Genomic DNA, 121896 nt, shown 5'->3' on the forward strand with positions numbered 1-121896 from the left:
AAAACACTACAGTGATATAGTATTCCTAACATAGTATACAATATAGTATGTTTTCATGTGGGTCATTTCATAAGAACTGTAATTCGCAACATATCAAATGAAATGGATGACGGACATCCACAAATGAATACATACCATACCAAATGTAACATATCATACTAATTTGTGTGTCCCTGATTTTCGTTTACTAAGTTACGTCTACTCCTGAGTCCAGGTTGATATGTGACATTTAAGATCACAATGATCGCCTCTATTTGAAATATTGCCTACTCAATGAGTTGCGTAATAAAAAAAAAGGTTATTATAAACTTCTTAGGGATAGGGGGTAGTATTTTCACGTCCGGATGAAAAGCGTGCCCAAAGTAAACTGCCTGTTACTCAGGCCCATAAGCTAGGATATGAATATTGGTAGATTTGGATAGACAACACTCTAAAGCTCCTAAAACTGTAAAAATAATGTCTGTGAGTATAACAGAAATGATTTGGCAGGTGAAACCCCGAGGACAAACCATCCAGGGGAAAAAACATTGAGGTCACTGTGTTTTCCTTTGGTTTTCTATGGGAAGCTCTATTTAATAGGAACCTGGTTGCAGTTCCTATGGTTTCCACTAGATGTCAACAGTCTTTAGAAATTGGTTGATGTTTTTCTTTTGGGAAATAAGGAAGTAGGGCTGTTCTTTGTGAGTGTCAAGCCAAGTGGACTCTTCTGTTTGGTGCGCGTGAACTGGAACGCGCTTCACGTTGTTTTTATCCGCTATTGAACACAGTATATTCTGTCTTAAATGTTATTGATTATTTACATTTTAGGATACCTAAAGTTGGATTAGGAATGTTGTTTGAAATGTTTGGACCAAGTTTACAGGTAACTTATTAGATACTTTGTAGGCATGTTAGGCGAGTTGGAACCGGTGTTTTTCTGAATCAAACACGCCAAATAAATTGACATTTTTGGGACATAAAGAAGGACATTATTGAACAAAAGGACCATTTGTGATGTTTCTGGGACATTTTGGAGTGCCAACAGAAGAAGATCTTCAATGGTAAGGCATTAATTATATCGCTATTTCTGACTTTTGTCACGCACCTGCCTGGTTGAAATCTGATTTTCATGTGATTGTATGCGGGTGCTGTCCTCAGATGATCGCATGGTCTGCTTTTACCGTAAAGCCTTTTTGGAATCTGACATAGCAGCTGGATTAACAAGAAGTTAAGCTTTATTTTGATGTATAACACTTGTATGTTTTATGAATTTTTATTATGAGTATTTCTGTTTTTGAATTTGGCGCGCTGCAATTTCACTGGATGTTGTCAAATCAATCCCGTTAACGGGATTCGAGTGGGAAGGGATCACTAAGAAGTTTTAAACAAATGAATGCACAGTAGAAAATGACAGACAGGAGCAAGTGCTGCTGTTCAGTCAATTGAGTACAACCTCACATTAGAGTAAAATATCAAGGATGTTGGTAGATGTCTAATGCGGCCCTTATTGAAAGCACTATAACTGCCTTTGCTTATTAAAGAAATTATCTGGCCTATTTAAATCCTTATTTTTTACACTGTCTCATTAAAGGAGAAGTTTACTTTTTTACAACCAACTTTGTATTTTGGATGTAAATGGTATGTTATTGAAGTGTCCAGACACTTTTTTGCAATTTGACTTGTTTTTCAGAAACTGACCCCAACCAGTGATTGACTTCCTCATCCCCGTTCTGCAGTATTGGGGCTAAAATATAAAAATGAACAAAAGCTCCAGAAACACCCAAATGCATGCTTTTAGAAACTGAAACACTCTCAGTATAGTGATACAAGTCTTCAGATGTTGTATACGGGAAATTGTCATTCCAAACTTTTAGTTGCACAAAATGGAATATGAAGTTATGGATAAAGTTTAATGTGTACAACATCAACAACATACAATATGTTTTATTGTAAATTGTCACAAAAAGAAAATCAAGAATTTGGCAAATACCATTAAAGAAAATGTTATTGAACTGAAACAAAAACAATCCGTTGTCTTCCAAGAGAACAATTCACCATATAAATTACTGCATAAATTATTCCCTATAGTCTAGTTCATTAGAAACATAATATGATTAATGTTGCTACACAATTTCATCCAGTAGTGGTAAGATTCGTATTAAGATCCTGTCACGTTCGTCGTATGGAGTAGACCAAAATGCAGCGGGAATGTGTATACTCATCTTCTTTATTTTAGAAGGCAACGTAAACACATAACAAACAATTGACGAATACAGTCCTGTAAGGCAACACGCTATACACGGAACAACTACCCACAAACACAGTGACAAAAACCCCTTACTTAAATATGGCCTCCAATTAAAAGCAACGAAGAACAGCTGCTTCTAATTGAAGGCCAAACCAAAAAATAGACTAAATAGACACAGACATAGAAATATACTAACATAGAACATTGTCCAAAAAAAACCGAAACACACTAAACAAACACCCCCTGCCACGCCCTGACCAAACTACAATAACAAACAAGCCTTTTACTGGTCAGGACGTGACAGATCCATATCAAATGCATCTTCTTGAAATATCCTTAAAAGACATGTTTGAAGATCAGCAACAATTGTATTGTCCTTCTTCAATGTTTAATTGGAGATTAGCTTTCAGTCTATTGAGTACACATGTACAGTAAACACACAAATCCACTTCTTGAGATCTGGAGATGTTTACGGTCACAGCACACACACAAAGCAGGTCGTCTGGAAATGCACGTTCCCAGCAGAAACAGTTTGGAAGAGTTTGTGCATATATTATGATGACATTTTGTGACATTCTTCGGCTGTTCTGGTCAGAAAAAAAATCTTGAGGTCAGCCAAACAAATCTTCAGGTCAGCCAACTTTAGGGATTTTTCAATAAAGTCTTTGTTGTCATGTAAGGAGAGATGACTCGTTTTCATGCACATTTTTTTATTGAGAAATACTGCACCAAACATCTTAGTTAGATAAAAAATCGTGCAACAAAGATCTCCTCGGCAAAAAATGTCAAAATGTCAAAATCTTAGATTCATTCTGACTTTTGAGGATGTGTACACTGGCTATGGCATCTAAAAATGGCCAAACAGTACTATTGCCGCTTCTTGTTTTTTTCAAGTGAAGGTCTTTTAAGGGAGTATGCAAGCACACTCATTCAGTTTGCCTATCCAACTTCAGCTAACCACCAGCCAAAATGAAGCATCCTGACACCTTTATTCAGACTCATATTATTAGGTGGTCTCAAGCCCACTTTTAGCTAAGAACTTGGGATTCTTTGGGGGGGGGGGGGTTGGCCCCCACCAACACATACCAATTAAAACACAAGGATGTTACATGATAATGGCCCTCTATAAAACAAAAATACATCTCAAATTGTATTTCAAATTCATATATTTGAAACAGAATACAGTAATTAACTTAATGGCACCCATTTTGAAATATAATTGTAGTTTCAGTAAAGGGCCCCAGAAAGGGACAGCAGAAAACAAAACATCAAAAGGTGAAAAGAAAGTGCCAGTCTTGTCAGATGGTGCATAAATCTGTCTCTGTACACATTAAAAACCTGTTTGGTATAGGGGTTACGCTAGCGGAACGTTTCGACAACATCCGGTGAAACTGCAGAGCGCGAAATTCTAAAAGAAATTATTACAAATATTTCACTTTCATACATTCACAAGTGCAATACACCAAATGAAAGCTGAACTTCTTGTTAATCTAGCCACCATGTCAGATTTCAAAAAGGCTTTACGGCGAAAGCAAACCATGCGATTATCTGAGGACAGCACCCCATCAAACAAACACATGACAATCACATTTCAACCTGCCAGGCACGACACAAAACTCAGAAATAACGATATAATTAATGCCTTACCTTTGAAGAACTTCTTCTGTTGGCACTCCAATATGTTCCATAAACATCACAAATGGTCCTTTTGTTCGATTAATCCCGTTGTTATATCTCCAAAATGTCAATTTATTTGGCGCGTTTGATTGAGAAAAACACCGGTTCCAACTCGCCCAGCATGACTACAAAATATCTAATAAGTTACCTGTAAACGCTGTCTTAAACATTTCAAACAACTTTCCTAATCGAACTTTAGGTATTTTAAAACGTAAATAATCGATAAAATTTAAGACGGGATAAACTGTATTCAATACCGGATAAAAACAACGTGAAGCGCGTGACCTGGAGCACGCATCAAAACAGTATAGTCCACTCGGCTGGACGCTCGTTCTGAAAAGCCGTACTTCTTCATTTCTCAAAAGAAAAACATCAACCAATTTCTAAGGACTGTTGACATCTCGTGGAAGCAATAGGAACTGCAACCAAGTTCCACAGAAATCTAGGTTCCCATAGAAAACCAAAGGAAAACAGTGACCTCAATGTTTTTTCCCCCTGGATGGTTTGTCCTTGGGGTTTCGCCTGCCAAATCAGTTCTGTTGTACTCACAGACATTATTTTAACAGTTTTAGGAGCTTTAGAGTGTTGTCTATCCAAATCTACCAATATTCATATCCTAGCTTCTGGGCCTGAGTAGCAGGCAGTTTACTTTGGGCACGCTTTTCATCCGGACGTGAAAATACTGCTCCCTATCCCTAAGAAGTTTAATTACAGTGTTTCCCAATACACATATTGATGGGGTGATATCCATACGGTGAATATCACAGTGTCATTACTAGCCTAATGATGGGGCGGGTGGTAGCCTAGTGGTTAGGTGGCAGGTAGCCTAGTGGTTAGAGTGTTGGACAAGCAACTGAAAGGTTGCAAGATCAAATCCCTGAGCTGACAAGGTAAAAATCTGTTGTTCTGCCCCTGAACAAGACAGTTATTTAAGTAGTTAAATAAAGGAAAAATATAAAATAATTATGGGGTGTCACTGTAATTGAGGCCAGAATAAGTTCCCAAGGACTCTTCTTACTGGATATGCGAATCTTCAGTCCAGGAGTAACTTCCATGCTCTTAGTGTTGTGTTGTTGCAAAACAGAAGTTGCACAACTTACACATTAAACACCTCAACATACAGTGCATTCGGAAAGTATTCAGACCCCTTGACTTTTTCCACATGTTGACATGGCTAGCCTTATTCTAAAATGTATTAAATCATTTTCCCCCTCATCAATCTACACACAATACCCGATAATGACAAAGCAAAAACAGGTTTTAGAAATCTTTGCAAATGTATAAATAATAAAAAACTGAAAACATTACATTTACATAAGAATTCAGACCCTTTACTCAGTACTTTGTTGAAGCACATTTGGCAGTGTCTTGGGTATGACGCTACAAGCTTGGCACACCTGTATTTGGGGAGTTTCTTCCATTCATCTCTGCAGATCCTCTCAAGCTGGATGGGGAGCATCGCTGCACAGCTAATTTCAGGTCTCTCCGGAGATGTTTGATCGGGTACAAGTCCGGGCTCTGGCTGGGCCACTCAAGGACATTCAGAGACTTGTCCAGAAGCCACTCCTCCATTGTCTTGGCTATGTGCTTAGGGTCGTTGTCCTGCTGGAAGGTGAACCTTCGCCACAGTCTGAGATCCTAAGCGCTCTGGAGCAGGATCTCTCTGTACTTTGCTCCATTCATCTTTCCCTTGATCCTGACTAGTCTTCCAGTCCCTGGCGCTGAAAAACATCCCAACACCATGCTTCACCGTAGGGATGGTGCTAGGTTTCCTCCAGATGTGACGCTTGGCATTCAGGCCAAAGAGTTCAATCTTGGTTTCATCAGACCAGAGAATCTTGGCAAACTCCAAGTGGGCTGTCATGTGCATTTTACTGAGTAGTGGCTTCCGTCTGGCCACTCTATCATAAAGGCCTGATTGGTGGAGTGCTGCAGAGATGGTTGTCCTTCTGGAAGGTTCTCCCATCTCCAGAGAGGAACTCTGGAACTCTGTCAGAGTGACCATCGGGTTCTTGGTTACCTCCCTGACCAAGACCCTTCTCCCCCGATTGTTCAATTTGGCTGGGCGGCCAGCTCTAGGAAGAGTCTTGGTGGTTCCAAACTTCTTCCATATAAGAATGGAGGCCATTGTGTTCTTGTGGACCTTCAATGCTGCAGAAATGTTTTGGTACCCTTCACTATATCTGTGCCTGGGCACAATCCTGTCTCTGAGCTCTATGGACAATTCCTTCGACCTCATGTCTTGGTTTTTGCTCTGACATGCACTGTCAACTGTGGGACATTATGTAAATATGGTTTCCTTTCCAAATCATGTCCAACCAATTGAATTTACCCCAGGTGGACTCCAATCAAATTGTAGAAACATCTCAAGGATGATCAATGTAAACAGGATTCACCTGAGCTTAATTTTGAGTCTGAATACTTATGCAAATAAGGTATTTCTAAAAACCTGTTTTCACTTTGTCATTATTAGGTATTGTGTGTAGATTGATGAGTAAAACGAATCATTTAATGCATTTTAGAGTAAGGCTGTAACAGCATTTGGAAAAAGTCAAGGGGTCTGAATACTTTCCGAATGAACATACAACTTACATCCTTTAAATTCCGAGATAGTAAACTTGAGCCATATCATTTGTAGACCATTTTCTTTCTTGATGGCATCCTGGCTTGTGGAGAAATGTCAACATGTAACATTTCTGGGAGGCTGTTAAGTTGAATTGAGCAACACGGCCCAACCTTTTACCGAAACCATTTACCAATCATCGATTTATAAAGAAGCCCACAAAGGTCAAGTGACAGGGCTAGGGAGAGAGATTATTTGAAATTAAATGAGGATTGGTGGATTCCTCGAGCATGACCTTGATTTGTGTCCACTCGGCATCTTGCTCAGAGACTGGGCTGCTTGCCAGTGATGTAATGGGATAACTATGCAGCCAGGGGTGCTACAAGGCAACAGACCCTTACTGTGTGTATATCCCTACCTGTTCTCCACTGTCTTCAAATCCTGTAATATGTGTGTTTGTGTTTCCCTCTTTGCTAAGACACAGTCAACTTGGAGACCCTCAAGACAACAAATTACACTAAAGGAAAAGTGCTCTTCCAACCCAACAGAGACAAGAATTTCCACCGTCAGTGATAATCAATGTCAACATGTCCTAAAGTAGAATAGTCACCAGAATGATTGTCTATGCATCCCTAGATATCAGTGGCAAACCGTGACTATTGGACCTAGGACTTCAGTGGGGATAAATAATTACAACAGTGGCACATCAAGGTTGACAGGTTCCTGGTGCTGAAAGGACAGCGACCGTAACATGCACACTCCATGTACAAAAGAACAACTATTACTTCCCATTGCAAACATATTTTATCACGTTCAGCACACAAAGTAACCGGTGATCTAAATTTTAAATGCAACATGCATTTTTTTCAAATTCATAGCTATCAACAAGCGAGCTGCAAAAAAAGGTGTCAGTCATCAAATGATGATCTGAAAATGAACTTATTGCTTAAAGTTAATCTTGAAGGACGATGTTAACGAATTAGCAAAAACATCCTTCTTGTGGTTGCAGCCGCCGCACACTACAACACGAGCTAGCAAGACTGTGGGAAAACTAGGCTTCTGCTCACGCTCTCAGGAGCAAGTATGGGTAGCTGCAGCCCACAGCCCAATATGGCGACTGGAGTATGGGGCGAGTGGGTGTGTCGAAAAGAGTGGGTGAATGGAAAGCGAATCAGCTAATTGGGCAGATTTGTTTCCACTCAAGACCGTTTTGCGTGGCTGATTGGGCTGCACAACGAGTCGATAAGCCGGCGACCAGTGCACCAGTGTTGTATCGATGTGTTTCCTATTGGGCAGCTGTATCAAGGCAGCTGTATCACGGTCATGTCGCAGGCGGTAGCTAACGTGGGGGACAGTCACAGTACAACGCATGAAGCAACTGTACACCCATCATCAGTACTTTTAAGACAAAAATAAAAAAATTACAATTTTATAACTGAAAATGTATAATTATTTGTGTAAAACTAACAATGAAATACAACTCAGACTCATCCTCGTGCTTCAAAACAGAAGTCCAAACTCTCACAATATGGTAGTTCATTGGATGGTAGTTGTGTGGTAAGAAACAAAACAAAAAAGACACTGCTCAATCAAAACGTCTAACCTATAATAGTGGAGCGCTTTCGACAAAACCACTCCTTTCCACACGCACACTACTACCCCCCTCTCCTCAGGAGTGACGTGTCTAGGCCTTTGAGAAGGCGGAAGTAAAACACACAGTACCAGTCAAAAGTTTGGACACACCTACTCATTCCAGGGTTTTTCTTTATTTTTACTATTTTCTACATTGTAGAATAATAGCGAAAACATCAAAACTATGAAATAACACATATGGAATCATGTAGTAAAATTTGCAGTGGACCACGCATCTGAATGCACTCGTCACTCCCTCCCTCCAGCGTTCGACGTCGCCGGTCTACTAACCACCGGTCCTGGCAACCCACATTGCGCACACCTGGCAACCATCATGCGCACACCTGCTCCACATCGTTAAGCACCAACCTGATTATTCTCCCTTCATATAGCCCTCGGCAGCCTCAGTCATTAGGCAGTATTGGTTTTGGTTATGTTCAGTATGCTTCTCCTGTTTACTATTTTCTAGGTTTTTGGCCTTTCTAGGGAGTTTTTCCTAGGGAGTTTTTCCTAGCCACCGTGCTTCTTTCACATGCATTGCTTGCTGTTTGGGGTTTTAGGCTGGGTTTCTGTACAGCACTTTGAGATATCAGCTGATGTACGAAGGGCTATATAAATACATTTGATTTGATTTTATATTTTCTTCATGTTTATTATTATTATTAAGCTCACCTTCTGCACCTGCTTCCCGACTCCCTGTATATACATTACAGCTCTCATGACTCTGTTCTATGGACACCAAAATGATGATCTGCTTCTTTGAATTACCTTGTGAAAGCCTAACACTGTAAGATTGTATTTTATAATTTAGCTAGTCATGTTGGTAATAGAGCAAGCTTTCAAATGATGTCCACCTGACTCAGGTTATAATGGACCATTTTTGGATTGCGTAAACAACAACAGTAATTGTGTAAAGGTGTTGATGCAGGGCTGTGTTCTAAACTAACAACTACAAGTGTGCTTGATCTAGTTCTTCAATGGCACAGCTACACTCATAGAAAAAAGGTGTGATCTTGAACCTAAAACGGGTTTTCGACTGTCCCCATAGGGGAACCCTTTGAATAACCCTTTTTAGTTCCAAGTAGGACTCTTTTGGTTCCAGGTAGAACCCTATTGGGTTCCATGTAGAACTCTTTCCCCGGAGTTGTACATGGAACCCAAAAGAGTTCTACCTGGAACCAAAAAGGTGTCTCCTATGGAGAAAGCCAAAGAACCCTTTTGGAACCTTTTTTTGTAAGAGTATAGTTGAAGAATCTTTGAGTCATAAAGGTGTATGTGGCCACTTGGAAACACCAATTAGACCCTTCTCACTTAAACCCTTGTAATTGTTGGGTCTTATGTTGCACGTACCCCAGATTTTCCAAGAATACGCCGGCCTTTCATCAAGCCGCCTGTGTTGCTGGCCTTGTCTGCTTTTTGGAAAGTCTGAGCCTTGGTCGAAAGGTGGGTATAATGACCTGAAGAACATAGATTGTTCAGCTAAACGGCAAAACAAATGCAGGGAGCATACATATAAATGCCCACATCAAATTCAAGCTTCTGGGGAAAAAGCTGCATCGATCATGACGAAGGTCTGCGCATTTTAACTGCGCAACACAACGAGAAAGCAAGAAGAAACGGAGATGTTCCTAAAGCGGCTTAGCAACACCACTGCGTTTTTGGGCACGCAAGAAATTGCCTTTAGAGGACAAGACGAGAGGGAAAGTTCCCGCCAAGAAGGGAACTACAAGGAGCTTGCAGAGGTAATTGCGCGCTACGATGCTTTACTTGCTGAACATATCGAACTTTCGGTTGTCTTTTCTGGGATGTCGAAAACCATTCTGAATGATTTGATAGCTTCCATCGCAACATTCATTAAAAGTTAGATTAAAGAGAGATCTTGACCCAGCGCATATTTTCGCGTGCGCTCATGTAGGCTTTCCACTTTCCTCCGGTATTTATTTAGCAAAATTGATAACACAATCAATCCGGACAGACACAAGCAAAAACTCAGGCTACGCCTAAACATCCCATACAGCATGTCAGAAATCTGACATCTGTTTGGGATGAAAACGGGACCATTTTTCAGTCTGAACAACTGTAGGCTACTAATAAGAGAAGCTGCATACAGCCTGTGCGCCTTGTCCATCTGGTCAGGGTAAACTAATTGGTAACATTATGTAATGGTCCATTTGTGTGTCAGGGGAAAATGTGATGATTTAGTTCATATTCAAAATTGGGCTTGCTATGCTGCCTATACATTTTTAATCCGAAATTATTAAATGGAATGAATCAATCAACGTAATAGTGATGACAGATGTGAGTAAATGTTTTGTAAGGCCAACGTAGGCCTGCATGATGCAAACATGCATAAAGCCAGCTCAGCCCTGTGAGTTCTATTGTCTATCAGTTGTTGTCTGGGTAGAGGAAATCCCCCTCTAATCTAGTCTAAATATAATTCATATGAACAAATATAAGGTAGCTGCAGTTTGACAGGGTCCCCCCCCCCCCAGTTAAAAAAAAAAATACCTGATTAGGAAAAACTGGTCCCATCATAGCCCATATAAAACCTTTTTACAACGGATTAATCACTGTCATACCTTATAGGGTCCAGAGTTTTCCTGGTTAGGTTAACAGATAAGGAAAAACTCCGGGCCCCAGGAGGTATAAATTACCCCACTGCTCTGGGACCTATGGTGGCACCAGTCTGCTTGGAGTTGTCAGTTGTCATCAGGTATGTGGATGATCAGGGCTTTATTCAGGAATGTTTCTTGGGCTTTGATGTGTCAAGTGGGCGAGATGTGCAATCTGTGTTTGACTTTATGAATGTTGAGATGTCTGAGTTTAACTTCATAGAGAAATGTGTTGTCCAAACCTACAATGGCACAGCTGTAATGGAATGTATCTGCTATTTGTATTTACAACGAAGTCTCCTCCTGTTCACTGACTAAGAGGTGATGACTACTCCACAACCATTGTCAACTTTCTCCTGACATGAACTGATGCCGCGTCTCATGTGCCCTCTCATCCACTGGCACATTGAATGTCTCCCCTCCAAGCACTATACATTTTCTCTCATTACTGTATGTAGAGTCAATCACACACAAACACATTCACATTATTACACATCAAAGATTGATTTTACTCCTTGCTTGGACTAACTCATTCTTAGCTCTTTTGTCTAACTGTGTATGTAGTGTGTTGTGTTATTGTTTTTTGTCTTCCAAGTCAAATCCTATCCTGCACTGGTCAAGCCTCTGAACACTTCAATTTATGCCCCATACCCTCATTCAATCGCTGCTGTGATACCTTTCCAACGCTGTGTAAGTAGCCCTCTCATTCCCATTCCCCATTGTACTATACATGTCTTTATTAAATGCTTTAGGTTAAAATAATTTGTATTTGACGATTTTTGAAACACACTTTGTCATTTCCTTGCGTTCCGCACCTATTCCGTGGGTCTCCCATCCTCCTCTTTCAATTCACCAGTCTCCACTGGTCCTCACCTTTAGTCTAATAATTTTCCCATAATCTCTTTTTAATTGCTACCATGGTTATGCATAATGCTTTCCATATTTCTTTTGTAAGAAACATTTCCATTTAGCCCTATTCATATAGCCCAATTAAACAAAAAATATAAATCATTTTATAAATCCTTAGGCCTTCTCTGAGGGCGTAAAAGGCCCTTGCGGTTCGCTACTGCTAGATGCCCATGTTGCGTGTGAATGTGGGAGATGGGAGGTGACTTTGGGAGGTGGCTTGGCTAGTGGGCTTTAGTTTCTATGGGATTCTCAGTAGCTAGTTCTCAGTACTGTAGCTGGTGTGTGTGGACTGACAGATGATTGCCCTGTGGTTTTAATCTTGTTAGGGATTTTTAAATGTGCTGTGTCCACTCAGATCTGGAGATAGAGCGCTGCTCATCCCTTGTGTGAAAATTCCAACAGTCCAAAGAAAAAGCACAAAGGGCCCCTTGGTGATGTCATTCCCGTGTCAGCACCAACCAGGGACCCCTCGGCATGAAGCAGGACAGGAGGGACACACTATGACTATGCACAGAGGCCCAGGGGGTTCTTCTATAGACCCCCAGTCTCTCACTTCTCTCCTCTATTCAGTTTCAAAGGGCCTCATAAAGAGCCTCAAGTTCAAGTCTGAAAGCAGAGTTGAGGAGCCAATCTGTACATTCCAACTGTTTTGAAGGAGTCAAGCAGGCTAAATCTATCAATAGCTATTGAAAGCCATACAAAGTGTTACGGATACAGGTATCCTGAGTGTGTATCCTGTGTGTATCATCCTGTGACAATCATCATTCCCCAATCAGTCACCAATCAGTCAGTAATCCGAAGACACCTGCTCCTTTTCCATTACCCTATCACATCCCTATCCCTTGGTTTAAAACCCCAGTCAGTTGTTTTCTCTGGAGCTCAATCTCTCTGTTACTTATCTCTCTCTCTCTCTCTCTCTCTCTCTCTCTCTCTCGCTCGATCTCTCTTTTGTTTTTTTCTCCTACATGTCACATTTGTCTGGTACCTGTGAGTATTGTTTTGTTAAAGTGTTGACTGTTTGTTTGATGGTGGGAAAAGGGGGTACCAAGACCAGTCGCCCATGGGCATACATTACCCGTAGGAAAACAGTGTCTAAATACACCAGTTAGAACTGAGCAGACCACCCACTGTATTTGTGGTTAGTTAGTTAGCTGTATTGAAGTAGGCTAGTCTAGCTTAGGGGTGTTTTTGGATTATTGTTTCTTTCCTTGGTTCCAGCCCAGCCCCTTTTCCCGCACCCCTTTACCGTGTGTTTAAAATTAAACCCTGAGAGTTTGACGGAAGATTTACGATGTCTGTGGTTTTTGTTCTCACTGTTCCTTTTAACTATTATAATTTGCATGAGTTATGTTACGGGTCTCGTTTCCATCCCCCCTAGACTGCAGGGCCAAAGGGATTCGTAACACAAAGGATCTATGGATGTCAGAATGTTTCTAGTATAGCGTGACGCTCTGACATAACTTCTGCTCATATTAGATTGCCATCAGTACCATGAAACTGCAGCTGCCCTACTGCCCATGTGGACATGTTAAATACCTGAATTTCTATATTTAACGGAGCAGTGCGTTTTTCCATTTCAACACGATTGGCTGTCCATCCACATATTATTCCACACTTTGCTGAGTAGATGAAGCATCTACGTGGATATGATCTACCTCGCCCACCCTCAGGTGCAGGGTATTACCATAGCAGAATGACTTTTGCCAATTATACCTATCAGAACAGTAAAGTATGTATTCATTTTACTTTGATGTTTATCTGCTTTATATCAGCTCAAATATGACAGACCTGCCTTTACAGTGTCTTGCAAAAGTATTCATCCCCTTTGTGTTTTTCCTATTTTGTTGCATTACAACCTGTCATTTAATGAGATTTTTATTTGGATTTAATGTAATGGACATACAGAACATAGTCCAAATTGGTGAAGTGAAATTTTAAAAAATTACTTTCAAAAAACGCACCTAAAAAAAACGACGGAAAAGTGGTGCGTGCATATGTACAGTTGAAGTTGGAACTTGACATACACATTAGCCAAATACATTTTAACTCGGTTTTTCACAATTCCTGACATTTAATCAGAGTAAAAATTCCCTGTCTTAGGTCAGTTAGGATCACCACTTTATTTTAAGAATGTGAAATGTCAGAATAATAGTAGAGTGATTTATTTCAGCTTTTATTTCTTTCAACACATTCCCGGTGGGTCAGAAGTTTACATACACTCAATTAGTATTTGGTAGCATTGCCTTTAAATTGTTTAACTTGGGTCAAACTTTTCAGGTAGCCTTCCACAAGCTTCCCACAATAAGTTGGGTGAATTTTGGCCCATTCCTCCGGACAGAGCTGGTGTAACTGAGTCAGGTCTGTAGGTCTCCTTGCTCACACACACTTTTTCAGTTCTGCCCACAAATTTTCAAAAGGATGAGGTCAGGGCTTTGTGATGACCACTCCAATACCTTGACTTTGTTGTCCTTAAGCCATTTTCCACAACTTTGGAAGTATGCTTGGGATCATTGTCCATTTGGAAGACCCATTTGCGACCAAGCTTTGGCTTGCAAGCCTCCCCCTTTTTCCTCCAAACACAACGATGGTCATTATGGCCAAACAGTTATATTTTGTTTCATCAGACCAGAGGACATTTCTCCAAAAAGTACAATCTTTGTCCCCATGTGCAGTTGCAAACCGTAGTCTGGCTTTTTATGGCGGTTTTGGAGCAGTGGCTTCTTCCTTGCTGAGCGGCTTTTCAGGTTATGTCGATTATAAGGCTCGTTTTACTGTGGATATAGATACTTTTGTACCTGTTAACTCCAGCATCTTCACAAGGTCCTTTGCTGTTGTTCTGGGATTGATTTGCACTTATCGCACCAAAGTACGTTCATCTCTAGGAGACAGAACGCATCTCCTTCTTGAGCGGTATGACGGCTGCGTGGTCCCATGGTGTTTATACTTGCGTACAATTGTTTGTACAGATGAACGTGGTACCTTCAGGCGTTTGGAAATTACTTCCAAGAATAAACCAGACTTGTGGAGGTCTACCATTTTTTTATTTTTCTGAGGTCTTGGCTGATTTCTTTTGATTTTCCCATGATGTCTAGCAAAGAGGCACTGAGTTTGAAGGTAGGCCTTGAAATACATCCACAGGTAAACCTCCAATTGACTCAAATTATGTCAATTAGCCTATCAGAAGCTTCTAAAGCCATGACATAATTTTCTGGAATTTTCCAAGCTGTTTAAAGGCACAGTCAACTTAGTGTATGTAACCTTCTGACCCACTGGAATTGTGATACAGTGAAATACTCTGTCTGTAAACAATTTTTGGGAAAATGACTTGTGTCATGCACAAAGTAGATGTCCTAACCGACTTGCCAAAACTATAGTTTGTTAACAAGAAATGTGTGGAGTGTTTGAAAAACTAGTTTTAATGACTCCAACCTTAGTGTATGTAAACTTCCACCTTCAACTGTATTCACCCCCTTTGCTATGAAGCCCCTGAATACGATCTGGTCAACCAATTACCTTCAGAAGTCACATAATTAGTTAAATAAAGTCCACCTGTGTGCAACCTAAGTGTCACATGATCTGTCACAAGATCTCAGTGTATATATACACCTGTCCTGAAAGGCCCCAGATACTGCAACACCGCTAGGCAAGGGGCACCACCAAGCAAGCAAGCGGCACCATGAAGACCAAGGAGCTCTCCAAACAGGTCAGGGACAAAGTTGTGGAGAAGTACAGATCAGGGTTAGGTTATAAAAAAATATCTGAAACTTTGAACATCCCACAGAGCACCATTAAATCCATTATAAAAATGTTTAAAGAATGTGGCACCACAACAAACCTGCCGAGAGAGGGCCGCCCACCAAAACTCATGGACCAGGCAAGGAGGGCAGTAATCAGAGAGGCAACAAAGAGACCAAAGATAACCCTGAAGGAGCTGAAAAGCTCCACAGCAGAGATTGGAGTATCTGTCCATAGGACCACTTTAAGCCGTATACTCCACAGAGCTGGGCTTTACGGAAGAGTGGCCAGAAAAAAGCCATTGCTTAAAAAAAAGAATAAGCAAGCACGTTTGGTGTTCGCCAAAAGGCATGTGGGAGACTCCCCAAACATATGGAAGAAGGTACTCTGGTCAGATGAGACTAAAATTAAGCTTTTTGGCCATCAAGGAAAATGCTATGCCTGGTGCAAACCTAACACCTCTCATCACCCCGAGAACTTTATCCCCAGCACCATGCTGTGGGGATGTTTTTCATCGGCAGGGACTGGGAAACTAGTCAGAATTGAAGGAATGATGGATTGCGCTAAATACAGGGAAATTCTTGAGGGAAACCTGTTTCAGTCTTCCAGAGATTTGAGACTGGGATGGAGGTTCATCTTCCAGCAGGACAATGACCCTAAGCATACTGCTAAAGCAACACTCAAGTAGTTTAAAGGGAAACATTTAAATGTCTTGGAATGGCCTAGTCAAAGCCCAGACCTCAATCCAATTGAGAATCTGTGGTATGACTTAAAGATTGCTGTACACCAGCGGAAGCCATCCAACTTGAAGGAGCTCGAGCAGTTTTGCCTTGAAAAAATGGGCAAAAATCCCAGTGGCTAGATGTGGCAAGCTTATAGAGACATACCCCAAGAGACTTGCAGATACATTTGCTGCAAAAGGTAGCTCTACAAAGTATTGACTTTTGGGTGGTGAATAGTTGCCTTATTTGTTGTTTGTTTCACAAGAAAAAATATTTTGCATCCTCAAAGTGGAAGATATGTTGTGTATATCAAATTATACAAATCACCCCCAAAAATCAATTTTATTTCCAGGTTGTAAGGCAACAAAATAGGAAAAATGCCAAGGGGGTGAATACTTTTGCAAGCTACTGTATATTGAAAAACTACCCTGCGTGGACCTATTTGCCCCCCGCCCCGCCCTTGGTACTTTACCATGTGGCAGCATGCAATGTGAGTGGTGTTACGAGTTCAGCATTCCCCATAAACTGCTTCATAAATATCCACTAAGTGTGTGAGCTCAAACAAATGTGTCCCAAGTTAGCAGGCTTGTTGCTGGTAAAGGTCTGTGTGTGTGATGATGTAGTGCATGTAAAAAGATTCCATCGCATTTTCAACTATACTGATGGTTTTCTCACAAAATATATTGCGTTATATAGGGAATGTGCCCACTCTGGTATTTGCACGTGCACTCTAGTCAATAGCTTGCAGATACAATGTGGGTATAGCCTACATGATGAGATTATTATGGACAAAAAAGCAAGGTTATTTTAATTTGTCAGACGGCAGCCAAGCATCGATCATCATGTCACCAGAATATTTATTGGAAAGGAGCATCAAGGTCATCACCTTGCACTTTCACCACGATGTGAAGTTTATCATAACATATATTATCTGTAACCTAATAAACTGTATGCTTTTCAGAGTCGTAGTGGGAGGACCACACATGTCATCGCTGGACTCCAAGTTTACTTTGATATGATGGTTATTATATCAATATTTCATTTCCAATGCCATTTCTCACATTAAGAATTTTATAGACACAAAAAGGTCCCACCTTGTCTAGTGTGTTTTGTTATGTTGACATTTGGAAAGTTTACCGACAAATTAGCTATTTCCATTGGGCCTGTCCTGACATTTTTTTATTGAACGGTTGGATGGAAACCTGGTTTCGGTGATTGTTGTCAATTAAAAAGGTAAATAAGACACAAAAATAGCCTCTTAGCAAACTGCAATTTCTCAAGCAATAATTTTGCTAGGACTGGGAGTGGTCTGAGTGGGGAAGGGAACATTTTAAATTAGCTGTTATTGGCAGAGAGATTTGGAACTCTTTCTTATTGGTCTATTAATTAATTTACTGCATGGTAATGTCACCATGGAAGGCCAAAACTTCATCCCACCAAAACAGGCAGAAAATGTTCAAAGAGCTCTTACACTAAAAGGCTATTATCATAATTTTCACAATTTCACAGTATTATTCCAACCTTATATCATGGAAATATATATAAAACACAAAGTTTTTGACTGCACTAGATCTTTAAAGCAGAGTTGTTCCTGACTACTGTAAAGCATTTGTCTGACCCCATAAGCCGCATTCTGTCCCAGACACAACCACAACAACATACATCAGGTCCCACAGAGAGGGAGACACACAGAGATGGAGACAGGCAGAGATGGAGACAGGCAGGCCAGGCAGTGCGGTGATAATGTGTTGTGGCGGATATTAGACAAGCGTCCTCAGGGTCTGCTGGCCTTGTGTTGTGAGTGACCATGGATGTCTCTTCAGGAGGGCCTCTTTCTGGATAGATGACCCCCTCAGACAGCCCATAATTCATATCATCCTGGAGATCACCATGCTGTAGCCTGCAGTCTCACCAGGACAGTGTTATGGGGTTTGGGTGTTGTGAAAGCTAAATATACTGCTCTGTAGGCTTCTTACTGTGGCAGTTCATTTCGGTATAATGTATTGCATTGACACCTAATTGTTGTCAATTATAGTGCTCTTCGATGCCTCAGGGGAGGAGATATGTTCCATGATAGCTGTGTTGTTATCCGGGTTAGCTGCTAATTGGCAATCAATTTATCATGTACTGTATACACACCAGTTATGGGTACATATTAGCGGTACATTTAGGCTACTAGGAACTACTGCAGTTAGTTAGTACGGCCATAATCATAGTGTGTATGAAGTCATAATTAGTGTAGCATTGTTCCCTGTTGACCTTTCTATATGGTTAATCATTATGCAAACAGAACATAACAGACTTACACTGGTTATAGTACAAACACTGACTTACTGTACTCCAGTGTAGTTACGTCTAATAACCATGCATGTAGGACATGTTATTCTAACTCAATTATCAAGTACTTCATTACGCCAATCACACACTGTGTTAAAGGTGAATGGAGAGGAGGACACCGACTTAACATGGAAACAGAATTAGTCATTTTCTGTGCCCCTCAGTCAGATCCTTTCAGAGACGGGGGATACAATCCAAATGTCATCCTATTCCCTATATATGGTGCACTACTTTTGACCAGGGTCCATAGGGATCTGGTCAAAAATAGTGCACTATACAAATAGGGTGCCATTTGGGATTTAGCCATGATCTCTTGTTAGAGACAGGAAATGAGACCTCAGCCAGACTCCAGTCCCAGACGATGAGACATAATTTCTGTTGCTTTTCTGTATGGGCACTAGATTCTCAAAGAGTCCCTGAACACTGATACAGTTAACCTCTGGCCAGATGGAAGCCTGCTCATGTTCAGTGACTACTAAACTACACAGAGAGCTAGACTGCATGTTGCTGCTGCTGTGTGACGTGGGTTGTGAGACGCCCCGACCACCTCTAATGGAGTGTTGACAGATGCATCGCTAAGAGGAAGCCAATGACGGTAAACCACAGCAATGGTGATTTGGATGCAAATTTACATTAACATTTTTGTCATTTAGCAGACACTCTTATCCAGAGCAACGTACATTTAGTGCATTCATCTTAAGATAGCTAGTTGGGACAACCACATATCACAGGCATAGAAAGTACATTTTCCCTCAATAAAGTGGCCATCAGTAGAGTCAGAGCTAGAAAGGGGGGGGGGGGGGGGGGGTATCAAGTGCAAGTGCTGGGTTTATTTTATTTTGTAATCTTTATTCAATTTTTATTTATAAAAATATATTGGGGGAGGCTCTACTGTTTGAAGAGGTAGGGTTTCAGATGTTTTCGGGTTGGGGTGTAGGGTTTGAGCATAGCATGAAGGTAGAGAGCGGCAGTTCCTCTTGCTGTTCCATAGGTAAGCACCGTGGTCTTGTAGTGGATGCGAGCTTCGACGTGAAGCAAGTGGAGTGTGGAGGAGCTGGGTGACATGAGAGAGCTTGGAAAGGTTGAAAACCAGGCACGCTGCTCCGTTCTGGATAAGTTACAAGGGTTTGATGGCACAAGTGGGGAGCCCAGCCAACAGTGAGTTGCAGTTGTCTAGACGGGAGAGGACAAGTGCCTGGATTAGGACCTGCACCGCTTCCTGTGTGAGGTAGGGTTGTACTCTACGGATGTTGTAGAGCATGAACCTGCAGGAGCGGGTCACTGCTTTTATGTTGGCAGAGAACGACAGGGGTCACGCCAAGGTTTTGGGAGGGCGACACTGTGGAGTTGTCAACCGTGATGGAGAGGTCTTTGAGCAGGCAGGCCTTCCCCGGGAGGAAGAACAGTTCCGTATTGTCGAGGTTAAGCTTGAGCTGGTGGGCCGACATCCAAGTTGAGATATCTGCCTGGCACACAGAGATGCGTGTCGTCATCTGGGTGTCAGAAGGGGAGAAGGAGAAAAGTAGTTGAGTGTCATCCACATAGCAATGATAGGAGAGACCATGTAAGGATATGTGACCGACAGGCTCGATTCGGTCTTATGTAGCAAAATTTGAAATTGTGTTTTTTTTACATTGGATAAAAGTAGAGACAGAGCTAGAAAATTGTATATCATACACTACAGTTGAGGAACAATGGGAAAGTAATTCTGCTTTGAAAGTTGATAAACTTGTCACCTCACTTTTGAGAAAATGGCCCTTGAATGTTTTGGTGATATCTTTAACCTGTTAGGGCTAGGGGGCAGTATTGACACGGCTGGATAAAAAACGTACCCGATTTAATCTGGTTACTACTCCTGCCCAGAATCTAGAATATGCATATAATTATTAGCTTTGGATAGAAAACACTCCAAAGTTTCTAAAACTGTTTGAATGGTGTCTGTGAGTATAACAGAACTCATTTGGCAGGCCAAAACCTGAGAAGATTCCATGCAGGAAGTGCCCTGTCTGACAATTTCTTGCCCTTCTTGATTATCTCTATCCATTACAGAGGATCTCTGCTGTTACGTGACACTTCCTACGGCTCCCATGGGCTCTCAGAAGGCGGCAAAAAGCTGAATCGTGGCTTTGCAGGCTCTGGCTGAAAAAAAAGTAGCGTTTGGGTAGTGGCTGGTTACAGTACTGTGAGACTCAGGCGCGTGCCCGAGTCGACCTCATGCTTTGTTTTCTTTCGTCTGTTTACCTAAACGCAGATTCCCGGTCGGAATATTATCGCTTTTTTACGAGAAAAATGGCATAAAAATGGATTTTAAACAGCGGTTGACATGCTTCGAAGTACGGTAATGGAATATTTAGCATTTTTTTGTCACGAAATACGCCATGCTCGTGACCCTTATTTACACTTCGGATAGTGTCTTGAACGCACGAACAAAACGCCGCTATTTGGATATAACGATGGATTATTTTGGACCAAACCAACATTTGTTATTGAAGTAGCAGTCCTGGGAGTGCATTCTGACGAAGAACACCAAAGGTAATCAAACTTTTGTAATAGTAAATCGGAGTTTGGTCAGGGCTAAACTTGGTGGGTGTCTAAATAGCTAGCCGTGATGGCTGGGCTATGTACTCAGAATATTGAAAAATGTGCTTTCACCGAAAAGCTATTTTAAAATCGGACACCTCGATTGCACAAAGGAGTTCTGTATCTATAATTCTTAAAATAATTGTTATGTTTTTTGTGAACGTTTATCGTGAGTAATTTAGTAAATTCACCGGAGGTTTGCGGGGGTATGCTAGTTCTGAACGTCACATGCTAATGTAAAAAGCTGGTTTTTGATATAAATATGAACTTGATTGAACAAAACATGCATGTATTGTATAACATAATGTCCTAGGTGTGTCATCTGATGAAGATCATCAAAGGTTAGTGCTGCATTTAGCTGTCTTCTGGGTTTTTGTGACATTATATGCTAGCTTGAAAAATGGGTGTCTGATTATTTCTGGCTGGGTACTCTGCTGACATAATCTAATGTTTTGCTTTCGTTGTAAAGCCTTTTTGAAAACGGACAGTGTGGTTAGATTAACGAGAGTCTTGTCTTTAAAATGGTGTAAAATAGTCATATGTTTGAGAAATTGAAGTAATAGCATTTCTAAGGTATTTGAAAATCGCGCCACGGGATTACACTGGCTGTTGCGTAGGTGGGAAGATTTCGTCCCACCTAGCCCAGAGAGGTTAAAAAAAGCTGTGTTAGAAAGGATTACCTACACATACTGACCAGCTCATGTTATAGACAGAAGCATGTTACATGGCAGACCAATCCAAACTCATCTCTCTGCATGTCCAACCCATCCATTATCTAAGCCAATCATAGCTGCGGGAAGGTTCCTACACTTTTTCTGTGGCTAAACCAACTAGCCTCATAATTTTTTTTAAAGTTCAAATGCCTCTCCTGCTAAGTAGTGATGCACCACATACACCTAGTTTCCTGAAACGAGTCACATATGACGGAGCCGAGTGTCTTGGTTTATAGAGGAGAGGGCCTAGAACCGAGCCCTGGGGGACACCGGTAGTGGGCGGCCTGCCAGGTAGGATGCAATTCAAGATTGTGCATAGCCTGAGACACCCAGCCCTGAGAGGGTGAAGAGGAGGATCTGATGGTTCACCGTGTCGAAGGCAGTGGATAGATCTAGGAGGACAGAGAGTCAGCTTTGGCAGTGTAGAGAGCCTTCGTGACACAGAGAAGAGCAGACTTGGTTGAGTGACCCGTCTTGCCTGACTGGTTAGGATCAAGAAAATTGTTCTGAGAGAGATAACGAGAAAGTTGATCAGAGACAGAAAAGATACAGTTCTATAGTTTTTACAATTATTTTAAATTTAACTAGGCAAGTCAGTCAAGAACAAATTCTTACTTACAATGACAGCCTACCAGGGAACAGTGGGTTAACTGCCTTGTTCAGGGGCAGAACAACAGATTTTTACCTTGTCAGCTCGGGGATTTGATCCAACAAACTTTTGGTTACTGGCCCAACACTCTTACCACTAGGTTACCTGCCGCCCCAGATGAGTCAAGTGTTCGTTTCTTGAGGAGTCAGATGGGACGCAGCCAGTGGTCAGCAATGAGTTGATGAGGGAAGGTCTCCAGAGATGGTCTGGAGAAGGGAGGAGGGGATGGGGTCAAGCGGGCAGGTTGTCGGCCAGCCAGACCTCACTAGTCACAGGATTTCATCTGGAGAGAGAGGGGAGAAAGAGGTCAAGGCGTAGGGTAGTTTTGTGTGAGTGAGACCAGTGGACTCAATAGGCAGAGTGAATGAGTAGTGGATGTCATCAACCTTTTTTTCCAAAGTGGTTGACAAAGTCATCCTCAGAGAGGGAGGAGGGAGGGGGAGGGTGTAGGGTTAAGGAGGAAGGAGAAGGTGGAAAATAGTTTCCTAGGGTTAGATGCAGAAGCTTGAAATTTAGAATGGTAGAAAGTGGCTTTAGCAGCAGATACAGAGGAAGAGAAGGTAGAGAGGAAGGAGTGAAAGGATGATAGGTTCTCCGGAAGCTTAGTTTTCCTCCATTTTCTCTGAAATGAAAGCGGTTCACTTCCTGCAACAGGCAATACAAGTAGTGTCAGGGCCTCTGATCCTGGGCTGATGGTTACAGTACCCTGGCTCAGAACCAAAAATGTTTTTCCCACACTGCAGACGGATATATCGGTCTGCTAATACAGGACTATTAAAGGCCCAGTGCACTACTTTTTTTGTATTACATGACTTTTTTGTTCTGATTTTTCAGGCACCTTACTTCCCGCAGCTATGTTGTGAACCAATTAGACAGGGAGCTGGTAGTGGTAGAACTACTGTATCAGTATTACTGTATACTATATCCATCTTCTAGGGTAGTGCAATCTGACTCATTGAAAGCCATAGCTCCATATTAGGACAACCTCAGCAGGAGTTGCCTCAACACTATTCTTTACTTTTATCGTAGGGACATGGAACCTTTTGGGAAATTTGAAGGTAAACGCCCCCAACTTCTTAGCAGTTTATTTAAACACATGCCATTTTTTATTGTTCTCAATTCCAATATTATATTATGTCTCACAGGTCATAAAATATAACTCTTATTCCTACTTAACCATAGCCATTTTGATTTCCCCACAGGTATTCCCATACTTCACAATAACACAGCATCCATGGTAACAGGTGGTGTTTAATGCTCTGCTTTCCAAGGTTTCTCTGAACATCTGGACTAAATGGTAATATAGTAGCTCAACTTAAATCCCTTAATGACTGCAATGTGACGGCTATATTGTGAGACCATAACGCTGAGACTTCTGTTTGCAATAAGGACCCGGACTTTCTCGTTTATATTGGAACCAATGGCTTTGATGTGAATGAACACTAGCTCCACAATGCATTCATTAAAAAGGGAAATGCTTTTTTCCTCAAAGTTCATCATCCAGAGGCTAAGAGCAATCCTAACTAGAACCCCTGTGTTGCACTTTCAGGCTTTACAAAGAGCCCCAATCCCCCTTAAAGAGGACAAAGGCCACGTTTTCTCATAAACACTTGAATTTGGGCCATTTAATGATGCCTGCTCAAATAGCCCCAAAGTAAATAGCCTTGATTGCTGGTTAATTTCTTAGAGACAAATGCCACACTGAGATCAAACGGGTCGTGCTAGTACACACATAGTACATTCAGAGCAATGAATTTGCTGATCCCACAGCCCTCTGCATATTTCCATAAGGGGCATGGGAGGCCGGAAAGGAGTAGCACGGTGGAGAAGGGGGTACTGCGCTCATGAGGTTTAGGTTTCCCTCAGAGAAGCCTGTAAATCAACTAGATGCGTGGCCCTCTGTACTGCACTGTGGCTGGGAACAGGATCACCAGACATGCAAACTAACATCCAGGACAAGAAGGTTACCTATTCCTCATTGCCATGACAACCACCCTTCACATAACACACAACAGTCCCATGACAGACAGTTGCTGTGGAGGTACAGACATACATTAGTATGCATGTGCTCAAAGAATCCTATCATATGACTCACTTACGCATGCGCATACGCGCGCGCACACACACACCCTTACAAAAAAAGTCCTGTAGGAATTCGACCCTTTGTGAAGGAATTGTGCAGGTGTCCTGCACAATCCTGTAGGATGGACAAAATCCTACAGGAAGTCCTTGATGCTCCTGCAGGAGTATGACTTGTCCTGCACAAATATGGTAATTCCTGCAGGATAACCAATTTCAGCTTGATACCTGCCGGATTTTTCGATTTTATTGAATAGTCACACTTTATATCCTCCTTCGGCAGTTTATGTGGAGGTGAGTGCACATCATTTGTATATAGCTACCAATTTTGTTATTCCCCAAAAATAGTTTTTAACGAACGGTCATGTGACATCTTGCTCACCATAGCACAGGCAGCTGAGGAAATGGCTGCTAGGCCGTTTAGCTAGTTCAACTACTGCTAATATGACATTTTTTTTCTTCAGGTGCGATCACGACATGCAGGTTAAAATATATCAAAACAAACTCTGAACCAATGACATTAATTTGGGGACAGGTTGAAAAGCATTAAACGTGTATGGCAATTTAGCTAGTTAGCTTGCACTTGCTAGCTAATTTGTCCTATTTAGTTAGCTTGCTGTTGCTCGCTAATTTGTCCTGGGATCTAAACATTAAGTTGTTATTTTACCTGAAATGCACAAGATCCTCTACTCCAACATTTAGTCCACACATAAAACGGCCAACCGAATCCTTTCTAGTCATCTCTCCTCCTTCCAGGCTTTTTCATCTTTGAACTTATATGGTGATGGCATCTAAACTTTCATAGTATTTCCCCGATGACCGGCAAAACAGTTTGTCTTTCAATCACCCACGTGGGTATAACCAATGAGGAGATGGCACGTGGGTACCTGCTTCTATAAACCAATGAGGAGATGAGAGAGGCAGGACTTTCAGCACGATCTGCATCAGAAATAGAAAGGAGTTCTATTTTAGCCCTTGGCATTGCAGACGCTCGTTGGCGCGTGCGAGCAGTGTGGGTGCAATAACTGAATAACATGGATTTCTAAATGTATTTCGTGACGCTCGCGCACACGACGTGTCCGGTCTGGTCAGCATGTAAGGAGTCAGAGAAACATACTAAAACTACCCCCAAAAATTATATGAACATGTTAGTTTTTTTTTGTTTTTTTTACATGTTCTCTACCACTGGCTGATAGCTAGCTAACTAGCTCTGACAAAAAAACATTTACAACTTTTGCTTCCATGGAAAGTGACAAATGAAGTTTGATATGCCTCTTGCTTTGTCTCTTTAGTATTGTTGTCACAAGTTAGGCAATCATTTTTAAGCGTTTTGAAGCAGGTGGTGATAGATTAGATTTTTTTCATGATTAGGCTAATGGCTTCTTGGCTAGCACTTGATGACAGTAACTAAGTCACATGACCAATCATGACCTGTCATGTAAATAAGGAAGTGGTTGCATTGAAATATTAAAGAGGGGTTTAAAAAGGGAAAGGGGGTTAAAGAGTGGTTCAGTTGTACAACTAACCTAGTTAGTTGTACAACTGAATGCATTCAGCTTGAAATGTGTCTTCCACATTGTTTATCTATGAAATATTACAATTTTCACAGAAATATATTAGGTCTCGATTGAATATATAAATATTTTGATTTAAATAGAAATGGATCATTTTAACATGACTTTCTCTCTGTTTTACTTTTAGTTTGCTTGGACAATTTCCCCACCACCATGTGAGTTCTCTTCTTTTCCCTCACAGCTTAGACTACAGGGAACACAGAAAACACACACACACACCTTTCACTGTAATTCTTTACCTTGTGTTTCTAACAGTTTAGCAGAAGGCCACCACATCAGAGTTGGTAAGTGCATGAGAAAACAATACATTTACTAATTCATCTGATTCTTTGTCTCATGTGCGGCTTCATTAGTCCAGTAGTCTACTAGTTAAAGGTGAGTAGGTTGTCTTTTAATACTACAGTATATCATCACTATTTTGACGCTGTTTTTTATGTAACACACACACTCAGATGTTCTGCAGTTATATTCTGAACTCTGCCCCTCGCATGTCTCTCCTCCTATCCAGTTAAGACAGAGCCTATAAACAACAGTGAGACTGACTACCACATACTGTAAGGCAGTACTGGATAGCCATGCAGGCGAAGGTAACACCTCACAAAGTTTCAGCCTCTCATTTCTCGCTTTAAAACGAAGCCTAACACTCACAGATGTTGTTGGTGTACCAGCCATATTCAAATCAACTATCACCAAGTTTACCATTGCAGACATTCGTTTCCCTTCACACCAATACACATAAGCTGTTCATGTGATGTCACCATTACTCTCACACCTGTTACAAAATATGCTTTAAACATATTTATTCAAAATCTCATATTTTCTTTCTCCTAGGAATCATATTTTATGCAGTGCTGGTGAAATGGACAATCAAACATTGGATAATTGTCACGCCCTGACCTTAAGAGATGCTTTTATGTCTCTATTTTGTTTGGTCAGGGCGTGAGTTGGGGTGGGCATTCTATGTCCTTTTTTCTATGCTTTGTGTTTCTTTGTTTTGGCCTGGTGTGGCTCTCAATCAGGGACAGCTGTACTTCGTTGTCGCTGATTGGGAGTCATACTTAGGCAGCCTGTTTTCCTTTGGGGTTGGTGGGTAGATATTTTCTGTTTAGTGTTTTGCACCTGACGGAACTGTTCGGTTGTTCTTTTCTTTTGCTTGTTGCTTTAGTGTTCAGTTGTACATTAAAATGACGAACACTTACCACGCTGCATTTTGGTCCGATTTCTCTTCCCCTTCCTCCGAGGACGACAAAGACCGTTACAATAATAAAATTGCCATGCAATCTGATATATGTGCTTTCTGTCCATTCTTTTGAAAGAATGTGTATTGTCGTACATTCAATTCTTTGAAGGATGAGGACGGGATCCAGCAGATTGTCCTACAGGAAAATGGCGTGGAAATCTTGTGGAATCTTACATACAATATATCCCCGAGAATTTTGGGTCCATTTTAGTGTAGGACAATTCCTGTAGGTAGTCCTTCAGGACAAAATCATGCAGGATTTATTTGAGGACTTTCTGCAGGATTCCTGCAGGATTGTTTTCCTGAAGAATTACCTGCATGATTCCTACAGGATCCTGCAGGATTCACACAGGAATTGTCCTACAGGAAAGCCCCGGAAATCCTGCCCCGGAAATCCTGCCCCGAAAATCCTGTAGAATATCCAGCAGGACTTACTATTCCTGCAGGATATATATTCACAAAGCCTCTTGTTCCTTTCACCAAATCACTATTTCAGTTTGCATACTGGTACATATTGAATCAAAGTATCTGCCTTTCACAATGCAATATTCACTTTACTTTTGACATGATTTTCTTGTCAATTGTTAACAATACAATTAATAATCACTTAATCAAACTGCTCAAAACTGATAACAGTAGCCAACTGCTTTACATCACCCCTATTTCTGATGATGTATCCTGTATAAGGATATGTACTGTATAAGGATAATGAAACTGTAAGACTGACATATTTCTCAAACTGCTCACAACCTGCCATCGGATACAAATTATAAAAAACATTGTGCGTGTTATAGCCAAATACTTTATGTAAAATGATATTTACCATCTGTTATTCTTTCAGTTTTGAAATGTGCATCTTGTAATTTTTGCTCTTGGATTACATGGTTGTTAAAATGACTAAATAGTGAGCCCTATCATTATTTGATGTACTGGTGACTAAACTAAATGTTCTGATGGTATTTAACAGAAAATGTTGCATGAATGACTCAGGGGTGAAAGATGTGTGAAACCCCAATGAATGCACAATCAAAGGTTCTGAACAGAAGATAGGGGGCATTACACACATTATCAGTTTAGAGGTTTGTACTTAAGAGTTTTGAAAATATACCACTTAAATCTGAAAAGTGTGCCAAAGTGATTGAAATAAACTATAGTGACCAGAGACCATCACTGAATCCAAGGACTGACCTCTGTGGAACTACAAGAATGTAGAGACACCGTGGTGTGGCAGGTGAGGGTGGAAGAGGATGCGGAGGGATATACTGTATGAGATAAATGAGTCATGGGTATAAGGACGCCTTGCCAGGAATCATGCCAGGCACACTGCCCTGGCACTCTGCCTGACGGTTCCAAAACAGCTATACCCAAGGTCGCAGTGGAATGTGTGCAACCGTAACGTTAGTTGACAGGACACTGTAATCCCAAACCAAACGTGCCTGGCGTATATCACCTATCTGAGGCTTGGAGTGTAATCAAGGAGGGATATATGGGGGATATATGGGAATGGAAACTGGTTTGGCTTGGCTGATAATCTTCCTGATTATCTGCATGGGCCCGTATTCAAACAGTCTCAGAGTAGGAGTGCTGCTGGTCCAGGATCAGTTTTCTCTTAGATCATAATAAATACGATTATATGGACAGGGAGGACCTGATCCTAGATCAGCAAAAATAGTTTTGGGTAGAAATGTTGATCTAGGGTCAGTTTTTCCTTTAGATCCTTTATTTTTATTTATTTTATTTTACCTTTATTTAACTAGGCAAGTCAGTTAAGAAATTGTTTTTATTTACAATGATGGCCTACCAAAAGGCAAAAGGCCTCCTGCAGGGACGGGGCTGGGATTAACAAATATAATATGCTGCCCAGTGTGCTGATGAGATCTGAGGGTAGTTGTTCTCTTTGATCTGTCTGTACTTCACCTTGCTCACAGTCCCCAGTGCCTTGCGACAGGAGATTAATAGCTTAGTGGTTAGAGCCTTGGGCCAGTAACCGAAAGGTTGCTGGATAGAATCCCTGAGCTGACAAGGTAAAAAAAATCTGTCGTTCTGCCCCTGAGCAAGGCAGTTAACCCACTGTTCACTTGGTCCTGAAGATGTGGATGTCGATTAAGGCATCTCTCTGATTCAGAGGGGATTGGGTTAAATGCGGAAGACACATTTCAGTTGAAGGCATTAAGTTGTACAGCTGACTAGGTATCCCCTTTCCCTTAATAGTGACATCAGTGAAAACCACTGGGGTCCTGAATGCTCGCCAGTGGAAATACTGTTTAGTGAGAAGCAGAGGAGCACGTCAAGGTTAAAAGCATTGTGTCTCAGAGGGAGAACAAAAATTCAGGAAGTAGGAACTGGGGATTAAGAGGTGAAGGTTTTTGACCCCTTCAATTACGTGACCTTGAACCGACTTGTGCCACTTCTGTTTCTCCCGTGACCAAAAGACGCCCAGGCACCTCTTTTGACATTGCTGATCCATCCTTATACTCTGCATTTACCTTAGTGGTTCAGACACAAGCCTGTCGTGAAAGTTGTCAATCAGGATTCGCAGGGAGTCTGTATACGCTTATACTTCACCCATGTCACATCTGTCGACGTTCAGATTATGTAATGCTCCTGTAATTGTGTGGAGGTGTACCTTATGACATTTTGAATATACTTTTCCATCAATTGAGGCTGGTCTGAACAACAGCAACAAAAAACATGGAAGGGAAATAAAAGGAAAATGCATTTGATTGTACAAGCGCTCCATATGAAGCCTTATAACAGTGCAGTGCTGTATAAGCCCCGTAACCACACAGTAGCCTGCCCTACAGTATGTATCACATTCTCTAGACTGTAGTTAGTCAGATTCACAGTGTAGCTCAGACACAACATGTCCTCCGCTCAACCCACCCTCTTGTCAAGGCGATTATATGAAAGTGCAATGCCCCGGAGAGGTATATATTTTGAATGAGAAAAAGCTTTAAAGAGAGTGAGACATGGCATTCACATCCTTACTGTACTTACAGTGTAATCTACCCTGTTAGAGCCATGGAGCATATGACCGGTAAAACAACACACAGCTTGGGGTATATAGAATAGGGTACTGGGGGTAGCCAAAAATGGGACGTCAGGCTCGTCCTATAATAGGTTGACCCAACATTAAATGCCAGAAGCAGAAAAAAGATCCATATATTTCACCTGCCTTGGCATCATCCTTGCCCCGGACAAATCAAACAGCTAGACTGAATAATTTCAACATTCTCTAAAATATTTTACGGTACTTTGCTGCACATCTACCCCACTGATTGATTTTTTTTAATGTATCCTTTATTTAACTAGGCAAGTCAGTTAAGAAAAAAATATTATTTATAATGGCAGCCTACCCCAGCCAAACCCTAACCCTGACGACACTGGGCCAATTGTGTGATACAGCCTGGAATCAAACCAGGGTCTGTAGTGACACCTCTAGCACTGAGATGCAGTGCCTTACACCGCTGCGCCACTCGGGAGCTTTGATGGACCATTGACCTGAGTGAGGTTAAAGGGATACTTCGGGATTTTGACAATGAGGCCCTGTATCTACTTCCCCAGAGTCAGATGAACTTATGGATACCCTTTTTATGTCTCTGTGTCCAGTATGAAGGAAGTTAGAGGTAGTTTTGCGAGCCAATGCTAACTAGCATTAGCGCAATGACTGGAAGTGTATGGGCCTCATTGCCTCATTGCCAAAATCCCGAAGTATCCCTTAAAGGTATATTGACATAGACTGCATTTCAAAATGGCACCGTGTTCTCTATATGGTGCACTGTGGGCCCTGGTCAAAAGTAGTGCACTAAATAGGGAACATGGTGTCATTTGTTCTAGGGAGGAAAATTGATTTACTGTACAGTCGGTTCTGACACTTATTCACAGTCTTTAGCATTTCAAACACTGACCTGACTGAAGGAATGATATCCTCTCAACATATTTTCGACTGGAAAGAAACTGGTCTAAATTACAGGTATGTAAATCAACAAATCAGAAGGCTTTTAGATGGTTAACTGTGTAAGAGGCAGCTGTTGGATCTCAGCTGAGTAATAAACACTAAGGCCAGGGAGATTATCCTAATGCCCTACAAATCCACAGTTATATATTCACAAACGCTTCGATTGTTTTCATTTCTCCCACCTTACCACTTCATGGTCCATCAGATGTATTTCTATTTAAAACCTTTGTATCCTAAACAGCCTTGTCTCTTTGTGGGTTTTTCACATGCAATGCAAATTCCATTATCATATGGGAAAGTTTTTCACTTGTGAATCTGCAATTTACATGTGAGGTGATGTTTTCATTGCAAAATATGTTTGTAACGGAAGTAATTAAATGGTATGTGGGTTTTAAGGTAAGTGGTATGCTGTAAAATAGTGTACAAATCTTTACATGATCACTTAGTACTGACTTTTCAATTTGACCCCACCTGGGATTTGAACTGACAACCTCGAGATTTAGGGTAAACTGATCTTTCTGCTGCACCACAAAGTCTCACAAGTCCCCTACACATTCATTACCTATAATACATCTCTGAATTTAGCGAAAGAGTGCCATTTGCACTGCTATTTCAGTTAATCTGACTATTCTCTCATCATTTATTGATTTGACTTATTTCAGAAATGTTAGGGTTGTCCAATGATGGTGGGTCATATTATTCAGTTTTAATGTTACTCCTGAATCATTATGATAAATATAATAGATTTACTTTGAAGTCCAAAGTGCAGGAATACAGGTGAAATCAGTCATTGACACAGACATGGTAGCATAGCAGGAAGATCAGAATGCTGTGAACCAAGAGGTTGTGAGTTCAAATTTGAGGTGAGGACATGTTGAATAATTACTGTATAAATAAACATACAACATGTGTCAAATATGTAAGCTGTAAACAATGTGACTATTTTGTGATGTTCCAGAGACACATTGTTGTTTGCAGGGCATCACTTGTGAAATCTCATTTGAAAAATATTCATGTGTCAATTTGAATCAACATGAAAGGTTATGAAAATTCACATGTGAAATATCATCAAATATGAAGTATTCCAAACATGTGAAATACAATGTGGAAATTTCACGTGAAATAATTTTTCTCATGTATTTTTTTCCGTAAGAGTTCACAGTTGGGTTGCCCATGAAATAATTCTGAGTTCATGCTGTGTGTGCCCTAGCGTATGGAAGTGCACATCCCTTTAAAGAAAAGTAGTCAGAGTGCAGTATAACTGCTGTTAGGGTGCAGTATACTGCGTCCAACATTTTTACTAGAGTAATTTTGCAGTGTAACTTCAGTTACAGTGCAGAATAACTGCAGTTCAACTGAAGTACACTGCAGTTATTCTGCAATTACTGCATCCAAAATACCGCCGTCGACTGCAGTTAGTGCACTTTACTGCAGTTTCAAAACGGCTATATTTTTTATTTTGGCCTTACCCGTTGTGCCATGCTATGCCAAGTAGCCTGGGTACCAGATGCCGCAACACCTACACTCATGCTCTCTGCTATCCAGAACACATCTGTATCCGAAGAATGACCTGTCATCACCACACAATGAGATGTCAATGTTCTCTTGTGTACACCTGAAAAAAAACACATTTGTACTGTACGATATGCAGATTCCTTCTAGTGGCCAAAAATGTGGCATTGGTTTTAGTCTGTGTTTTTCCTGTAGCATTATTCCTGTTTGTGCTGGAGACCAGAACGCAGGTGTTGTGCATCTGATCTAAATTTGAAGCCTGGTACTGTCTCCTAGCAACAGCACCAGGAGAGCAAAGGCCCACCAGTTAGAAGGGCCGGTGTTATTTATCAGATTCTCCTCTGGCTGTGTTTGGCTGTTTGGGGAAAAAGTAGGCCACTGGCACTGGTGCGGTAGCTGAGCTGTTAGCAACAGAATGGGATAGAGGGAGAGATCAATGCCAACCAGTGGAGAGGAAGGAGAGAGAGAGAGAAAGAGAAACATGAAGAGAGAATGAGGGAAAGACCCTTACAAAAAAAACTGTAACTGCAGTTACACTGCAAAATTACTGTAATTAACAAAACAGTATTATTTTGGACGCAATATTTGCAGCATACTGCAGTTAGACTGCACTCCAACAGCAGTTATACTGCACTCTGCCTGCAATATTTTTTTGTAAGGGGAGAGAGAGGGAGAGAAAGAGAGAGAGGGGGAGAGAGGGAGCGCTAGATGCCAGGCAGTGGAGAGGGCAAGAAAGAGAAGAAGAAAAACAACAGAGGGGTCAGCGCTAGATGCCAGGCAGTGGAGAGGGCGAGAAAGAGAAGAAGAAAAACAACAGAGGGGTCAGCGCTAGATGCCAGGCAGTGGAGAGGGCGAGAAAGAGAAGAAGAAAAACAACAGAGGGGTCAGCGCTAGATGCCAGGCAGTGGAGAGGGCGAGAAAGAGAAGAAGAAAAACAACAGAGGGGTCAGCGCTAGATGCCAGGCAGCCAGTGGCGTTCTTCCTTGTGACAGGCAGTTCATTCGGTCACTGGGCTAAGGCTGAGCGAGGCCAGCTTCCCCATTACTGCTCTTTTACTGCCTCTCATCGCCCAGCAACGCACTCGACGCTATGAGATCATCCCGGCGGTTGTTTTTCTCAGATGTTGTTTTCATTTTTCTGTGTGCACGTTTGAACGATGAAATGTGCAGAAAATCACAGGAAGGTAAAGTATATAAGGATTATAATAAGATATAAGGATATTTAGGAAGCCACGTACGTGTACATTACTGTTTTTTGTTCAAAATATTGACCACAGCCTACCTCGGTTCTTTAAGCAAAATTTAATGCAGAGTCTTACATGTACTCTCAAATATCATCCTATCAGATAAATATATTTTTGAATCTGTAAATTGCTTTGGCTCTTTGTGTTTGATAAAGAACATTGGCCCCTTTCTCTTTCTCATTGGGCCCTCTCGCTTTCCCTCTCAGTTGAGATTAGGCCCTTGACTCATGAATGAAGGCGACTAGTCGTGAGAGGCGATCAATCTTTTCTAAATGCTTTCTCCTCCTTGTGAATGAGAAGGGGGTAAATCTGAGAATTGGGGTAATACCATTTGAGCAGTAGAGGAAACTCTTGAATCCACCCCAGCTCAGCAGGCTCCGGGGGGGATCTCTTTGACAAACGACATCCCCGAATAGGAAATAGAGCCTGTGGATCAGTGAAAGGCTCTAATAATGGAGAGAAGGCGTGATCCTATCTGCTGCTGGCATCATAAAGCTTTCACACGCTTTCTGTTAAGCCAAGCCCCTCTGGTACTTCTCTGCTCTGTTGACTGGTCTTTAAATTCCCTGAAAAGCATAGGTCTGAGAGAACCAGAGTGACATGCATTTACAGTACAGTAGGTACCTCAGTCTTTATGGGTCTGAATGGGTGTCTAACTTTAATTTAAATGGGTGTCTGAGGTTGGTTGCCGATTCAGTTAGAGTGGGAATACTTTTTGGTCTTTGAAGCTGTGAAGCTAAACATATTGTTATAAAAATGTGTCATTGCTCAAATTTGTCTTGTCAGATCAGGTCAAACTCAGGACCCAAGAACCTCATTTATAAAAATGTTCTTAGATTTATACTTGAACTTAGTCATAAGATAATTTCCGACAGTGTGCTTATGTTCGATTCATAAAAGATACTGAGCATAAAAAACCTTGCTTACGCAGGTTTTAAGAAGTCCATTTGTAATTTGCGCACCTGTGATCTATGAATCTCAAATTAACTTAAAATGTACAGCACCTGAACGTGCCTTACAATCAGCGATTTCCCCTTATAGAATGCTAGCACAAATTAGGATTTAGTTATCAGGATAAGGTAAGACTCAGATGCAGACCGTGTCGAAGTAACAATGTTTATTACAGCAACAGGGGCAAAGGTACAGGACGGCAGGCAGGCTCAGGGTCAGGGGCAGGCAGAGTGGTCAGGCGGGCAGGGTCAGGGCCAGGACAGGCAAGGGTCAAAACCAGGAGGACGAGAAAAGAGAGACTGGGGAAAAGCAGGAGCTGATACAAAAATGTTGATTGACTTGACAAACAAGACGAACTGGCAACAGACAACGAAGGGAAGCAGAGATATGCTCCAGAAGATGACTTTGAGGATTAAGAGTCCATCTTCTGGACTATTTTAATCGGGATTCTGAAGATTATACTTGAAATTTTGTTCTAAGGCCGGGAGAGATACAATCTTCGGCAAAATCATTCGCAAGGAGATTCCTGCAAAAATATTATTTGAAGATGAAAAATATTATTTGATAATATTTTTAATATATCATATTTTTATTTTTATTATTATATTATAATATAATATTTTTGCAGGAATCTCCTTGCGAATGATTTTGCCGAAGATTGTATCTCCGCCATCTCTAATGGGGAAGATGGGCGAAATTCAAGTGAAAAGATCAGGGTGTGACGTTAGTCAGGAAGAGCCATGGACCAAAAGCTTTTTGGAAGACGAGATCACGGCGATGGTAAAGGAGATTGAAGGCAACACATTTTACTCGGTGGACTAAATAGTGGGTTGACAAACAAAGCCACACAGGTTGCTTGGGAGTGTGTCGCCGCTGCAGTGAATGAGGCCAATTTGGATCTTAATTATGACTTATGCAGAAAACCACCTATAAGTAGTTATTTATAAAACCTTACTTTGACCTGGAAAGGATCTTATCTCTATGCAAAGTCTAGACTTGACGGAAGTGATTTTCCTGACGGTTATGTATGACTATTCTTTTTATCCCTTGCAGTTTAAGTTCAGACCATTTATTTTTCACTGTTATGTCTTGCTGCCCCACCTCATTCACTGCAGCGGCGACACGCTCCCAAGCTACCCGTTTGGCTTTGTTTTTCAACCCACTATTTAGTCCACCGAATAATACGTGTTGCTTGTCTTAAAAAAAAGAATATCCATACAAAAGCAGCAGGAAAATCAATTACGTCAAGTCTAGACTTTCCACGTCAAAGTAAGTTTTTATAAATAACTACTTATAGGTGGTTTTCTGCGTAAGTCATACTTCAGATCAAAATTGATCGTAAGTCCGTTTTATAAAGAAACAATTTTTACAATCCTACCAGGTGACCCTCTCAAAAGTCAAACAAACATCAAAAGCCTGTTAAATGACGGAACATGACAGATAACACCCGTTTTACAGGAGGATTATAATAATAATATAATAATAATACATGGTATTTATATTAGCACTTTTCATGGACCATATGTCGCTTAACAATTGTATAAAAGAAAAACAAGAAACAAAAATGTAAAACAAAAACAATACCAGACTAAGCATAAAGAAAAATAAACATGAAACACCTTTGGAATGGGGTTTGGGGAGTGCTGGCTGGAGTTTAGCTTTGAGGGGAAACTCTTGGGGGAAGTGAATAACAGTCTGACTTGGCATTGTTCCTTAGGCTGAGTGGAAGCCAGGATCAAAGTCCATGTCTCCAGAGTATACACTGTCTATTATAGTTTTGCAACATAGTAAACATAACCCTATACAGTAGTCTTGAGAGCTATTTTCTTTTAACAGGTGGCTGGTTCCGATGGATGACCAATACCTTGTCTTCTTCCAGCTATCTTGGTGTTTGTGGTCTATGGTACTGAAGCACTGTATCCTATAGTTCTGGGCCCCTATTCATACACTCTTAGAAAAAAAGGTGCTATCTAGAACCAAAAAGGGTTCTTCAGCTGCCCCCATAGGAGAACCCTTTTTGGTTCCAGGTAGAACCCTTTTTGGTTCCAGGTAGAACCCCTCAACCTGGAACCAAAAGGGTTCTCCTATGGGGACAGCCGAAGAACCCTTTTGGAACCCTTTTTTCTGAGAGTGTAGTGTCTCAGAGTAAGAGTGCTGATCTAGGTCCCTCCTCTTATTCACTATTATTTAAAAGGCTAAACTGATCCTTGATCAGGACTCCTACTCTAAGACTCTTTGTGAATATGGGCCCTGATATCTATCTATACCAGCTAAGTAAACAGAGTTCAAATGTGAAGCCTATGGAGTCTATGTAGATATGCAAGAATACAGGAATGCTATAAGTACTGAGACATACTTCATGCTTGGCTATCAAAGGATGGAGGAGATGCTTGAATGTTCAAGCTTTCATTTCAGGTATATTGGAGTTTTGTAAGCCTATGGGGAATGATGAGGGCAACTTCATAAGCTGTTAGAGCTGAGAGGCAGGCGAGTTTGATATACAGCATAGCAGAAATATATACAGGACATTTTAATAGATGGGTTTGTGGAAAAGGGATGGGCGAGTGCATGAAAAAATGTGTTGAATTCACAGTTCTCTCTATGGTGAAACATATATGAAACATGTGTTTTGACAATCACGACTATATCAATTACTTACACTGTATCCGACAGGATGTGCCTGTCTCTCTCACAGCTGTGTTTTGATGTTCTGTGTACAATACAGTAGGTTAGTGGTCTAAGTATAAGGTCTCCCTGGCCTCCCTAGCCCCTCCATTTCGAGCCAATAACTCAATGCCGGTCAAGCAGAGTGCTCAGTGATCTGTTCAGTTACTAGCCCATTGGATGCGGCGCAAATGGTACCCTATTCCCTACATGGTACCCTATTCCCTTTGACCAGAGCCTTATGATGAATACGATGGCATTTGGGACACAACCTTAGTCTCCCACCACACTACATTACTACATGGCCTCTCATTGCCAGGGCCTTTTCCACTGGCTCTTCTTCCGGCAGATAGCTATCTGTGTCAGAACCTGTTTAGTAAACTCTGACGCCCTATGTGCGGTTACAGAAGCAGATGTTACTCTTCCCATGAGGGGCCTCATAGGGTCACACAGGCCACACGCATAACTGGTCAGCACGCATCACAATAACAATGTAATAAGACCATTGCAGTCCATTGTGTGCATGTACACTACCGTTCAAAAGTTTTGGGGTCACTTAGAAATGTCCTTGTTTTTGAAAGAAAAGCACATTTTTTGTCCATTAAAATAAAGTCAAATTGATCAGAAATACAGTGTAGACATTGTTAATGTTGTAAATGACTATTGTAGCCGGAAATTGGAGATTTTTAATGGAACATCTACATAGGTGTACAGAGGCCCATTATCAGCAATCATCACCCCTGTGTTCCAATGGCACGTTGTGTTAGCTAATCCAAGTTTATCATTTTAAAAGGCTAATTGATCATTAGAAAACCCTTTTGCAATTATGTTAGCACAGCTGAAAACTGTTGTGCTTATTAAAGAAGCAATAAAACTGTTCTTCTTTAGACTAGTTGAGTATCTATAGCATCAGCATGTGTGGGTTCGATTACAGGCTCAAAATGGCCAGAAACAAAGAATTTCTTCTGAAACTCGTCAGTCTATTCTTGTTCTGAGAAATTAAGGCTATTCCATGCGAGAAATTGCCAACAAACTGAAGCTTCATTAGTACCTGCAAAATAGTTCCCGCCAAACACCAGTCTCAACATCAACAGTGAAGAGGCCACTCTGGGATGCTGGCCTCCTAGGCAGAGTTGCAAAGAAAAAGCCATATCTCAGACTGGCCAATAAAAAAAAAAGATTAAGATGGGCAAAAGAACAGACCCTGGACAGAGGAACTCTGCCTAGGAGGCCAGCATCCTGGAGTCACCTCTTCATTGTTGACGTCGAGACTGGTGTTTTGCGGGTACTATTTAATAAAGCTGCCAGTTGAGGACTTGTGAGGCGTCTGTTTCTCAAACTAGACACTCTAATGTACTTGTCCTCTGGCTCAGTTGTGCACCGAACCCACAAATGCTGATGCTCCAGATACTCAACAAGTCTAAAGAAGGCCAGTTTTCAGCTGTGCTAACATAATTGCAAAAGGGTTTTCTAATGATCAATTGGCCTTTTAAAATGATAAACTTGGATTAGCTAACACAACGTGCCATTGGAACACAGGGGTGATGATTGCTGATAATGGGCCTCTGTACGTCTATGTAGATATTCCATAAAAAATCTGCCGTTTCCAGCTACAATAGTCATTTACAACATTAACAATGTCTACACTGTATTTCTGATCAATTTGACGTTATTTTAATGGACAAAAAAATGTGCTTTTCTTTCAAAAACAAGGACATTTCTAAGTGACCCCAAAACTTTTGAATGGTAGTGTATGAAGCAAGGAATATAACCCTTTTTGGTTCTATCCAGCCTGAGTACAAACTGTGACCAATGATGTTTAGGGTTAGAGAATGGATGTCATTTTGTCCAGTATGGCAGTAGAGCTCAAGTCGTTTTCAAGTACCACATCATATCAGTTGTTTATGCAGTGTCATAAACGAGCGACATGATACAGTGCATAACAATGCTCAACACCATAACACCTGATAAGTTATACATAATAGTAATTCACGAAGCTATGGTCTGATGTAGGCAACTCGTGAGTAATTGAGTTGCTGTCGTCACCTGATGGATCTGTGAGGTGCCATGAGGTGATGCGGAGCATATGATTGGACAGTCAGATAAGGTGATGTATGATTGGACAGTCAGATAAGGAAGTGATAAGGAGCTGGAGCTGTAGCTCCTTATCTCATCCTGTCAGGGGAAGGCAAGCATGTCCTTTACAAGCACAGGAGTAAGGTAAACACAACACCAGACCTGTGTAAACCTGAAAAAAGAGAACATGTGGTTACTCATACTGTACCGGTAGCAACGTGTTCACACTGCAAACATAGCAGTTGCATTTTAGCCACAAAACTTCCCCATTAAGACTACATTTCCTGCCCTGCTTTTCCTGTCCCTATGACATTCACTTTATATACAAACCAAAGCTTTTAACTTGAAGCTCACAGACACTGCATAAGAGATATCCCTTTCGGTGTGAGATAACATTGGTTTCACACACTAACGTAAATATTTGTAACCAATTGCCCCCATTCCGTCTGCTTGCTCTCACTAACAGGGAGGCTCTGCTCGAGCATAGGAATTGAGACAGACACAGATCTGATACACCCGCTGCCTGAGAAAGGGAAGGGATACCTTGTCAGTTGCACAACTGAATGGATTCAACCGAAATGTGTCTTCTGCATTTAACCCAACCCCTCTGAATCGGAGAGCTGCATGGAACAGCACCCAGGAAACAGTTGTTTTTGGGGTTAAATGCGTTTGCTCAAGGGCAGAACGACAGATTTTTCCACCTTGCCGGCTCAGGGATTAAAACCAGCGACCTTTCAGTTACTGGCCCAACGCTCTTAACCACTAGGTTACCTGCCGCCAACGGTTGACTCCGCAGATGGCATGTCGGCTGCAACGATCAAGGCGGCACACTGCACTGCATTATTCATGTGTGGTGGTGGGGGAGGGATTTGATGCGGTGGCATGCAGAGTCGCAAGGGCGCAGACGGATTGTAATGTGCAGAGGGGAGCTCCTTCCTTCCCCTCCCTTCCCAGCAACAGGGAGTGGACAGTCATCACATTACACTCCAGCCACTCGGAGTGCATGGGAGCTGCAACACTCTCCATCACGCCTACTGTCATCATCCACTGCTTCTGGCACTGTGTGGAAAGTGAGACAACATTTTTGCTGGGGGAAAATTATATTAGTATTTTCCGATACACATTCTAAAAATATATATATATTTTTTTTTTATTCGTGACAACACCTTTTTTTTTTTTTTTACAAGAAATCCAATTGATACCTAGGTCATTGCCATAGTATACTGCAATGTAGAGATGTCCTAAAGTCCAGCCCAGACATTCTAATACCCAAAGTACATGTATCCTATCCACCCTCAATGAGCTGCACCTGAAAATCAGTACCATTAGTGGATCTCCATAGTTCCATAACACATATTTATGTGAACTTCGTTTATATGGCTGTTGGTTACTGTAAGCGTGAGTGCAATAGTTTATCAGTGGTAGGGTGGGGAGAGGGTGTTTTCAGCAGTGGTGAAGTTAGCCTTGCCTCGCTAACCCCTAGAGACAGGTTTATCATACGAGCTAAGTCAGTGTTTTCCCAATGCAGCGGAGGGGAGAGGCCAGAGGAAATGTGTCAGAGTCAGCACCTCTTCCATTCTGGGTGAGGCCAAATGACTGACATACAGAAGCCAATACTGGTGCTACTGCTCCACCTGCAGGCCCAGGTTACATGCATGGAGTGTAAAGTGTGTGTGTGCGTACATGTGTGTGTATGTGCGTGCATGCAAGTGTGTGTTTGAGAGGGAGAGAGAAAGAGAGAGGGAGCGGGGTAGGTAATGTAAGAGCACACCTTTCCCCTTTCTCGCCAACTGGGCAAAACAAATAAACTTCCATTACTTAACATCATCTACATAAGGGATCTCGCATAAACGTACAACCAGGCCATACCATGCTTGCCACTACCCAAGCAAAGAGTAGATAGATACTCTATCATTATGGCTTGGATGCTATCATGCCAAGGACAGAGAACCCCCAATGAATACATTACATGAAAACGTATTTACCTCCTTACAAAAAGCTAGAAGATACTAGAACAGCATTTCCCAACTCCAGTCCTCCAGTGCCCCCAACAGCACACATTTTTGTTGTAGCCCCCTACAAGCACATATGATTCAACTTGTCAGCTAATCATCAAGCCCTCAATGAGTTGAATCAGGTGAGTTTATCTTGAGCTCCATAAATGTGTGCTGTTGGAGGTACTTGAAGACTGGAGTCGGGAAACACTGTACTAGAACAACAAGACTCTAAAACGCCCATCTGTTATTTAAAACTGAAATGCTTCTAGGAGACATACGTATATGGTTATTTCTCCCTGGAAAGAGAAAACAGCAGAGGCAGTGGATGAATGGCATGGAAGTGTGACAGCCAGGGTTGAACCAGGGCTCCACTCTAACCTAATGAAAGATGAGTCAATGGGAGAATGAGCAATGGTATTAAGGGTGGACATAAAATTGAACAGCGTGGGGAGTGCTAGATAACTACTGCCATGGGGATTGATTACAGTAATGTGATCAGGGAGGAACAGCTGTGCTGCCCTGAGTTCTCTCTCTCACTTACTCTCTCACTCACAACAGACCAGAGCAGAGTACCACATGGGTCATTGTCATGGGAGAACTGGTTGTGTCCCCCAAATGGCACCCTATTCCCTTTATAGTGCACTACTTTTGACCAGGGCCCATAGAGCTCTGGTCAAAAGTAGTGCACTGTATAGGGAATAGGGTGCTATTTGGGACATACCCCTGGAAACTCTGAATAGAAGTGCTGAATACAATTTGGAAATAAAGTACGACATGTTGACCTCAGAAATTGTACAAATGATTTATATAGAAAATGTTGTATTACTAAATGGAACAACTAAGTTAAATACAAAATATTTAAATATCACATACTGTATTCAGTTATCGTAAATTCACTGACTTCATGTGTTACACTGCCTTGTAATTGCATTGTTAGTATAACGGTACCCTATTTTCTCACACTTCCCCTTTGTGGTAGCTTGGACTTCCCTGTTTTATCGGAATTTTTCACTGAAACTGTACCAGTACCACAGGTCCTACCAGGACCACCACTGAAACGGAAGGCCAAGGTGAAACATCATCTGATTGGCTGGGAGAGAGCCCACCCTGGGAGATTTCATACACCCAGACATCTCATTCGGATGTTCCATCGGACATCTCAGTATTGAGACAGCTGAGGACTAACCTCCATTTTAGAGACCTCAACCACAGTTGCACAGTCATCAATGGTCTCACTAGGATTTATGCCTTCCAGACTGACAGTAAACGGTTGCCTCCCCTTCTGAACCAGACTCTGAGGAAGTTGGTTTTGCCACTGTAACAGAATAGGGTTGTATCCCAAATGTCATGCTATTCCCTAATACAATACACTACTTTTGATCAAAGCCCATATGGCTCTAGTCAAAAGTAGTGGACCATATAGGCCAGGGCTGCCCAACCCTCCTCCTGGAGATCTTCGGTCCTGTGGGTTTTCAGTCCAACCCTAATTTAACACACCTGATTCTACTTATTAGCTGCTCAACAAGACCGTAACTAGCTGAATCAGCTACGCTAAATTAGTGTTGGAATGAAAACCTACAGGACAGTAGATCTTCAGGAAGAGGGTTGGGCAGCCCTGATATAGGCGCAGGGGTGGGCCACTCCAGTCCTCAAGGGCCTGATTGGTGACACACTTTTACTCCATCCCTAGCAAACACAGCTGATTAATCAAATTGCATTCTAAACTGAAGATCATGATTAGGTGATTATTGGAGTCAGGTGTGTTAGCTGGGGCTGTGACACCAATCAGGCCCTCTAGGACTGGAATTGCTCACCCCTGATGTAGGGAATAGGGTGCCATTTGGGACGCAATTAAGGTTGATTACAGTAAAACTGCAACTGGAAGTGCATGTGTTGTGATCGTGTGGGGGCCGTTCTAAAAACCCAGTATGTATTTTTAACACATTAAAAACAGGAAGAAAAAACAATATAATCCTTACTGACGATGAATTGAAAACATTATGATAATGATAAAGTGATTTGTAAAAAGATCTACAACTGTGTTTTGAAATTGAGCATGTCTGCCATTATCCAATTTATGTGCATTACTGAGTGGTTGGTTGCTGATAGCTCTACCCTTAATTTAAAATGATGATTTTTTTTTAAAAATTTTGGGGGGTGATCAGCTTTAATGTGGCAGATAAATTATAGCTTCCATCAATGTAATTGTCTGCATTATTTCCAATCCCCCGTATATATTTTTTTGTAAATATATATACAGTACCAGTCAAAAGTTTGGACACACCTGACACACCTTCTCATTCTAGGGTAAAATAACATATATGGAATCATGTAATAACCAAAAAAGTGTTAAACAAATCAAAATATCTAACATTTTTGAGATTCTTCAAAGTAGCCCCCATTTGCCTTGATGACAGCTTTACACACTCTTGGCATTCTCTCAACCAGCTTCATGAGGTAGTCACCTGGAATGCATTTCAATTAACAGGTGTGCCTTGTTAAAAGTTAATTTGTGGTATTTCTTTCCTTCTTAATGCATTTGAGCCAATCAGTTGTTGTGACAAGGTATGGGGTGGTATACAGAAGATAGCCCTATTTGGTAAAAGACCAAGTCCATATAACGGCAAGAACAGCTCAAATAAGAAAAGAGAAATGATAGTCCATCAGTTCATCAAATGGCCACCTGGACTATTTGCATTGACCCCTTTTTTTATTTTTTATACTGGACCCGTCTTAAGAGTTGAATGTTCATCGTCATTATTGTATTGCTATATTGTTCATAATCTGTTATTTTTATTCATTTCTATTTCATCTGTCCGTTTCTCCATTCGTCTTCTCTCCATTTGTTGTAGTTTCCAAGAAAATTAACAAATAGCTGATTGATGCAATGTTTTATATGCACTGCAGAGATAATTCCTTGATGGAAAAGCGTTTTCTCATATGATCCTTATTTAGTATTCATCAAGAGCTACAGTTTTTTTTCCTATATTGTAAAGGTCTTTCACATTAATTGCGGAACATTTTAAGAACTTTGAATATTTCTTCAAGTGCAGTCGCAAAAACCATCTAGCGCTATGAAACTGGCTCTCATGAGGACCATTGTTTTTAAATGTAACCTTTATTTTGGAACCAAGATGGCGTAGCAGGCGGACGTGTGTTTGTCTTTGTCTTATCCCATGTCTTATCCCATGTAAATAGACGTTTTTTCATATATACTCTATTTTAATCTCACTTTCTATCTACGAACTAATTCTACGAACTAAATATACTTTCCTGCAACCCGCCTCACCCAATGTGGTACAGATCTTCTATTTTTATTCCGTATAACTGGAACCTCCATCAGGAGCTAGCCAGCTAACTAGCTACTAGTCTTTGTTAGCCACAGCTAGCTGCAAACAAGTGGCTACTGTTAGCTAACGCCTCTGTCCCGAAGCAAGCACCAGTTAGCCTTGAGCTAGCCTCAAGCTAGGCCCATATAACAGCTAATTCTAGGGCTTCAATACTTCTTTTGCCAATTGGCCTGGACCCTTTATTGTTGACACAGAGCCCCGCCGATCCATCACGACTGGTCTGCCGACGTAATCGCCCGATGTGGTCTCAACATTCCATTACGATGTCGCCAAAGAACCATCTGCTAGCCCCGGCCTGCTAGCTTTCTGAACACCGTGTCTCCCACTCGCCTAGTGTAGTAGTGACTACCGAACGGCCCCCTGACTCACCTATTGCTGCTCTTTTGACCCTATGATCACTCGACTACACAGCTAATGCCCCCTGGAATGTTTCAATAACACGGTACCTCATTTTGTTTACCTGTCAGCCCCAGCCTTGAACTCAGGTCCTGTATGTACTAACTGACCCGCTCTGCCCATTCATCGCCATTTATCCGTTGTTGTCTTAGCTCTCCTGATCAACACCTGTGATTGCTTTATGCCTCTCTCTAATGTCAATATGCCTTGTCTACTGCTGTCTCGGCTAGTTTTTATTGTTTTATTTCACTGTAGAGCCCTCAGTCCCGCTCAACATGCCTTAGATCGCTCTTTTGTCCCACCCCACACACATGCAGAGACCTCACCTAGCTTAACTGGTGCCCCCAGAGACAAAACCTCTCTCCTCGTCACTCAACACCTAGGTTTACCTCCACTGTACTCACATCCTACCATACCCTTGTCTGTACATTATTCTCTGAATCTTTTCTTCCACGCCCAGAAATCTGCTCCTTTTATTCTCCTTTCCCAATGCACTAGATGACCAGTTCTTATAGCCTTTAGCCGTACCCTTATCCTACTCCTCTGTTCCTCTGGTGATGTAGAGGTTAACCCAGGCCCTGTAGCTCCCAGTTCCACTCCTATTCCCCAGGCGCTATCATTTGTTGACATCTGTAACCGTAAAAGCCTTGGTTTCATGCATGTTAACATCAGAAGCCTCCTCCCTAAGTGTGTTTTATTCACTGCTTTAGCACACTCTGCCAACCCGATGTCCTAGCCGTGTCTAAATCCTGGCTCAGGAAGGCCACCAAAAATTCCACCAAATTTCCACCAAGATAGAACTGCCAAAGGGGGCAGAGTTGCAATCTACTGCAGAGATAGTCTGCAGAGTTCTGTCATGCTATCCAGGTCTGTGCCCAAACAGTTCGAGCTTCTACTTTTAAAAATCCACCTTTCCGAAAAAGTTTCTCTGTTGCCGCCCCCCCCCCAGCTATACCCTGGACACCATATGTGAATTGATTGCCCCCCATTTATCTTTGTACTGTTAGGTGACCTAAACTGGGATATGCTTAACACCCCAACAGTCCTACAATCTAAGCTAGATGCCCTCAATCTCACACAAATTATCAAGGAACCTACCAGGTACAACACTAAATCTGTAAACACGGGCACCTTCATGGATTTCATCCTGCCCAACCTGCCCTCTAAATACGCCTCTGCTGTCTTCAACCAGGATCTCAGAGATCACTGCCTCATTGCCTGCGTCCGTAATGGGTCCCCGGTCAAACGACCACCCCTCATCACTGTCAAACGCTCCCTAAAACACTTCAGCGAGCAGGCCTTTCTAATATCCTGGAAGGATATTGACCTCATCCCGTCAGTAGAGGATGCCTGGTTAATCTTTAAAAGTGCTTTCCTTGCCATCTTAAATAAGCATGCCCCATTCCAAAAAAAATTGAACTAAGAACAGATATAGCCCTTGGTTCACTCCAGACTTGACTGCCCTTGACCAGCACAAAAACATCCTGTGGTGTACTGCATTAGCATCAAATAGCCCCCGCGATATGCAACTTTTCAGGAAAGTTAGGAACCAATGTACACAGTCAGTTAGGAAAGCAAAGGCAAGCTTTTTCAAACAGAAATTTGCATCCTGTAGCATCCTAAAATCCATGGAGAATAAGAGCACCTCCTCCCAGCTGCCCACTGCACCGAGGATAGGAAACACTGTCACCACCGATAAATCTATGATAATCGAGAATTTCAATTAGCATTTTTCAACGGCTGGCCATGTTTTCCACCTGGCTACCCCTACCCCGGCAAACAGCCCTGCACCCCACACAGCAACTGGCCAAAGTCCCCCCTGTTTCTCCTTCACCTAAATCCAGATAGCTGATGTTCTGAAAGAGCTGCAAAATCTGGATCCCTACAAATCACCTGGGCTAGACAATCTGGACCCTCTCTTTCTAAAATTATCCGCCTCAATTTTTGCAACCCCTATTACTAGCCTGTTCAACCTCTCTTTCGTATCGTCTGAGATCCCTAAAGATTGGAAAGCTGCCGCGGTCATCCCCCTCTTCAAAGGCGGAGACACTCTAGACCCAAACTGTTACAGACCTATATCTATCCTGCCCTACCTTTCTAAAGTCTTCGAAAGCCCAGTTAACAAACAGATCACCGACCATTTCGAATCCCACGGTACCTTCTCCGCTATGCAATCTGGTTTCAGAGCTGGTCATGGGTGCACCTCAGCCACGCTCAAGGTCCTAAACGATATTATAACCGCCATCAATGGGGTTTAAAAAATAATAATTCTAATGGGGTTTTGAAGCTTGTGAATCTGGCGGGTCACATTAAGATTTACTTTTAATTTAAAATGAATATTCAGCGAGATGACGCTCAGACATTGCACGCGTCAACCAATGGTTGCTAACCAATTAATCAACTCTGCAGTCAGGCACCAGATTGCTATAGCATTGTTCGTGTTCCTCTGCTCAGACGTTGCTGAAGCATTCCAGATATTACAACGCCTAGATAGGTATTATACATATCAACTAACCGCAATAGTTCGCGGTTGAATACAGCTCTAAGCTTGTGTGTGTGGAGTGCCGGATGGTCTCAGAGGAAAATCGTTGTCTTTCTTAGAAAAGTGAACCCATCTCTCTAGAGAAACGGGCAATGTGTTAGGAGGTTGTGGTTTACGGATAGAGAGCACATTTTTTTTTCTGCTGGGTTTTCACTGAAATGAAGAAGATACACATTACAGAGAAATAACTGACAGCTATTCCTCTTCAGTTTAGCACATATTATTGTCACACTGTCAGCGTCATACCTTGGAAAATAAAGTGAACATTCTCAAAATTCTAATAGACTGACTTTCCTTAAATAGTCTGAGTTGTACGTTTGCTCCCACACCTTGTTGACATAACTGATGGAGGCCCCTCGAAACCACATCCTTTATGAAACGGTCGTAGCGTTGTTTAGTGCAGTGGTGGAAAAAGTACAGAATTGTCATACTTGAGTAAAAGTAAACATACCTAAATAGAAAATGACTCAAGTAAAAGTGAAAGTTACTCAGTAAAATACTACTTGAGTAAAAGTATAAAAGTATTTGGTTTTAAATATACTTAAGTATCAAAAGTAAAAGTACAATTATAAATCATTACAAATTCGGCACCATATTTTTTTGTTACATTTTTTAAAGACAGCCAGAGGCACACTCCAACACTCAGACATCATTTACAAACAAAGCATTTGTGTTTAGTGAATCAGATCAGAGACAGGATGGATGACCAGGGATGTTTTCTTGAGAAGTGCGTGAATTGGACCCTTTTCCTGTCCTGCTAAGCATTCGAAATGTAGAGTACTTTTGGGTGTCAGGGAAAATGTATGGAGTAAAAAGTAAATTATTTTATTTAGGAATGTAGTGAAGTAAAAGTAAAAGTTGGAAAAAATATATATAAATAGTAAAGTAAAGTACAGATACCCCCAAAAAACTTACTTAAGTAATACTTTAATATATTTTTACTTAAGTACTTTACATCACTGTTTTAGTGTAGCAAGGGAGGGGAGGACTGGTCAGCGTTAGTGGACTCTGTCGGCCTACCTGAAGCATGAATGTTAATGAACTTGTTATTGGTTTTTAAGGAATCTGGTGAGGGCCCAAATCAATACTTTATTGATTAGTCACACCAGAAACACCATCTCGTAACTCTCGTTACTCGATTTGACAAGCTTGACAGGACACAGTTACATCTCCTTCTCAAATGCTCATTTGTGTCAGAGGATGCATCGCAAATGGCACCCTATTCCCTAGATAGTGCATTACTTTTGACCAGAGCCATATGGGCCCTGTTCAAAAGTAGTGCCCTATATAGGGAACAGGGTGTCATTTGTAATTCACCCAGGGATGGAAAAGTTGTTATACACCCTCAGAGCTCACACTGTACCAGCTCTTGTGGAAGTGGGCAGCAGACAGTTGCAGCTTCTGGTTTAGCATGGTCTTTTTGTGTCACTATTTTGGCCCACATCTCAGATCTGAGAATACACTGTACTAAAGACAAAGTGGGTGTCGGTGTTGACAGAGACAGGAAATTCTGAGTATAGAGATCTTCACCCTCAAGGTCGGCATTTCCAACAGGTTTCCGTGTTATACCGTAACTACAGTATACATTTACTATAATAACCTGCCCTGATTCAATACCAAAGTGATAGAATGTGATCAAACCCATTGAAGCCATTTAGGACCAGCATGAGCCATCACCATCCATGGCATGACATACACTCTGTGTGTACCATGAAACATTCTCTATCATCTAGTTCCCAGGTCAAACCGTCATCCATCCATCTCGAGACGTCATGCATGATCAGAAAATCGGACAGAAATCTGCCCTTTCACTGGCTGTCAGTGAAGCCCTATCAGTCACCCTGAAATATAGCCCACCACAACAACTGTATGCCAATCCTTTCTCAGAGAGCTGTGACAATGCAAGCCATATGGTGACAGACTCCTAAACGCACAATGAGTGATAGGGGTCATGTGAAAGAGATGTACAAGGCTGAGGGGTGTGACCAACATTATAATTCACTATACCTCTGGGGAGCCCTCATCCAAAGGGAAGCCATGATGACTTGTCCGTCTCCCTGTGTGTCTGCCTCTGTAAGTATGTTCTGCTCCCTTCGCTTAGCGGGAGGCCCTGAAGGTCATCATCTCCTCTGTTATTTTCTGTTCTCTAGCCCATCTGCTTGAGGTGAGGTGGGGAATCCACAATTGGGAGCAGAGTACCCTAAAAACACCAGGGAATTACATGGTACTTTACAGGATAACCAAAATCGCATTTACAGGAAATTAGCCTTTTGTAATGTAACATCTTATCAATTACAATTGTTGTCGAATTGTTGAAGATTTGCGGCATATTGGTCATGAATGATGCACAACCAAACCAAAAAACAACAGTAATAGACCGTTAGATCTCGATCTGACTATTTTCCCACTGAGAAAGGGTATGCAGATATCACAGTGTTCCTTTCTACTGTAGCTCCATGGGAGCCTCACGATAACTGATGAGAGAAGAGAGGAGAGTGGAGAGGTACTGCATTGTGGGTCACAGTGGGAGGGGGGCCGGAGAAGAAGAAGGTTGCCACGACATGCTGGGAGGTTGTCAGGGTGACGGAGAGCCATTCTAAGGGAGATGGTTCCACGCCCAATGAGCGTGTCGAACATTTTGCATCTGAACTGAACTGAGGTGCTTTGATACAGATGCATGGCCGGGCAAAGGCTGCACATTCCATTTTCACTACACATCCTAGACTTTCTCTCTCTCCTTTTGATTTTCTCCTTCCCTCAAGGACATCCAAAACATGTAAGACCTCACCCAACACCAACCTGCTCTCCCTCTCGCTCCCTTCTTTATTCCTTTCCTTGCCCTTCCTCCTCCTGTCCTCCCGTCTCTGCCAGTGCAGTGATACTGCAGAGCTGAGGGACACACCCATCAACATGCTCTCCTCCTCTCTCTCTCTCTCTCTCTCTCTCTCTCTCTGACCCTGAATGTTTCTCTAACATACTGCAGATAATACCGCAGTGCCCACCCAAGGACTAGCCCCCTTCTCTCACTCTCTCTTTCTCTCTCTGGCATTGTCATATAAAAGAGAAGCCAGTTTGGAAGAATTTCAGTGTTTCTACTGTTAGGGTCTTCACATTGTTTATGCGAGAATGTGAGGAAAAAAGTGAATGTACAGGGAGGATCCCAAAAGAAGTGAGCGATGTCACTGGAATGCCCTCTAGAAGGGGAGGGAGGTATACTGACCATTCTCCCCATGTTTTTAGAATGACCCATCAGGAGGAGAGGATTAAAAAACAGGAAAGCCAATGAGTCAAACATGGTGACACATTCTGTGAATGAATGGGCGGACATGGAATTTGTTTGATATCCTGTTAATATTTTCAAGGAGAGAAGTAGAGAGCTTGGGACTACAAGGTTCCATCTGCAATAACATGATTCTGAGATAATTGGCTTTAAAGTTGAATGGTGTCAGCAATTTGATCTTGTATTCTTTTGAACTTAACATGAACTTGGGATATGTTGAGTACTATATAGGTAGAGAACATTGAACAGAACAAGGCTACTGTATGTCAATAACTCAATTTTGACAAAAATGCAGTGCCATGAAAGGGAAATCCAATTTTAACGTTCAAGAATCAAGCATGATATGAAACCGTTTGTTTATGGCCTCAAATCTCTACTCTCTATATCTCTCTGACCCTGAATGTTTCTCTAACATACTGCAGATAATACCGCAGTGCCCACCCAAGCACTAGCCCCCTCTCTCACTTATTCTCCCTCTCTCTCTCTGCTCAATGTCATATTAAAGAAAAAGATAGTTTGGAAGAATTTCAGAGTGTTTATACTGTTAGGGTCTTGACATTGTTTATGAGAGAATGAGAGGAAAAACGTGAATTTAGAGGGAGGATCCCAAAAGAAGAGAGCAGTGCCACTGGAATGCCCTCTTTAAGGAGAGGGAAGTATATCACAGATGTTACATTATATTGACCAGATACTCCATTGGCCACTGAAAAGAAATGTCTTAAAAAATGGAAGGCAGTCAGGAGGAGGCAAGATCAGGTGGGACCATTCTAGCCAATATGAGAGCAGATACACGTGTGAATAACCTCAATGGTTATCCAGATCCTTGGGACATCCCTACCCTCCATTGAAGTTGAAATGTAATGGTTAAGGTTAGGGTTTAGAGTATGGAAGTCCCAAGAACAGCACTAATAGGCACAACTTCGAAATAAAGTTGCCGGGTTGTCACGTGTCCTAATTATATCAGTACAGTAGTAATAACCTAAGCATTATACAACTTCTATAATAAAATAAATCTCACATAGAAAATAAGCAATTCCATTTTTTGTTGACAAATTTTGACACTCATTGACCTCCATACAAAAACTTCTCTCTTGGTGAGGCAAAAAATTTAAAATACGCCACCTGTTGCCAAGTTATTCCTCTCGCTTGGCCTCTTCCTCTCTGAGTGTACTGATCATTCGGTTTCCACTAGATAACACAGCCAGAAAGTCAAAATTGTCTTTTTGGTCTTAATTTAAGGTTAGACTTAGGCATAAGGTTAGCAGTGTGGATAAGGTTAGGTTTAAAATCAGATTTTAATTAGAGAAATTGTAGAAACGGGCGTGATTTAGCCGTAATCATGACTTTGTGGCTGTGTTAACTAGTGACAACTTGATCATTCTCCCCATGTTGTTAGAATGACCCACATGAGGAAAGGATTATAAAACGGGAAAGCCAATGAGTCAAACATGGTGACACATTCTGTGAATGAATGGGCGGACATGGAATTTGTTTGATATCCTGTTAATATTTTCAAGGAGAGAAGTAGAGAGCTTGGGACTACAAGGTTCCATCTGCAATAACATGATTCTGAGATAATTGGCTTTAAAGTTGAATGGTGTCAGCAATTTGATCTTGTATTCTTTTGAACTTAACATGAACTTGGGATATGTTGAGTACTATATAGGTAGAGAACATTGAACAGAACAAGGTTGATAATTCAAATCTTGTCAAAGAACAAAAAGAGCACACAAAATTAGAACTGTCAACGTTAAACTCAGTGCCATGAAAGTGAAGTCAAATTCAAACATTCAAGAATCAAACCAGATATTAAACCATTTGTTCTGGCCTCAAATCACTACTTCTTTGATGTTTTCTCATCAGTGTCCTTCACTTCAGTGTCCTTCCGACCAGAGTTGCCCAACCATGCCTAATACTGACGAAATGGTGACCTCTTCTGGCCCTGCCTCCCATGTGTTGTGTGTAGATAGACTAACTGGTGGGGGCTAATATAGCTTTGACTGACTCATCTGTTGTTTCCCTAGCAGTTTATTGCCGTTCCATTAAACTGGAACCTCCATAAACAAATTAATATTATTCTTTTCAGCAAGTCTTTTTGGTGAGTCAAACATCCCATAATGTACACTACATGACCAAAAGTATGTGGAGACCAGTTCATCGAACATCTCATTCCAAAATCATGGACATTAAAATGGAGTTGGTCCCCACTTTGCTGCTATAACAGCCTCGACTCTTTTGGGAAGGCTTTCCACTAAATGTTGGAACAATGCTGCGGGGACTTGCTTCGATTCAGCCACAAGAGCATTAGTGAGGTCGGGCACTGATGTTGGGCGATTAGACCTGGCTCGCAGTCGGCGTTCCAATTCATCCCAAAGGTGTTCGATGGGGTTCAGGTCAGGGCTCTGTGTAGGCCAGTCAAGTTCTTCCATACCGGTCTCGACAAATCATTTCTGTATTGACCTCGCTTTGTGCATGGGGGGGATTGTCATGCTGAAACAGGAAAGAGCCTTCCCCAAACTGTTACCACAAAGTTGGAAGCACAGAATCATCTAGAATGTCATTGTATGCTGTGGCGTTAAGAGTTCCCTTCACTGGAACTAAGGGGCCTAGCCCGTACCATAGAAAAAAGCCCCAGACCATTATTCTTCACCAAACTTTACAGTTGGCACTATGCATTGGGGCAGGTAGTGTTCTCCTGGCATCCGCCAAACCCAGATTCGTCCGTCGTACTGCCAGATGGTGAAGCGTGATTCATCAACCCAGAGAACGCGTTTCCACTGCTAAAGAGTCCATTGGCAGCGAGCTTTACACCACTCCAGCCAACACTTGGCATTGCGCATGGTGATCTTAGGCTTGTGTGCGGCTGCTTGGCCATGGAAACCCATTTCATGAAGTTCCTGACAAACAATTCTTGTGCTGACGTTGCTTCCAGAGGCAGTTTGAAACTCGGTAGTAAGTGTTGCAACCAAGGACAGATGATTTTTATGCACTATGTGCTTCAGCACTTGGCGGTCCCATTCTGTGAGCTTGTGTGGCCTACCACTTTGTGGCTGAGCCGTTGTTGCTCCTAGACGTTTCCACTTCACAATAACAGCACTTACAGTTGACTGGGGCAGCTCTAGCAGGGCATACATTTGACGATCTGACTTCTTAAAAAGGTGGCATCCTATGACGGTGCCACGTTTAAAGTCACTGAGAGTCCTTACAGAGTCTTCTGTAAGGCCATTCTATTGACAATGTTGAACTATGGAGATTGCATTGTTGTGTGCTCAAATTTATACACCTGTCAGCACGGGTGTGGCTGAAATAACCGAATCCATTAATTTGAAGGGGTGTCCACATACTTTTGTATATATAGTATATTTCATTGTGTAGAAAATGTTTTTCTTGCTCTAGCTAAGTTTGACTATATGGTGTTTTCTAGAAAAGATGCAGGGTAAGCACAGAAAGTCATTTGTAGAAAACAAGAGTTCTCTGTTTATTTTTTCCAGCGGCAACATACTGTCAACAACAGTACAGACTCACAACTTTAAATTGATTTGCACACATCGCAGTTTGAAATGTCCAAATGAAAAATACAACACAACTATGAAAAATGTCATACACTCAAATCACACTCAAAACCTATAAAAAATATAAAACATTAACAGTACTATCTTTTTAATCATAATTCTGACAAGTACCATTCAGAGAACAAAACATTGAACACAACTGAGCAAACAAATAAAACTTGAACCATACTTTTTTAAATAGAACAAATACGTAATTTCGTCATGCAGAAGATGTAACATTAAATAATAAATCAAACAAAAATAATATATATTTCTCTATATAGCTCTCTTTTTAAAATGTTCAAGTCAAAGCACTCCCATCTCTTACACAGGGAAAAATTCAAATCAGTTTTAAAAAACAACAGAGAACCCACAATGCTTTCATTGCTGCCATCTTGTTGTATGGCCTTTATCGAAAACATTTCAATCCCAGCAACATCTTTTTGGCACATAAAATACGTGCATAATGGCAGTAGCATTTTGCATTATAAAAAGTGCAGCTATTTCTCCATTTAAATTCAAATAAAACAAAACATTCTGTGCACCGACGTCGTTGGGAGAGAGCATCGATGTCTCCCGAAACCGGGCGTGAGGCGAGTGGTTGTACCAGAGTTTCAGTCCTACTGCTGCTGCAGCATGCTCTTGATGGTCTTGTTGGTCGATTCGTCATTCAAATGCTTGGTTGTGTACCTGCGAGAGACAGATGAATAGACAGACCAGACAGAGCGATCAGTGCCAGGATCTGTGAACGTAACACGACTGCTCTTGCAGAGTGTGAGAAAGCCTTGATGACAGTATCACAGCTCTGAACTTTGATTTCCAGTCTGGCGTTCTCCCCTCAGAGACAGATGTGCAATCCCAGAAAGACAGAAAGAAAGAGAAAAGAGGGTTGGAGGCGGGAGGCTTTGACCCAGGAGTGACCTCACGTAACTGGAAGAGAGTGACTGAATGTGCCCGAAGGACCTGATGATGTGATGTGCAGATGTGAGCGCGGTTAACACGAAAATGGCCGTGTCAGCTGCGAACAGCTGCGAGAGCGTGAGCCACTTAGATTTAAGAAGAGAGCAGGGCGCCGGGGCTCAAAGAAATGTAATCCTCTCTGATCTTCAATAATCTAAAAACTGTGGAATTCCACATTTCACACAAATACTAAACACATATTATTTTAATACCTCTTAACGTGTTGAAAAAAACTGAATAATGAAGGAAAAGTGGCCAAATATGGCTGTATTTTATTTCACAGTATGTATGCTACTGTCTGTTAAAGTGTGAGAAGAAAAAGGTTGCAACAGTATTCTGGAAAACATATTCTCTGTTAAAGAAAAGCATTGTTCAGCTATAGACAAGGTGGGCCTTACCTGAGAGCGTTTAAAAGGCCTTCTACGCTGTTGGGCGGTTGATCTCGGAGAACCTTGATGCACCCTTTCATCTGTGAAGCAGAAAACACCATGTTGAGATTAATCAGTGTTAGGTGGTGTGTGTGTGTGTGTGTGTGTGTGTGTGTGTGTGTGGCCAATCCTCTGGGACTGGGAGCCTTGCTGACATAGCTCCACCCTGCACTCACATCAATCTTGGAAGACTTGGAGAAGGCTCCGACAGGATGCACATAGTCGTAGAGGATGATGACGCCAACCATGACACGCAGGCAGAACGAAACCGTCTCCTCACTGGTGAAGCGGCTACGGTACTCCCTGGAAACACAGAAAGGCAATGAGATTGCTGATCAAGGATAATGTTTCCCATGTCCATATAATAGGGTGTCCAATCAAAAACGCATCTTTTGACCAATGAGTAAAATAATATGTTAATATTTTACAGATACTCCTCTAAGAAAACCAATGGTCCAAACCTCATGTCTCTATCATAATCCATTCAAAGTTATTTGAGTTTTTACCCTTGTAGGATGTCCAAAATTAAGGTGACTAAATCAATTGAGGCCAGAGAAAAAAAAGTGGTCAAAAATCAGGAAAATCATTGTCAGCAACACTGGGTGCTGTGCGAGAATTAAGGTTAACTGAGGACATAAAACAATACAAAAGGTAAGATAGATATGGATTTTGAGACATGACATGTAGTATTTTCATATTTTGGTATACGCTTTTCATATTAATGCAAAATTCCTGTTGTTTTTTGAAGATTTCTCACAAAAACAAGCGTATCTCTGAAATGTCAATGGAGCACTGAGCGTACTTCAAGCTTTTCATTATCAAAGCTTTTTACAGTAAATTCATTTCGTGTCATGTTGATTTTGCTATTTGCAACCCACGAAAACAACTTTGCAGATGACCACCACAACATGTAAAATCCTAAAAGTTGCTGCACAGAGCTCTGTGATTATTATCGGATGTATTAGGTTATGAAATCCAACTTTTTAGATATAATGTTAATGATATGTTAGAGAAAGACACCACTGAACAATTCAGAACATGAAGAATCATATTTGTCTAAGTAACATTTATTTTCTAACATAAAGATGTGAAATTTCATCACCAAAGATCTGGTACACCCTACACCAGGGTTCCCCAACTGGTGGGTCATTTTATTTGGCCCCTCAAGTTTTTTGTGGGACATACAATATTGAAAAACATAAGCAAATCAGTTCTAATCAGGTGTTGGAACCGGTTCAGGGAACAGAACCGAAAAAACAACATTTAACATTCTGTTCAAATGTAACGTATTTCAAGTTAAACTGTAGTTTGTTTGTATCCTGTTTAGTGAATAATTACTGTGAGTATTAATGGAGTTTGAGCCAAAAACTGTGTACAGTGCCATGCAAAAGTATTCAACCCCTTGGCGTTTTTCCTATTTTGTTGCATTACAACCTGTAAATGGATTTTTATTTGGACTTCATGTAATGTAACAAAATAGTCTAAATTGGTGAAGTGAAATGAAAGAAATTACTTCTTTCAAAAAAATCAAAAACAGAAAAGTGGTGTGTGCAGATGTAGTCACCTCCTTTGCAATGAAGCCCCGAAAAAAGATCTGGTGCAACCAATTACCTTCAGAAGTCACATTATTTAGCTAATTAAGTCCAACTGTGTGCAATCTAATTGTCACATGATCTGTCACATGATCTCAGTAGATATACACCTGTTCTGAAAGGCCCCAGAGTCTGCAACACCACTAAGCAAGGGGCACCACCAAGCAAGCAGCACCATGAAGACCAAGGAGCTCTCCAAACAGGTCAAGGGTTGGGTTATAAAAAAATATCAGAAACTTTGAACATCCCACGGAGCACCATTAAATCCATTATAAAAAATTGAAATAATGTAGCACCACAACAAACCTGCCAAGAGAGGGACGCCCACCAAAACTCACAGACCAGGCAAGGTGGGCATTAATCAGAGAGGCAACAAAGAGACCAAAGATAACCCTGAAGAGCTGCAAAGCTCCACAGCGGAGATTGGAGTACCTGTCCATAGGAACACTTTAAGCCGTACACTCCACAGAGCTGGGCTTTACGGAAGAGTGTCCAGAAAAAAATAAGCAAACACATTTACATTTAAGTCATTTAGCAGACGCTCTTATCCAGAGCGACTTACAAATCGGTGCATTCACCTTATGATATCCAGTGGAACAACCACTTTACAATAGTGCATCTAAATCTTTTAAGGGGGGGGTTAGAAGGATTACTTTATCCTATCCTAGGTATTCCTTAAAGAGGTGGGGTTTCAGGTGTCTCCGGAAGGTGGTGATTGACTCCGCTGTCCTGGCGTCGTGAGGGAGCTTGTTCCACCATTGGGGTGCCAGAGCAGCGAACAGTTTTGACTGGGCTGAGTGGGAACTGTGCTTCCTCAGAGATAGGGGGGCCAGCAGGCCAGAGGTGGATGAACGCAGTGCCCTTGTTTGGGTGTAGGGCCTGATCAGAGCCTGAAGGTATGGAGGTGCCGTTCCCTTCACAGCTCCGTAGGCAATCACCATGGTCTTGTAGCGGATGCGAGCTTCAACTGGAAGCCAGTGGAGAGAGAGGAGGAGCAGGGTGACGTGAGAGAACTTGGGAAGGTTGAACACCAGACGGGCTGCGGCGTTCTGGATGAGTTGTAGGGGTTTAATGGCACAGGCAGGGGGCCCAGCCAACAGCGAGTTGCAGTAATCCAGACGGGAGATGACAAGTGCCTGGATTAGGACCTGCGCCGCTTCCTGTGTGAGGCAGGGTCGTACTCTGCGAATGTTGTAGAGCATGAACCTACAGGATCGGGTCACCGCCTTGATGTTAGTGGAGAACGACAGGGTGTTGTCCAGGATCACGCCAAGGTTCTTAGCACTCTGGGAGGAGGACACAAGGGAGTTGTCAACCGTGATGGCGAGATCATGGAACGGGCAGTCCTTCCCCGGGAGGAAGAGCAGCTCCGTCTTGCCGAGGTTCAGCTTGAGGTGGTGATCCGTCATCCACACTGATATGTCTGACAGACATGCAGAGATGCGATTCGCCGCCTGTTTGGTGTTCGCCAAAAGGCATGTGGGAGACTCCCCAAACATATGGAAGAAGGTACTCTGGTCAGATGAGACTAAAATTGAGCTTTTTGGCCATCAACGAAAACGCTATGTCTGGCGTAAACCCAACACCTCTCATCACCCTGAGAACACCATCCACACAGTGAAGCATGGTGGTGGCAGCATCATGCTGTGGGGATGTTTTCATTGGCAGGGACTGGGAAACTGGGCAGAATTGAAGGAATGATGGATGGCGCTAAATACAGGGAAATTCTTGAGGGAAACGTGTTTCAGTCTTCCAGAGATTTGGGACAGCAGTTCACCTTCCAGCAGGACAATGACCCTAAGCATACTGCTAAAGCAACACTCAAGTGGTTTAAGGGGAAACATTTAAATGTCAAGGAAGGGCCTTTCAAAGCCCAGACCCCAATCCAATTGAGAATCTGTGGTATGACTTAAAGATTGCTGTACACCAGAAGAAACCCATCCAACTTGAAGGAGCTGGAGCAGTTTTGCCTTGAAGAATGGGCAAAAATCCCAGTGGCTAGATGTGCCAAGCTTATAGAGACATACCCCAAGAGACTTGCAGCTGTAATTAATGCAAAAGGTGGCTCTACAAAGTGTTGACCTTAGGGGGTGAATAGTTATGCATGCTCAAGTTCAGTTTTTTTGTCTTATTTCTTGTTTGTTTCACAAAATATTTTGCATCTTCAAAGTGGAAGGCATGTTGTGTAAATCAAATGATACAAACCCCCCCAAAAATCTATTTTAATTCCAGGTTGTAAGGCAACCAAATAGGAAAAATGCCAAGGGAGTGAATACTTTCGCAAGTCACTTTATGCTAATTTGGAAAGGTTGACCTAATCAGATAAGAGGAAATTGCCTAGGATCAAAGAGCAGGGTCAGACCCAGGACAATGAAGATGGACGCGGTGTGATTCTGACATCTAGCTAAACAAAGAGAGGACCATGGACATTCTACAGGGGAGATAAAGAAACTCATTGGGGTCATAAAATGTATGGCTGGGGAGGTGATAACTACAAGAGGGTCGTAACCAAAAGAAGGGAAGAGTGTAAGATGTGTTGTGAACTTTCGAAATGTATGGACTCAGTTGACGGCATCCTTGGTAATAAACACTTAAAACTTCTCGAGCTTTTGGGTCTCAATTCCTTATTGTAAAGAGGTTGCAATAGCAATTTTCTATTTGACAATGGTAACCGGTTAATAATGTTATTTAATGTTACAGGAAATTATTTTTTTCCTACGAAGGGCTTTGATAGGCTCTTTGTTGCGTTTTTTGGTGGAACCGAAAAAAATGTCCGGAACATAAAATAACATTATTAACCGGTTCCCATGCTTTGAAAAGAATAGTTCTGTTACAGAACAGTATGGATCACTTTCCTTTCCTGTTCTGATTCTGTTCCTAAAAATGTTTTGTTCTTTTACGTTTACGTTTGTTCCCTAAGCCGGTTCCAACCCCTGGCTCCAAGTGATTTCAATTTTGGAAATCTGTTCCTGTTCCAAAGTATTACAACGCATAATAGAGAGATATAAACTCAGCAAAAAAAAGAAACGTCCTCTCACTGTCAACTGCGTTTATTTTCAGCAAACTTAACATGTGTAAATATTTGTATGAACATAACAAGATTCAACAACTGAGACATAAACTGAACAAGATCCACAGACATGTGACTAACAGAAATGGAAGAACGTGTCCCTGAACAAAGGGGGTGTCAAAATCAAAAGTAACAGTCAGTACCTGGTGTGGCCACCAGCTGCATTAAGTACTGCAGTCATCTCCTCCTCATGGACTGCACCAGATTTGCCAGTTCTTGCTTTAAGATGTTACCCCACTCTTCCACCAAGGCACCTGCAAGTTCCTGGACATTTATGGGGGGGGAATGGCCCTGGCCCTAGCCCTCACCCTCCGATCCAACAGGTCCCAGACGTGCTCAATGGGATTGAGATCCGGGCTCTTCGCCGGCCATGGCAGAATATTGACATTCCTGTCTTGCAAGAAATCGCGCACAGAACAAGCAGTATGGCTGGTGGCATTGTCATGCTGGAGGGTCATGTCAGGATAAGCCTGCAGGAAGGGTACCACATGAGGGAGGAGGATGTCTTCCCTGTAACGCACAGCATTGAGATTGCCTGCAATGACAACAAGCTCAGTCCGATGACACACCGCCCCAGACCAATACGGACCCTCCACCTCCAAATCGATCCCGCTCCAGAGTACAGGCCTCGGTGTAACGGTCATTCCTTAGACGATAAACGCAAATCCGACCATCACCCCTGGTGAGACAAAACCACGACTCGTCAGTGAAGAGCACTTTTTGCCAGTCCTGTCTGGTCCAGTGACGGTGGGTTTGTGCCCATAGGCAACGTTGTTGTCGGTGATGTCTGGTGAGGACCTGCCTTACAACAGGCCTACTAGCCCTCAGTCCAGCCTCTCTCAGCCTATTGCGGACAGTCTGAGCACTGATGGAGGGATTGTGCATTCCTGGTGTTACTCGGGAAGTTGTTGCCATCCTGTAGCTGTCCCACAGGTGTGATGTTCGCATGTACCGATCCTGTGCAGGTGTTGTTACACGTCTTCTTCCACTGCGAGGATGATCAGCTGTCCGTCCTGTCTCCCTGTAGCCCTGTCTTAGGCATCTCACAGTACAGACATTGCAATTTATTGCGCTGGCCACATCTGCAGTCCTCATGCCTCCTTGCAGCATGCCTAAGGCACGTTCACGCAGATGAGCAGGGACCCTGGACATCTTTCTTTTGGTGTTTTTCAGAGTCAGTAGAAAGGCCTCTTTAGTGTCCTAAGTTTTCATAACTATGACCTTAATTGCCTACCGTCTGTAAGCTGTTAGTGTCTTAACGACCGTTCCACAGGTGCATGTTCATTAATTGTTTATGATTCATTGAACAAGCATGGGAAACAGTGTTTAAACCCTTTACAATGAAGATCTGTGAAGTTATTTGGATTTTTACGAATTATCTTTGAAAGACAGGGTCCTGAAAAAGGGACATTTCTTTTTTTGCTGAGTTTATGTGATCGCATACAAATGTAAGCAAGGTTTGAAATGATTATATTTTTGTTAAATATTATAATTCAAATTCTTTGTAATTATGTTCCGGTCTCCTGACCATCTGCTCAACAAAAAATAAAAAAACAGCCTGTGGCTGAGTCTAGTTGATGATCCCTGCCCTACACCATTTTCCTGATGATCTTAAAGGGAAAACTGATCATAGATCAGCACTCCTCCTCTGAGAAACAAAGAATATGGGCCCAGATCCACAATTCTGCAGACATTGACATTGTCTTGATTTAGTGAGGAAGTGGATGGGATTACTTACGGCGTTTCCAACATGACTTTGCACACACTCGCCATCGTGCTTAAGCAGTCTGTCGTGTTCTCGATGGGCAAGTTCTTATTCTAGGCCAACAGAAAGAGAGACGGGATGTTTTTTTCTATAGTTAACCACATTGTTGCATTAGTCACTTCAATTATAGATGGGCAATGTGTCAGATAAGGCAATGTGTTAAGTAAGGAAGCTGTGAAACCACTTTTGATGGGATCTTGCCTCTGAGACAAACTTTGTCGTGCCGTCGCTTAACGTCTTCAACATGGGCGTGGCATCGGCGTAGAACAGAGATATCCGATTGGCCAGCTCGTTGTTGACTTCATTCTCCCCCTCTGTCTGAAAAACCAAGGAACAGTTCATCATCATGTCATCATCATTCATTATGTCGTCACTTTACAAACACTGAATATTATGGAGAAAGTAGATGCTGGTAGAGAAATACTGTATATTCAGTAACGGTAAGATGATTTTTCTGCCTTAAAGACTGAACCTTTATTCTCTAATGCGGAATAATATGAATAATCCTCTGGGACGTCAACACGTGTTACATAAAAAAATATCACATTTGAATAAGAACTAATGTATTTTCCACCAGAACACATAAGTGTTGTCTTTGTATAAAATGTCTGAGTGATTCCAGTAGTCAGTGCCTGAACACTGAGAATTAAGTAATGCTCCTGTACTGCTGGGCTGGAGAAAGTTTTCAGTGCCTGGCTATGGATAGACAGCGTCCCAACTGGCACTCTATTCCCTACATAATGCACTTCTTTGACCAGATCCCCATGTGCCCTGATCAAAAGTAATGCACTTTATAGGGAATAAGGTGTGACATTTGAGACGCAGACACGGGCTCTAGCAGTGGCAGGTTTGAACAGTCGGACCATCTGGGGCAATTTGTTAATGGCAAATTCACGTAGGGGGAATAAAGATACGGATACATATAGTTAACAAAAATATAAATGCAACAACTGAAATGATTTTACTGAGTTACAGTTCATATAAGGAAATCAGTCAATTGAAATAAATTCATTAGGCCTTAATCTATGGATTTCACATGAATGGGCAGGGACGCAGCCAATCAGGAGTTTTCCCCCACGAAAAGGCTTTATTACAGACATAAATACTCCTTGTCCGGATGAGGTCCTGGTCTGGCATGGTTACACTTGGTCTGGTTGTGAGGCTGGTTGGACGTATTGCCAAATTCTCTAAAACGATGTTGGAGGTGGATTATGGTAGAGAAATGAACATTAAATTCTCTGGCAACAGCTCTGGTGGACATTCCGCAGTCAGCATGACAATTGCACACTCCCTCAACTTGAGACATCTGTCATTGTGTTGTGTGACAAAACTTCACATTTTAGAGTGGCCTTTTACAGTCCCCAGCACAGGTGCACCTGTGTAATTAATGATCATGCTGTTTAATCTGCTTCTTGATATGCCACACCTCTCAATTGGATGGATTATCTTGGCAAAACAGAAATGCTCTCTAACAGGGATGTAAACAAATGTGTGCACAACATTTGAGCTCATAAAACATGGGACCAACACTTTACATGTTGCATTTCTATTTTTGTTCACTATAGATAAAAACCCAGGAGCGCGTCTCGAGAACACCAGCAGATTGCGTTTACTTTATTCACTAAAGAACTACTGAAAAAATTCAGACCTTTCTCAGATGTCCTTGGTCCTATTGAAAATGGTATACTTGCTGTCATTTTTAAGTATGGCTGTGCGGAGATAGGAGGCTGAATTATCCTTTAGACGCCTGCCATGCTATCGCAAGAATACATCTCATCTGAATAATACAGCATTTCTAAAAGATTGAAATATCAGGAGACAAAATACTGACCCCTGAGGTACATGGGGTTTAGAGATGATACAATTAACTTGTACTGCTTTTAAATGTATTTATGATAGACTTAGTGCAAGATCTACTCATGAAATAGTTATCATATAGCCCATAATGACCCTATATAGCCTGTAACGTTAATGCAGGATGAACACCTGGCCCCCTGCTGAGCACAGGGTCTGTCTGGGTGGTTTCCCTTATCACCAGTGTATCCCAGAGGGTCTGTGGTGCAGACCCCAAACTGTTCTCAGATCATGTTCGAACTGTTCCACTGAGGCCTGTGAGTCCCAGAGGGACTGAGGACATGCAACTGTTCTCAGATCATGTATATGGTGCATTTCACTCCGCTCCGCCCCCTGTGCTCCAAGTGAACGGCTCAAACTCCCTTTGAGTCCCCAGTGGCTCAAGTAAACTATTTTCGGACGAGTTGCAGGCGCACAAAGGCTGACATATTGTGCGTTTGTTAACGGACAATCATCTTCGTTGTCAAAAAACCCCTGACTTAATCCGTAATTTTCAGACACAAAATATCTGTGGCCGTAGCCTCAGGGGGAAAGGACCATCAGCCCCTCAGATTAGAGTTCAGTAGTCAGCTCACCGGTGTATTGTTGATCCGCATGCGGCTCAACGTTCTCCTGTAATAGCTGAAGTCATTCTGGATGGCAGGGTTAGTCATCTGCAACACATGGATTAACATGTACATTACAAACAGAAAACTGTCAGGACTTTGTGTGTGTGTATGTGTGTGTGTGTGTGTGTGTGTGTGTGTGCGTGTTTCTGAAGTTAGAACAACACACAGCACGCGGCAGCAGATGTCCTGCTCTCTGAAATACTCCATCATGACAGGATGTTTTAGCAACAAGGCAGATACATTGCTAGGGACGGAGAAGGAATGAAAAGGACATCGATAGGATTAAATCTTCTATTTATTTGTATCCCATCATATTTCCTCGCTTGTCCTTTATAATAGGATACGTTTCATTTTCAACTGTCAATGAATGAAATACTTGTTAGTTCCCTTTAGCAGTGCGGCAGTGGCTCAGTATGTTTGGACGTATGAAAGAAGTGTCAACACTAAGGATGATGAGAGGCTACTAGAGACGCTCTTGTTATACAGATGGTGGAGGATAGCGGTCAGAGGTCACAGGTCAGGCCATGAGGTGACACACTGATTTAGGGGGGAGGGAAGGGGTAGCTAGCGCCCCTATGTGATTAGCTATAGAACATCGGTGACATTCTGTGATTTGGCAACACAGCCTCAAATCTTACTTTGTCGAGTAGGCACACTCCATCTTAAATCTCTAGAGGCAATCGACGCAAACAAAGAAGCGCGGCTGCCCTGCTTCCTTCCACAAAGACGATCATTAGACCTTGCCTTGAGTGGAGCTTACCTTTAATAAACCACTGGCCAATCAGTGGGCCCCGTCCAACACATCAACCTCCTGCTCCTCCAATGTGCTGAGACCCCTCCCTAATTACCCCTAGCAACACGCTATTAACCCTGGCCAGCACAAGAAGCAGGGTAATCCCACCACAATAGATTGGTACCTAGTGCCAGTGGCTAGTGCCAGGCCAGCCCATTTCACCAGTGAGTGGCTTTAAAAACACGGCAGGCGGGAAGGTGGGTGTTCAAACTAGGTCAATGCCTGTCATCGGCGTATGGGGAGCGAAAAATGTATGAATGGTGCCTGGCATGACACCTTGCACCCCCTTACTTGCATGCTTTTAGTGCCCATGCAGGGTATGGGGGTACCGGGCAGGAGGGCTAGTTAATTGGGGCATCGTGACGGAGTGCCTGGGGGTGTCAGGATGCTAGTTTGTGTGTACATTTGGCTCTGACGCCTTGCGAGCTGGATGAGAACTAATTTAATTATATCTGACGTCCGTATATTAAGGACGCCCTGACACATTTGCTAGACTACTTGGCCAGGCAATTTATGGTTAAGTGGACGATCTGTCTGTGACTCAAACAAATAGGTAATCTGTGGGTTTCTACCCGGGATCAACTATAAAGCATGTCTCTGTGTGTTGTAGACAGGAGCCCTAGCCAAGCGATACTTCCCAAATGGCACCCTATTCCTTTTATAGTGCACTAGTTTTGACCAGAACCCTATGGACCCTGGTCAAAAGTAGTGCACTAGATAGGGCATTTGGGATGCCATTTGGGATGCAAGCAAAAAGCACCAGCCTACTACACTATCCTATTCGCCTTCCCATTCATTCCAGCAGTGTGTATACCAGTGAGTGGTATTCAAAGTCAGGGGGGGAACTGCAATTGGGTCAACCAAAATGCCCCATATATATATATATATAAAGATTTTGTAAAAATCTAAATGTACCGATTTTAATGTTGTGTCATTGTAGTTGAGGTAGGGTGGGGCCACGAGAAATTATTGCAAAAACAATTTTGGCCTCAGAAATTCTGTCGGAATAAATAGGGCTGAAAAAGTTTAAAATACCACTGGTGTAGACTACAGTATTATGAACCAAGTCCTCCCTGGACAGGATCCAAGTTGTGTAGCGCCCTCCAGTAACCACGAGCACAACCGTTCCTTGATTTTAACTGGCGGCTTTATTCTGTAGTTTTAGTCAGAATTATCACCTTCCATGAGGACTATAAAGTAAATGAAAATACAGTTAAGCACACTCTTACAACTTTCTTGTCTTACGAGTGACTTATTAGATTGACATAACTCTGAAGTGCTTACATACATAAAACAGTTTAGCCGGAGATATAACAGTATCAGATTAAACACATGAAAAAAGGAAAAATACCTCATTGGCTGCTTAAAGAAGGGAGGAAATCAAACTTCACACTTGTTATTCCTGGGATGAATTCACGCTTCATCCTTAAGTATTATAACGTTACCATCCTAACATACACACTTCAACCTTTACGAACTACACCCGATGACATGAAAACTTAGCTAAAACAGCGCGGGATTGCCTTCCCTCCAAAGGTGTGTTGCTACGATAACGATCCCCGTTACAACAGTTATTAGCCACGTAGTTCCGCTGGTCTTATCATTTCCCCCGCATAGCGAACACGTAAACAATTCAAACAAAAAACAACGACATAGACTAACAGGTTAATTGTCAGTTACAAGTTGTATCCTCTGTTCATTGGCTGAGGCTTCATGGTGTACAGCACTAACACCTAAATAACAGGGTATTAACACCTCGTTATGCCAACGAGAGTTAGCTCGCACGTTATCAGAAGGAATAGGTACACTGTGTACATAGTAACAACTTAACCATGCCAACAACAGCTATAGCCTAGGATAACAACAAGGGATGGATGAAATGAGGGAACGGTGGGGACTCTGGGCTAAATTGAGTAAATGGCGGCCAGAGATGTCATGGGACGTACTTTGAGCTCGTCGAAGCGCAGTGTGAAGTGCAGGATCTCGGCGAACTGCTTGGCCAGTGCCTGCTCACGCTCCAAGTTCTGCGTTGGGTTGTCATACGTCTCGCTGGTCAGGGCTCCCAGTAGGCTGTGCAGCGCCGCCTCTGTAACACAAATCAAATCGTATTGGTAAAGGCAAAGTCAACTTAGTGTATGTAAACTTTTGACCCCCTGGAATTGTGATACAGTGAATTATAAGTGAAATAATCTGTCTGTAAACAGTTGTTGGAAAAATTACCTGTGTCATGGACAAAGTAGATGTCGTAACCGACTTGCCAAAACTATAGTTTATTAACAAGAAATGTGTGGAGTGGTAAAAAAAAAAGAGTTTTAATGACTCCAACCTAAGTGGATGTAAACTTCCGACTTCAACTGTACACATGATTAGCAGATGTTATTGCGGGTGTAGCGAAATGTTTGTGCTTCTAGCTCCGACAGTGCAATAATATCTAACAAATTACACAACATATACCCAATACACACAAATCTAAGTAGGAATGAATTAAGACTATATACAGTTGAAGTCGGAAGTTTACATACACTTAGGTTGGAGTCATTAAAACTAGTTTTTCAACCACTCCACAAATTTCTTGTTAATAAACTATAGTTTGGGCAAGTCGGTTAGGACATCTACCTTCTGCATGGCACAAGTCATTTTTCCAACAATTGTTTACAGACAGATTTTTTCAATTATAATTCACTGTATCACAATTCCAGTGGGTCAGAAGTTACATACACTAAGTTGACTGTGCCTTTAAACAGCTTGGAAAATTCCAGAAAATGATGTCATGGCTTTAGAAGCTTCTGATAGGATAACTGACATCATTTGTGTCAATTGGAGGTGTACCTGTGGATGTATTTCAAGGCCTACCTTCAAACTCAGTGCCTATTTGCTTGACATTATTGGAAAATCAAAATTAATCAGCCAAGGCCTCAGAAAATAAATTGTAGACCTCCACAAGTCTGGTTCATCCTTGGGAGCAATTTCCAAACGCCTGAAGGTACCACGTTCATCTGTACAAACAATAGTATGCAAGTATAAACACCATGGGACCATGCAGCCGTCATACTGCTCAGGAAGGAGATGCGTTCTGTTTCCTAGAGATGAACGTACTTTGGTGCGAAAAGTGCAAATCAATCCCAGAACAACAGCAAAGGACCTTGTGAAGATGCTGGAGGAAACAGGTACAAAAGTATCTATATCCACAGTAAAACGAGTCCTATATCGACATAACCTGAAAGGCCGCTCAGCAATGAAGAAGCCACTGCTCCAAAACCGCCATAAAAAAGCCAGACTACGGTTTGCAACTGCACATGGGGACATAGATCGTACTTTTTGGAGAAATGTCCTTTGGTCTGATGAAACAAAAATATAACTGTTTGGCCATAATAACCATCGTTATGTTTGGAGGAAAAAGGGGGATGCTCGCAAGCCAAAGAACACCATCCCAACCGTGAAGCACATGGGTGGTAGCATCATGTTGTGGGGGTGCTTTGCTGCAGGAGGGACTGGTGCACTTCACAAAATAGATGGCATCATGAGGGAGGAAAATGATGTGGATATATTGAAGCAACATCTCAAGACATCAGTCAGGAAGTTAAAGCTTGGTCGGAAATGGGTCTTCCAAATGGACAATGACCGCAAGCATACTTCCAAAGTTGTGGCAAACTGGCTTAAGGACAACAAAGTCAAGGTATTGGAGTGGCCATCACAAAGCCCTGACCGCAATCCTATAGAAAATTTGTGGGCAGAACTGAAAAAGCGTGTGCGAGCAAGGAGGCCTACAAACCTGACTCCGTCACACCAGCTCTGTCAGGAGGAATGGGCCAAAATTCACCCAACTTATTGTGGGAAGCTTGTGGAACGCTACCCGAAATGTTTGACCCAAGTTAAATAATGTATAGGCAATGCTACCAAATACTAATTGAGTGCATGTAAACTTCTGACCCACTGGGAATGTGATGAAAGAAATAAAAACTGAAATAAATCACTCTCTAATATTATTCTGACATTTCACATTCTTAAAATAAAGTGGTGATCCTAACTGACCTAAGACAGGGAATTTCTACTAGGATTAAATGTCAGGAATTGTGAAAAACTGAGTTTAAATGTATGTAGCTATGTAAACTTCCGACTTCAACTGTACATATGGACGAGCGATGTCAGAGCGGAACGGACTAAGATACAGTAGAATAGTATAGAACACAGTATATACATATGAGATGAGTAATGCCAGATATGTAAACATTAAGTGACTAAGATACCATACCATAGAATAGTATAGAATACAATATATACATATGAGATGAATAATGAGTAATGCTAGATATGTAAACATTATTAAGTGACTAAGATACCGTAGAATAGTATATAATATGAGTAATGCCAGATATGTAAACCTTATTAAAGTGACTAGTGTTCCATTCCTTAAAGTGGCCAGTGATTTCTAGCCTATGGCTATAGACAGTAGCCTCTAATGTGGTAGTGATGGCTGTTTAAGATATGGACAAGGAGAGGGTGTTAGAGACTGTTGTGTGTTGTGAATGATAAGCTAAATATCGGCCTAATAAACACAATAATCATGAAGTACATCATGATATCAAATGTATGCCAACTAGAATTTCCTGCTTCTGTAAGCCAGGGACAAGGAGAAGGTGTCAGAGATGAGGAGGGAGGGAGAAAATATACAATTGTGGATTGTTTATGAGTTGAATGATAAGCTCAATATCTGCTTAATAAACGTAACGATTGTAAAGTACATCTTGTCTGCCAAATAGAATTGCCCTGATGGTAGTAGCTGTACAAAACAAGGACATGCGATTGAGTGATGATGGTGCCCGCTGCCCAGGGCCCTATGACAGTGTAGGGGTGGGGAGGGGTGGGGTTCAAGGGAAGAGCTGTCTCTAGGGGTGGGGTGGTGGAAGGGGATGGGAAGATCACCAAATCAGATGGAGATGAGACTAATTATCTCATTGTAATGAGATACGTGGGAAGTGCTCCATTCATCCAGGCTTCCTGCCATTGTTTTTGACAGTAAGTAAATATGAAGACTTTACATGGCTTTAATGGGGTAAACCACACAGTTCTGTAGTAACAAGCTAGGTAATGGTAAATATAATCACTCCCCCACTAGTTTCCTGGCCAGCTGTGCATTTCCCAACATTGCCTTCCTGTAAAGGAGGTGAGTGAGCTAACGCAGTAGACACATAAATGCTTTTCCGTTTGCATTTCCATGTCTCAAGATAGCCAACAAAAGCACCAAGACGCTCACCATGAATACACAATGGCAAAACCATCCACGAGGGAAAATGTAGTTGTAGTCAGAAAGTGAAGAAGCATTCAGTCTAGACTCGCAAAGACAACTAGATTTAATATAATGACATAACACGGATGAGCCAAACAAACAAACAAACAAACAAACAAAAACACAAACACACACACAGTAATCTGGTTGCACAATAACACCAACTTCCACCTAGCTGTACATAATCGTGACTCTGAACATTTATTTACAACTCTTACCACTTACAGTAGAGCACAAGGACATAATACACACCGCTATAAACCAGACAAAATGATTCTCTCTTAAGATAGACACACAGAGATCCGCAGACAGAGGTTTTTGCAGAGGCGGACTGCGAGCTGGCAGTGCAGTCCAGTAAATTGAGCATGTTGGCTATTCTGTAATGACCCCCCATCTGCTTGGGACAGCGCATTGCTTCTGCTGCAGCGAAGAGGAGAGGGCTGGTTAAAAATGGCCTTAGTGACGCAACAGAAGTTGAGATGGGGCTACTTTTAGGACTCATATCTGAATCGAGGCACTCTACCATGTCTGGAGTCTGGAGGAAAGGGGGGCGCGTCTGATCCCTTCAGGTCACGGCAGAGCAGGCGAGCGGAATGTGGGCACGTAGACTAGGCAGGCGCTGCTCAGCTCTGTTCACATTGGGAGAGGAGGGGATGGGTGGGAGGGTCAGAGGTTTGGCAGGTATTCACTCCAACCCAGCTGTCAATGGACTCCTGTCCTGAACACTTCTATTGGTGGAAGCTTAACGTTTATTGAGTAATTAAGCTACATCTTGCACTACATAAAGTGCTTAAACCTGAATGATGAGTGACAGTTATAATATTGTGGAAGGTAGTTTCTAATGTTCGGAACATACATTTCTGGGGGGTAATAACACAGAGAGGTCTGATAAGCCATCTCTCAGCCAGCAGCCATCCCCTCTGTCTGTCTGCAGCTGAGCCAGTCTGCGGAAAAGGTCGGCAAGCATCTCGCATGTCAGGCAGGAGGAGGCAGCTGAGGCAAAGGTGGCCCCCGGAGTCAGAGCAGTGGAGCGGGCGGACGGATGCGTCGGGAGACGAACTACTTCATTATATAACACACACAGACACACACAACATGGCCTTGGTGGGCTGGTGCCCACTGTGTTCAATAACTGACTGACTGCAGTCTTAAGAGGTTAAGGTCGGTGAAGCGGCAAGGAACGGACTGCTGGTCACCGGCAAGCAGGCAGCACTTGGCTAGGCTAGCATCCCCCCTCTCTCTCAAATCAAATCAAATTTCATTAGTCACATGCGTCGAATATGCGCTGCGTAGACCTTACAGTGAAATGCTTACTTATGAGCCCCTAACCAACAATGCAGTTTAATTTTTGGGGGGATAAGAATAACAGATAAGTAACAAGTAATTAAAGAGCAGCAGTAAAATAACAATAGCGAGACTATATACAGGGGGGTACAGGTACAGAGTTAATGTATGGGGGCACTGGTTAGTTGAGGTAGTGTGTACATGTAGGTACAGTTATTAAAGTGACCATGCATTGATGACAACAGAGAGTAGCAGTGGTGTAAAGAGGGGGTGGGGTGGGGGGTGCAAATAGTCTGGGTAGCCATTTGACTAGTTGTTTAGGAGTCTTATGGCTTGGGGGTAGAAGCTGATAAAAAGCCTCTTGGACCTAGACTTGGCGCTCCGTTACCGCTTGCCATGCGGTAGCAGACAGAACAGTCGATGACTAGGGTGGCTGGAGTCTTTGACAATTTTTCAGGCCAGCCGACACCGCCTGGTATAGAGGTCCTGGATGGCAGGAAGCTTGGCCCCAGTGATGTACTGGGCCGTTCGCACTACCCTCTGTAGAGCCTTGCGGTCTCCTGAGGGGGAATAGATGTTGTCGTGCCCTCTTCACGACTGTCTTGGTGTGCTTGGACCATGTTAGTTTGTTGGTGATGTGGACACCAAGGAACTCAACCTGCTCCACTACAGCCCCGCCGATGAGAATGGGGGCGTGCTCGGTCGTCTTTTTCCTGTAGTCGACAATCATCTACTTTGTCTTGATCACGTTGAGAGAGAGGTTGTTGTCCTGGCACCACATGGCCAGGTCTCTGACCTCCTCCCTATAGGCTGTCTCATCGTTGTCGGTGATCAGGTCTACCACTGTTGTGTCATCAGCAAATTTAATGATGGTGTTGGAGTCGTGCCTGGCCGTGCAGTCATGAGTGAACAGGGAGTACAGGAGGGGACTGAGCACGCACCCTGAGGGGCCCCCGGGTTGAGGATCAGCGTGGCGGATGTGTTGTTACCTACCCTTACCACCTGGGGGCAGCCCGTTAGGAAGTCCAGGATCCAGTTGCAGACGGAGGTGTTTAGTCCCATGGTAATTAGATTTGTGATGAGCTTTGAGGGCACTATGGTGTTGAACGCTGAGCTGTAGTCAATGAATAGCAATCTCACATAGGTGTTCCTTTTGTGGGAAAGGGCAGTGTGGAGTGCAATAGAGATTGTATCATCTGTGGATCTGTTGGGGTGGTATGCAAATTGGAGTGGGTCTAGGGTTTCTGGGATGATGGTGTTGATGTGAGCCATGACCAGCCTTTCAAAGCACTTCATGGCTACAAATGTGAGTGCTACGGGTCGGTAGTCATTTAGGCAGGTTACCTTTGTGTTCTTGGGCACAGGGACTATGGTGGTCTGCTTCAAACATGTTGGTATTACAGACTCAGACAGGGAGAGGTTGAACATGTCAGTGAAAACACTTGCCAGTTGGTTGGCGCATGCTCGCAGTACACGTCCTGGTAATCCGTCTGACCCTGCGGCCTTGTGAATGTTGACCTGTTTTAAGGTCTTACTCACATCGGCTGCGGAGAGCATGATCACACAGTCTTCTGGAACAGCTGGTGCACTCATGCATGTTTCAGTGTTATTTTCCTCGAAACGAGCATAGAAGTAGTTTAGCTCGTCTGGTAGGCTCGTGTCACTGGGCAGCTCTCGGCTTTGCTTCGCTTTGTAGTCTGTAATGGTTTGCAAGCCCCTGCCACATCCAACGAGCGTCAGAGCCAATGTAGTACGATTCGATCTTAGTCCTGTATTGACGCTTTGCCTGTTCGATGGTTCGTCAGAGGGCATAGCGGGATTTCTTATAAGCTCTAGCCTTTAGCTCAGTGCGGATGCTGCCTGTAATCCATCGCTTCTGGTTGGGGTATGTACGTACGGTCACTGTGGGGACGACGTCATCGATGCACTTATTGATGAAGCCAATGACTGATGTGGTGTACTCCTCAATGCCATCGGAGGAATCCCGGAACATATTCCAGTCTATGCTAGCAAAACAGTCCTGTAGCTTAGCATCTGCTTCCTTTGACCACTTTTTTACTGATCTAGTCACGGGTGCTTCCTGCTTTAACTTTTGCTTGTAAGCAGGAATCAGGAGAATAGAATTATGGTCATATTTGCCAAATGGAGGGCGAGGGAGAGCTTTGTAAGCATCTCTGTGTGTGGAGTAAAGGTGGTCCAGAGTTCCTTTTCCTCTGGTTGCACATTTAACATGCTGATAGAAATTTGGTAAAACGGATTTAAGTTTCCCTGCATTAAAGTCCCCGGCTACTAGGAGCGCCGCGTCTGGGTGAGCTTTTTGTTGTTTGCTTATGTTGGAATACAGCTTATTGAATGCTTTTCTTAGTGCCAGTCTCTGACTGTTTTGGTATGTAAACAGCTCCAAAGAATACAGATGAAAATTCTCTCAGTAGGTAGTGTGGTCTAAAGCTTATTATGAGATACTCTACCTCAGGCGAGCAAAATACATAGACCGCCGCCCCTTGTCTTACCATACGCCGCTGTTCTATCCTGCCGGTACATCGTATAACCAGCCAGCTGTATGTTGATATTGTCGTCGTTGAGCCACGACTCCGTGAAGCATAAGATGTTACCGTTTTTAATGTCCTGTTGGTAGTTTAATCTTCCGTGTAACTCGTCGATTTTATTCTCCAAAGATTGCACGTTTGCTAGCAGAATGTAGGGAAGTGGGGGTTTATTTGATTGCCTACAAATTCCCAGAAGGTAGCCTGACCTTCTGCCCCTCTTTCTCCACCTCCTCTTCACGCAGATCACATGGATCGGGGCTTGTCCCCGAGGAAGCAGTATATCCTTTTCGTTGGGCTCGTCAGAGTCATGAAAGGAAAAAAAGGATTCTGCCAGTCCGTAGTGAGTAATCGCAGTCCTGATGTTTAGAAGTTATTTTCGGACATAAGAGACGGTAGCGGCAACATTATGTACAAAATAAGTCAAAAAATAAGTTACAAACAACGCAATTAAGCAAACAAAAAAACACAATCGGCTGGGGGCACGTAAAACGTCTGCCCTCTTCTCAGGCGCCAACTTACATTCCTTTCCATGGTAATGCGGAGTCCTCAGCTCTGGGAGGAGGTGGGTATCACATCTAGCCAGAGTGCAATGCAAGCAAGTATCACATTGATGATGGCTAGGAGTGTGTGCACTGTGCATGTTTGTGTGTGTGTGGTTATGCATGTTAATTTCTGCAGTTCAGCAGCCGATATCGCTGATGTGACTGCGCATACAGACGGTTAAGGTCATGAGAGGAGTGTGTATATCTTACATATAACCACTAGAGAAGCTGTAGCTAGTGGACCTCTAGTGCAGGCATGTATCTGACCTTTTTACCCAAAGCTCTGAAGGACACGTCACTAGTCTCAGGCGGGTGTGGGTGTTGTTTTGTAGGGCTACATATCTAACCTGAGGCTCAGAACAGGGGCTGTATGCATGAAGCGTCTAGGAGTGCTGATCAAGGACCAGGTCGCCCTGTCCATGTCATCTTTATTAATTGTGATCTTATAAGGAGAAACTGATCCTAAAATCAGGCCTCAGGTACGTACCTAATCTCTGGGAGAACTGGTAGAACTTCTTGAGTTTCCCCACCAGGGGGACCACGGCCGCCCACGCTGCCTTCTGTAGCGCCTCGTCGTTGGGGTTCTGGATTGCCTGGGGGACAGGAAAGACAAAATGTTGAATAAAGTCTGAAGTTAGATAATCCTGAGTTAGTAGTTTAACTAGTTAGTAGTTTAATCACCTTCTGGGGCTGTATGTATCAAGAGTCTAAGAGTAGGACTGCTGATTTAGGATCAGTTTGGCCTTATAGATCACAATGACTACAATTACATGGACATGGGCAGGATCTGATCCTAGATCAGCATTCCTACTCTGAGACTCATGGCCCGCTCCCTTGTATGAATGAAGGTTTGGTGATGCTTTTAGTATTTTACCTCTCTGATCTCTTGACCCGCTCCCTTGTATGCTTGCAGTTCGTCCAGGATTCCCCTAGCATCCTTCAGCACCAGGTCCACCTTCTCCCACACTTCTCGTTCTGCGTCTGTGGGCTGGGCATCTAGTGGACAGAGGAAGACAATCAAGTGGGTATTTCTATGTCTGGTAGGGAGTCTACAGATATAAGTGAAGAGGCTCTAGGCTAGTAGGCCTAGGCTACATCTCCTTTCTAATTGTTATTCCAATCCAGAAATTCAGTGTTGTGGAAGGTAGTTTCTAGTGTAATATCACGTTCGGAACATCCAATCCTACGATAACAGCATAGCTAAGAGAAGAGATGATGATGCAAATGGGAAATAGATTAGGTTCTGTAGCCTCTGGGGGTGAGGAGAGGTAAGAATGGGGACGGCTAATATAAGTATGATTGGAAGTTCAAGTGTGTAGATGGGATTGTAATAAATAAGCCCTCCCGCCAAAAACATACTTTCAAAATCAAGGAAAAAATTGGGCTCCTGTTCCAGATCTGTGCAAGTCAGGACTTTTAGCAGGTTCCCCATGTTACGATACCTGTTGAGACAAAAGGAGAAAACACAACAATATGGTTTAACATGAGTGGAGGCAAGTACACAAAATATATGGGTTTGTTAGTAGTGGGAAGTAGTAAGTGTTGTGGTATTGAGGGGGCTGGCAGCCCTGGTTCCTCCTATGTGCCCTGATGGGCCCTCTGAGGCCCTGTGTGGTTTTCCTGTACCGAGCGCTGGCCCACCAGATGTCCCTAAAAAGCCCACCTCTCCTAAAATAGTGGACAATTTACGGGAATCACTCTGCCTCGGAGACCAAGTCCAACTGAGTGTGACTTCTCCGCCTTACTCAATTCCCTGCAGATAAGCATTTACATCTAGCGTTTACTAACAGCCGTTATATGCAAACTTGCCTGTTAAATTAGCTTCTTCTTTCTGTCACACATACCCTGTACATGCACATGGATAAATTCAGATGTGAACCTAACAGGGTTCAGAGTTCAGATCCTGACCAATGAATGTCCTCACTATAGCAAATGACTTGATCTAATGATCATGATCTGATTCCCAGTGCAAAAGTGAGCCATTGTGGTATGCCAGCAGCATATCCCACTGCTGGCTTGCTTCTGAAGCTAAGCGGGGTTGGTCCTGGTCAGTCTCTAGATGGGAGATAATATGCTGCTGGAAGTGGTCTTGGAGGGCCAGTAGGAGGCACTCTCTCCTCTGGTCATAAAAATACAACATATCCCAATGCCCCAGGGCAGTGATTGGGGACATTGCCCTGTGTAGCGTGCCGTCTTTCGGTTGGGATGTTAAACGGGTGTCTTGACACTCTGTGGTGACTAAAGATCCCATGGCACTTATTGTAAGAGTAGGTGTGTTAACCCTGGGGTCCTAGCTAAATTCCCAATCTGGCCCTCTCACGGTCACCTAATCAAATTGTATTTGTCACATGCGCCGAATACAACATGTGTAGACCTTACAGTAAAATGCTTACTTACAAGCCCTTAACCAACAATGCAGTTTTAAGAAAATACTCCCCCCCTCAAAAAAATGTAAGAGATAAGAATAACAAATAATTAAAGAGCAGCATTAAATAACTATAGCGGGGCAATATATAGGGGGTACCGGTATAGAGTCAATGTGCTTGGGCACCAGTGTCGAGGTAATTGAGGTAATATGTACATGTAGGTAGAGTTATTAAAGTGACTATGCATAGATAATAACATAGAGTAGCAACAGTGTGGGGAGGGCAATGCAAATAGTCTGGGTAGCCATTTGATTAGCTGTTCAGGAGTCTTATGGCTTGGGGGTAGAAGCTGTTTAGAAGCCTCTTGGACCTAGACTTGGTGCTCCGGTACCACTTGCCGTGTGATAGCAGAGAGAACAGTCTATGATTAGGGTGGCTGGAGAATTTGACAATTTTTAGGGCCTTCCTATGACACCGCCTGGTATAGAGGTCCTGGATGGCAGGAAACTTGGCCCCGGTGATGTACTGGGCCGTACGCACTACCCTCTGTAGTGCCCTTGCGGTCGGAGGCCGAGCAGTTGACATACCAGGCAGTGATGCAACCCGTCAGGATGCTCTCGATGGTGCAGCTGTAAAACCTTTTGAGGATCTGAGGACCCATGCCAAATCTTTTCAATCTCCTAAGGGGGAATAAGTTTTGTTGTCCCCTCTTCACGACTGTCTTGGTGTGCTTGGACCATGTTAGTTTGTTGGTGATGTGGATGCCAAGGAACTTGAAGTGCTCAACCTGCTCCACTACAGCCCCGTTGAGGAGAATGGGGGCGTGCTCGGTCCTCCTTTTCCTGTAGTCCACAATCATCTCGTTTGTCTTGATCACATTGAGGGAGAGGTTGTTGTCCTGGCACCACACGGTCAGGTCTCTGACCTCCTCCCTATAGGCCGTCTCATCGTTGTCGGTGATCAGGCCTACCAGTGTTGTGTCATTAGCAAACTTAATGATGGTGTTGGAGTCGTGCCTGGCTGTGCAGTCATGAGTGAACAGGGAGTACAGGAGGGGACTGAGCACGCACCCCTGAGGGGCCCCCGTGTTGAGGATCAGTGTGGCAGATTTGTTGTTACCTACCCTTACCACCTAGGAGCGGCCCGTCAGGAAGTCCAGGATCCAGTTGCAGAGGGAGGTGTTTAGTCCCAGGGTCCTTAGCTTAGTGATGAGCTTTGAGGGCACTATGGTGTTGAACGCTGTAGTCAATGAATAGCATTCTCAAATAGGTGTTCCTTTTGTCCAGGTGGGAAAGGGCAGTGTGGAGTGCAATAGAGATTGCATCATCTGTGGATCTGTTGCTGCGGTATGCAAATTGGAGTGGGTCTAGGGTTTCCGGGATAATGGTGTTGATGTGAGCCATGACCAGGCTTTCAAAGCACTTCATGGCTACAGACGTGAGTGCTACGGGTCAGTAGTCATTTAGGCAGGTTACCTTAGTGTTCTTGGTCAGCTTAGAATAGGCTCATTCATCCCCCCTCATCTCTCCTGTAACTATTCCCCAGGCTGTTCTCAGTCAACTAACCTGGTAAAAAAAAGGGTAAAAGATTAAGTATATTGTTCTGTTTGTGAATGCCAAGTGAACAAAAAAACAGAATTTCAACCTCTGGTTGTTTGCAACCAGTCAGATTTCCTGGAAGCGAGGCAGTTGATTTCTAGAAGCAGAGGGGTGTGTGGGGAGGGGAGATAATCTCACCTCAGAAGGAGTAGTGTGAGAACTAAGCCCACTATCCTTCCCCAGCCCCTTTCACTACTGTCAATATGAGGCACACAGATTCACCCAGTACCTGGAAAACACAGTTAAACCAACCCCCAAACCGAGCAGAGAGAAACCACTGTTGTAGAGTTCTGGGAGAGGGAACCCCTGCTGTACACACTGTCGGGTAAGAGGCTCCCATGTTTTGTGTGTGCACACACACCTTATGGATGTTCCTAATACAGTTCATTCCTAGCCAATGACTCATATTTAGGGCAGAATTGGAGTATGGTACAGGAACACACATTCTGTATGCGCTACTGTACAACACAAAACTTTCCAGTCCCGAGGTGCACTTAGACTGTCTGTCACAGTACTGAGTCATTCCCTAGAAAGCCATGTTGAGGAAATATAATAAATATGGAAAATATGGACCAGACAAGCACGTACAGTTCTGCAGAATCGGACAAACTGAAGCATTCACACTGCCCAGACTCAGGAGCTAAAGAAGTCTATGATTGGCCCTACAGTATTTTGACTGCTCCTTTTATGACTGTAGTCTATTGGCGATATTTAGAAAGCATCTCAGTGCAGAAGTGCTGATCTAGGATCAGCAGAGAGCCACGCACCAGGCAGCCAGTGGGATATAGGTCCTTCTGACTCCCTGTCTGGAGTTGTGTGTTATGTAATCAGGAGTGACAGCCTGGCAAGACAACACCTTCTCTCCACAACTAGAAAGCACAGAGGCCTGTTGGGTTTGTACTGTACTGAGAGACAAAATTCAAATGGAATTGGATCAGGAAATGGCATTGGATCAGGGGTAGAGTGAAGATAAGATGAGAAAAACTATATTGTCCCTGAAGGTACATTTTATGGGACATTTAAGTGCTGTTGATAGCTAGTAGTGACACTGAGCTAGACTGGCGACACCTTGTGACAAGGTGGAGATGGCTGAGAGATTCAACCTTGGTGACAGGGTGAATACTGTGATTACTGGTGGCAGGTTAAAACAAAGTCAGTGGCTGAGCGAGTACTGGTAAACCCGAGTAAGCTGATTAAGGTTAAAGTCAAGGTAAAGCTTAGTGACAGAGTGAAGCTCAGTGACAAGTTGAAAATAATTGCCAGTGATTGTGAATGAGCGCAGGAGCAAGGTAATTCACAAGTGATGACTAGACACAAGATAAAGTTATAGGCTAGTCACCACATTTTTCCTCCTTGTGGTTGAATAACTCATGATGAATTTACATTTACATTTACGTCATTGAGCAGACGCTCTTATCCAGAGCGACTTACAAATTGGTGCATTCACCTTATGAATAAATATAAGTATTATCCTTTTAAACAAGTCTTGGTATAATCATTTGAAGGAGGCATTGAGGACACATTGTCTTCGCCTGTACACTAGTACTCCCTGCAACTTTCATGAATGATCTCTCCCTTTCCCTGTACCGGTTTCCATGTGACCCCCTGCCCACCTGGGGCACACCCACCTGCCTCCTGCCATGCCTGGCTCGTTCATAACACTCTCCGTTAACGTGACCTGAATGATGCGGTTACACCCTGGCAACTCACAGGCACCTCACTGGCTACCTTCCTACTACCTTATACTGGTGGTAGCCACATAGCGGAAAGACAGGAGAGATGACAGCGCTAGAAGGGAAAAGAACAGAGGAATACTTTCAAGTCTTATTAGTTGTATGTACGGGATATGCATGGTATACATCGTCCAACGGAATGCTTACTTGCAGGTTACTTCGACAATACGACAACAATAAGAAATAGTAAAAAAAATAAGAATACGAAGAAAGTAAATGACAGTAGAATAGAATAAACATTTTAGCATGAGTATAATACAGGAATGAATCATTTATAGTCCAATATTTACACGTGTATTGGGGAAGGGGGGGGGATGATGGGCAAGTGTATAAATTCAGCAGTACAATAAGAATCTGGTAGCAGCGGTTGTGATGTGTGCTAAGGTGAGGAGAATCAGAGCAGGTGGTCAGTACAGTTCAAGTGTTCAGCAATCTGATTGCTTGGAGATAGAAACGGTCTCTGAGCCTGTTGGTATCAGACCTCATGCACCTCAATGCTGAACTGTAGTCAATGAACAGCATTCTCACATAGGTGTTCTTCTTGTCCAGATGTGTTACGGCCATGTGAATAGCGATGGAAATGGCATCTTCCGTGGATCTGTTGGAGCATAGGCAAATTGGAGTGGGTCCAGTGTGCCTGAGTGCGACGGGGCGATAGTCATTTGGGCATGTCACCTTGTTTTTCTTGGGCACCGGGACGATGGCGGTCTCCTTAAAGCAGGTGGGGACTACAGAGACCGTTTGAAGATGTCAGCTGGTATTCACTCTTTTGAGAGCTTCCTCACGTCAGCCTCGGAGAGCGGAAACACCTGGTCGTCAGGAGCAACGAGAGTCTTCCTGGACGGCTCAGTACTGTAGAGGGGAAGACAAGGGAGGAATCACCTCGTTGATTATCCCCAGACGGAGGGGAAGGGGTGAAGTCACATCACCGTGTTTTTGAATGACTAGGCCTTCCCAATGCCTCTCCCCTAGTCCTCTACTGCCCCCTCTCAGAGAGGCAGAGCGACTGAGCTGAGTACTATGAGGCATGGTGCCACTACCAGGCTCAGAGAGCTAAACACAGCTCCCTCGCTCTCGCTCAGTCTACACTGAGGTCATTTTAAGGACGGGGATTTGCGGTAGCTTCGGCTTCGCATTTCAAAGTCCAAGAGAAGATCCTCCAGCTTATGGAAAACCTAATGAGAGATGAAATGAGGACAGGCTTTCTTTTTCTTTTTCTTTTTGCCGCGCCAGCAGAAATGATTTTGGTGAATGGTTGAATTACAGACCCCCGGGTTCTCATTCAAACCAAATTAAAAGCGAAATCTATTAATGATAACTAAAAAAGCAATATATCAAACATTTACTCGTACATTGAAAATGTTTATATTTTGAGCCAAAGTGTAGGTGCCAGTGACAAACGGGAAATGGTTTTCAAATCAAATCAAATGTTATTGGTCACATACACATGGTTAGCAGATGTTAAATGTGAGTGTAGCGAAATGCTTGTGCTTCTAGTCCGAAAGTGCAGAAATATCTAACAAGTAATCTAACAATTCCACAACAACTACTTAATACACACAAATCTAAGTAAAGGGATGGAATAAGACATATATGTACATATAAATATATGGATGAGCGATGACCGAGCGGCATAGGCAAGATGCAATAGATGGTATAGAATACAGTATATACACATATGAGATGAGTAATGCAAGATATGTAAACATTATTAAAGTGACTGGTGATCCATTTATTAAAGTGGCCAATGATTTTAAGTCTGTATGTAGGCAGCAGCCTCTCTGTGTTAGTGATGGCTGTTTAACAGTCTGATGGCCTTGAGATAGAAGCTGTTTTTCAGTCTCTCGTTCCCAGCTTTGATGCACCTGTACTGACCTCGCCTTCTGCATGGATGCGGGGGGTGAACAGACAGTGCCTCGGGTGGTTGTTATCCTTGATGATATTTTTGGCCTTCCTGTGACATCGGGTGCTGTAGGTGTCCTTGAGGGCAGGAATTTTGTCCCCGGTAATGCGTTGTGCAGACCGCACCACCCTTGCAGTTGTGGGCTGTGCAGTTGCTGTACCAGGCAGTCATACAGCCCGACAGGATGCTCTCAATTGTGCATCTGTAAAAGTTTGTGAGGGTTTTAGGTGACAAGCCAAATTTCTTCAGCCTCCTGAGGTTGAAGAGGCACTGTTGCGCCTTCTTCACCACACTGTCTGTGTGGGTGGATCATTTCAGTTTGTCCGTGAAGTGTACGTCGAGGAACTTAAAAAAATCTTCCACCTTCTCCACTGCTGTCCCGTCGATGTGGATAGAGGGGTGCTCCCTCTGATGTTTCCTGAAGTCCACGATTATCTCCTTTGTTTTGTTTTGTTGACGTTGAGTGAGAGGTTGTTTTCCTAACACCACACTCCGAGTGCCCTCACCTCCTCCCTGTAGGCCGTCTTCGTCGTTGTTGGTAAATGGTTTGTGGTAATGATCTTTTATGGATCATTACCACAAACCATTTACCAACAACGACGAGACGGCCTACAGGGAGATGGTGAGGGCACTCGGAGTGTGGTGTCAGGAAAACAACCTCTCAAACAACCTCTCACTGTGAGATGAAGAGGAGTAGAACATTCAGTGCTGAGAGTAGAGGAATGCAAGAGACAGGAAGGGATGGTTTTGCGCCCATTCATTGGTATTGGAGGTTCTGATATGTCAGTGGGAGTCCCGGCCCAGCGGACAGGGTGTGGTTATTTTTGTTTTGGACCCCCCACTGGGCGATCGTGTGCTTACAGAGAGGAGGGGGGGGGGGGGTCGTCTAGGGCCAGGGTGCACTGCTTTACAACCGTGAGCCCAACAACGCTCTCCAATTGGCTAAGCCACACTGCCCCACCATGCACTGTATCCATGGACTCAAAAAAAGCTGGTGCCATTGAAAACAAGCGGCCAGCCAATCAGAGGTGAACTTGGAGAGAGATGGTACAGTGGTAGTAAGACTTGAAAGCACATGAATATATTAATGCAGATGAGGTCATGCGCCAAACAAACTGCGGATTAAGGAGGGGAGCGAGGGGATCTGGTGAACAGGCAGTGAAGAAATGTATTTTCCAGCTTCCAGCACTAAGTGAATCATTTCCCTGAGCAAAATGCAACTTGGTTTTTGCCAAATTGCTGTCATGTTCTGAAATATTTAAAAAACGAAATGACAACTCACAAATATTTATACTGACTATATTCCTGTATAAAAAAATATACTTTTTTTATTATTATTTGAGAGCAGATTTGCACAGCCTAGGAGAATGAAACACTGGAGGAATAACAATAACGACATGAGTGAGGAGACCTCAGTATCAGCCCTGAAGATCCTAATATTCAGTGCCACGCCCATTGAACATGGTGACCCCAGGATGGCATTCCTGGAGTCACACAGACACACACCTCCGTACCTCCGTACATGGAAACGCCCCAAAACACTGCTAGACTTGAGGCTCCGGGTCTGCTGCGATGTCCTATAAAAACAGCTCATTGCTGCAGGGGGATTACAGTGCTGACATTCCACTAATACACTATTCTCTCTCTCTGCAGCGGCGTGAGGATCCACTCATACTACGGCGTTTTTTTCCCCTCTTCAATCTACAGACAAAACCCCCATAATGACAAAGCAAAAACAGGTTTTTAGACATTTTTGCTCATTTATTAAAAGTACAAAACTGAAATATCACATTTACATAAGTACTCAGATCCTTTACTCAGTACTTTGTTGAAGCACCTTTGGCAGCGATTACGGCCTCGAGTCCTCTTGGGTATGACGCTACAAGCTTGGCACAGCTGTATTTGGGGAGTTTCTCCCATTCTTCTCTGCAGATCCTCTCAAGCTCTTGTCAGGTTGGATGGGGAGCGTCGGTGCACAGCTACAGTGATGGAAAAAAGTATTTGATCCCCTGCTGATTTTGTACGTTTGCCCACTGACAAAGAAATGATCAGTCTATGATTTTAATGGTAGGTTTATTTGAACAGTGAGAGACAGAATAACAACAAAAAAATCCAGAAAAACGCATGTCAAAAATGTTATAAATTGATTTGCATTTTAATGAGGGAAATAAGTATTTGACGCCCTCTCAATCAGAAAGATTTCTGGCTCCCAGGTGTCTTTTATACAGGTAACAAACTGAGATTAGGAGCACAATCTTATAGGGAGTGCTCCTAATCTCAGTTTGTTACCTGTATAAAAGACACCTGTCCACAGAAGCAATCAATCAAACAGATTCCAAACTCTCCACCATGGCCAAGACCAAAGAGCTCTCCAAGGATGTCAGGGACAAGATTGTAGACCTACACAAGGCTGGAATGGGCTACAAGACCATCGCCAAGCAGCTTGGTGAGGTGACAACAGTTGGTGCGATTATTCGCAAATGGAAGAAACACAAAAGAACTGTCAATCTCCATCGACCTGGGGCTCCATGCAAGATCTCACCTCGTGGAGTTGCAATGATCATGAGAACGGTAAGGAATCAGCCCAGAACTACACGGGAGGATCTTGTCAATGATCTCAAGGCAGCTGGGACCATAGTCACCAAAAAAACAATTGGTAACACACTACGCCGTGAAGGACTGAAATCCTGCAGCGCCCGCAAGGTCCCCCTGCTCAAGAAAGCACATATACATGCCCGTCTGAAGTTTTCCAATGAACATCTGAATGATTCAGACAACTGGGTGAAAGTGTTGTGGTCAGATGAGACCAAGATGGAGCTCTTTGGCATCGACTCAACTCGCCGTGTTTGGAGGAGGAATGATGTCTATGACCCCAAGAACACCATCCCCACCGTCAAACATGGAGGTGGAAACATTATGCTTTGGGGGTGTTTTTCTGCTAAGGGGACAGGACAACTTCACCGCATCAAAGGGACGATGGACGGGGCCATGTACCATCAAATCTTGGGTGAGAACCTCCTTCCCTCAGCCAGGGCATTGAAAATGGGTTGTGGATGGGTATTCCAGCATGACAATGACCCAAAACACACGGCCAAGGCAGCAAAGGAGTGGCTCAAGAAGAAGAACATTAAGGTCCTGGAGTGGCCTAGCCAGTCTCCAGACCTTAATCCCATAGAAAATCTGTGAAGGGAGCTGAAGGTTCGAGTTGCCAAACGTCAGCCTCGAAACCTTAATGACTTAGAGAAGATCTGCAAAGAGGAGTGGGACAAAATCCCTCCTGAGATGTGTGCAAACCTGGTGGCCAACTACAAGAAACGTCTGACCTCTGTGATTGCCAACAAGGGTTTTGCCACCAAGTACTAAGTCATGTTTTGCAGAGGGGTCAAATACTTATTTCCCTCATTAAAATGCAAATCAATTTATAACATTTTTGACATGCGTTTTTCTGGATTTTTTTGCTGTTATTCTGTCTTTCACTGTTCAAATAAACCTACTATTAAAATTATAAACTGATCATTTCTTTGTCAGTGGGCAAACGTACAAAATCAGCAGGGGATCAAATACTTTTTTCCCCCTCACTGTATTTTCAGGTCTCTCCAGAGATGGTCTCTCAGGTTCAAGTCCGGCCTCTGGCTGGGCCACTCAAGGACATTCAGAGACTTGTCCCGAAGCCCTCCTGCATTGTCTTGGCTGTGTGCTTAGGGTCGTTGTCCTGTTGGAAGTTAAACCTTCACTCCAGTCTGAGGTCCTGATCGCTCTGAAGCGGGTTTTCATCAAGGATCTCTCTGTACTTTGCTCTGTTCATCTTTCCCTCGATCCTGACTAGTCTCCCAGTCCCTGCCGCTGAAAAACATCCCCACAGCATGATGCTGCCACCACCATGCTTCACCGTAGGGATGGTGCCAGGTTTCCTCCGACGTGACACTTGGCATTTAGGCAAAAGATTTCAATCTTGATTTCATCAGACCAGAGAGATAATCTGGTTTCTCATGGTCTGAGAGTCTTTAGGTGACTTTTGGCAAACTCCAAGCTGGCTTTCATGTGCCTTTTACTGAGGAGTGGCTTCAGTCTGGCCACTATCACAAAGGCCTGATTGGTGGAGTGCTGCAGAGATGGTTGCCCTTCTGGAAGGTTTTCCCATCTCCACAGAGGAACTCTGGAGCTCTGTCAGAGTGACCATTGGGTTCTTGGTCACTTCCCTGACCAAGGACCTTCTCCCCCGATTGCTCAGTTTGGCCATGTGTGTGCCTTTCCAAATCATGTCCAATCAATTGAATTTACCACAGGTGGATTCAAACCAAGTTGTATAAACATGTCAAGGATGAATAATGGAAACAGGATGCACCTAAGCTCAATTTAGAGTCTCATAGCAATGGGTCTGAATACTTATGTAAATAAGGTATTTTTGTTTTTTATTTTTAATAAATGTGAAGAAAAAAATTTATAACCTGTTTTCGCTTTGTCATTATGGGGTATTGTGTGTAGATTGATAAGAATAAAAATATTTAATCCATTTTAGAATAAGGCTGTAACGTAACAAAGTGTTGAAAAAGTCAAAGGGTCTGAATACTTTCCGAATGCACTGTATATTCGATGGAAATGCAAAAAAAAATGGTATTTAGATAAGGATGTAGGATGTATACTGTGTGTCTACAATATGTGGCTATGATATGTGGGGGTGTATTTGGGGGGGGGGTACTGCAGTGGCGGAAGCAGAGCAAAGAGGGAGGCAGCTTTAAACTTGACCTAGATTCTCTGGGTGACAAGCCACATCGCATTAGCCCAGTCGGCCAGGACCAGACCCACCGGAGCTCGCTGCTCTCTGACACTGGCCCGATATGACAGGCAGAAAATGGGGGAGCACTTCCCAAAATGGGGCTGGCACGCAGCACCTCCCCATGATGAGCATAACTGCAGTCGATGCACACGTTTTATCTCCCGTTTTGCATCAACGTAGCCTACTACTTTAACATTTCAACACTCATCAGATTATTGAGGCAAACTACAATTCATCCTTAAAGCTGCATATTTGAAGATAAAAAATAAACCTTTGAAATCCAAAGCGACCAACCAAAGCAGCAGAAATCACAGAGAGAGAACTGGGGGACGAAACCAGGAGATTCAGCTAAGCCCTACTCTATTGACTGTACCTGATCAAAGCCAGAAACCATGGAAACATCTACAGTCGGCTACACACACACAAACATATGCGCACTCACATACACACGCACACACAACTTTGTATTACAATACTTGTGAGGACTTTTTACCGTAACCTTAGCCCTAACTTTAACTCCTAACCCATAATCTAACCCTAAACCTAACCCCTAAGCCTAAAATAGCCTTTTTAGAAGTGAGGACTGGCCAAATATCCTCACTTCTCTGAATTTCCCTTGGTAGACCATTGTTGTGAGGACTTCTGGTTGTCACAACTATAGTAAAGATTGTTGGGAACACACACACTATTCTTCAAGAAGCAATGGCTATACCTATATCATTAATTAAAAAGTTTAAAAAAATGAATGTACCAATCCCAGATTGCCCCTCTAACTCTCTCTGAGTAGTTGAGGCAGTATTTGGTATTTTATTAGGATCTCCATTAGCTGTTGCAAAAGCAGCAGCTACTCTTCCTGGGATTCACACAAAACATGAAACATAATACAGAATGACATAATACAGAACATCAATAGACAAGAACAGCTCAAGGACAGAACTACATACATTTTTTAAAAGGCCCCTATAGCCTACATACATGCATACATGCATACACACAAACTGTCTAGGTCAAAATTTGATTTGATTTCAAATAGGGGAGAGGCATTGTGCCGCGAGGTGTTGCTTCATCTGTTTTTTGAAACCAGGTTTGCTGTTTATTTGAGCAATATGAGATGGAAGGAAGTTCCATGCAATAAGGGCTCTATATAATACTGTACGTTTTCTTGAATTTGTTCTGGATTTGGGGATTCATTTATAGTCCATAAAGACAAAGCAACCTGAGGATCACTGCAGTGCTGTGGATAAGACCTGGTGACCTCTCCGTGCACGAAGAAAGAAAAAACACGCGCCGACTGAAATATTCTTCACGTTTCTTTTTTTTCCACAAGAGCAACATCAGTACTGGTGATGAGAAGTCCCCTGTAGCCAGACACTTTAATACGGGGACATGATGTGAGCCAGCTGAGGTTCCAGGGCTTAGTGGTTGTACTGCCACTTAATAAGAGAGGAGAGGAGGAGATAGAGAAACGCTGCTGTTACAGAGGCATAATATAGCCATGCCTTCCTTACAGAGAGCCCTAGAGGCCTGAATGAAGAACGTGTGTTAGTTTGCTGCCTGTAAACAAACAGTCGCGCATTTCTTTGCATTTTGAAGCTCTTGTGGAAAACAGTAGAACATCTATGTAAATAGCGTATGTAAATAATATATGTAAATAATAACTGTGAAAAAACAAAGCAGTACTGCAATGTGGCGTACTCTATAAATATGGGTGAATGTCTATTGTTCCCCAAACTCTGACAAAGGGCTGCCAGTTTATTCTGACCTCTGCTGCTAAACAAATACATCAATTCAAAATCTAATCAAATGTTATTTGTCACTGCGCCGAATACAACAGGTGAAATGCTTACTTACAGGCCCTTAACCAACAATGCAGTTCAATAAATAGAGTTAAGAAAATATTTACAAAATAAACAAAAGTAAAAAATCAAATAAAAAGTAACACAATAAAATAACGAGGCTATGTACAGGGGGTACAAGTACTGAGTCAATGTGCGGGGGTACAGGTTAGTCAAGGTAATTTGTACATTTAGGTAGGGGTAAAGTGACTATGCAGGTAGGGGTAAAGTAGATAATGAACAGCGAGTAGCAGCAGTGTAAAAACAAGGGGGGGGGGGGGCTCTCAACTCGCTCCACTACAGCCCTGTATATTCCACAATCATCTCCTTTGACTTGCTCACATTGAGGGAGTGGTTGTCTCTGACCTCCTCCCTATAGGCTGTCTCGCCGTTGTCGGTGATCAGGCCTATCACTGTTGTGTTGTCAGTAAACTTAATGATGGTGTTGGAGTCGTGCTTGGCAATACACAGTCGTGGGTGAACAGGGAGTACAGGAGGGGACTAAGTAGACACCCCTGAGGGGCCCCCATGTTGAGGATCAGCGTGGTAGATGTGTTGTTACCTACCCTTACCACCTAGGAGCGGCCCGTCAGGAAGTCCAGGATCCAGATGCAGAGGGAGGTGTTTAGTCCCAGGGTCCTTAGCTTAGTGATGAGCTTTGAGGGCACTATGGTGTTGAACGCTGAGCTGTAGTCAATGAACAGCATTCTCACATATGTGTTCCTTTTGTCCAGGTGGGAAAGGGCAGTGTGGAGTGCAATTGAGACTGCGTCATCTGTGGATCTGTTGGGGCGGTATGTGAATTGGGAGTGGGTCTAGGGTTTCCGGGATGATGGTGTTGATGTGAGTCATTGGTTTTTCCTTCGTTCAAGTATACGCCTTTTGAACCCCGACACCCAAATACTTTTTGTTATTACAAACACTTGAGCTGAGCACACCAATTTCTCTTTCTATGACCTCGCCACGCAGACAGCTATAACATAGGGTGTAATGGGGCAGAGAGCAGAACTTCCCTACAGCCCATACCCTGTGGGGTGGTAGTTAGTGAGGGGTGGGTGGGTGTGAAGGGGGGGCACAGGCTGCATATCATAGGTCACATGTCGCAGGCCCCAAACCATCATTACACAAATGACCTTTTGACTGTGTCTGAGTCATGGACGCAACACAGCATACTGTAGCACACTTTATAGGCAGCAGAATATAGGCCTGTATATCAGCATCTCTTAGAGACTGTGTATGACATTTTATATGAAAAGTACATGCGATACACTGCACATGTAAGTAACATAGATTCAGTATGTTTTTTTTGTTTTTTGAACCCTCACAAGATTATGGGTGGGGCACAGTGGAGCTTGCTGAGGTTTGGGGAGATGACTTATCGGTACAGAGTACTGGTATCTCGATTTAGAATGCTTTGAGCGCCCTCTGGAGGTGATGAACAGAAGTACATAGAAGACCTTGAGGAGGAAGAGCGACCACTCCCAAACTCTGAGCCATGCTCGAGGTATTACACATGCCAGCTTCAGCTACAAATCCTTTAGGTACCACAACAAACTCAGAGAAATAAATAGCTCAATCAATGTGCTTTGACAGCTGTCTTCACTTCCCACATATTTTGGGTATACAGTTTAATTTCGCCCTGGATTAAGCCAAATCTCGAATTAAAACGTTCTAAAATCATAATAACACATGCATCAACCCTGACATTGAAACGTTACCATAGAATTTACATGCATAATGTGGATAACATTCTACTAAAACCACTTTGGATTCATTAGCATAACCTGTTGGATAAAAAATGTATTATATGCCAGTTAGCAGACACTTTTATCCAAAGCAATTTACAGTAGTGCATCCATATATTATCGTTTGGGTGGCCACAGCAGGAATTGAACCCACAAGCCGGGTGTTACTAGCACCATGCTCTACCAACTGAGTTGTGTCTCAAACCGTTGGAACACACAGAATGTTGGACATCTGGTCATGCATGCTGCAGCCCATCCTCTAAAATAGGGACGTTTCCTCAGCTCGATAACACTGCAGTAACTCCTCAGATTAGCAGACATCGTGCCATGTACTGCATCAAGGGTTAATGGGGGCTAGTGTTCAAATAATTGGATTAGGGCGCCACCTTGTGCCATGTTACTGGAGCTACTGGAAGAACGCAACATTCATTTGGGCAGTGGCACTTTAACAGTGATATTGTAATTTATATGGCCTGCCCTACAAAACAGACAGATGTATGCTAGATCAACAGAAGAGATAGACAGAGAGAGAGACAGAGACAGAGAGAGAGACAGAGAGACACAGACAGACAGAGATAGAGAGACAGAGACATAGATACAGAGAGACACAGACACAGACATAGATACAGAGAGACAGACAGACAGACAGACAGACAGACAGACAGACAGACAGACAGACAGACAGACAGACAGACAGACAGACAGACAGACAGACAGACAGACAGACAGACAGACAGACAGACAGACAGACAGACAGACAGACAGACAGAGACACAGACATAGATACAGAGACAGAGAGACACACAGAGAGAGAGAGAGAGAGAGAGAGAGAGAGAGAAAGACGCAGAGAGAGAGAGAGAAAGACACAGAGAGAGAGAGAAAGACACAGAGAGAGAGAGAAAGACGCAGAGAGAGAGAGAAAGACGCAGAGAGAGAGAGAAAGACACAGAGAGAGAGAGAAAGACGCAGAGAGAGAGAGAAAGACGCAGAGACAGAGAGAAAGACGCAGAGACAGAGAGAAAGACGCAGAGACAGAGAGAAAGATGCAGAGATGCAGAGAGAGAAAGACACTGAGACACAGAGACACACACAGAGACACACAAAGAGACAGAAAGACACAGAGACAGAAAGACACAGAGACAGAAAGACACAGAGACAGAAAGACACAGAGACAGAAAGACACAGAGACAGAAAGACACAGAGACAGAAAGACACAGAGGCCGAGAGAGAGAAAGAGAGAGAGGTCATCTGCCTTTGGACTAAAGAGCAGAAACCTGGACTTCAAAGAAATTGGAGAGAGAGAGAAAGACGCAGAGAGAGAGAGAAAGACGCAGAGAGAGAGAGAAAGACGCAGAGACAGAGAGAAAGACGCAGAGACAGAGAGAAAGACACAGCAAAATCACACTCTACTTGAACAGAGCTATACTCAATCATGAGGCATAAAAGCCAAAATAACTGAATAATATTAAGAAACGCTATAGATAGAAGGATAGTGTGGAAATCTACCAAAAAACAATTAGGCAACAACAAATTCAATCCCTTTTAGACATTTTCCTGGACAAAATGTTTCACTGTAATAGTGAAGGTGTAAACTTGGCAATAGAAAACCTAAACAGTATATTTGACCTCTCAGCTTCCCTATCAAATAAAAAATATCTAACAGAAAACCGAAGAAAGTTAACAACAATGACAAATGGTTTGATGGAGAATGCAAAACAACTAAGAAAGAAATTGAGAAACCTATCCAACCCAAAACATAGAGACCCAGAAAACCTGAGCCTACACCTTCACTATGGTGAATCACTAAAACAATACAGAAATACACTACGGAAAAAGAAGGAACAGCACGTCAGAAATCAGCTCAATATAATTGAAGAATCCATCGACTCTAACCACTTCTGGGAAAATTGGAAAACACTAAACAAACAACAACATGAAGAGGTATCTATCCAAAACGGAGATGTATGGGTAAACCAGTTCTCCAATCTTTTTGGCCCTATAACAAAGAACAAACAGCAAAAACATATACATGATCAAATACAAATCTTAGAACCAACTATTAAAGACCACCAGAACCCACTGGATTCTCCAATTACATTGAACGAACTACAGGACAAAATACAAACCCTCCAACCCAAAAAGGCATATGGTGTTGATGGTATCCTCAATGAAATGATGAAATATACAGACAACAAATTCCAATTGGCTATAATTAAACTCTTCAACATCATCATTAGCTTTAGCATATTCCCCAATATTTGGAACCAAGGACTGATCACCCCAAGGACTGATCACTCCAATCCACAAAAGTGACCCCAATAACTACCGTGGGATATGCGTCAACAGCAACATTGGGAAAATCCTCTGCATTTTCATTAGCAGCAGAATCGTACATTTCCTCAATGAAAACAATGTACTAAGCAAATGTCAAATTGGCTTTTCCCAAATTACTGTACAACAGACCACGTATTCACCCTGCACACCCTAATTATAGTTTTTGTATGTTGTCGAACTGCTTTGCTTTATCTTGGCCAGGTCGCAATTGTAAATGAGAACTTGTTCTCAACTTGCCTACCTGGTTAAATAAAGGTGAAATAAAAAAAATAAAAAAATAAATTAACAAACAAACAAACCAAAACAAAGGCAAAGTCTTTGTTGATTTCAAAAAAGGCTTTGACTCAATTTGGCATGAGAGTCTGATTTGGCATGAGTTGTCTTTTGTCAATTTGGCATGAGAGTCTGCTATACAAATTGATGGAAAGTCGTGTTGGGGAAAAAACATACAACATTCTAAAATCCATGTACACAAACAACAAGTGTGCGGTTAAAATGAGCAAAAAACACATTTGGCGAGGGCACTAGAACTGACTGCAGCACCCGGCCTCACCCTACTAGAATCTGAAGTCAAATGTCTACTGTTTGCTGATGATCTAGTGCTTCTGTCCCTAACTAAGGAGGGCCTACAGCAGCACCTAGATCTTCTGCACAGATTCTGCCAGACCTGGGCCGAGGTAACTTCCACAAAGCTGTGAACAAGCTGAGAGACAAGGCAAGAAGGGCCTCCTATGCCATCAAAAGGAACATCAAATCCGACATACCAATTAGAATCTGGCAAAAAAATACTTGAATCAGCTATAGAACCCATTGCCCTTTATGGTTGTGAGTTCTGGGGTCCACTCACCAACCAAGAATTTACAACACTAAATTGAGACTCTGCATGCAGAAATCTGCAAAAATATCCTCCGTGTACAACGTAAAACACCAAATAATGCATGCAGAGCAGAGTTAGGCCGATACCCGCTAATTATCAAAATCCAGAAAAGAACAATTACATTTTACAACCACCTAAAAGGAAGCGATTCCCAAACCTTCCATAACAAAGCCATCACCTACAGAGAGATGAACCTGGAGAAGAGCCTCCTAAGCAAGCTGGTCCTGGGGCTCAGTTCACAAACACAAACAGACCCCACAGAGCCCCAGGACAGCAACACACAATTAGACCCAACCAAATTATGAGAAAACAAAAAGATAATTATTTCCAATGTGTAAAGTACTTAACAAAAAAAACGGAGCAAACTAGAATGCTACTTGGCCCTAAACAGAGAGTACACAGTGGCAAAATACCTGACCACTGTGTCTGACCCAAACTTAAGGAAAGCTTTGACTATGTACAGACTCAGTGAGCATAGCCTTGCTATTGAGAAAGGCCGCCATAGCCTGTCTTCACTTGAGAGCCAGGTCTGCCTATGTGCACACTGCCCACAAAATGAGGTGGAAAGTAAGCTGTACTTCCTAACCTCCTGCCAAATGTATGACAATATTAGAGACACATATTTCCCTCAGATTACACAGATCCACAAAGAATTCGAAAACAAACCCAATTTTGATAAACTCCCATATCTACTGGGTGAAATACCACAGTGTGCCATCACAGCAGCAAGATTTGTGACCTGTTGCCTCAAGAAAAGGGCAACCAGTGAGGAACAAACACCACTGTAAACACAACCCATATTTATGTTTATTTATTTTCCCTTTTGTACTTTCACATCGTTACAACAATGTATATATACATAATATGACATTTGAAATGTCTTTATTCTTTTAGAACTTCTGTTAGTGTAATGTTTCCTGTTAATTTGTATTGTTTATTTCACTTTTGTTTATTAACTACTTCACTTGCTTTGGCAATGTTAACATATGTTTCCCATGCCAATAAAGCAGAGAGAGTCAGAGAGAGTCAGAGAGAGTCAGAGAGAGTCAGAGAGAGTCAGAGAGAGTCAGAGAGAGTCAGAGAGAATCACAGAGAGTCAGAGAGAATCACAGAGAGTCAGAGAGAGTCAGAGAGAATCACAGAGAGTCAGAGAGAATCACAGAGAGTCAGAGAGAATCAGAGAGAATCAGAGAGACACAGAAACAGATACACAGAGACAAACAGAGACAGACAGAGAGAGACAGAGAGAGAGAGAGACAGAGAGACAGTGAGACACAGAGAGAGACAGAGACACACAGAGAGAGACAGAGACACACAAAGACAGACGGAGACACTGAGACACAGACAGAGAGAGACAGAGAGAGACAGAGAGACCGAGAGAGCAGCTGGAGTGATGCTCAGGGGAACGGAGGTTGCCGAGGTAAAAAGCATGTCAACCCTTCAGAAACATAAATAATTAGGGATGCACGATATAAATCGGTAAGCATATCGGAATCGGACGATATTAGCTAAAAATACCAACATCGGCTCTATGTAAAGTTTAACGGCAATTTCCAAAACCGATGTCAAAGCTGACGTGCATACCTATATGACGTAGGTAGATGACGTAATGACGCCACCAAAAATACAGCGCTGCTGCTATTATTTCCAGAGGAGGGGAGAAAGTGAAATCTTTCATTACCACTAACCTAATTACTCATTTGAAAGTGCATCAAACCCCGGACGTTCAACGACTATTTGGAACAAAAGCAGACAAAAAACTAAGCACACACTTCAAACAACTAAACAAGTTCAAGTCGAGCAGTCATTTGAAAGAGTAAGAACATTTCAGCGAGACAACTCAACGGTGAAATCCATTAAAGCCAAGATACTTCAATGCAAACAAGAAACAGGGTTTACGTGAAATGTTACAGACACAGATGGAAATGGACACAGTGATCAGTGCGCACCGTGGAAGAGGACCCATGACAGAAGAGGCCACGGACAGAGCTGGAAGTTCACTGCTTGACATGTATGATGAAATCCTGTTTGAGAATGAAACGACTGAACAAATTAACAACCAAACAGCACAGCAAGTAAGTGAAAGAAATAGGTTTCAATTATGTTTTACCTGTAATGGGGACATATGTAAATGCCAACAAAATACATTTTTGATCAGGGTGTGTGTGTTTCAACTATTTAACTGTAGTAGAATGCTTTAAAAGCTTTAAATATCGGTATCGGGTTTTTTGGAAAGGAAAATATTGGATATCGGTATCGCCAAAAATGTGATACCGGTGCATCCCTATAAATAACAGAGCAGTCAGTGGAGAAAATAGGGTCTTTGGCTGACACATCAAACCACTCTGCATGTGACTCACCACAGACAGTTATCATCTTCCATTACCTATGCATGGAGATGTGGGGCCATATGTTTGCAGAAAAAAAAGTTATTTATATTTTTTTCATGGAAAATTCCTTCAGGTACTGTTCTCATCAAATAAAAAATATATATAATCTACTTCATCAAGACAATCCACAAGTCTGCTTTGAATAAATATTTCCTATGTTGTAGTGTTGTCTACAATGCTTCCAAAAGATTCCAAGGCCAAAGAGCTGTAATCGACAGAGACTGCTGAACTACACTGAGCAAGTAAAATAGGCCTAAACCATGGAGCCAGAAAGCAAAGCTACAATACTAGACAGTGAGAAAGCATGTTAAACATATTCATAAACCTATTTGTATAAACTATTCAAATGCACAACCCATCATATCTCAAGATCTTTAAATGTAGGTTATACCTTACATTCTCTATCACCACCTGGTGGCACTATTGCCTAGTTGTATTGTTTGTATAAAAAGCTTTACCTCAGGATATGTCACATCACCTTTTACACCTTGATCAGACCGACAGCATCATGGTGTTTTGGTATACCAGAAGTACATTAATTTCCATTGGAATGCTGCGTTTACCTTGCAGCATTGAGTTGCAGAGGCTGTTGCAGTGTGTTCTGTGTGGTGCATATTGTTGGACATATCCAATGTATGCAAACTGTATGTGTAGACTTGACAGAAATAGTAGCAAAAGGTGAATGTTGAACTTTGTTGGACACATATCCACTAAAAATGTTGGACTACATAATAAAAAAGTTTGACTGCATAATTTATTAACCAGCATTGATGCAATGACGCTGTTGGTCTGATTGAGGTGTAACGTTGCGCCGAAAGTCATGTATTTCAAAATGGGGACATCCACAATGGACTGGAATCACAACGCGCCCCTTGAAGGCTCCGTTGTGAGACGGACACCGCATACTTTACAATTTTCCAAACATTGTGTCTTCTTCAGCCCAGCCAGAGTCTGTCAAAGAACAGGAAGTTACCAAACCACAGAAAAATATGAAAATATGTAGTTTTCGGTGATGGCTTTATGGGATATTAAACAACTACCCAATTACCCATTCCAAATGCACATTGGCTGTTAAGCCAATAATATTATATGACTGTTGCCTCCTGTTTAAATGTATTGTGATGGTAATTAGGTTTGTTTTTGATGATAATTATTAGGTGGAGGTAGCTAGCTAGTTGTATCTTCAACCTAGCCTTGCTTTTAGCTAGCTAGCTGCTCTGTAGTGCAAGCTAGATTGACTTGCTTTATAGTTAGAGAAAAAAGTGAAGAAACTAAACAAAACATGTTTTATTATCACCTGAAACAATATATTTAGCCTGTCTTGAATGAAAAGGTCACATTTTGCCATCTCAAAAAACAAATGCGATCTCTGACGAGAGAAAGGCTCTTCTCCATTTTGCGTTACAAACACAATACTTGTCCAAAGACAGCATGAAGATAGGCAGTGGTGTAAAGTACATAAGTAAAAAATACTTTAAAGTACTGCTTAAGTATTTTGTTGGGGTATCTGTACTTTACTATTATTATTTGACAACTTTTACTTTTACTCCACCACATTTCTAAAGAAAATAATGTACTTTTTACTCAATACATTTTCCCTGCCACCCGAAAATACTTGTTACATTTTGAATGCTTAGCAGGACAGGTAAATGGTCCAATTAATGCACTTATCTAGAGAAACATCCCTGCTTATCCCTACTGCCTCTGATCTGGCGGACTCACTAAACACAAATGCTTTGTGCAGAAAATTGTGCAGTCTGGTTTGTTTAATATAAGGAATTTAAAATGATTTTTACTTTTACTTTTGATACTTAAATATATTTCAGCAATTACATTTACTTTTGATACTTAAGTATATTTAAAGCCAAATACTTTGAGACTTTTACTCAAATAGAATTTTACTGGTTGACTTTCACTTGAGTCATTTTCTATTAAAAGGTATCTTTACTTTTACTCAAGTATGACAATTGAGTACTTTTTCCATCACTGAAGATAGATGAAAACTGCTTCTCCAATAAAAATCCCTTATCACACCTGTAGGCGATGTCATGACGAAGGTTGACTAGCTAAGCTCATGCGTAGAAATACGTCATCGGGTCTAATGTCATCTCACGCCGAACTGAGCATGTGCAGTCCATCAAATCAAAGGCACTCCTTTGATATGAAGTTGTTTTGGAAGAAAATGAAAATGTCAGTTTGTCACTTTCACAAGGTTGGAGTAATAACATGTTCAACTACTTAAGACACTGGCTCGAATCTAGACTGTGCCTTTCGATTTTGAGAAATATAACAACTAAGGAAGAACTTTTCACTTCTCTCATTGACTTCTCATACCCCAAACCCCGTCCTCGTCTGTTTCGCAAGCGTTCCTGGAAGTATTTCGATGTTGCACCTCGAAAATTGTGTGGTAATACCAGTGAAATGGAATTGAAAGACAGCTGATCTATGTCCTATAAATATTTGTTTATATTTAGTATATTTTCTTTCATTTCTCTTTTTTTTACTCAAAATATATGTCACTAAACCACGGCTCAAGCCAATTTCATGGTACTGACCGTGTTCTACAATATACTGTATGTGTGTGTGTGTATATATATATATATATATATATTTTTTTTTTTATTTTTTTTTTTATTATTATTATTATTTTTTTTTAAATGGTTTGCAATATAAAATGTCTTAGATATGTTTTATTAACAATAAAACACTTCAATTAAAACAAAACTGTGTCATTATCTGACACTTTTAAGTGTTTTTCTTGGTGGTTAACGGCGTCATAGAATGACCCACCACACAGAACATTTTAAATGAAATTTGCTTATTAAATCCTAGACTGCTTGCCTTGGATTGTCTGCAGCTTTATCAGACAGACAGGTAGGAAGCTGTGGTGAGTGGGTGAGGTGGGCAGGTGACGTCACAGCGTCCTATGACACCTCTGATTAGGCCCAAGAATGACAGCTCCGCCACTGTGCCATCGTAACGGTCTCCAAGGAGACTAGAGGGAAAATATAAAAAGGGGTGGGAAAATGCCACATGCAGGAATTAATAAAGACAGGAGTGATGTGTCATAGACACCCATTTCTAATGCTGACTGTACCAGTGTCTCTGAGCTGTGGAAGATTCTAGGCTTAGATGTGGCTAGAGCTTGTTGTATAGGTGAGGAAACAAGGAAACAACAGTGAAATCCTCCATCTGGATACAGCCAGATTCGGACACAACAGAGATATAAGCCTCCAAATCAGAACACCTTGCCTTGAATATAAAATACTGAATGTGTAACGGGTCAGGAACCTAGTGAAAGTGTTGCTTCCATCCCTCTCCTTGCCAACCTGAGCTTGAACCAGGGAGCCTTTGAACACATTGACAACTGTCACCCACAAAAGCATCGTTATCTGTCACTCCACAAAAGCCGCGACAACTACAAAAGCTGCAACAACTACTTTGTCTCAGAGCGGGTGACGTCACCAACTGAGCACTACTAGAGCACAACAAGCTAGTCATTTCACATCGACTAGACTAGCATGACAAAAATAAACAGTTTAGTCACAAATGTTCAGACAGAAACCCGGCCAAACTGTATCTATTAATCAGACAGAAAAACATTGAGACCTAAGCCCCCTGGACTAAGCTCTTGTTTGTGGTCGAGAACACGTTCAAACACTTGGCTGTCAGCTTCACTTCTATGAGGTCAGACAATCGCCGGTGACCCTGTGACGACCCTAGTTAGATAAGTAGCCTGCCTTGGAGAATAGAGCAAGAAATTGAGGCACTCGCATTACTCAGACCCATTCCATGGCCCACAATGCACTTCATTTCCGTACCAGCATCACACAAACGGCGTACACATCGTGACCCTGATGGGGAAAAAGTGCAACACAAGCATTCTTCTAGCTCCAAATAATCCCAACCGGAGCTTGAAGGAACTTAAAATGAAGAGAAAAACAATGCTTAAGAGTGACCAAAGTTCAAAAGACAATGCTTGTCTTAGAGCTGAAGTTCCACTAAGTTATTTTACACTTGAGGTATAAAGAATCAGAGAGGTATAAAGAATCAGATAGAAAGGCCTTGTAGCAGATAGCATGTTTTGCTGTGGTCTTACAGTTGAAACCTCAGGTTCGATGAGTCAGGACATGACAGCGGTAGCTGTTGATAGCTCCGGGGTGAAGCTTCCCCTAGGCACAGAACTACAGTAGAATCAGCTTCCCCCTCCCCCAATCCTAATGTTAACCATTAGTGTTGAAAATGCTAAACTGACCCAAGATCAGCGTCTACGGGCAACTTTGTGCTGATACTAACCTGCAGAAGAAGCTCTGGAGATGTCAGTCAGGAGGAAGGAGGCCCAGCCTGGCAGGTGGCCAAGTTCACAGTCCTCCAGCGGAGGTCAGGTCCTGAAAACACAGGTTCATTGAGTCTCAAAACAGATACAATAAAGTCCATCATCTAGTTCCCATGTTCCTTCAAAATCAAAACCTTTTGGCGACAAAACTTAACCTGAACAATATTCAACGCTCGTTATTCCTCTCGGTCTAGCTCTAGTCCAATCATCATGTAAGCAGGTCCAGCAATTCACGTGACCAGAACACACATTTCCAACCCCTAGGACCTTGTTTATCGACCATGCATCGCACTGACCCATAGATTTACCGAACACTTTTGACTCTAGAGGCCACATGAATACAATGTTACCAGAGGTTGAGAATTTGATGGACAGCAACTGTGGCTAGTTAGTCACAAGTGCAGGCCTTCGTGATTCTCTTGCAGAGGGAATCTTGAGGGCAACGTCGCAGCAGTCTGATAGAAACTGGGAGGCACAGCGGCCACAGCCACACACCACTTCCTATTGTGCAACACTTCCTCTCATTTAGCGTGCACTTCGGCTTTTCCACTACACTCCCTGGTCCATACCTCCTGTGAGGCTACAATCGACAGAACATCCTTAGTGTTAGTTCAACCAAGACTCGTGTTCACTGCAATCAACTCGGCCAATGGTTTGAGGTGCAAGATGGGGGGGGGGGGGACTATCCTCATTGTCACAACCCTAGAAATATAATTTCTAGTTCTATGGTCACAACAAACATATTTTTTTTTTTGCATAGTCACCTTTAAAGAATCACCGGTAAAGAGAACCCTCATGGCAAGATGCGCTTCAACCTGATCTTTAGTTTTTTTGTTACCATTTTGGATTTGAAAGGTTACTTGAAACAAACCACACTCCCCTTTGAGTTCTCTGGCCCTTTTCAGCTTTTCAGAACGTGGTTGAGTGCAGGTTCAGTAGACTGTGAGACGATTAGGACTGGGACGCTGTACTATCCACTAGCCTGCATACAAATAGGCTGCAAACAAATGGCCTGCCATAACGGACTAGCGGTGGTCATGCATGAATGTAATCGGACTTCTAGCTCTGAGACCTTCGCCTATAACAACCGAGCTAGTCGCTCTAAGATTGAGCTGTAGAGACAAACTGTCAACATCAAATATATCTAGGCTTTGAGATGGCTGGGAAAAAGTACCTGCATAGTACTACTCTGGTGGCTACGGGATATCAAATCTCTACTTTTCTCAGACCGCCCTTATGTTTCAATGTAGAACCTTATTACCCCTGTAATACCCTTCTTCTACCATTCTTTTAACCATTTGTTTATGATACATTGTAGGTTTTAAAGAGGGAAGTATCTCCATTGTAAGGGGCTGTAGGTTTATATCAAATACAAATGGACATTCTTAAGTGACATCGGTGCCAGGGCATCATATTATTAGTTAAAGTATGTATCACCTACAGACAGGGACTTCAAGGATTGTTAAGGAGAATGGGTCAATTTAGTAACACCACTGGAGAGGTCTTAAACATGTCTCGAGACATCTTCATTTATATGTCTTAAGAGGTCTCAAGACTCAAAATGGCTGGGTATGAAATTTGAACATTGCTAAGTACAAGACAAAGTAATGTTGCATATTAGAGGAACAACAGCAGTCGCAGCTTCCCTCTCCCTCATCATGCTGAATAAGAATGATTCACTCATGAGCAGAAAGAGACGATTCTGTCAGAGTAGCAAAATGACAAAAAAGGCAAGCCAAACAATAAATATACAAAATAATGTATCTTTCGTCTCCATGTATTTCCAAAAGGCTGAATGTACAGTATCTCACCGGATCATGCATCCGAGCGAACTAAACAGCGCCCCTCTGTCTCAGTATATGTAGCGTATCTATCTGATGCTGTCTGGTCAACAAAAAAAAAAAGAGTATGACATTGTTGCCGCCTGTAGCATTGAATGCAAGGGAAGCCAGCGAGCATTTGGCCTGCCTTGATAAAAAAATGTATAAAATAAATAGCCAATCAGCGTTGAGCTAAACTGAGTGAGCTCAGCTGTGAATGGTCCTGGTGCCACCAAAAAAAGTATAAAAGGAAGCCAGTTTGGATTTGGCTTCAGACCAATCACATTAGAAGCCAAATGTCATTGACAGAAAAAAAAATGGAATTTTTACATCTCGTTGTGTCGTTGTCCTCCGTTGGCTAGCTAGCTAGCTAAAATCGTCCCTTTCCTAAATTAGACATGGGAGGTGATAGGGATTTGGACTTGTTTAACTTAATTCTCTGTTCTAGCCAAAGATTATAATGGTGATTCTGATCCAACCATTAATTCATACATCATGCCCCTGGCCTGAGAAGATGGAAGTTCAACATGTAACTAGATGTGGTAATCTAATGTTAACTAGCTTGCCTGGCGCATCATTGCCCATGAAAGGAAGTTAAGCTAGCGAGCAAACATTTTAGCAAGGTAACCTAGGACAACAAAAACTAAAAGTGTGTACTGTATGACAGAGTCATAGACCGTTTTGGTAAGATGAAAGAGGAGGGCGGCATTTGTGTTTCCCTACAAGTAGGGTGAGTCAACATATTTTTCTACTTGCATGCACACACACACACACACACAGAAATCAGTAACATGGACAGCCACATCATATTTAGCTTACATTGATTGGACTAAATCGTTTTTGGTATCTTTTAGTTGTCACTGTACTAGACGTAGCATAAGTAATTCGATGACGTTGGAATGTTGAAGTTGAAATGGTGCTGGAATAGTGGAAGCAGCTCCTGTTTTCTTTGTGACTTGCGGTAACTCTCCATGGTTCTAAATTAATAGTTGTTCAGTTGACCGAAAATGTCAGAAACATGACCTTTCTTGACCATGCTGTAGGTCATGTAACTGTTTGTTATGTGCAACATGTTTTGTGGACTTCACCGGACAGAGGTTGCTCTTTGGTTCTGTAATGAAACAAATGTGTGGTTGAATTTATTCTGCCACTTTGTCTTATTGTCTCAGCCTTAAGGCCTATACATCACGGTGCCAAGGCATATGAACTAACAGGTTCTCGAGCAAACAATGCAATTATCACAACACATAGGTTGTAATATGGCTTTCTTTTCTGGCTTGGCTTCCCCAGTCATTTTACCCACGCACCGCTACTGAAGACATGACTCATTTGTGAATTTTGTCTGTTGTATAATCAATTCTATACATTAGTTTATACTGAATTAAGTGTACATTTTAGTTAACTGTAATTTCTTCCGTTAGGTTCCTAGTGAATACAACCCTGCAGCACACACACACACACACACACACACACACACACACACACACACACACACACACACACACACACACACACACACACACACACACACACACACACACACACACACACACACACACACACACACACCAGCTTGTTATGTGAATGGAGACTACTGAGGCGGCCTCAGAGCTTCAATTCTTCTCCACAGTGCCTAATTTGTTTTCATGTATTTTGTTGAATTGTCACATCCATGCATACAGATCTGCCTCAGTTTCCGTCCTTTGTTGAAATAAGCTGTGTTTTGTCCCTAGGGCTTATATAACCGGCTCTAGTTTCAATATGATCATCTTCATTCCCTCGTATAAAAGTGTGAGTCAGTTTTCCTCAGCTCTAAGCCCCATCTCACTCGCAACAAGGAACTGGAAGCTGTTGCCATGGTAACAACCCATAATTAAGTTTCCGTTGGAGGATTTATCCAACATGTAAAACGACGCTACCTTGCTAAAAATATTTTTCTGAATATTCAAAAAACTCAGGATATAAAATTTACGTGGAGGAAAAAAAGAAGAAATAATGGCAATAGGAATTATAGGAATTTAAATTCATGATCTACAGCAAAACTTTAAGTTGACCACAAAAAATATCAAATACTTAGGATGTTTAATAAGTGAAAAGAACTAAACAAATGTATGAAGATAACTTTATCCTGTTACTCAACAATATGAAAACGGATCTAACTAAATGGAACAATCTTCTTACAGGTAGAATAAATCTCTTCAGAATGGCATTGCTCCCAAAGTATTGACATATACAGTGCCAGTCAAAAGTTTGGACACACCTACTCATTCCAGGGTTTTTCTTTATTTTTACCATTTTCTACATTGTAGAATAATAGTGAAGACATCAAAACTATGAAATAACACATATGGAATCATGTAGTAACCAAAAAAGTGTTAAAAAAATCAAAATATATTTTATATTTGAGATTCTTCAAAGTACCAACCCTTTGCCTTGATGACGGCTTTGCACACTCTTGGCATTTTCTCAACCAACTTCATCTGGAATGCTTTTCCAACAGTCTTGTTGAGTTCCCAGATATGCTGAGCACTTGTTGGTTGCTTTTCTTTCACTCTGCGATCCAACTCATCCCAAACCATCTCAATTGGGTTGAGGTCGGGTGATTGTGGAGGCCAGGTCATCTGACGCAGCACTACATCACTCTCCTTCTTGGTCAAATAGCCCTTACACAGCCTGGAGGTGCGTTGGGTCATTGTCCTATTGAAAAACAAATGAGAGTCCCACTAAGCGCAAACCAGATAGGATGGCGTATCGCTGTAGAATGTTGTGGTAGCCATGCTGGTTAAGTGTGTCTTGAATTCTAAATAAATTACAGACAGTGTCACCAGTAAAGCACACCACACCATCACTCCTCCGTGCTTCACGGTGGAACCACACATGCGAAGATCATCCGTTCACCTACTCTGCATCTCACAAAGACACAGCGGTTAGAACCAATCATCTCAAATTTGGATTCATTAGGCCAAGGACAGATTTTTAACCGGTCTAATGTCCATTGCTCAAGTTTCTTGGCCCAAACAAGTCTTCTACTTATTGGTGTTCATTAGCAGTGGTTTCTTTGCAGCAATTTGACCATGAAGGCCTGAGTCACACAGTCTCCTGTGAACAGTTGATGTTGAGATGTGTCTGTTACTTGAACTCTGTGAAGCATTTATTTGGGCTGCAATTTCTGAGGCTGGTAACTCTAATTAACTTATCCTCTGCAGCAGAGGTAACTCTGGGTCTTCCTTTCCTGTGACGGTCCTCATGAGAGCCAGTTTCCTCATAGCGCTTGATGGTTTTTATGACTGCACTTGAAGAAACTTTCAAAGTTCTTGACATTTTCCGGATTGACTGACCTTCATGTCTTAAAGTAATGATGGACTGTCGTTACTCTTTGCTTATTTGAGCTGTTCTTTCCCTAATATGGACTTGGTCTTTTACCAAATTGGGCTATCTTCTGTATACCACCCTACCTTGTCACAACACAACTGATTGCCTCAAATGCATTAAGAAGGAAAGAAATTCCACAAATTAACTTTTAACAAGGCGCACTTGTTAATTGAAATTCATTCCAGGTGACCACCTCATAAAGCTGGTTGAGAGAATGCCAAGAGTGTGCAAAGCTGTCATCAAGGCAAACGATGGCTACTTTGAAGAATGTGAAATATAAAATATATTTTGATTTGTTTAACACTTTTTTGGGTTATTACATGATTCCATATTTGTTATTTCATCATTTGTCTTCACTATTATCCTACAATGTAGAAAATAGTAAAAAAAAAAAGAAGAAAAACCCTGGAATGAGAAGGTGTCCAAATTTTGGACTGGTACTGTATTTTTGGTAATACCTATCACCCCACCAAATACATCCTTTAAAAAAGTATACTTGGTCATAACAGACTTTACAAGGAAAAATACAACTCGGAATATAAAGGAAGGTTTTACATCTTCCTAAGTCTGATGGGGGTTTTAACCTTCCAGACTCGCCACCCAAGGATTTTAATTGTTACATATAGTTAAATGCAACAGCAGGTACATATTGAAGATGTGCATGCTCATCCCCAGAATCTTTATCCAAAGGATAAAGCTAAGAACAATAACAACGTCATATTCATGAACATTATAACAATATGGAATAAAATTAAATGTATTCTACAAGAACCAATATCACTCCCTAAAAACAACCCTTTGGAACAATCCTTGGATAGCTTTTCAGAATTCACTGATAAATTGGTCCACACGGAAAAATACAGACATTTTGACCCGACTAATGTAGATATTTTCACAACATTTCTATTTGAAATCTTTTAGACATCAGAGCAATCTTAAGGGAATCCTATTTGAGTCAGAAAAAGATGTTCATATGATAGGAAAGATAGAAAAAAATATTAAGTATTGGAACAAAGACTTAAAAATAACTAATATTAGCACAAGATAGAGGGAATGTTGGAACATAACTAACGCAAGAGGACGAAAATGGGGAGAGACTAGCTGAACTTTTCCAATAAATCTTGTTTCGATGCAGAACTAATGAATACACCCAGTTCTCACATCGAGGCAAGCAACACTGAACCATGCATCATCGGTTCCGGATGTCTGTGTGATCTCGCTCTCCATAGCCGATGTGAGTAAAACCTGCAAATAGGTTAACATTCACAAGGCTGTGGGGCCAGACGGATTACCAGGACACATACTCAGAGCATGTGCTGACCTGTGAAGTGTCTTCACTGACATTTTCAAACTCTCCCTGACCCAGTTTGTAATATCAACATGTTTCAAGCAGACCAACATAATCCCTGTGCCCAAGAATGCCAAGGTAACCTGTCTAAATGACTATCGCCGCGTAACACACACATCTGTAGCCATGAAATGCTTAGAAATGTTGGTCATGGCTCACATCAACACCAACATCCCAGACACCCTGGACCCACTCCAATTCTCATACCGCCCCAACAGATCCACAGACGACACAATCTCTATTGCACTCTAAACTGCCCTCTCCCACCTGGACAAGAGGAACACCTACGTGAGAATGCTGTTCACTGACTAAAGCTCAGCGTTCAACACCATAGTGCCCTCCAAGCGCATCACTAAACTCAGGAACCTGGGACTGAACACTTCCCTCTGACACTGGATCCTGGTCTTCCTAATGGGTCGCCCCCAGGTGGTGAGGATAGGCAACAACACATCGGCCACGCTGACCCTCAACAGAGGGGCCCCTCAGGGGTGCGTGCTTAGCTCCCTCCTGTACTCCCTGTTCACCCACGACTACATGGCGGCGCACAATTCAAACACCATTATCAAGTTTGCTGACGACACAACAGTGGTTGGCCTGATCACCGATGACGATAAGACCGCCTATAGGAAGATCAGTGACTTGGCAGTGTGGTGCCAGGACAACAACCTCTCCCTCAATGTCAGTAAGACAAAGGAGCTGATCGTGGACTACAGGCAGGAAACGGAGTGGGTCGAGTGCTTCAAGTTACTTGGTGTCCACGTCACTAAAGAATTATCATAGTCCACACACACCAACACAATCATGAGGAAGGCACAACAACGCCTCTTCCCCCTCAAGAGGCTGAAAAGATTTTGCATGGGCACTCAAATCCTCAAAAACTTCTACAGCTGCACCATTGAGAGCATCTTGACTGACAGCATCACTGCTTGGTATGGGAATTGCTTGGCATTTGACCGTACATCACTGGGGCCAACTCCCTGCCATCCAGGACCTCTATAGCAGGCGGTGTCAGAGGAAGGCCCTAAAAATTGTCAAAGACTCCAGCCAGCCACCCAGGTCATAGAGAGAATAGTCTGCTACCATACGGCAACCGGTACCGATGCACCAAGTCTGGAACCATCAGGAGCCTGAACAGCTTCTACCCCCAAGCCATCTTCCTAAATTAACTCGTACCCCTGCATATCGACTCCGCACTGGTACCCTGTGTATATAGCCAGGCTATCGTTACTCATTGTGTATTCATTCCTTGTGCTTTATTTTTTCTTTCTGCATTGTTGGGAAGGGCCCGTAATTAAGCATTTCACTTTTAGTCTACACTTGTTGTTTATGAAGCATGTGAAAAATAAAATGTAATTTGACTTTAATTTGATTCTCCAGGATGATTAGGATACTCGGTCCTTAGCCCTTTATCTTAAGGAGGCTAGGTTATTTCTATCCCAATATTGAGTGTCTGTATGTCCATGCTAAAGATACACACCACATACGTACACACCACATACGTACAAGAGTCAGATGGCTAAAACTGGAACACGTACTGGAATGCTAATGATGAAGCATCCACTGAAGGAGGTATGTGGTGTTCATAACCTTCCTATAACACAGTGCTATCACACAACCCATTAGCATGTCAGGAGAGATGATGTTCTCTTAAAACCAAGAATGATTGGTAAGGTTTCAGTTAGGATATTTGAGGTTCATATTATGGACAGTCAGGCTTCCTACCCAAGAGAGGATGAGGGTACATTATGTGTGGCTCTTTCATCAATGGCTTGAAAAGGATTGGGAAGTGAGAAAGTTTAGAGGGATGCTTCACAGAACCTGCCAGTAGTGGTGCGTGGGTTAGCTGTTTGTTCACCCGCAACCGCCCGCAATTGCTAATAACCCATCCACAAGCCCAAATATATGTGATAAAGTGAAAATCTGGAGGCCCACACTGATCCTAACCTGCAATTTCTACATTGCAGGGCCTCCCGAGTGACTCAGCGGTTTAAGGCAATGCATCGTGTTGAGGTGTCACTACTGCCTGGGGTTTGATCCCAGGCTATGTCACAGCTGGCAGTGACCGGGAGTCCCATAGGGCGGCGCACAATTGGCGCAGCATCATCCGGGTTAGGGGAGGGTTTGACCGGGGAGCCTTCCTTGGCTCATCGCGCTCTAGCGACTCCTTGTGGCAGGCCAGGTGCCTACAAGCTGACATCAGTCGTAGGTTGAAAGGGGTTTTCTCCGACACATTGTGCGGATGGCTTTCGGGTTAAGCGAGCAGGTGTTAAGAAGCAGCGCGGCTTGGCGGGGTTGTGTTTTGTAACTACCAATTGGGTAAAAAAATTATAATAATAAGTATTAGGTCAAATCTTTCACAAACATTACTTTTCTGTACCTCCATTCTTTTTTTCAACTGTCCATTTCACAGCTTTTCTCTTATTGAATTAAATCCGACATTGTGCTTTTTGCCTCACTGGATCTAGGTTAACTTTTTCTGTCCATTCCAAAACTGTTTGGTGATTGTTGTGTAGGCTATTTGACAGCGCAAGTTTAGGCCCTAAAGCGTACACACTAACGCCAGATAGCCTACAAATAATGAAAGATTATAACCTGTAGATAAACATTTATGCATTTTTTTTATGTATTGTTTTCTCTTTATTCAACCCACCCATCACCAACCCGCCCTTCATCCACACAATATTTCATGACCCTAAACCCACCGGCCTATATACATTTACACTTACATTTTAGTCATTTAGCAGACGCTCTTATCCAGAGCGACTTACAGTAGTGAATGCATACATTTCATACAACTTCATACATTTCATACATTTTTTTTCTGTGCTGGCCCCCCGTAGGAATCGAACCCACAACCCTGGCGTTGCAAACACCATGCTCTACCAATTGAGCTACAGGGAAGGCTGTGGTTATGAGACAACCAGCGCATCACTACTAGCCAGCGTCTCCCAAAACTGCCACACAAACTGACTCCTACACAAACTGATCAGAGGAATAAGACACAAATGTAGACCTACAACTTTAACTACCCCCATCAATATACACCCCACAACTGCTATATGCCCTGCCTACACATTTTCAACATCATCCTTCTTTGATGTTTTTACAGCACAGAGCATGAGTCAAACAGCAAAGGCTCACTCCAAGACGTTTTAAAAACTGCTCACCAGAAAAGGCAAAGCTACTAGTGCCACAGGGTTTCCATCAGATATGCTGTCAAGGAGGGGTGCAAAGGCCCCTGAAGTAACAGCAACGGTTGGTGACGCTAAAATATTTTGCGCCACTCACAATGATGTCACTGTAATACGCCTACTACATCTCCATCAAGAGATACCTTTGTCCTTGCAAATTAATTTTAAAAAATAGGTTACCCTATAGGATAACCAGAATTTGCACCTGCTGTTTTTGGTATGATGGACAGATGAACGTTGACTTTTTCCAGTGCATGAGTGAAGACTGTCATGTCTTCACAAAGAGTGCTTGTGGACATGCACAGACATGAAGTGTAGCTGAGAGATGTCGCGTTCAGCAGAGCCAGGAGGGTTTTTATAGGTTGCCATGTGCCCTTGTGCAGAGAACAGACCTGCTGAATCCTGGACTAGCACCAATAGATTCCTGTCTTCCTTGGCCGATATGTGGGGGCCAGGAATTCGGAGCATTCTTATTAAACCAAAAAAAGCATAAGAGAAATGAGTTAGTCTCGAGTCGATTTTGAGTCGACTTTGGGCGCACATTCCTTAAATCACAAGGCATGTTCTTCTTTGCGTTGTATGTCTGTCAGATAGCGCCAACATTTACAAGAAACAGAACGTGTCCAGCAAAAAACCCTCTGCACTCAACAACTAAGCTCTATTTATATATATATATATATATATATAGAGAGATTTAGGCTCTATTCAAATGTCCTTTTCTTGAGGTAATCACTGATAATTAAAGTGAGTGGATGCAACACTTCCTCCCCATTGGTTAAAGGCAGGCAATCCTACTATGTCAGATGAGCTAAGAAGGGGGCATTTTTTTACTATTTAAAATGGCCTTAATGCAGCGTTTTTTTTTTTTTTTTTCCAGAGGTCAATAATGTGTAGTTGCAAGTGACATCATCTCAAGCAACTTTTCTGTTACATGAAGCAACTCAAATGTGATTAAAATTGCATGCAAAATTCACAGCAACTTCCAGGCAACTAACTGCCACTAAGTCACTGTGAAATGCATAGTAACCTCTTAACAGTGCAGCTCTTAATTGTCACATGCTCTTAAAATATTACAGAACTGACAGTGTTAAAATAGGTGCTCAACCTTTGACAACATAACCATCAACCACTTAAACTGTTACAACACTTCCACTGATGGTTGGCACAAATACACAAAATTCAGTAACTTGTTGTTTACCATACTTTCACTGCAACTAGTAGCCTGTTGTGTACCGTAAAATTACAGGCACGTAAAACCCCTTAAGGTTGATGTTCGTGCCCCCGTGGACATCTAATTAGCATAATAAAAACATCCCCATAAAAATATGTCAGTTTAAGCTAGAGATCGTTTTTTTACATTGGATGCATCTCAATCCATCGCATCCGCCTATGTAACAATTTCACATTATATGTCAGTTGAAAAAAGTAAAGGAAGTATATATGGAGACTGTTTAGTGACAAAAATAAGGGGTTAAATACATGAAAAAAAACGAATGATAATCCTTTAGATTTTTTGGGGGGGAGACTATATGTTGTTCCATGTAGTGAATATGTTATTCAATGCATTTGTATGGGCTAACAGCAGTAAGGCCAAATAAACATTTTAATCAAATAATTTTTTTCTATACTTTTTTGATACTTCAAGGGTTCTTAAAATTCAAAATCAAATAGCAAAATGATCCTTGGTATGACTTTGCCAAAAATAAGGGGTTAAATACATGGGGGAAGAAAAAAAATATATACTGCTCAAAAAAATACAGGGAACACTTAAACGACACATCTTAGATCTGAATGAAAGAAATAATCTTATTAAATACTTTTTTCTTTACATAGTTGAATGTGCTGACAACAAAATCACACAAAAATAATCAATGGAAATCCAATTTATCAACCCATGGAGGTCTGGATTTGGAGTCACACTCAAAATTAAAGTGGAAAACCACACTACAGGCTGATCCAACTTTGATGTAATGTCCTTAAAACAAGTCAAAATGAGGCTCAGTAGTGTGTGTGGCCTCCACGTGCCTGTATGACCTCCCTACAACGCCTGGGCATGCTCCTGATGAGGTGGCGGATGGTCTCCTGAGGAATCTCCTCCCAGACCTGGACTAAAGCATCCGCCAACTCCTGGACAGTCTGTGGTGCAACGTGGCGTTGGTGGATGGAGCGAGACATGATGTCCCAGATGTGCTCAATTGGATTCAGGTCTGGGGAACGGGCGGGCCAGTCCATAGCATCAATGCCTTCCTCTTGCAGGAACTGCTGACACACTCCAGCCACATGAGGTCTAGCATTGTCTTGCATTAGGAGGAACCCAGGGCCAACCGCACCAGCATATGGTCTCACAAGGGGTCTGAGGATCTCATCTCGGTACCTAATGGCAGTCAGGCTACCTCTGGCGAGCACATGGAGGGCTGTGCGGCCCCCCAAAGAAATGCCACCCCACCCCACACCATGACTGACCCACCGCCAAACCAGTCATGCTGGAGGATGTTGCAGGCAGCAGAACGTTCTCCACGGCGTCTCCAGACTCTGTCAAGTCTGTCACGTGCTCAGTGTGAACCTGCTTTCATCTGTGAAGAGCACAGGGCGCCAGTGGCGAATTTGCCAATCTTGGTGTTCTCTGGCAAATGCCAAACGTCCTGCACGGTGTTGGGCTGTAAGCACAACCCCCACCTGTGGACGTCAGGCCCTCATACCACCCTCATGGAGTCTGTTTCTGACCATTTGAGCAGACACATGCACATTTGTGGCCTGCTGGAGGTCATTTTGCAGGGCTCTGGCAGTGCTCCTCCTGCTCCTCCTTGCACAAAGGTGGAGGTAGCGGTCCTGCTGCTGGGTTGTTGCCCTCCTACGGCCTCCTCCACGTCTCCTGATGTACTGGCCTGTCTCCTGGTAGCGCCTACATGCTCTGGACACTATGCTGACAGACACAGCAAACCTTCTTGCCACAGCTCGCATTGATGTGCCATCCTGGATGAACTGCACTACCTGAGCCACTTGTGTGGGTTGTAGACTCCGTCTCATGCTACCACTAGAGTGAAAGCACCGCCAGCATTCAAAAGTGACCAAAACATCAGCCAGGAAGCATAGGAACTAAGAAGTGGTCTGTGGTCCCCACCTGCAGAACCACTCCTTTATTGGGGGTGTCTTGCTAATTGCCTATAATTTCCACCTGTTGTCTATTCCATTTGCACAACAGCATGTGACATTTATTGTCAATCAGTATTGCTTCCTAGGTGGACAGTTTGATTTCACAGAAGTGTGATTGACTTGGAGTTACATTGTGTTGTTTAAGTGTTCCCTTAATTTTTTTGAGCAGTGTATATGTTTCCTGATCTTTGTTATATTTCTCAGATATAGCACAGACACTTCAGAACAAACTTCCTTCAGATTTTTTGGGGGGGGACTTTGTTATTCAATGGGTTTGTATTAGAGGTCGACCAATATATCGGAATGGACGATTAATTAGGGCCGATTTCAAGTTTTCATAAATCGGTAATCGGCATTTTTGGACACCAATCATGGCCGATTACATTGCACTCCACGAGGAGTGACTACCTGTTATGCGAGTGCAGCAAGGAGCCAAGGTAAGGTGCTAGCTAGCATTAAACTTATCTCATAAAAAAACAATCAATGTTAACATAATCACTAGTTAAACTAGTAATATTATCAACCAAGTGTAGTTATCTAGCTTGTCCTGCGTTGCATATAATCGATGTGATGCCTGTTAATTTATCATTGAATCACAGCCTACTTCGCAAAACGGGTGATATAACAAGCGCATTCGCGAAAAAAGCACTGTCGTTGCACCAATGTGTACCTGTCACGTCCTGACCAGTAAAGGGGGTTGTTTGTTATTGTAGTTTGGTCAGGGCGTGGCAGGGGGTGTTTGTTTAGTGTGTTTCGGGGGTTTTTGGGCAATGTTCTATGTTAGTATATTTCTATGTCTGTGTCTATTTAGTCTATTTCTATGTTCAGGGTTTTTGGTTTGGCCTTCAATTAGAAGCAGCTGTTCTTCGTTGCTTCTAATTGGAGGTCATATTTAAGTAGGGATTTTTGTCTGTGTTTGTGGGTAGTTGTTCCGTGTATAGCGTGTTGCCTTACAGGACTGTATTCGTCAATTGTTTGTTATGTGTTTACGTTTCCTTCTAAATAAAAGAAGATGAGTATACACATTCCCGCTGCGTTTTGGTGTACTCCATACAACGAACGTTACAGTACTTAACCATAAACATCAACGCCTTTCTTAAAATCAATACAAGTATATATTTTTAAACCTGCATATTTAGTTAATATTGCCTGCTAACATTAATTTATTTTAACTAGGGAATTTGTGTCACTTCTCTTGCGTTCTGTGCAACAGAGTCAGGGTATATGCAGCAGTTTGGGCCGCCTGGCTCGTTGAGAACTGTGTGAAGACTATTTCTTCCTAACAAAGACAGCCTACTTCGCCAAACGGGGGATGATTTAACAAAAGCGCATTTGCGAAAAAAGCACAATCGTTGCACGAATGTACCTAACCATAAACATCAATGCCTTTCTTAAAATCAATACACAGTATATATTTTTAAACCTGCATATTTAGCTAAAAGAAATTCATGATATCAGGCAATATTAAACTAGGGAAATTGTCACTTCTCTTGCGTTCATTGCACACAGAGTCAGGGTATATGCAAGTTTGGGCCGCCTGGCTCGTTGCGAACTAATTTGACCGGAATTTTACATAATTATGATATAACATTGAATGTTGTGCAATGTAACAGCAATATTTAGACTTATGGATGCCACCCGTTAGATAAAATACGGAACGGTTCCGTATTTCACTGAAAGAATAAATGTTTTGTTTTTGAAATGATAGGTCATTAATATGGTAAAATCCAGAAACTAAGGCTCGTATTTCTGTGTGTTATTATATTATACTTAAGTCTATGATTTGATAGGGCAGTCTGACTGAGCGGTGGTAAGCAGCAGCAGGCTCGCAAGCATTCATTCAAACAGCACGTTACTGCGTTTGCCAGCAGCTCTTCGCAATGCTTCAAGCATTGCGCTGTTTATGTCTTCAAGCCTATCAACTCCCGAGATTAGGCTGGCAATACTAAAGTACTTATTAGAACATCCAATAGTCGAAGGTATATGAAATACAAATGGTATAGAGAGAAATAGTCCTATAATAACTACAACCTAAAACTTCTTACCTGGGAATATTGAAGACTCATGTTAAAAGGAAACACCAGCTTTCATATGTTCTCATGTTCTGAGCAAGGAACTTAAACGGTATCTTTTTTACATGGCACATATTGCACTTTTACTTTCTTCTCCAACACTGTGTTTTTGCATTATTTAAACAAAATTGAACATGATTCATTATTTATTTCAGACTAAATTGATTTTATTGATGTATTATATTAAGTTAAAATAAGTGTTCATTCAGTATTGTTGTAATTGTCATTATTACAAATATATATATAAATAAATAAAAGGAACGGCCGATTAATCGGTACCGGCTTTTTTTTGGTCCTCCAATAATCAGTATCGGCGTTGAAATATTATAATCGGTCGACCTCTAGTTTGTATGGGCTAATAGCAGTAAGGCCCAAAAAACGTTTCCTTCTTAAAACATTTCCATATCAATCAAATCAAATTATATTTGTCACATGTGCCGAATACAACAGTGAAATGCTTACTTACAAGCCCTTAAACAACAATGCAGATAATAAAAATAAAATAAAAATAATATATATATATAAGTAACTAATAATTAAAGAGCAGCAGTAAAATAACAATAGCGAGGCTATATACAGGGGGTAACGGTAAAGAGTCAATGTGCGGGGGCACCGGTTAGTCGAGGTAATTGAGGTAATAAGTACATGTAGGTAGAGTTATAAAAGTGACTATGCATAGATAATAACAGAGTAGTAGCAAAGTAAAAGAGGGGGGGAAATGCAAATAGTCTGGGTAGCCATTTGATTAGATGTTCAGGAGTCTTATGGCTTGGGGGTAGAAGCTGTTTAGAGACCTCTTGTACCTAGACTTGGCGCTCCGGTACCGCTTGCCGTGTGATAGCAGAGAGAACAGTCTATGATTAGGGTGGCTGGAGTCTTTGACAATTTTTAGGGCCTTCCTCTGACACATCTACACACAACACCACATAATGTCAAAGTGGATTTTTTTTTAATTAATTGTTTTTAATTAAAGATGGAATGTCTTGAGTCCATAAGTATTCAACCCCTTTGTTATGGCAAGCCTAAATCAGTTCAGGAGTAAAAATGTGCTTAACAAATCGCATAATAAGTTGCATTGACTGATTATGTGTTCAATAGTAGTGGTTAACATTATTTTTTTATGACTACCCTATCTCTGTACCACACACATACAATTATCTGCAAGGTCCCTCAATCGAGTATTGAATTTCAAGCACAGATTCAACCACAAAGACCATGGAGGGTTTTCAATGTCTCGCAAAGAAGGGCACCGGTTGGTATATGTGTAAAACAAAAAGCAGACACTGAATATCCCTTTGAGCATGGTGAAATTATTCATTAGGCTTTGGATGGTTTATCAATACACCCAGTCACTACAAAGATACGGGCATCCTTCCTAACTCAGTTGCCGGAGAGGAAGGAAACTGCTCAGGGATTTCACCATGAGGCCAATGTTCAATTTAAAACAATTACAGAGTTTAATGGTTGTGATATGAGAAAACTGAGGATGGATGAACAACATTGTAGTTACTCCACAATACTAACCTAAATGACAGAGTGAAAAGAAAGAAGCCTGTACAGAATAAAAATATTCCAAAACATGCATCCTGTGTGTAACAAGGAACTTAAGTAATACTTCAAAAAGAAAGTGACAAGTAAATTGTATTTTTGTCCTGAATACGAAGTGTTATGTTTGGGGCAAATCCAACACCACACATCACCGAGTACCAGTCGTCATATTTTCAAGCATGGTGGTGGCCGCAACATGTTATTGGTATGCTTGTCATCGGCAAGGACTATGGAGTTTTTTGGGGGATAAAAAGAAACGGAATCCAGCCATAAGCACAGGCAAAATCGTAGAGGAAAACCTGGTTCAGTATGCTTTCCAACAGAGAATTTGGGAGGTGATTTCACCTTTCAGCAGGACAATAACCTAAAACACAAGGGCAAGTATTCACTGGAGTTGCTTACCAGGACAACATTGAATATTCCTGAGTGGCCTAGTTACAGTTTTGACTCAAATCGGCTTGGAAATCTAAGGCAAGACTTGAAAATTGCTGTTACGCAATGATCAACAATCAACTTGACAGAGCTTGAAGAATATTTTAAGAATAATGGGCAAATATTGTACAATCCAGGTGTGCAAATCTCTTAGAGACTTACCCCAAAAGACTCACAGCTGTACTCGACGCCAAAGGTGCTTCACGAAACTATTGACTCAGGGGTGTGAATACTTATGTAATTGTCATATTTCTGTATTTCATTTTAAATACATTTGGCAAATATTTCTAAAAACATGTTTTCACTTTGTTATTATGGGGAGTAATTGTGTGTAGACGGGTAAGAAAATACCCCAGATTCATTCAATTTTGAATTCAGGCTGTAACAACAAAATGGGGAATAAATCAAGGGGTAGTGAATCGTTTTTGAAGGCACTGTATACTGGGAATACAGAGTATGTAGAGTAGGATATACTGTGTATCTTCTAAAAAGAAATTACTATGATATTATGCTCCAGAATTGATTGAGACTAAACTGAAATGTATTGCAGTCACATAGATATGAGTCATCGTGCCATACAGGATGAGTAGATTGATATTCATGTGAGAGAATTTACTGGGTCAACTCAACTGAGCTCCCACTGCAGAGAGGCTTTCATGGTGATTTCACATAAAGGAGACAAACTCAGCCAGGCTGAGCAGACAGAGCAACACGCATCATTGTTACTTAACTGTGGGCCTGGCTGCATATTGGTTTTATGGGATTAATCTAAAATGATCTTTCTCTGGGTTAATGACCCATTAAATTACAGCTATGTGATAACTCATTCACAGGGTTTCCACATTGAGGAACAACTCCCACTTTGTAACTTTAGATTCAACTGAACGAAAATGAAAGTAACATTAGGGCTATACCTCTCTCAGTAGTAACACAAGTACTAACACATGGTTGACAAAACAAAGCACAGCGAGAATTCCTTTATTTACAGCATCTGTTCCTACAATGGACAGGCAGTGGTGTGTTTGCCCCATACAAGCGCCATGCTGGCAAAGCCTGTTTACCCTCTTGTAAGCCATGGAGGTAACGTCTTAAAATGGACCACAATGTCCCTCTCTTTAGGCTACGCTATCACAGTGCCATTCCTAAGTGAAAGGAATAATGTGGTTTTTGAGTTGTGCTAGTAACTTATAATAACACTCCATTATGGGTCTCTGTAGACTAGATCTCAGATCTGTTTAATATTTTGGGAAAAGTATGCTATTATAAGTAATATCACTATAGCCTACATACAGAGCACTGAGATTAAGCATGTGATATTTGTACAGCAGATGTTGCACTCAACATCATGTCAATATACCACAGCCTAGTCACATTACCAGCATGACATTATTACACTAACTTTCTGAACATTTTCACTTCTACTTTCAGTGTATGAGACTGCAAAGGCATGGAAGGGGGTTAAGGAAGGATGGAAATGATTTAAAATGATTGATCTTCATATTCAATATGAATGCTTATCACATCATATCCAGGTACTGGCACTTAGATCATAAACCCAGACATAAGGTAATATTTTAGCAATGTAGCTAGGCTACAATGTACTATGACGAATGTTCTGTCATCAAGATGAAGGAGCATCGGCACACAAACGTGATATGTTACATACAGGTAAAATAACGGAAACACGAGTACATGTGGGATACAAAGTATATTGAAAGCAGGTGCTTCCACATATAAAAGTTTTGTTCATGGAGCGAAACAGCCTATGCATAAGGTCAGGGTGTTGAATTAATTTAGAGGAAAGAAGTTATCGATGCACTTTAATGATCACCACAAACAGACACACACTAAAATGTGTAGCCATATTACATTAAACAAAATGCTTATATTTTTGCAATGTTCTGGACTACTGCAGGCAATGCCTTTCACACACAACGGTGAGAAAGAGAATAACACAGACCCCAATGAATGTTACTCCTGCTGTTGGCTACTCTGTCTGCTCCTATCACAGCAGCACAATTACTTGGCCGACATAAATCATAACATAACAGTATAGTGTTGGAGACTATCTAAACAAATAACATTAAAAAAAAAAACGTTTTACCTTGATGCTCGAAATAAAATACGAGAAAAGGGAGTCGTCGTCCACCTGGTTGCACGATAGCAGCTCAAAGAATAACGAGTTGCTTCAGCTGACTGCTATTTCCCGGTTGGTCGAACGTCATGGAAAAATCTAAACGGGATCCTTGGGACGTCCCAACTCTGACGTCACCACGTGGAAATTGACATTTAAAAACGATTAAGGCAAGGATGATTTAGTATGACGATATTTAGAAACTGCTTCACCAATAGAAATCCCCGATCACGCTTGTAGACGATGTCATGGTGACATTGAGTAACTACAGTACTCGCCAACACAATTTCTAAACCCAGATGCGCAAAATCGCGAGACTTCCGGTAACGCTTTTGAAGCACACCAAGCAGCCCAAACTGGGGTTAGGGGTTAGAGAAGTCAATGAGAGACGTGAAACATTCTTCATTAGTTGTTAAATTTCTAAAAATGTAAAGATAAAACCTAGATTTGGGCCAATTTGTTAAGTAGTTGAATATGTTGTTACTCCAACCGCGTGAAAGTGACAAACTGACACGTTGCATTTTCGTCAAAAACAACTTTATATCGAAGGCTTGCCTTTGATTTGATGGCCTGCACTTGCGCAGTTCGAGAATAATCTTTAGCTAGCTAGTTAGCAGAGCAGTAGATCAAAAAAGTGATTTGTATTACTTGTTTGTATAGTATGTTGACTTTGGTGTCTTTCAAAGCTTATGGCATTTTTCAAGGATGAGCATAAGAGCATTAAAAAAGGGGAGAAGACCACTATAAGTCTGGCCATTGGAGAAGTGCAGGGGCAATTTACCGGTTTGGTCTGGGCCAGCATGAGGGATAAAGTTTATCCTGTGTCGTGAGTGTAGCTATTAAGTTAAGTTTGAGCATCTTAGCAATACAATGTGTTCTATACAGCTGTCATCATTCTACAAGGAAATAGACACTTAATCAATTATAACATCCTTAACCAGATTACCCCAGATTTACAGTTGAAGTCAGAAGTTGACATACAATTAGGTTGGAGTCATTAAAACTCGCTTTTCAACCACTCCACAAATTTCTTGTTAACAAACTATAGTTTTGGCAAGTCAGTTATGACATCTACTTTGTGCATGACACAAGTAATTTTTCCAACAATTGTTTACAGACAGATTATTTCACTTATAATTCACTGTATCACAATTCCATCATTTGAGTCAATTGGAGGTGTACCTGTGGATGTATTTCAAGGCCTACCTTCAAACTCAGTGCCTCTTTGCTTGACATCATGGGAAAATCAAAAGAAATCAGCCAAGACCTCAGAAAAAAAAATTGTAGACCTCCACAAGTCTGGTTCATCCTTGGGAGCAATTTCCAAATGCCTGAAGGTACCATGTTCATCTGTACAAACAATAGTACGCAAGTATAAACACCATGGAACCACGCTGCCATCATACCACTCAGGAAGGAGACGTGTTCGGTCTC

The 121896-nt window shown here is 42.2% G+C and overlaps 1 protein-coding gene and 1 long non-coding RNA gene across 4 annotated transcripts; one reads left to right on the forward strand and one right to left on the reverse strand.

Moving 5' to 3' along the window:
• Positions 1-25492: 25492 nt before the first annotated feature.
• LOC106578718 (uncharacterized) lies at positions 25493-26913 on the forward strand. The gene is made up of 5 exons (XR_001322509.2): positions 25493-25530; positions 26137-26164; positions 26265-26293; positions 26518-26596; positions 26841-26913. It is a non-coding gene; the product is annotated as an uncharacterized lncRNA (long non-coding RNA).
• Positions 26914-54667: 27754 nt separating this feature from the next.
• LOC106578680 (CYFIP-related Rac1 interactor B) lies at positions 54668-120728 on the reverse strand. 3 transcript variants are annotated; one of them, XM_045702189.1, is made up of 13 exons: positions 120433-120728; positions 101353-101444; positions 101156-101240; positions 76858-76940; positions 76373-76494; positions 75986-76091; positions 67786-67925; positions 65014-65091; positions 62786-62902; positions 62558-62637; positions 56334-56460; positions 56128-56198; positions 54668-55459 (listed from the first exon to the last, which is right to left on the reverse strand). In XM_045702189.1, the coding sequence occupies exons 4-13, from the start codon at positions 76928-76930 to the stop codon at positions 55390-55392; spliced, it is 984 nt and encodes a 327-aa protein (XP_045558145.1). In that variant the 5' UTR covers positions 76931-76940; positions 101156-101240; positions 101353-101444; positions 120433-120728; the 3' UTR covers positions 54668-55389. The 3 variants fall into 3 exon arrangements, with proteins under 3 accessions (XP_045558145.1, XP_014013245.1, XP_045558146.1); XM_014157770.2 differs by lacking the exon at positions 101156-101240; XM_045702190.1 differs by lacking the exons at positions 67786-67925; positions 75986-76091; positions 76373-76494; ... (2 more) ...; positions 101353-101444; positions 120433-120728 and adding an exon at positions 67191-67721.
• Positions 120729-121896: the final 1168 nt, after the last annotated feature.

Source organism: Salmo salar, chromosome ssa19 (assembly GCF_905237065.1).
Source record: "Salmo salar chromosome ssa19, Ssal_v3.1, whole genome shotgun sequence".
NCBI lineage: Eukaryota > Metazoa > Chordata > Actinopteri > Salmoniformes > Salmonidae > Salmo > Salmo salar.

Bases quoted from the DNA above. Each gene is read 5' to 3' on its own strand.
- LOC106578680 (XM_014157770.2), bottom strand. From the start codon at position 76,930: ATGGGGAACCTGCTAAAAGTCCTGACTTGCACAGATCTGGAACAGGAG. The intron at 62,638-62,785 runs GCAAGATCCCAT...CTGTTGGCCTAG, and splicing joins CGACAAAGTTTGTCTCAGAG to AATAAGAACTTGCCCATCGA. The intron at 56,199-56,333 runs GTGAGTGCAGGG...TCTGCTTCACAG, and splicing joins CCAAGTCTTCCAAGATTGAT to ATGAAAGGGTGCATCAAGGT.